The 144179-nt window shown below is 38.6% G+C and overlaps 4 protein-coding genes across 14 annotated transcripts in view; 2 read left to right on the plus strand and 2 right to left on the minus strand.

Moving 5' to 3' along the window:
• Nucleotides 1-9989: 9989 nt before the first annotated feature.
• Nucleotides 9990-28349, plus strand: TECTB (tectorin beta). Of its 8 annotated transcripts, none has more exons than XR_014026536.1 (13): nt 9990-10381; nt 11491-11658; nt 12313-12490; nt 13683-13873; nt 15615-15757; nt 15861-15933; nt 18182-18285; nt 18365-18448; nt 18586-18748; nt 20311-20380; nt 21314-21346; nt 22361-22487; nt 23147-24959. XR_014026536.1 is itself a non-coding variant. In XM_081328451.1 (11 exons), exons 2-11 carry the CDS (start codon nt 12415-12417, stop codon nt 28258-28260), a joined length of 966 nt encoding a protein of 321 aa, XP_081184577.1. In that variant the 5' UTR covers nt 10942-11658; nt 12313-12414; the 3' UTR covers nt 28261-28349. The 8 variants fall into 8 exon arrangements, 3 of the variants coding, with proteins under 3 accessions (XP_081184577.1, XP_081184575.1, XP_081184576.1); XR_014026537.1 differs by having other exon boundaries at nt 11499-11658; XR_014026538.1 differs by lacking the exon at nt 9990-10381 and having other exon boundaries at nt 10942-11658.
• Nucleotides 28350-28468: 119 nt separating this feature from the next.
• LOC308668562 (guanylate cyclase 2G-like) lies at nt 28469-80214 on the minus strand (the record flags this gene model as incomplete). Its single annotated transcript, XM_081328567.1, has 18 exons — nt 28469-28599; nt 30027-30201; nt 30471-30663; nt 32420-32560; nt 33398-33575; nt 35024-35179; nt 35994-36162; nt 36908-36979; nt 50390-50473; nt 65403-65552; nt 66002-66168; nt 66688-66791; nt 69155-69290; nt 69977-70121; nt 70875-71060; nt 73426-73535; nt 76112-76460; nt 80152-80214. 18 exons carry the CDS (start codon nt 80212-80214, stop codon nt 28469-28471), a joined length of 2709 nt encoding a protein of 902 aa, XP_081184693.1.
• A 16712-nt stretch (nt 80215-96926) lies between these two features.
• Nucleotides 96927-135996, plus strand: ACSL5 (acyl-CoA synthetase long chain family member 5). Its single transcript, XM_081329022.1, has 21 exons — nt 96927-96967; nt 105701-105889; nt 106180-106288; nt 107910-107974; nt 108056-108157; nt 109181-109280; nt 111416-111594; nt 112517-112549; nt 112649-112700; nt 114005-114078; nt 114209-114286; nt 114872-115006; nt 118085-118219; nt 118563-118658; nt 119489-119561; nt 119801-119889; nt 119975-120091; nt 129538-129681; nt 129920-130021; nt 133049-133120; nt 135058-135996. Exons 2-21 carry the CDS (start codon nt 105734-105736, stop codon nt 135193-135195), a joined length of 2049 nt encoding a protein of 682 aa, XP_081185148.1. The 5' UTR covers nt 96927-96967; nt 105701-105733; the 3' UTR covers nt 135196-135996.
• A 43-nt stretch (nt 135997-136039) lies between these two features.
• The window catches only part of ZDHHC6 (zDHHC palmitoyltransferase 6), a 19717-nt gene continuing 11577 nt past the window's right edge, over nt 136040-144179 (minus strand). For 2 of the 4 annotated variants that reach the window (XM_081329024.1, XM_081329023.1), the window contains 5 exons: nt 142154-142321; nt 142009-142050; nt 138696-138842; nt 138551-138593; nt 137260-137854 (listed from right to left, as the gene is read on the minus strand). In XM_081329024.1, coding sequence (XP_081185150.1) covers nt 137751-137854; nt 138551-138593; nt 138696-138842; nt 142009-142050; nt 142154-142321 — 504 coding nt within the window. In that variant the 3' untranslated portion in view covers nt 137260-137750. Of the gene's footprint in view, nt 136611-137259; nt 137855-137906; nt 138531-138550; nt 138594-138695; nt 138843-142008; nt 142051-142153; nt 142322-144179 lie in introns of those variants that run through there. The other 2 variants (XM_081329025.1, XM_081329026.1) reach the window with 2 other exon arrangements.

Below are 144179 nucleotides of genomic sequence, written 5' to 3' on the forward strand. Positions count from 1 at the left end.
ACTCACCCTGCTACTTATAAAAAAAGTCACTGTTAACTTGTATTATTTCTCTGATTTGTGTACCAGAGTTGTCTAGGAAAGGACAAAACCTCTATCCTATCATTTGCTTAGGTGGAAGTTTGGTGCTTTTTTGCTCAGAATGCAATAAATGTGAATGTGACTAATTATATTGATTTTCACAAATTGCTTATCAACAATTATAGTTTGATTTCTACATCATGCCAAGCCATAAGCAGACAAACCACATTTCACTTTTCACTTTCCGTTATAAGTTCTATAGAATGACTTTTGCTGCTGGATTCAGAGTACAGTTATATGCACATTCATAATAAGCCGATTATTGTCCAATCAGTTCTGACAGACTAATCACCTCTTCCCACCACACTGGGGGAAGCAATATTGTGTAAAGCACAAAAGGGAGGCAGCAATAGCAAACAAATTAAATAAAGATAAAAGATTTTGTAAGGGATGCAGTGGCTCAGTGGGTTAGGACGCTGAGCTTGTCGATCAGAAGGTCGGCAGTTTGGCGAGTCGAATCCCGAGTGCCGCCTAGCAGAGTGAGCGCCTGTTACTCGTCCCAGCTTCTGCCAACCTAGCAGTTCAAAAGCACGTAAAAATGCAAGTAGAAAAATAGGGACCACTACAGTGGGAAGGTAACAGCGTTCCGTGCGCCTTTGGCGTCTAGTCATGCCGGCCACATGACCACGGAGACGTCCTTGGACAAGCGCTGGCTCTTCGGCTTTGAAACGGAGATGAGCACCGGCTTTCTTTTAAAAAAGAAATGCAGCACCATATACCAACACCATCCACAATTTCTCTCCATAGTTCTCTGTGCTTGTAAATCATCTTTGCTTCTATCAGATCCTTAGAGCCGTTCTTCCATTGTCTTTATTCTCTAAATTTTTTAAGGATCATATCATCTCTTTCTCAGCTTTCCTTTTTCTCAGGAGTATTGTTTTTTTCATAGTGATAGATAACTTACGCTTATTTCCCCAATACAGAAATTTGAATGAACTAATCCTCATGTTAAACCCAGCTCAAAAATCTCATGAATGTGAAACATCCCTGTGAAAATATTTCTTGTTTCAGTGTCTGTACTTAGGTATACAGATACGTTTACATATTTTTATTTTATTTTATTTTATTAAATTTATATACCGCCCTATTCCCAGAGGACTCAGGACGGTGTACAGGGAAGATTAAAACAAACATACAAAAATTAAAATCAGATTAAAACAATTAATTTAAAACTAAAATTTAAAACTAAAGCCTAATAAAAATTTAAACCCCTCAGCCTGGGCCAGACAGCTCAAAGAGCCAAGTTTTCAGGTCCCTGCAGAATGAGCGAAGGTCGGGGGCAGTCCTAAGTTCCATGGGGAGCTGGTTCCATAGGGCTGGTGCGCCCACAGAGAACGCTCTTCCCCTGGGAATAACCCGCCGGCATTCCCTAATTGGCGGTATCCTGAGAAGGCCCTCCCTGTGGGAGCGCACGGGACGAAGGGAGCTTGATGCCGGCAGCAGGTGTTCCCTCAGATAACCCGGACCCAAGCCATTTAGGGCTTTATAGGTCATCACCAGCACCTTGAATCTCACCCAAAGGGCAACTGGAAGCCAATGCAGCTCGCGGAGTAGAGGTGTTACATGGAAGTATCGGGAAGCCCCCATCACAACTCGCGTGGCCGCATTCTGCACCAGTTGAAGCCTCCAAGCAGCCCCATGTAGAGAGCGTTGCAGTAGTCTAAACGGGAGGTCACGAGCGCATGAGTGACTATGCGTAGGGCATCTCAGTCCAGATAGGGTCGCAACTGGCGCACCAGGCAAACCTGGGCAAAAGCCCCCCTGGTCACAGCTCCTATGTGATCTTCAAAATTGAGCCGTGAATCGAGGAGGATGCCCAAGTTGCAAGCCCTATCAACGGGGGGTAACACCTCACCCCCCATCGTTAAAGATGGAATAGTCTGGGTAACCCGAGATGCCGGTATGCACAGCCACTCAGTCTTGGCAGGATTGAGACGAAGCCTGTTTCTCCCCATCCAGACCCGGACCACCTCCAGGCAACGGGACATCACGGCGAGGGCATCACTGGGTTGGTTTGGGGTGGAGAAGAAAAGTTGGGTATCATCAGCATACTGATGATACCCCACCCCGAAACCACGAATGATCTCGCCCAGCGGCTTCATATAGATGTTGAACAGGAGGGGAGAGAGAACCGACCCCTGAGGAACTCCACAAACGAGAGGCCTCGGGGCGGACCTCTGCCCTCCCGTCAACACCGACTGCGAGCGGCCCAGGAGATAGGAGGAGAACCACTGCAAAACAGTGGTTTTGCATCTGATTGGAGGATATCCACAAGGAAAAAGGATTTTCTAGTACCATTTTTCTACCCATCATGCAGAATAAGCATTATTATGCAGAGTGCAGAAAATGATACCACTCAATTTGTTTGTCTTCCACTTAATGTTTAACTATTTGTTGAGCATTCCACTTGTTTTCAGGCATTATTTTCATCAGGGAATTTAGCAACCAGTCTTCAACTCATATTTATACAAAATATAGCATAATTCAGACCTGCTCACTTTATCATGCACTTTCTCTCTGCAAACATACATACAATAAAGTCTCTTTTTCACATTCATACTTTTCCCAGTGACCTGAAAAGCACTAATCTGGTCTGCGAACCTTCTATCTAGCCAAAGCCCAAATGTTGCTCATTCTTATCTCATAATCTTTCATTTGGAAGTCTGCCAGAAACCTCAGACATACTTAACCTAGGGGAGCAATAACAGCACTCTCGGTCATCAGACATATATTAACCATATACTTTAAAACTGCCTTCTGCTCTTTAGGTATGGTAGATGGTACCTTTCTCATATTAACATTTCTGTAATTACTTTTAATGCAGCTTTTTTCATCCACACCTACCTCTCTTTATCAAATATCCCTTTCACATTTTCCAGAAGCATAGCTGTGGCATTTTTCAGCATTATTTTCACTCAGTTCAAAGCAGCTTCCACATTTTCCTTCCAGATCTTGTAAGTTAGAAAGATCACTGATCTGCAAATGGCTGTATGTGAGATCGTATTTCTGAATCTGACTCTAAAAGACAAGTTGGGAATACTGCTACTGTACCATTTCTCCCAAATACATGGCAACATCCTTAAACTATTCATTATTACTGAATGGGCAGTTATAAATTCACCCAAACTGCTAGTCCTGGATTATTTTAACTTGCAAATCAGCATCAAGAATTCATAATCACCATTTCAATTTTTGGTTTCTTTAAGATCACATTGGACTTGGCATGTATGTCAGAGCAGATCATATGCAATCTGATATTAGGGGATATTTCCATGTGTCCTTTGTCATGGACTGTCAGTTCCTTATGGTGATGGGATTGACCATTATCCAGACTTCATAAGAATGATAAGTCCATTCAGAGGTCCACCTTAGGAACCTGGTGTATCATGATATTTCAGGAATTTCCTAAAAAGCCAGAGAGTATTTTTGTTGAAAATCAAATTGGTCTGAAATATAGGCAAGCAAGGCAATACAAATCCCATACCCCCCCCCCCCCCGATCCAAGTTTAAGTGTGGATAATTTTTTTTAAAAAATAGAATTTCATTAATTACACAGTTTACTGTTTCCTCTTGTAATCTCATAAAGCATAAATTTGTCCTCTTTCACTTCAAAGTTCAGTGATTCCTGGTGAGGCTACATAAATAACAAGAAACACAGAAATTTGAGCTCTTCCAAAATTGTTGGCCATTAATAAGAGACAGAATAATGGGCTTTAGAAAAAGATATAGACATATTAGAGTATGATTCAAATTACATATTAGATTGTAATGAATCATTATACAAAAACAAATCAACTTCATTTCCTTGGGCATTGTACTCATCAGTACTAGGAATCAAAAAGGTTCCCACAAATATTATTTTCTTAAAGGCAGCTCCTTAGAGACTGCCATACTTCCTGCTGCACCTGATTTTAAGTTCATAGTTTAAATTCATATTATTTTTGATTATAAAAAAATAATATTCTGCTAATTTGAGCACCCTAAATGATTGCTTTCTTTATGTTCTCCAGGACAGTGGTTTTGTTGTGTTGTATTCCTTTTTGGTACCGTAATTAAAATCTTGGGAGAATGTATTTACTTTGAAGTAGTTTGCTAGAAATGCTGTATTTCAAAAACAAATGAAATCAACTAAAGCATTGGACAAGCGATTCCTTATTGTATATACAAAGCTCTCAATTTTGTATTCTAAGATTGTTTCTTGTGTGTGATGTTGCTATGGTATCAAACAAATGAGAACGGTTTTAGAGTTTTCCTAAAAGTATGTCTGCTTCAACTGTGTAATTTCTTTTTTAAGAAATTCAGCTGCATTGTTGTTTGATGCTATTTAGCAAAAGCTACAATTTGTTTAAGTTGGAAATAATAGCAAGGTTTCCACTGCTACTTGCACAGTAAGCAATAGAAGCAATTCTAATATATATAAATGCAACATGCATGAATATATGGGCCATAAAACAATATAAAGATTATTTTTGTAGCATCTTTTCAGTGAAGATTTTTACTCATACCTTTCCTGTCTCTCTGTTAAAACATTCTCTCCACCAAATTAGCAATTTGTGTTTGGAATTGCTACAGAACAGTTTCTACTTGGGAAAAAAGTATGGATTTATAGAACTATGACATATAACAGAAATTCAAAAAAACCAAAACTATACAGTGAGGGAAAATGAAGAAGGCTGAACTAATTAACAAAGGCATTTTTGTTCTCATTGGTCACATTTATCCTTGCCAGAGTACAAACTGTACCGTATATGCAACTAAAAGTTCCAACATTAACATTGTGATAGTTGTTTGTAGACCTTTGTGGACTGGCAGTAGTTATGTTATTGCTTGATAAGGCTGTTCAGTAGTTCTTTGATTATAGATACGTGTTATAACAGTTCAATTATTTCATTATCCTTGCTGTAACTGCAAAACAAAATGAAACAGAGAAGATCACTTCTATTAAGTGATGATTTCACTTATTAATGATTTGCCACAGAGCCAGAAGCTTCTGTTAACAGATAGTAATACTAGATTGCACTATAAAATTGTCATTCACTTACTTAACTACAGCAACTTTATGTTTATTTATTTAGCCATACTGTATTATTTGTGAATTTAGTACTTTAAAGTTTTGTATTCTAATCTTCATCATAATTTATATTGAATAAAAAGCTTTGCTTTTATAAACATAAATAGGAGTGGACAGCGTAACAGTGATATAAATTTTAACTTTCGTTAACCATACTTCAATTATGGTAAATATCCCTATTATTTCATAGTCTAATCTTTTAGATTGAATAGCATTGGACTGAGGATAGATGCCAGTGCAGAAACATTTACAAACACTTATAGTAGGTACATTTATATATGTCTAGAAGTTAAACACTATTATTGCAAAAAAACAAAACAAAAATGCCGTAATGAATTCATCTACACATACAAACAAAATTTTTACATAAAATCAAATCAACTTCATTCTTTGGCATTGAGCTCATCTGAATTAGGAGTCAAGAAAATACCCACAAAGCTCACTCTCTTAAAAGGCAACAGCTTGGGGGCTGCCAAACTTCCTGCTACACTTGATTTTAACATTTGTTTGGATTTTTTTTCTTTTTAAATCGTGAATCCATGGCCAATTCCCAAAACTAATTTTAAAAAGAAAAAAACAGAACTTCTTCCTGACTTAAACTCCCAGAGCTTCTCATGCTGTCCAAGGAATTCTGGGAGTTTGAGTCCATATATCTTAAAAGTATCCAAATTTGAAAAACACTGTTCTACAGTCTTTGATCTATCCTTTGTCTAACCCACATTTCCGTAGCCATAGTTAACCATTATGTGATTCTTTTTCCCCCATTTTCCTTCCTAAAGCTGTCCAACAAAGTACCTGCTGAATTAGCCTGATTCATGATGATTAGAGATCAGTCAGAGTCATCAGGAACCATACATTCATAAGAGATTGTTTAAATTCTCAAGCTAATTGTGACTGCTAAACTAGGCTTGTTTGGTTCTTCCAAGTCATGACTTGGTTTCTATTTAATATTTATTTTAATATTTTTTTTATATTTAATATTAATATTTTGTTTAATATTTCCATCATTGTAGAAGTTATGAGTTCTAGCCTCATAATTGAACCTGGCTTTAAAAACTGAGAATGAACAAGGATAGACAATTATTGCAGAGTTGAAGGCCAAATACCAAAAATAGATGGAGAAGGGAAAACATTACTGTAGTCACCAAACAAATTTGTAATTTTGAATAAGAAGCTCTAAAAATAATTCAGCACACTATAACACTATATTGTGAGATGAAATAAGAAGCTTACTAATTATGAATTATTTCAATCCTATTGAGGGAGAGCCAATGTAGAGTCAAAGATACACAAAACCTTTACACATAAGTGCTTTTGCAACAATTAAAAATTATTTTAATCTTAATATGTCTTAGATTCAACATTCCTTTTTAACCCTTTTTTAAATGAAAAAGCTACTTTGTATGAATTTTCATTCTCTATTCAGCACTTTCACGTTTAATGAATCTAATACCACATGGCCTGATACAGATAAAATAAATGATCTTCATTAACTTTTCAGTGTTATTGTTACTATTAGCGCTTTTACTTTTTATATAACAATCATGTCTCTCTGGGATCAGGATCAAAGGCACTCAGCCTTTCCCCAAACCATGATTGTTCTGTTATTAGAAGCTTTCATTTTCTTCAAAGGAGAAATTTGCTGTTGAGAATTCTTTCTCTCCTATATCAGTTCTCATAACTTCCAGGATGCTATGGAACATAAGAAAATAAGATTTAGGGGAAACGCTCTTATTTTTAATGTTTTTCCCACAGAATAAATCCAAAAGACAAATAAATGACAAGTATTTTTTCTAATCTGAAGTAAAAAAAAATCAAAGCTTTTTTTTCTGACTGCAGAATGAAAAAGATTTCTTTAGATAATGGAGAATTTTAATATAATTTAAATGATGAATTTAGGTTGTATATAGTATATTTATGTGTCATTTTCCAATCATCCAGAGCAGAGCAGAACAAAAGCCAGGATGTTTTCTTCCCACTGTTGAATAAATCTATTTTCCTCTTTCACATTTCAATTTGTATGTCTACCTGCCTGTGGTATGATTAACTATTTTGGGATGGCTGAAGTGTCAGAAGATGTGTACTTCTGTGTATGGTAGTTAGAATGCTTCAGGCTCCGGTTTCAGGGAGTTAAAGTAATTGCTGTATGTTTCTTGAAATTCCATTAAAGGAAACAATCGAAATTATTACTCCTCTTAATCTTGTCAGACTACTAGATTCCAGGGTAGTAAAACAAGAAAAATTATGGATACTTGTTTGAAGCTCAATAAGACAAGCAAGTAAAATGCACCCTGTGGTTTGAATCTTATTAAAAGACTAAACATAGAACATCTAGTATGGAAGGTATCTACGTATTCTATATCTCAAGAGTCCCAATAAGGACAAAACCAGTAATATAGAGTGCAACTCACTTAGAACTGTTTTACTCATCCTAAAGCTAGGAAGAGATCATGATGGGGGATCCAGCTACATAAAATGATCAAGCACTGTGGAGCATGAAAATCCAGAATACTGAGTTTTTAAAAAGTATGGATAAGTTAACCATTAATAAACAATTCATGTGAACATAGCTTGAAAAAAAGAAAGAATGGTGATTCATTTCCCACATTATGATTGAAGAAAAGAAGGATGCTACCTGCATTTTAGCTGTTGTTCTTTCTTCAAGTGTTATTTTTGTTAATACTGTGGCTTTTGCCTTCCACTTTCCATGGCATAGGAACCTTATAGATCTGCTGGCCAGATTTCCTGACTCAGGACTACAATAACTCTCCTGGAATGTTCACCTGCTTTAACCTGTGTTTCCAGAAAAAGCTTGGGTGCAATTTGAGTATATTCTGCAATTTTATGGCCAGCATTTTTATTACAAGTGAGTTTTGATACATCCTTACTAAAGCTATTGAGTAGAAATAAATAAATTGGAAGATGCCATTTTAGTAGTAGCATTATCTACTCGGATTTCCTAGTAAGGAATGATAAACTGTTTTGAAATAGACCTTCAACATTTAGGTTGCAAAGATCGGCATCTGGTTGTCATTTGGTGTTTTGCAGGCCAGATATGGTAAATTTTCCTAAGTGTTCAACCATCCAAAGTAAATCTTATCAAATTCAGTAAAAATTGCAATCTATTCTGTCAACTGACGTTTATGTTTAATGCAGAACTAAAACTTCAAATCTCCTAGTTTCTAGCCCGGTACCTAAACTTTTCCAACCCAGCCTATTATATCAACTGGGAAAAGGGCATTGTAGAGATTATTTTTTACCCATACCTGCCAGACAAAAAGAAGCCCATGTCCTACTGTGTTGCCAGGAACCTGAAGAAAAAAATATGTAATAATAAAATCTGCACTGGATATAATTAACAATGAATAAGTCACCAATTAACTTGGCTCTCAAAGAACATATCTTATTCTCCCTTTCACCTCTATTCTCTTCATTTCATATGTTGTGTCTTTTTAGATTGCAAAGCAGAGGACAGAATCTCCCCAAACTGCTTTGAGAGATTGTAATTATTTGAAAAGTCAGGATTAAATAGCAAGTAAATAAATAAAAACAAATAACTTTAAAAATACTTCTGAATTGTTCTAACCTAATAAAATATAAAATGTTTAATGTGTTTTGTGTATCACTCCAAACCAGGGGTTCCCAACCCCTGGTTCGTGGACGAATACCGGTCTGTGTCATGCCACAAATGTGCAAATAAGCGAAGCCCCATCTGCGGGGTGCAGGCAGCACACGAAACCACAGCCCTTCCAATCAGCAGAAAAACCTCTCTCCATGGAACTGGTCCCTGGTGCCCAAAAGGTTGGGGGCCTCTGCTCCAAACTATTCAGAAAAAGAAAACTTTAAATCATGGTGAGTAATCAAATTAACAGTAAGTAATTGATTGACATTTTATCATGGCCTCACTCATGTCTTCGTCTTGCCTTCATCTACTTTTTATTGATTTTAATGCATTGCCTTTTCTTGTAAGCCACTGAGAACCGGTCTCAAATGGAACAGCATAAATCCAAATAAATCCAAAATTATTTTAAGTAATGAAAATAACAAGGATGGTATGAAAATGAATATATTTTGGAAGAAATGTGTATAAGGAAGTACCTCTGCAGTTCATGTGGTAATATCAGACATATGATACATATTGCTGTAGCATGAGATATTCATTCATGCTAGTCAAGTAAGAAATATTTGATAAGTATCCCAAGCATTTGCAAAATCTAGCTCTTTTATAATCTATATCGTTCTTGCTACCTCTGAAGTGCCGATTTTCAGTTAAAAGGAATTTTTAGTGGATAAAAGAAGGAAAAATGGACCCTTTGTGCTATTCATTCATTTGACAGATTTTCTCAGACTGGCAGCCAGCCCTCGCATTAAAGCTCTTGTTGAATGTCTTTGCTGGACAGGCTTCCTGTAGGACTGGAAAGCTGCCATAGATACGGAGTTAGCAAGCAGCAGCAGTTTCATAACAGCTTATCTTTACAGTATTTTGATATACTGGCGGGGTCTTTCTCTGCTGGTAATTGCTTCTGAATAAATTATCCTTACTCAGTGGCTTTCAGGTAAATAAGTGGTTTATTTCTGTTATTTGGAAAGAAGAATAGGCAGTCTGATAACTACATAATGATTAAAGTAGTGAATGTATATTGAACAAAACTGGAGAAACAAGAAAGTGTAATAATGCGTCATCAACTGTCTTTTACCCCAAATACCAGTGAACAAATGTTGTTAAATAAATGGCTTTATAATGTTGTCCCCAACATATACTAGCAGTCTCTTCATACAGATATTCAAGCAAGTAGTTTATAGTTATATTGTAACTAACAGTCTGTGTAACATTCATGAATTAAACATATGCATGGAGAGTTTTCTTCAGGAAATTGGTGTCCGCCAGTCTGGTGCCTTCCAGTATTATTTATTTCCCATTATATTTATTAGATAATTTAAAACATCCGAAAGTCCTACTGCAGTCCCCCCAATGCAGACATCTCTTACAGGGATCCTGTTAGATAAAAAATAAATGCATAGCCTGAAGAAATAATGTGAAAATATTAGAGATATTTTATTTCCCGTATTATGAATGTGAAATCCTAAGAACTATGTTTTGTGCAATTTGCAAGAATATTTTATACCATATTTACAGGAAAGAGTAATCAACTGTCTTTCAAATGGGAGAATTGTTGATGAGAACATGGGAATAGAAGAGAACAGATAATATTCTGGGAGGGTTTTTTGCAGGTATGCAGAACAATGTCTAAAATTCACGATGGCTTTCTTTATGAAAAATTAATGACTTGCTGTAGAATTTTATCCTGCGAAAACGTTACAACATAATTTATCTTTTCCCAGCACAAACTGCCAACTTGTAACACATGAACACAAACACTGTAATAACACAATGTTTTTGATAATAGTAGACAGAACAAGGAGAAACTGAGGAGTTATTTCTCAAAAAAGCTTTTGAGGCTGGGATGACAAGAAGCCATTGATTCACAGTACAGACAGTCCCATCATTAAGGTTGTGCGATCTACTTAATCAAAAAAGGAGCTCTTAGGAAGTGCAATTAGCATTTGAAGTATAATTTGCTATTTAATGAATACTCTTTTTCATCTGCAATTACTCAGAGCAATACAAGACTCCCTTGAGCCCTCACCTTTTATCACTACAGAGATCAAATACTGTTCACCCAACTTTATTTTGTGGAGGCCTTTTTCTTATGCAAATATATACATCATCAGATAGCTAGGCACTGTAGCACAAACTGTATTCTGGATTACTCTGCTGACGGCCTAAAATGAGGATATTTGTGTCTAAAAGTTGTTTACATAGTATAAAAGTTTGTCATATTTCTTTTCCTCACTAGTTGTACTAGAGTAGTACCTTAAACTGGATGACAATCATCTCAAGGAAATACTATAGAATTTGGTACTTTGAAATTAGGAATAGATAGGAATTCATTATGGAAACAACCAATCATTCAAAACATTGATGATTAGGCTACTAGGTTTTTTTGTTTGTTTTTTAAAGTAATGGTTCTACTTTGAGTTATGTGGTAGAGATAAGTGTTCCATACTCCTTAACATTTTCTTGAGAAGCTGGAGAAAGAGGAATTCCGCCAGTATCAAAACTCACAACATGATGTGGAAAATGATACATGATTAGTAAAACTGCCTCTGGTACAATCGTTAGAATTTTTCTTAAACGTATGAAAAATGATGCTTTCTTTTTAAAAGAACATTAGGAAAGAGAAGTTAAATTCATGAATTGAAAATTGAAATTAATTTCTTGTAACGTAAAATAAATGATTTAACCTTTTATCTATCTAATCTACTTTTTCCACGTGGAGCAATAAAGACTGAAAAGCAGAGGCTCCATTTACAAGATGGCATATAAAGCAAAGTTAAGGCCAGACAGTGTTATTTGAAAAAGAAATTGGTGGAAAACAGACTTACACTTATCTTTGTGAACAAGAACAACTAACTAATATCCTGATCTGCAAGCTGTTTCTTATGCGGTATGTATGCTTATTTTAAAAAGATCTTTTGGAATATTACATAGATTTAAGCAGAAATATATGACTAAGGAAAATATTATAAATTATTTTAGAATATGTGCTATAGATTGATGACAGAATGCTGAAGTGACTCTCATCAATTAGACCAATGCTGAATTTATATAACAACTGTAATTAACATCTGATATGAAACGATAGCTGTGTGAGTAATATAAATTCATTTACATAATCTGCAGCAAATAACAATGATTTTTGTACAAAAGTGCTGGAGCTGATTTTTTTTAATGAGAATTATATTTGTCACTAGAATAAAATTAATATTCATAGCAGAACAAAATATTCATGGAGACAAAAAGAAATCATAGCATACCTCAGTTGTCAGTGATATAAGTTTGATAAAGTTAAGCATGCAGTGAATAAGGAAATTAGTTTCAGAAATTGCAATTGAACTTTGAATGCATGAGATATTTTTTAAAGCTTGACCATTTACTCCATCTCTTCTTCCATGGCTAGAATATTGCATCTATTCTAAAAGGAAAAGTTTAATTTTTAAAAAAGTTTAAACGTGCACATTACATTTTTTGCTTTTTATTAGGAACCAAAATTCAGAGTGGAAGATTTCATTTTTTATATATTGTGCTGGGTTACTTACAGGCACTTACAGGCACTTGATACTTACGCAAAAGTGAATTCCTGAGATCTTCAGCATTATAGAAAAGCAAATTCTTTTACTAGTATTTACATATCTTTGGGAGAATGATGATGCTGGTTTTTCTACTGTGGGTCATTTTGGCTCAAGGCTTTGCAGTTCCTTGCAGTCCAAATAAAGCAGGTAAATAATTGTGTGTTTTTTTTAAAGAATCTAGCTATATCTTCAACATGCCTGTTCATATTTGATGGTTAACAGAAACATATACCATATCTTATTATTTGGAATTATTCATATAGAACGTATAATGATAATGATATATGGAATTTAATAGCACTTTATAAAGGATACAAACCAGCCCAAATTTAAGTTTAGTTAATTTTATGGTTTAAATGTCCCGCTGAAGGCAATGGGATCTTACACAAAGGACCTAACATTGAATAGAAGCCATTGTAACTGCAATTTGCCACTAGGTATTTTATTGCTATTATTCAGTACTTGATATGTTAAACAGGACATTGTGCATAAAGGAATGATTAGTTTTTCCTTTTCAAGTACATGTGAAAACAAATCCTATACATTACAAAAAAGCCAAGAATAATTTCCAGAGCATTGAATGGGGTGATTTTTGCGGCACCTAAACATTTATTGTGTTGTGAGTCTGTACATCATGTAATGGACAGAACACAATTGATCTTGACCCAAATGTGCCATGTTTTGAGCCCATATGGCTGTAAGGCTAAAGTAGAATTGAACAGTAACCAGGCTACAGTTCTACTGATTTTTTTACACTTGTAGTAACTTGTCGCCCTTACCATTAGGATTCTCACAGAAGGAATAGCAACCTGGTAGTCCCCTAAATGAGGCGAAGACATATTAAGGATGATACATTCATTCTGTTCTTTTACCGTTTATGGAAATTACTTGTGTATTGCTTTTGCATGGTATGCTGTACAGTTCAGACATATATTCATGCTGGTAAAATTAAGATAACCATAAGATAAGACACGATTAATAATCTGCCATAAAAAGAAGTCATAAATTGTAGGTATTACTAATCTTATTTACATGTTTATGTATTTTATAATTTCTAACCATCAGAAAAGACTAGTTAAGATGTGCAGACTACCTTTACTGTTACTACCTTTATCTCCCATATTTGCAATAATGTTGTCTTATTCAATACATTAGAGGCATTAGAATGCCGTTTGAATTGTTTATTGGGGTATTAATTGTGGAAGCTAATAATAGAAGATACTGAAAGCTTCATTTGAATCAAAGCTCAAGCTTGTAATCATGGAAAGAACATTACCTCCCTTGAAGTAGGTAGAACTTTACTGCATAAATGTATTTATTTTTTGTTTGTTTGTTTTAGATGTAATTTTGGTGTATTGTTATCCTAAAACAATTATTACAAAAATCCCAGAATGTCCATATGGATGGGAAGTTAATCAACTGGCACTTGGAGGGATTTGTTATAATGGGATTCACGATGCAGGATACTATCAATTTATCATCCCAGATTTGTCACCCCAAAACAAATCATACTGTGGAACACAATCAGATGTAAGTAGCTAATGTGTTAACATTCCATTTTCTATACATGATTATAATTGTGCGTAGTACATGGGATATATTTCATAAGATTTTATCAAAGCACTATGTTATACATTTGAAAAAGAATTGATACAAATTTTCCAGCATTTTTATATTTCCAGTATTGTTAAAGATAACTAATTCATTTGCATTTATATTAAACTCAGAGTCACTTCTTGTCACTCCTGGCTCTGACATACTTAGGATTTGACTATCCAGTGCCTAGTAAAAGAAGAAAAGGGACCAAACATATGTTGTAGAGGTGAACATTTTTTTTTATCTGACCAGTACTAAAAAATTATATCAATTTGACAACTACTTATTTCATTGCTGTTAGGAGTACCCTTCTTACAGCAGTGTTATTTAATACCACTAATGAACATGTTTGATGCAAATTCTATTTTTCCTATTGTGCATATATTAATGCACTATTTTATTTTATTTCCAATGAACAGTTAAGATGTCAGAGGCATGGTGCTTACATATGTGTAATGTACACACATATACCAGAATAAGGCTAGAATATACCGTTTCCATATCATCTAGCAACAATCAAGAGCCAAGGAAAAGTGTAGGATATCCCATTCTATGTTATGCTATTTTATGTAATTCAAAATGGATGTTTAAGGTTACAATATCTGAACTGGAAATATAACTTACAGTGTTGGATTCACAATAAATGTTTATACTTTATTGACCTAATGGAAAGATAGAAAGAAATACCATTCCTTGTGGTCAAGGTTTATCGCTATCCTTACAAATATTTGTTTTTGCCTTTTTTTAAGTTCACATTTTTTCAGTGTTTTTGTTTAATTTTGTTTTGTCTCTTTAATTATTTTTTCTATTGGATTTTGGTTTTTAATCTATTGAATAATATAAAATTGTTAAAAAAACAAATTTAGATTTTTTCCATGGGTTTGATAAAAAATTTTCTACTTTTCTTTATTGTTGTTCTTTGCATGTGGACTCTGTTTTTCATTAAAGTGAAGAAATACATATTAAACAAAATAAAACATACATAAGTCCAGACAACCGATTTAGGCAGCAAAGTATTAGTTTTCTGTGTCCGTTTGGTGCCATCTAGCAGTCACCGGGCACTTATGATAACTATATAAGGTGGCCCTCTCACTCACCATTCCTGGGCAGCTTACAAAACAAATAAAACATCATTAAAACAGAAAGTGCAATAATAAATATGATTGGAACAATAAATTTTTAGAAGACCTGGCTGAATAAGTTCTTCTTGCCTTGTCTTCTTTATTTTCTCATCTTTTTGTCTCACCCTGAGCTGTGGTGTTGACTGAGCCTAAGAGACAGAGGATGCTTTTACTTTTACTTTTACTGTTACTGTTTTATTGTTTATTTTATTTTCATATTTTATAGAAAGCTTCAGTGTCTAATTTTTGTTAGTTGTGTTTGTTCCAGTTTTATTATCAAACTGCTCCGAGATTTTTAATGGAATTGAATGTATAAATGTTTTCAAATAAATGCATTTATTTAAAATAAATTTTAAACTTTAAAATACATTTTAAAGAAGTGGATTTATGCGGCATGTTCTTTAGAAGGCAAACTTGTGCTTATTTCTTTTATCTTTGTGTCGTTGTGAAATGGCTTGTTTCTGTTTGGTTGGAAACTCAACAGATTTAGAACTGAATTAATGACGGAACCATTTAAACTAAAATTGCATTTGCATCTTTTTCTTCACATGCAGTTTAAAAACCCTGTCTATCATTTCTACAACTCTGTCACTTCCAATGATAGCACTGTCATTGTGAAAAGCCAGCCTGTCAACTATTCTTTTACCTGCACCTATCAGGCAAACTATCTGGTGAACCATGCTGCCTTTGACCAAAGGTAACACTGCCCCAATTCACTGGAATTCCGTCCTCTAGCAAATGTTTCACTCTATTTTATATAGCATAGGAATCAGTTCTGTGTCATTTTCTGCCTTTTTTAGAGTGGCAACTGTTCATGTGAAGAATGGCAGTGCCGGTTCCTTTGAAAGCCAGTTGTCTCTAAACTTCTATTCTGTAAGTACAGTGTATGTGCTGATTGCTCAGTAAATTTCTCAGTAGTATAGTGAATAAGGCAAGATGTTGTAGCATCTTTAAAAAGCTAAGTTTCTTGGGTAGTTGTTCCAATTCATTGAATATTTATAAAGTATTACTAGCTTTATTGCCAAATTATAACTAAAACTGATTTATTTCTATTGACAGTTCTATGAGACTATTGGTTCACAGGTTTTGGTTGCACCTTGTAAACTTCTACGACCTCAAATCTCCTGATATTTTGGGATCATATGCAATTGGTAGGCTATCGTGGAAGATTATTTTGCAAGAACATTTGGGAAACATTTTTCCTCCTTACTTTCATTTATGAAAATCAGATTCATTTACATAAGTCATCATTGATACTCTAGACATTGTGTGATAATAAAATATATTTATGATATATCTATGCTTATATTTATTAATTTTATATCTTTCTTCAAAGAAGATGTTTATGGTTATTTTCATTAATACTATGCAATGGAAGTCAGATCTTTAATTCAAGCCAAGATTTGAGCTATAGAGAGTTACACGTAGCCTGACAACATATTGCTTATTTAAACATATGGTGGTTGAAATGATGTGATGTAGTGTGGTTACACTACCACTTCTATAGAATATTGTAGTTCATTTACCATGGTGCATTTGGGTGAACATGCACATGTGACTAGAAGTAAACAAATTCGTACCAACTCAAGGGAGATGGTTCAGGTCAACAAAACAAAACAAAGAGAACAAGTTCAGTTTATTAAGGAAGAAATGTGCTTCTATAGAAATATTCTGTGGAAATTAGCAGTCGTCGAGGTCACAGTTGTCCCAGAGGTGCTTTTTCGAAAGGCAACTGGACTTTGTTTTTCCTTGAAGATGTTTCACTTCTCATCCAAAAAGCTTCTTCAGTTCAATAGAAATCCTAAATATATGAGTTTTCTATTTTCATGGTAGAGAAGAAAGTACTCTGTTTTTCTTGTATGATGCAGGCTGAGGGAAGAAACAAGTCGTGTCAGTATTCAAACAAGAAATGCAAAATATAAAAAAGATGCTCGAAGAGGCAATCTCTTGAATAGTATTGCTGTTTCTAATTACTCCTTAGTTGACCCCAAGATTAAACAGTGCAAAGCGTTCAAGCTTATGAACTCCAGTCTCTGCCAAATTCACTATTTGAGGAAAATGAAAATGAATCCCACACATTTGGTATCTTGTCAATGTGATACCAAATTCATTCTTCTTCTCTGTAGCAATCTTTGTGGTTTATACAAAACATCACTGTATATTAATAGTATGCTATGCAGTGTGCATCATAGTTTGTATATTTGCATTTCCAAACTACAGAGGCACTGTTCTTCAATTTAATGTTCCCTACTAGTGGTGCAAAAAGCCATTAAAAAAGGAGTAACCAAGTTAGAGACGTTGGACTGAATGTCTTTTTCCATTTATATGAACGTTATTTATCCTCAGAATTTGGTATTATCAGCGCATGTTACTTAAATGTTCTCACGTCCCCATATATCATCTCTGACAGAGAATGACCTAGATTTTGTTCTGAATTATTTAAGAAGCTAGATATAATTATATTGCGGAGGTAAACAGGTGAGATAACTGATATTTTCTTGTGTACTCCAGGGTAATATCTCAGTAATGTTGAAATTATGATTTCTAACACATCTAAAATAAAAGCTTATTAAATTATTATGTAAGTATCTGTGCGTCTTAAGGTCTGCAGGAGTCTGGGTTGATCGTTGATGACCAGGACCATCCATTAAGCAGAGTGAACTGACAAAGGAACACAAAAAAAAAACTTAAAGGAATTCAAAAGGGCAGCAAATGTTTAATTTAATTTATTAATTTAGTTTAATTTATTTTGTATAACAACAGCATTCTACTTCAAGGGGAAAGTCATTTTCTATCTCAGGTATAAAAATAATTTGCTCATTATGATGCAATGTGTTCTAATAAGTGGGGATTACATCTGTTTTTTTCAGTTCAAGCAGCAAGGAAGATCTCATCATTTGGCTGTGTACTGTAGAAAGCAGTACTATCATTAGAATTTCAGATGTCGCAAAAGGGTAGCAGATCGTTAATTGTTAATTATTATGAAACTTCAGCTGCCGAAATAATTTGGCTGGCCTCAGACACTCTGAGAAAGTATGATTTTCATTTGCTGCTCCTACATATTTCCTGCAGCAATAAAATAAAATAAAATAAATCACCTGACCCTGTTTTTTTATCTCAGAATGCCAAGTTTTCAAACAAGAAGGAAGCCCCTTTCATTGTTGATACATCAGAAATTGGCTCTGATGTATTCGCTGGAGTGGAAGCCAAGGGCTTAAGTCATAGGTAAGATTTTTTTATATCGGTGGCTCCCAACACAATGTTGATGTTCTGTCAGTGCTCAAGTCTCTTTCTCCTTTTGCAGATTTAAAGTAGTGTTGAGCAGTTGCTGGGCAACCCCTTCCTCAGAATATTTCTACCAAATCCAGTGGCCTCTGATAACTAAGGGGTAAGTAATTCATTCTCTCTCCACCAGTGGTACTCCACTGGTTAAATATATCTTACTATTTATTTATTTATTTATTAGATTTATATCTCATCTGTTTCTTCCTCATTTTAATAATGTCTGTTATTTGTTTGGCATAGGTGTGCAACAGATGACTCCATTTTAGTACATGAAAATGGCAAAAACAGTCGAGCCACTTTCCAGTTTAATGCATTTCGGTTCCAGAATATTCCCAAACTTTCCAAAGTATGGCTACATTGTGAAACATATGTGTGTGATAGTGAAAAGTTCTTCTGCCCTGTGGTACGTTCATTAGATAATAGTTAACAATTAAATCTAGATTCCCAAAAGAGGATACATGAACCTGAAAAGACAATCCAGTGTACATATGGATTTTTGGTCCAACATTTCAATACAGTATTCAATCAGTTTTAAAGCAATTTATCTTTTTGTTATGACTTACATTAAAAAGCTAAGCCTTTATGCTTTGTGGTTCCAGATACGTTATATTTCAAGTTCTACACTCCATCTAGCATTTTTGCTAGGGGATTACGGACTTGATATTCAATATACCAAAATGACATTGGTCAGTGGATCTGAGGATTTGCTTTAATGCTTCTACAGACAATAAAACTTGGATTTGGGTGTAGAAGTATCACGGTAACATTCCTTTGCTAAGTTTTATGGCTGCTTGAATAAAAGCTATATCTCAGACTAACATACTTTAAATGTTATTGTAAAACAATGTGAACTTCATCTATATAAATGTAAGTTTCATATGAGTAAGAATGGAAAGGAATAACTTGTGATATTCACTAGGGGGTGCTAATGCATTGTTTGTGATAGTGTTGCCCTATACTGTTTAGAAAGCTATCTGGGTATGATAAGTGTTCTGTGTCTCATCAAGAATTACCATTTATTTGGAAACCAATAAAAGAGTTGTATAATTTACTGTAAGTAACCACTGTAAGTAAATTTATTGTTTGTGACAGTTCTACATCTATAGCCTTACCTATAATTTCTGAAGTATTGGTTTGAGATTCCCTTTATAAAAATCTTATGCAGGAGGCATTGTTTTCATTGACTTACATGTCAATGCATGTGACTGAATGTGGGGCATTCAGATACAGTTATATATATCTAACCAGTCAAATTTTAGAGACACCCATGTCTTCTTGATAACAATGGAGAAATGGTTTGGCATTGCCTTCTCCTAGGTAGGCTGACTTCCTTCATCCCTGCTTCATTTCAGTTACTCTTATTATGGATTGTTTGTAGCTTCACCTCATCCTTCTTCACCTTATCAGGAATTTCAATCCATGATAATGTTGCTCTCTGGGTTGCTGAATCCTTCCAATATCTCAGATAATTCTCAGGGAAGGATTGTGGTACTTTTTTTTTTTTTTGCTTCTGTTCACTTGTGTCTGATTCTTGAACTTTGCCTCCTAGACTACTCCCTGCAGTTACCTTGGCAATGTTTTTCAGAAGCTTCCTTTCTAGGGCTGAGAGAACGTGATTGTCTCAATATCACCTAGCTGGCTTTGTGCCTAATATGGGATTAGAACTCGCAGACTCTCCGTTTCTAGCCTGATGCTTTAGCCACTACATCATATTGGCTCTTTAATGGTACTTAATTCTTACCAGATATACCAAGGATGAGGTTATTCCATGATACTGTTGCTAAAGATCTGCAAGAACGCTCTCAAAATGTTTAAAAGAAGGGAATCTGTATTTTTTTTGGTTGGTTAAACGAAATAATTTGTCTTTTTGTTGTTATTCTCTCTGAGTTCTATAGCTACTTATGATGCATACTTTTTATAAACTAGGATTAACTGTTTTAATCAATTTTTTTTGCTCTTTTTAAGGCATGTGCAAAGCGAAGAGAACATATGGAGCAAACAGGCGGTGTTTTAATTGCAGAATTCATTGTGAGAAGTAGGTTCTAATGTTTCTAATGAAAGTGGGAATGGTTTAGCAGAAGAGACTTGTTTCTTCACATGAAAAGAATTGCCACAGTCATTCACTTTCATATTCAAGTTACACATTGTTTATCCGTATAAACATATCATTCAAACACACCCACACAGAGACATCTTGCTTCAGACTTCATACCCCACCCTTCTTCTGTAATCCACATTTACTATGTCCTCCCTCCCACCATCATATGCATCAGTAATGAAGTCAGTTTCATTTTTCCTTTCCTGAGTGGAATATTTCATAGCAAAGAGGGTTTACTTTGCTCCACAGAGGTCTGGAAAGAGCAAATGCAAACTCACATTTCACTTGGAAGACTGCTGAATTTTTCTGAGAAGGAGAAAAAAAAATATAAGACATAAACTATAAATATCAGCAGTGGGTGCATGCTAGCCTTAGTCTGACTTTTGGCTACCTCTCAACTGATTCCCTGATTAAGGCAGAAACAGAGAACATTTAAACTGAACGTGGACTATTTATGATCCACTTTCAGAGAGTCTTGGATTCAGATGCATTCCAAGATATTGAGGAATCTTGCAAGGTGAAATTAAGATGGCCTTGTGGCCTAAAAAAAATGGGCAGTGGATTAATGCAGTTGATCAAGTCAAATTAGATAAGGAAAAGTCATTTTATAATGACTCTAGTCAGACTAAAGTATTTTTTTTTAATTTGGAAAGTTGTTTGTAGGGGATAGCTGGGATGAGCTGTTTGAGATATTTTGTTTACTCTTTAGAAAGTGTAATGATCAGCTACTCTGAGCACTATTTAAAATGAAATTGCAAATTCAGCTATTCAGTTTTCTGAAGTGGCCATTATTTTTAGAATTGATGTACCTTGTATTGAAAATATCACATACTTTGTTAATCTAAAAGAGTTTTTTCTTGTTTCACACAGGCAAAGGGTTATCCAGGCATTACACATTATCAGGTAAAATTTAGAAATATTATAATTAAAAGATTAATTGCAATCCAGACAATAGGAAAGTGTAATGCTTCAGTATGAAACTGAAAAGTTGCTTCAGCATATGTGGGAACCTATAGGCATCACCTGCCAACTTCTTGGGTTATATACCTGTTTCACTGAATCACTGACATGTTGACAGCTCTTGGGAAAAGGTGCTGCTCTTTCAATCAGCTGGTGGGTTCACGTTCCTGCATATTGTAAAAAACAAATTGAGCAGCCCTAATAGGTAACAAATGAAGACTATTGTTTTAAATCAGGGGTGTCAAACTGCCGACCCATGGGCTGGATGCGTCATGCCGAAACTGCGCCCACCCATTGCCGGCAATGGGAAAAAAGTCGCAATACATCACGACGCGTCACGTGACATTGTGAGTTTGACACCCCTGTTTTAAATTAAGAGCACAAGGGCGTTTTGTTGTATATGCTTTCTGTGTTACATAATATTTTTCACAGCTGGACAAATTTTCAGGCAAAACTCATTAAAGTTACAAAAGATTTTACATGATACTACCCTGTTAACATCACAATCTTGATAGGGAGATGTCTGCACAACATGACATGTCATGAAACATAATTTAAAATTCCTGATCAAATTCTAATATTTTTTTCTCATTGGAAGAGTTCCTGACAGCAAAAGTAGGCAGCCATTATCCATAACCGTAGGAGTTGTGGTGGCACAGTGGTTAGAATGCAATATTTCAGGCTTACTCTACCCACAGAATAGAGTAAGAGTTCAATCCTGATGATCTTGAGATTGACTCAGCCTTCCATTCTTCCGAGGTCAGTAAAATGAGGACCCAGTTTGTTTGGGGCAATACACTGATATTATAAAAGTACATTAATAAAGCACTATAGAGCGGTATATAAGTTCTTAAATTGCTATATGCCACTCAGAGATTGCATCACAAAATGTGCAGATAAAATGTGCAATGTTTAGCTGGACAATGTTCTGTTTGCTGGTTGTTTCAAAATTTGCAGGTGGAATGGCAATAGGTATCTACTGGCTGGCAAATGACTTCAGTTCCTACCTGTAGCCTCCCAACTAGACATTTTGAAAAATTGGCTGAAATTGCACTATCAAGAAACATCCATTCCAGTGCTGAAAGTTAGTATTGTAATGGAATCAGAGTAATCTTTTCATGTCATTTAAAAATGGCCTTCCGCAGAGCTTCAGAGTGAGCAAGCAGCAGCCCCCAACCTTCAGATATTGTTTAGAGTACCGGCTTACTACATTTCCCATAGTCTTCTTCCATATAGAACCTAGATATATCACTGTATGTATATGTGTGTGTGTGTGTGTGTGTGTGTATATATATATATATATATATATATATATATATATATATATATATATATATATATATATATATATATTTTCAAATAAATACTCAATAATAAATAATTAGTACCTTCACTATGAAAACCAGTTTGGAGTAGTGGTTAAGGCACTGAGTTGGATTTCCACTTTAGATACAAAACCAGCTGAGAGACTTTGGGTCGCTCACTCTGTCTCAACCCTAGAAAGGAGGAAACCAAAGAGGAATTGGCAAACCACTTCCAAAAATCTTGCCCCAAAAGCTGTAGGGAGCAGACCAGACAGTATCTTGGACTCTATATTAGTTTGAAGATACAAAAACAGAAACAAATGAAATGTACATCTTTACAATACTTTTGAAAGTACAAGAATGTAAGCAGATGTGACAGAAACTGTGCGGTGACAGTTGTTAATGACTTATATTCTTTCTATTTGTCTTTCTTTTGCAGTTATTTCCCATTTATTCCTGCTACTTGGAATTTGTGTAGTTTTAATATAATATCTGATCCAACTTTAACTGTTAATTATTATACTGTGGTTGTCTGTTGCCCACTTCAAAATTTTGCATAAAAATAATTCTGTGTGATCTAATAATAGTGATTTGTGTTCACTTATAATATAATATAAATTTCTTGTTTTCTGAGCAAGAGAATAAAGATATTTAGTATCATTTGCAACTGTTTTTCCCAAATGTTAGCCCAAACAAAAGGCAGCCTTTTATTTAATTTTGACTTTGTGAACCAAGCATCTATCTCTTGAATATTGTGACTAGCAAGGAAACCACATTGCAGAAATAAGCTAGTTATTTTAGTACAGTTTCTTAAAGAATGTAGTAGAGAATAATTGGGTTAGCAGACTAATGCCTAGATTAATATAGCTGTTCTTACCTCAAAGTACCTTGTAATTTTCAAGATAAATCAATGTACACCAGTTTTGTTCTATAATTAGATCTTATCTAATTAGATCTTATGTTAGAGAAGTCTTGTGTACAACCAAGACCACAGCCCATTACTGAGTAAAGTATATTTGTATTAAGGACTGGATTCATATATCTTATTAAGCCATAAACCATGGTTTCTGGACCATAATTACTAGTTTCATGCAACAAATGACAACAAAATGTAAAGACACCGTTCCTATCTACATTCAGATTAATGAAGCCATGATGTCCATAGAAGCTTCATAGGAAATACATAATGTTTGTACTACAGTCTTCCTGATGGTACCAGTAATATAATTTGAACAGTATATAACATTTAGTGAATAAGTAGGTTTTCTGTTCCAAGCTGCATTTCATTTTAGGGCCACCATTATCAGCTTTTAGAAATTATCACCTAAGTAAATCATTAAAGTTTAATATTTAAAGTTGAATAAAAGCTTGCAATGCCTAGAATATTCCTTAACCTTTCTACTCAGTGAGGACTTTATTGGGCTGTAACTAATGGGTTGAATGTTATACAGTAAATCTATTTATTAAAACTTGACAGTATTAGTTAAGAGAATATATATATTTGAGAACATAAAAAGGAAATAATTAAACAGCCCATTATAAACTTATTATTTTCAATATGATTTTTATGAACTAATATACAAACTACAATATAAACTTTTTTTAACATGGACAAATGAAAATAAAAATAATAAAAACCATCATTTTCATTCATGTGCTTTATCCACATTTAATTGTATTAGACAAATGAATATGTCATTTTAAAATCAATCATAGATTACAAAATGAACTGGCAGATATAGTTTGTTAAAATACTAGAGCCACAGCACCTGAAACAATGTATATTCTTATGGCAATATAACATGAAGAATGAAATTTGAATAAGGGCAGGAGGAACAATATAAATTTCATTTAATCAAATGGGTCTTCAACATTACTGTATGTTAATATAGTGAAATCACCATGCTTTTCTTTAAACAAAACTTCAATGAGATATTTTTAAAAGAATTAAGGAAGACTATTTAGATTTCATATTTTTTAAAAAATAATAAAGATAATTAGCTTTATGTCTATGGAGATTCTCAATTATCCTGGTCATGATTGTCTATAAGGTGTCCTAAAGAAGTGAAATGTTTTCAAGCAAAAAACCAAAAAAGTCTACTTGCATTTTGGAGAAAGCACTTTTGTGAGATAACTACCTTTAGATTTTTCTACTTCATCTTACATTGCTTTGTTTCTAATTCAAATTTTATTCAGAACTGATACCTGTACTATACAATAAAATACATATTTCAATAAATTTATTTCTAAGACATTGTTGACCCTCAAGGAGTGTTTGCTTATGTTCCAATAAGTCACATTGTGTCTGATAAGATTCACTAGACTATTTCCTTAGTTGTACATTTTGATAGTCATTTAAAAAAAATTACAAAAAAATCTTTGCAGACAATATGCAGGACATTTCTTATACTAGTGTAAAGAGCGAGCTTTACTATCTAATACTATGATATTACGCATTGAAATTACATCAAATATACTTCCATAAGGCAAAACACACACAAGAATATGTTGTGCAGATACACATACTATTCAATAAGTAATAGGGGGCTTTGTGAGAGTTTCATTGTGATGCACTTACACAGAAATGGTAACAGTTGATGAATTTAAGGTAAGAAAAAAATATCCTACTGATTGCCCATGGGTATTTCTCTTTATTTAAATTTGGTTTAGGATCTATTCTTTCATAATGTTAAATTTAGGTTTGGAACAAATGTGAATTCTAGAAGGTAGTAAGCTTACAAATGCCTAAAACAGCTCTAGCCCTATTGAAGGAGCTTTATACTTGGTTTGACTTGAAGAATCAATTAGTAGGATATTACTATTTAGAAGGATTGTGCTCTGTTTCCCCAAAGATACTTCAAAGTTTGGAGCAAATGCAGGTCATAAAGACTACAAGTGTTTAAATCAGCCATGGTTTTTTAACAAGAATGTACAACAACTGCAGACGGTATCCACGTGAACACAGAAAAAGACAGCTGCTTTACAGAGCTTCAGATAGCTATTATGCTTATGGTTCCATCTACATCAAAGCACCTTCTTGGAATGAAATCTATTAGATATATTTGTCTCCTTTCTACCAGTTTGACAATTAAGATAGTTTACAACAATATAAGTGTACAAACTGTGGGCTAAACAGCAATGCAATTAAAATACAGATAAATGTGAAATATTAAAATTAAATTAACAGTTAACATGGTGAAAGAAAAGTGTTTTTACTAAATTTTAAAAACTAGGGTAGGGATCTTCAATCTTGGCCCTTTTATGACTTGTGGACTTCAACTCCCAGATTCCTCAGCCAGCATGCTTGGCTGAGGAATTCTGGGAGTTGAAGTCGACAAGTCATAAAAGGGCCAGGTTTGAAGACCACTGTAGTAGGAGATCACATTCAGTTAATACATTTAGGTCAAGTAAAGTCCTTAGCTACAGATTCTGCCTCCTCATTTCCCTTCAGCTGTGGTTGAAACCTGCTGTTGAAATCTGGTAGTGGCATGTCAAATCCAGCTTTTCCTTTCAGCCAAAAAGTCCTTTGCTGTCCTTTACCCTAGCAAACAACAAAAATAAAGCTCTTTTACATAAGATCAAAAGCAAAGTTATTCATATGTTGTTGGTGTCAACATATGAATATGTTGATAATTGCAGAATGCTGGAAAAGATTGCCTAGGACAGTGGTCTCCAACCTTTATGGCTTGGCAGAGAGGGGAACTGGGCCACATGAGTAGCTGACTGGTGTGCACAATTCGGCCAGCCACTCGGCCCAATTCCAGATAGGCCATGGCCTTGTAGTGGGGTGCAGCCTGGGTGTTGGGGACCCCTGGCTTAGAAGATTGGCAGCTTTTTAGAAGGGATTATCATTTAGCATGATTAAAAGGGTTCCTTCAAGGAAAGCATAATGAAGAAAAAATGGAAAAAAATGGAATACTGGGTCTGCCACTTTTAAGTATCCCAATCTTTCTTCATAATAAGACTGCTTTTGAAAAGCCATTTAATATTCATGGTTTACAATCCTTTCCCTAACATTTATTTTAGATCCTCATTGTTTAAATGGCCCAACAAAGTGTCAACATCCGGTGATCTTTGATTTCACAAAAATGCTAAGGTGGGTCAAACCTAGTTAGTAGTTGAGTGAGACCCAGGTTTCTAGGCTACGTTAAAGAACCAAGCCAAAGTTAACAAAAACTTTACTATCTCTCAAGTAAGGCTGATCTTGAATGCATGCATATTTTTGTACTGAAAAAGCTAACAGTGATGTAGTGGATGCTCAAAGTATTGACCAGTCTGTGAATGGTTGTAATGTCAAAGCCCTGAGATAGGGATGGGCAATAAGACATATTTTCTTGTTTCTTCAGTTCTCATTGTCTTTCAGTTTTAGCAATGCTGACTAGCTCTGATGAGAGTTGGAGTTTAATTGTGTCCCAAAATTTACACACTATCAAAAGCTTTCCACACAACATTTAACTATAGGGAGGATTAGTCAAAATATATTGTATTCTGGTTTGCTAAATCTTCTTTTAATAATTTATTCTTCTAACCCATGGGTATCAAACTTGATCATGTTATGTGACATATCGTGACGTATCATGACTTTTTTGCCTTTGACACCTCCAGCCCACGGGCCGCCAGTTTGACACTCTTGTTCTAACCCATTCCCCTCTTTTCAGCTAGAGTATTCTTTGATTCTATGGAAGGCATACCTTTATTCTTATAGTTCCTCTTTCTTGCAAATTATAACCACCAATTCTTTGAAGAGCATTTGCTGTGGTATTAGAAACATGGATTTGCAGAGCTAAGAAATGCAGAGAGAGACAGCTATTATGTATTTTTACATAAAGTTTATAAAGACACAAAAAAAGAAAAAAGTACATTAAAAAGAAAAAAATAATAATAAAAAACATATATAAAGAAATTATTCCCTCTGACCTCAAGACAAATACAAATTGCAGTAATTTATCCCCATCTTCAGTCTGCCATAGCTTCCCTGGAAATGCAGTAATGAAAAGTTTTTGAAAGTATTCTGCTTTAAACGGTTTAGTCTAACAACATTTTCCCCTGTCTATTATATAAACACTTAATTACAAATTAGGGTCCATCTGTCAAGCTGATTGCAATTCAGGTGGTTGTCATATTTAAGAATTAATTTGAAGTCCTTTTTTTCTAATAATGAGCAACCAGATGTTTTCTCTACCTGTCATAGCTGTCTTTCTATTGCATTGCATATTTTGCTAGTTTGACATCAGCAACAGCAGGAGATGGAGAGATTGGAATGGGAGTGGTTGGAGGGGTTGGGTTTGAAGCAGAGCCAGCCCTGATTGTGAGGAGCACCAATCAAGCACAAGGTCAGCAAAAGGAATTTGGAGATGGGAAAGGTGTGAACGCAGGATCCCTTTCCAAGCAACCTGAGAACTTGTAGTTGGACATTGACTGATGACAGGGTCATGGCCAGGGGAAAAGGGGAAGTTAGTTGCATTGTTTTCATGCCAAGCGAACAGATTTTGCCTGCTCTAATCTGTAACTGCTTTGTTTTCAGCAAAGTATACTCTTGGATCAAAAAAATGAACCAGGAATCTTTCTATGCTAATTAAACAACTGGGATGGATAACACTACCTGAGCCTAAAGATAATATTATTTCTCTGCAACTTCTCAGCAATATACTTATGATTTCCTATTACTGCCATCCATTTATATCTTGTAGACTACTGTGCACTGATTTCTGAAAACAGGATGCACTAATAAAATGGTATATATATGGTTTACATCAACCTTTTATTTTGTCTCTATAAGAAATGATAACATACGTAAGCTGGTACTTTCCATCCGTGAAGCTGTGTTCACAGTGTCTCCAAAAAGACAATACCGTGGTCTTGTGATGCCTACTACACCTGCAACAACAGGGCCTAGGATGACAAATATTAAGAATTATTTCAGCCACATATAAAAGGTGTACAAGATTCTGTCATGCTTTATTTCTTACTGAAATATAGAAATAAAATTTGGATTTTAGGGCACCTCATCTGGATATTGGAATAAGTAGATTTTACATATATACAACTATAGTGACTTTTGAATGCTCTTATTTCTAAAGCACAGTATTTATTGAAGAAATAATTTTCTTAGCTATAAGAGCCAAAGTTGTATAAGACTATGCTTAAGAAAATGGATCAGCTTAACCATCTTTCCACTATAGTCAACTACTGCCTAGCTACTGTGAGGATTAAAATATGAGTCAATTGAAATCCAATTAAAAATCCATTTAATCTAATACCTTGTTTTTCCAGCAGAAGATAATTTTTATTTTGTTCAGAAATTAACTCTTTTCTGAAAAAAAATTTGAATGGTTCAGGCAAGTATAATGCAAAGAATGTCCTGATGCATTCCTTATATAATACTAGTAAAGTTGTTTTGGTAATATGGCACATGGATGAAATGCTGCATATAAATAATTATATCCTTAATACTACAGCATCAGATACACATAATCACAACATTCTGGTTATGTATCATGGAGATTATTCCTATGAGATTTGTGTACAGATTTGAACATGTAGTGCTCCTTTTTTCCTCTGAATATATAGAGAATACCAGCAGACATCTGGAAGTAGGATGGCAAGAAGAATACAGTCTCATTACCATCCCCCAATCAGTGAGTAGCTGATACATCATACAAAGACATATTATGGCTTGTTTGATTTTTGTCTTGGCTTGTTATATAAATACAACCATTGCACTTAATAAAGCATAGATTATAACCAACTTCAGTTCATTATAAATTAGTTAAAGTAGTTAAACCATTACTTCATATGTTATACATGATTTCCATACTAGAATAGAGTGGAGTAGAATAGAGCAGAACAGAACAACAGAACAGAATAGAATCAGAAATAACAAGTGACAAGATTAATTCTCAAGCATCAAATGTAATGTTCTAATTTATTTTATATTGTGACCATCTGAAATACAGGCACATATTTCAGGATGGGTTCTAGGATTGACTTAAAAGCTGTAATGTCTCTCTAAAACAGACAGGAAAAATAAAGGCAATGAATTTTTACACTACCAATAAAAGAAGCAATTTTTCTTAGTTCATCAAAGAGCCCTATCTTAAAGGAAGTTTTGCAATGGGGGGGGGCGGGATATAAGAGTGTAGGCTTAAGTCTAAAGGACACTTCCAACTCAGTCTATCTGACATAAATCAGAAAGAATAATAAATTGCAAGTGTTTGCTGATTCTGTGCCAATAAGCAGTATGTGATATGATAAATTCATTTCCACAAAAGGTCAATTCAGTTAAGATCTGAAAGTCCAAAGAGATTTATGCTATTTACCTGTATGAATTCCAATTCGCACCCTCAATTTCTCATTAGGTAAGTGCCTGATTTTGAATGATATAATTGCACTGAGAAAGTGCAAAGACATTGTGGCAATTTCTTCAACATGTTTTGCCCCATTGGGAATGGGGAGGCCACTAGCCACCATGTAGGCATCTCCAATAGTTTCAACCTAGAAACGAAAAAAGCCATCATTTGTACTTGTATATAGATGGAACTCAGTTCCTAAAAGGGTGAAAGTAAGACATAGTTTTGGAAGGTTCAAGTCTTCATAAGTCAACAGACACAAAACTTGTTAAGTGAAAGGAATCTCATGTCCCTTGTGTCTTAATTATCTCCACAACTGTTTACAGACAAAGATATATGGCAAATTATGGATTTTTTTCATGCCTACTGACAGGAATGATGCAAATATTCTTTCTTGGGTAAATTTTTCCCTACCTTGTAGACATCATATATTTCAATGATGTTATCAAATAGACTATACAGGTCATTAAGGAGAGTGACAACTTGCAGGGGAGAGCTGAAGGAGCATAACTTAGTGAAGCCGACGATATCTGAGAAGAAAATGGAGACCGATTCAAAGCTTTCAGGTTCCACTGATCTTCCAGCAACAAGTTGTTCTCCTATAAAACTGGAACATAAATGGATGAAAGATAAATTCTGCATATATTCAAGACTCTTAAAATCATAAAAGTGTACAAGTTATATACAATTTATCATCCTTAAAACAAGATAATTCTTGATTCTTCAAATGAAAGATTGGAGTTATTTACCACAGTATGCAGTTGAGACATAGCTTTACAACACAGCAATAATGTTATTTGTTTCAAAAATATGTGTACTGCAAAAGTCAGGATTTCCACCAGCAAATCTGATAAATTAACCTAAATGAGGTTTATCGGAAAGAAACGGTCAGGTTCCAGCACAGGACTACTATCTACCAATTGATTTTCAAAGGAAGTCTCTTTGTATGCTCTATTGTGATGGCAATTTTTTTTTATCATTCTAGTGCTTTTATAATACAACCAGCTTAAGAGGATGGAGGAGGTTGGTGGAGGTTGGTACATTACTGTAGCAGGATCACAGTATATCTGGTCTTAGTTTGCTTAACTGCCAATTCTGTTCCCAGGAGCCATATGCCAAAAGTAGGGAAAAGGGAATTAGTCACTGTTAGACAAAACTGAACAAATAGTTGGATGAAGCCAAACTAAATGTTGATGGGTATATCCCCTTGCTCTTTGTGCATTTCTTTTCTTTTTCTTCCTTTTCTTTTTTGTCATTCAATAGATTTTTGAGAGCATCATATCAAAATAACTATAGGAGGCATTGAAATTAGACCAAGGATTACATGAAAGTAAATTGTGTGCTTTGAGTTGCTCATTGTTTTCTAGAAAAAAAGCACTTGTCACAATTCACTGGAGATCTCGGCTGAAAGTTTATTACTAAGATTTTAAGTAATCTGGTGTTTACAGCAGATCAAACTGCTAAACAGCAATGTGGTTCAGATTCAGATTTAATGACATTAATTTTGAACCATGAATATCTAAATCCTTTATAAAAAGGATTAAGTATTAGAATTACCATTTCCCTTTTGTAAGTAAGTTGCCATTATCATTGCCTTATTCCAAGACATTTTTGACCCTTCATTCTAGGGGCATTTATTCTTAATAATTAAAACTATGTCAACTCCATTCTAACATAATGCCAAATCAATAAACGAAAACAACCTATGCATTGAAAGAAAATGAAAAGATAATCTGAGCTCGCATATTTCTGTTTCTTTTTGTATCAGAGCTGTTTCTCCATTGCCAGCAATGGGGTGGGTGTGGTTTCCTGGTGATGCATCCAGCCCATAGGCCAGCAGTTTGACACCCCTGGTTTAAATGAAAAAACCAAATAAAAGTTTATAGTAGTGGCTCCCAACCTTTTGGACACCAGGGATCAGTTCTGTGGAAAGAGGCTTTTCCACGGACCAGAGGGGTGGAGTTTCATGTGCAGCTTACATGCCACGAATGAGGCTTCGCTTGTTTGCATGCCCGATTTCTGGCATGCTACAGCCTGGTGCCGGTCCATGGACCGGGGGTTGGGGACTCCTGGTTTATAGCAAATGAATGTAGTAAAAATAGGATTCTTTAGGATAAAGATGGTGTCTACCAATGTATTTGTACTTTCATCCCATCCTCATGCCCCTCAGACCTCTGGGTAAAGATTGTTCTGTGATGTATACTTTTTCATTATTAAAGAAAAAAGAACTGGAATTGTAACAAAAAACACTCTACAATACATTGAGAGTCAATTTAGCTTGGGGCTAGACCTATTGTGCAAGATGAAAACAGGTAGACAATCTACTCAGAAATAAAGGAGAAAAAATTAAAGATTTCCCTTACCTAGGTAGCATGGTTGATAAAAGCGTTTCGGTTTTCTTTTTTTCTGCCAATAATAGGGTCGTTCTTGCTTCAACTACTTCTTCCAGATGATTTGCATATGTTTCCAGTTTATTAACCATGTTGTCTAAGATACTGAAGTGGCTTTTAGAAGTGTTCAAAAAGCAAATATTGAATGAAACTTACTTTACCATACTATAAAAGTGTCATGTAGGAGAATGTGTATTGCTTCTGTTGTATACATTAAAAATCTCTTTATTCTGTATTATTCTTAAAGAATTGAATGTGCCCTGATAGCCACAACAATAATTACTTAAAACTACTGAAAAAAAATAGAAATACATTTAGTTAAAACTATGAGATTTTCAGTAGTTTCAACTAAATGTATTGATGATACTGGTTTTTTTTAATAGCTTACTAACCTAAAGATCATAAAATAGTTTATAAAATTGTCCAGATTAATATTTATTGTATACACCTTCTGACATAGGAGGTTCATCTTCCAGCGTCATAATGTTTAGCCTTTTGGTAGTGTCCTTTGGATTTTCTTGGCAAAGATACTGGAATAGGTTGCCATTATTGAAAGAGTGTGTCCAAAGATGGCTAAATAGCCATGATTAAATATCCATTATTATTTATTATTAAGTACTGATTAATAATTATTATTAATGGATACTTACATATATTGCTATATTTTGACAGACTTTCAATATTAGAACACTACTGGTAACAAAACCTCTGAATAATCATTTTAATAAAACAAAAATAACAACCTCTTGTATTCTTCTTTATAAATAACTCCATTTCTTGATTTGGGAGAGGCAAGCATGTGAGAATGCTGAGCTCTATATCTTTCTTTTATTATGTATTTGGTATCTTCATTAAGAAACCATCACCTTAAGATTAGAAATATCTTCCTTGTCAGTATCAAATAAAGAATAACGGTGAACAGAGGTACTTTCGCTTCAGGAGAAAATTTACCCATCAGGGCTGGCATCTCTTAATGCTGTCTTTATCTCCAAGAACATTGGCCGCTTTTCTGGATTTTCATCCCAACATGCCTTCAAAAGTTCAGTTATCTTGTAATTGCATTTGTCTACTGAAAGAGAGGGTCGCAGTGGAACAGAAGACTTAGAATCCTTGATTGTTTTTATTATTTCTGGAATTAATGAACACAACAAGATTTCAAAATATTACACATTTTGCTTTTCATCTAATATCGATATCAAACCATAAATTGTTGTAATTGCCTGGAGGTATTTGTTGTGAGATGCGTGGCCATATAAATGTGACAAATAAATGAATAACACATTGCATTAAGTCAAAACCAAGCAAATTGCATTTACAGCTTAGCACAGGTTTAGGAAGTGACAAATATGAGATCTGGTATCCAAAACCTCAGATCTGACAGTTTCTAAACCCATGCTAAGCCATAATACTATTTGGTTGGCTTTGGCTTACTATAATTTCTGGATCCAGTTTTGTAGACCAGATAAAGCCACAGATATGCATCCATTCACTGGAAAGATATAGATTCAAAAAACAAAGCAACTAATTTTCTTTAATGCAATTTGAGTTTTTCTCTTTCAAAAAATAAGCATGAAGTGGGACTGGAATGCTTAGGTAGGATTTGTAAACAAAACAGAAAGAAACCAGGCCTAAATGTCCTATAATAATATGTACATCTCATTTTAAATGTTTTTTATTATTTAAAACAATCAAATTCCCTTTAACATAGCTCCAAATTTTTTTAGTACCACAATGGCCATATTTGAGCAAACACATTTTCAGACTGTTTATGAAGGGGTGGAAGGGAGATTGCCTTTTAAAAACAATCCCCTCTTTACATACAGAAATGGAAAAATATATACCAGCACTGAACTGAATGATGTCATAGCATCCCTGGGAAAAGCATTGTATATGTTGTATTTGTGATCAACACTTCCCAGAGCTTAGAAAACAGATGCATAGAGATAAGAACCATATCAATGTGGGAGAGAGTTGTTTAATTATATAATGGATGTTTAATTGCATGCACAGCAGGCAAAAATTTATTGACAAGATATTGAAGAGATTCAGATTATTCTAAATAAAGAATTGATAAGCAATAACTTGTTAAACAAATTCTAAAACATAATCTAATATGTAGAGGAGAAAAAGGATTGGTACAGGGCAATAATTTATCAGAAGAAATATATGTAGGGAAAGAGATAAAAGAAACAAACCCAATTGAGATACTTTGTGTATATGAATTCTTGGCTTTGAAATATGATTGTCCTTATGGAAAAACAGAATTATGTCTGAACTGACTGGTCATGTAGAATTACGTATCTCAAAATCTGATACAATCTTTAGTATGGGGATGCATACCATTCCTTTAAAAATGTTAAACATATTGTGTATATTAGTTAGCAGACATATCAGTAATACTTCCCAAGAACTTTTGGATGACATGTTCTGCAAATTGTCCTCCTCCTCCTCCAATGCATACATACATATAAACAGATAGTAAATGTTTGTGTGTGTATGTGTCTAAACAAATTTTTCTACCTATCAATGTTGCAGAACAAATTGCACAATTTCTCACAATAAGGGGAAAAAAAGAACCTTCTGCACTCCTATTTTGATCTTGAAATGGACCATCTTCATGATTATATATCAATTCTCTCAAAATAATAGCAAAACTGTAAACATCACCCTTCTGGGTGCCATGAAATGGATACTCTCCCATTCTAAGCAATTCAGGAGCTGTCCAGTATAAATCTGCAAACAAACAAAAAAGGACAGATTAATATGATGTAGATATTTAGAGCTCTTGTTTCAAATACTAATTATATCTAAAGCAGTCTTTTTAATGTTCTATGTTTTACCCCAAGTCTGAAAAAAATGTGGGATAGTTTGGTGACCGTTAGGAGTAACTCTTTATGATTATTGCTTACTTCTGCAATTATATATAATTTAATTATATAGCAATTGTAAGATTATTGAGCACTGTTTTGCAGTGTTTTGTAAAGTAAAAATCTATGGGTACATAAGCTGTACTTTAGTCCAAAGAATGGATTGGGAATTTCACACTGGAATTTCTCAGGCACTCAGTTTATCTTTTGGAGTTTTTACATGCCTGTACGAAAGAGCATTGGGTTGTGTCATCCACAGCAAGCAGTGTCTGCTTTCATTACATTTTATAGTCTGAATGATAAGGGTAATGTCTAATTTACCCCCCATAGAAACCTGGGAGGGTATAAGTAATGCATCATATTCTATACCATAGAACAAAGGTCCCCAAGTAAAGCCCCATCCATGAGATGCAGGCAGCACAAGAAACCACACCCCCTCCAGTCCACAGAAAAACCTTTCTTCACGGAACCAGTCCCTAGTGCCCAAAAGGTTGGGGGGGAGGAGTCGCTGCCATTGAGAACAAATTATGCAATACAGTGATCAAACTAGGGACATATCTGCTTACTGCACACGATAACCTCAATATGTTTTTTTCAAAATATTTAAATACTGAGATGTTACAGACTAAGTGCTTAGATGGTTGATGCTCTTTAGACTCCTAATTAAATAGGGCTCTTACCAGCATAGTTTGTCTCCTCCTCTGATATTATTTTAGAGTTTCTTCTGTATTTAAGTTCCCATAAGCCAAAGTCACACAGCTTAATTTGCATGCGACTATCTACCAGGCAGTTTGTAGGCTTTAGGTTTCCATGAGATTTCAGAGGGCTGTTGTGAATGAAGAACATACCCTGAAAATAAACATACAGAGTGTATGTTTATGTGAGAGAGAAGGAATACAGAAATACAAAGATATTAGTATGATAGGGAAAATAATCTACTAATAATTGTATGATACTACAATAATCAGTAGATTACACTAAACAAAGGAAGTTAGCAATATATAATATTCACCACGAACAGCAACAGCAAGATTTCAGTTTTTGATTGTCCTTAAACATAATATAGTCTATTATAGCTTTGGTTCTAGAGCATTGTTTTTCCTGTATTGCTAGCCTAATCTGTTTCTGAGGTCAACATTAGAAATAAATATATAGATAATTGTCTAGAAATATGGACTTTGTTTTTATAACCCTTTTCGCAGATCCCAGGTTTAGATATATAAAAATTTTAAATATCCAAATTGAGACCAAGAATAAAAATTTCATTTATTAAAAATATAACTCAACCCAATAATGGTTAGCCCAAGGGAAATAACCGTTTTCCTTTATTTTCTTTGTTCTTAGAATTAGGATCTGAAGTAAGTATAGAATTAAGACCCACAGCCATTCTTTCCCATTTCTACATCTACACCTGTGCGCCTGTGCACACGCACACACACACAAACACACACAAAGAAAGAGTAATACTGTTGTGGCTGTCACATAACAGAGATAATGTGGTCTCTGGTTTTATTTCGTATTCATTATACTTTACTAATCAGCAGTTTTCAAATTGTCCTTGTAATACAAAATGATTCTTCTACCCCATACTTACGTTGACTATGTCATAGGCAAAAGAGATTTTGAAAATCCAATCCAGTTCAATAGCAGAATGTAACAAAACATCCTAGAAAGAGAATCAGCACAAGAATCTTATGGGTTGGATTTGTTAATGCAGTTTATCCTTAAGCTATTCCATGTGTCTTTCTATATAAGCTCTCAATGTTTTTAAGCATGGTCTGCATGATTTATTTATATCAGTTCATCATAATGTAGTTTAGTGACCAGAATTTCAAAATGTTTACATTTAAAACTAAGAGCACAGTCTAAGTTATAACTTTATGCTTGCATGCAACACTTTGCTGTTGCTCAGCTTAGGGCATTTCAATCAATTTGTGCTATCATGATGGCAACAGAAAATAAATCTTATAATCTTCTTTAAGGCCTCAGAACACTGAACTGAGAACAAAAGAAAAAATATGATCCTACTCCATTTCACCTAGTTATCTATACAGGAAATGAATTATTTATTTATTTATTTATTTATTTATTTTATTATATTTATTTACCACCCTTTCCCGAAGGACGCAGGCCGGTTTACAGGGTGATTAAAATGAAAAATACAAATGTTAAAAACAATTAAAAATTATATCAATTCCTGAACAAATAAAAACCCCAGTTAAAATTAAAATTAGAATTCTCAGCCTGGGCCAGAGAGCTCGAAGAGCCAGGTCTTCAGGTCCCGGCGGAATGAACGGAGGTCAGGGGCAGTCCTAAGCTCCACTGGCAGCTGGTTCCAAAGGGCAGGCGCACCCACTGAGAAGGCCCTCCCCCTGGGTGTTATCCGCCAGCAATCTTTTACCGGTGGCACCCTGAGAAGACCCACACTGTGGGAGCACACTGGACGAAGGGAGTGTGCAGGTGTTCCCTCAGATATCCCGGACCCTCGCCATTTAGGGCTTTATAGGTCATCACCAGCACCTTGAATCTCACCCGGAGGGCAACCGGGAGCCAATGCAGCTCACGGAGTAGAGGTGTTACATGGGAGTATCGGGAAACCCCCATCACAACTCGCGCGGCCGCATTCTGCACCAGCTGAAGCCTCCGAGTGGTCCTCAAGGGCAGCCCCATGTAGAGAGCGTTGCAGTAGTCTAAACGGGAGGTCACGAGCGCATGAGTGACTGTGTGTAGGGCATCTCGGTCCAGATAGGGTCGCAACTGGCGCACCAGGCGAACCTGGGCAAAAGCCCCCCTGGTCATGGCTCCTATATGATCTTCAAAGTTGAGCCGGGAGTCAAGGAGGACGCCCAAGCTGCGAGCCATATCAGCGGGGGGTAACACCTCACCCCCCATCGTTAAAGGTGGAATGGTCTGGTTAACCCGAGATGCCGATATGCACAGCCACTCAGTCTTGGCAGGATTTAGATGAAGCCTGTTTCTCCCCATCCAGACCTGGACCGCCTCCAGGCAATGGGACATCACGGCGAGGGCATCGCTGGGTTGGTTCGGGGTGGAAAGAAAAAGTTGGGTATCATCAGCGTACTGATGATACCCCACCCCGAAACTACGAATGATCTCACCCAGCGGCTTCATATAGATGTTGAACAGGAGGGGCGAGAGAACCGACCCCTGAGGAACTCCACAAACAAGAGGCCTCGGGGTAGGTCTCTGCCCTCCCATCAACACCGACTGTGAGCGGCCCAGGAGATAGGAGGAGAACCACTGTAAAACGGTGCCTCCCACTCCCAACCCCCTGAGACGCCGCAGTAGGATACCATGGTCGATGGTATCAAAAGCCGCTGAGAGATCTAATAGGACCAGGACAGAGGAACAACCCCTGTCCCGAGCCCGCCAGAGATTATTCACCAGTGCGACCAATGCCGTCTCCGTGCTGTATCCGGGACTGAAACCCGATTGGTACGGGTCAAGATAATCAGTTTCCTCCAGGAACAGAGGAAGCTGATGCGCCACCACACTCTCAACAACCTTCGCCAAAAAGCGAAGGTTGGAGACTGGACGATAGTTATTTAAAACAGCCGGGTCCAGGACAGGCTTTTTGAGGAGGGGTCTCAACACCGCCTCCTTCAAGGCGGCAGGGAAAACACCCTCCTTCAAAGAAGCAGTTATTACTGCCTGGAACCAGCCTCGTGTCTCCTCCCGGGCCGCATAAACCAGCCAGGAGGGGCACAGATCCAACAAACAAGTGGTGGTGCTCAGCCTCCCCATGATCCTGTCCACATCATCAGGGGAAACAGGATCGAACTCAGTCCAGATAACATGCTCAAGACCGTCCGATTCCTCCACGTCAGACTCTGCCCAGTCAAAGTCCAGACCGGCCCGGATCTGAGTGATTTTGTCCGCCAGATGATGACTAAACTCCTCGGCTCGTCCCTGTAAGGGATCCTCCCTCACCTCCTGGTTAAGAAGGGAGCGAGTCACCCTAAACAGGGCGGCCGGGCGATTATCTGCGGAACCGATGAGGGCAGCGAAGTAATTAGACTTCACCGTCCTCATCAACGCAAGATAAGACCTTATAAAGGTTCTTAGCTGCAATCGGTCAGATTCGGATCGGCTGGACCTCCAACAGCTCTCTAGACCCCGTCTCTGACGCTTCATCTCCCGGAGCTCCGCAGAGAACCATGGAGCCCAACGGGATCTGTGCCGGGTCAGAGGTCGCAAGGGTACAACACAGTCAAGTGCCCTGGCAGCCGCCCTTTCCCAGGCATCCACCAAGGCATTGACTGGGCTGTGGGTATAGACCCAAGCGCCATCTGGAACCGTTCCGGGTCCATTAGGCGCCTGGGGCGGAACCACCTGGTCAGTTCCGCAGCCCAGCGGTGGGGGGTGGCATAATGGAAGACCAGCCGCAGGAGATGGTGATCTGACCATGACAGGGGAACAATGGTTGGTGAACCCCCTCCCAGATCATCCAACCACTGTCCAGACAGGAACACCAGGTCGAGAGTGTGATCCCCCACATGAGTTGGGCCCTGAATCACTTGGATCAGGCCCATGGCCGTCATGGAAGCCATGAACTCCTGAGCTAACTCAGACGACCCTCCCAGTGAAGGCAAGTTGAAGTCCCCCAGAACTATAAGCCTGGGGAACTCCACCACCAACCCTGAGAGGGTGTCGAGCAGCTCGGGCAGGGCTGTTGCCACACAGCTGGGTGCCAGGTATGTGAGCAACAAGCCCAACTGAGCCCGAGGGCCACATCTCAGGAGGAGGGACTCACTCCCAGCCATCTGGACAATGGTGGTCTCCCTCAGGCATAAAGTCTCCCGGACAACCACCGCCACCCCACCACCCCTACCCTGAGCCCATGGCTGGTGTAGCACACGGAAACCTGGAGGGCATAACTCGGTCAGAGGAACCCCTCCCTCCGAGCCCAACCAAGTCTCCGTGATGCACGCCAGATCCGCACATTCTTCCTCGATCAAGTCCTGAATGAGGGAAGCCTTGTTAACGACGGATCTGGCATTAAAATAAGCCAGACTAAGCTTAGGGGCCTGATCACCCTCATCCCCGGGCAAAAGGGTGCTAACCGGAGGGTCGGAATGCGCCACCGCAAGCAGACAGCGGGGCCGCAATCCCAGATGTTGATGTGGCCCTCCATGCAACCACCTGCTGCCATTCCCTATCATCGTGGGGATTTGAAGCCCCACCCCAACATTCACAGAACCAGCAACCACCTCCCCCAACCCCATCTCGTCGGGACCCCTAACAGGCCCAGACTGAGCGCCGGTTAATAATTCCCTCCCCACCCTACTATCCCTCCCCCTCTCTAACCTTTTAAAATAACCGGCTAAAAAATGTATCAGGGGCCTCTTAATGTGTCTCAACACAAGGCCCCTGTTCTGAACCAGCCTGCTACTGGCCTTGCAATAAGGCAAACCCCTGTTCAAACAGTAGAGACTGGAGAGCGTCTAAGGCTGAAAAGCGTCTGCCAAGATTTATTACTCAAACAACAGAACAAGAAACAAAAACACTGGAACTTGAATCCTCAAACGGAAGGGTTGCTTTCAGCAACCAGCCCCTCCCCAAACACTCCTTTTATTTAGAGTTCAGGGCGTGGCCTCCCTGTGCCTCCTTCCGAGGAGTCCCACAGCCTTTCTCTGTTTGGTCCTGCTCGACTGCCTCCTGCGTCGGGCGTCCTTGAACAGGGCCAGCTGTGGGTCATCATCCTCCGCACTATCGGGCTCATGCAGCTGAGAAGAGGGCCCCGGCTGGGGGCTCTGCGAAGCCTCCAAACCGTCATCAGCCAGTTCGTCTTCCACACCCTCCTCCTCCCCCTCATCTGAGTCATCTGAGACATCTGAGCCGGCTGCCGGACCCACAGGCTGGCCCTGAGTCACAACACTATCCCGCACCGCAGGGCCCTTCCCCCGGGGCTGCCGATCCGGATGCGGTCGGGATGGGAATTGTTCGTGAAAAGCAGTCACCAACGCAGGGGCATGAACGGCGGTCGCGTCTTCCCATGTGAAGTCCTCCGGCCCGTACCCTTTCCACTCGATCAGGTACTGGAAGCGACCTTTCAACCAACGGGAATCCCTGATGCTGGCGACCTCGTACTCGGGGGTGCTGCCTCCATCACGAGGTCCTGATGGGGGAGGTTCCGCTTGGCGAAGTGGACAAGCCGGTTGTTCGGGGACCAACAAGGACTGATGGAAGACGGGATGCACGCGCAGGGAACGTGGCAGAGTTAAACGATAGGCGACCGGATTGATGACAGCCTCGACTGGGAACGGTCCAAGGTAACGGTGGTCCAGCTTCCTCGCCGGCCGTGTGGATGGTAGGTTCCTGGTGGACAGCCAGACCCGATCCCCCACCGATAGTGGAGGCGTATCCCTTCTCGACCGATCGGCGAACCTCTTGTAGTCGGCCTTGGCCTTCTCCAGCTGCCGTCGCACCAACCGATGGATCGCCTGTAACTCCGCCATGAAGTCGTTCGCTGCCGGCTCCGGTGAGTCCACGGGAGAAAGGGGGAAAAACCGGGGGTGATAACCCACATTGGCCAAGAACAGTGTCATCTGCGTGGAGGTGTGCTGCGAGTTGTTAAAGGCAAACTCGGCTATGGCCAAATAGTCCACCCAATTGTCCTGCTGCAGGTTGACGTAGCAGCGCAGATACTGCTCTAGGATACCGATGACCTTCTCGGTACCCCCGTCAGTTTGAGGATGATGCGCGGACGAGAGGCAAACCTTAATGTCCAACGCACGCATCAACTCCTGCCAGAAGCGGGCTGTAAACTGGGAAGGCCGTGCAGCCGAAACACCTGTTGGATGAACATGCGACTAGTGGCGCGAGCTGACGGTAAGCCGCGACAGGGGATGAAGTGCGCCATCTTGGTCAGCATGTCCACCACCACAAACACTGTCGTGAAGCCGGAGGATGGGGGTAGATCCGTCAGAAAGTCCATGGACACAGCCCCCCAGGGTCTCTTGGGTGTTGGCAAAGGCTGCAGTAAACCAGGCGGGGCCCCTGTCGCTGACTTGGCCTGCCTGCATGGGATGCAGGAGGTGACATAAGACTGGACGTCGTGTCGGACTCGGGGCCACCAGAAGGTACGGGAGACCAGATTCAGAGTCTTGAACAGGCCAAAATGCCCCGCAGCCGGGTTATCATGACACTGGCTGAGGACGAGTCCCCTGAGTGGCCCTCCCGGAACATAGAGCCGGTCACGATAATACAAAAGTCCATCCGTGACCGACCAAGGCGAATCTGGCCCCACCTCTTCCTTCCGCTGAGCCACCCACGCCTCCTGCTGCTGCGCCTCCCGGATCCGAGCCCGTAAATCAACCGGCTCCCGCACCGCAGCAAAAGACTCGACAGGGATCACTGTCCTGGGCGGAAGCTTGTCTTCCACTCGGGTGTATTCGGGCTTCCTGGACAGAGCATCCGCTCTCTGATTGTGCCCGCTTGGTATGTACCGCACCCGGAAGTCAAACCTCGCAAAGAAAAGGGACCACCGGATCTGGCGTTGGTTCAAATTCCGAGCGGTCTGCAGGCTTTCCAGATTCTTGTGGTCCGTCCGGACCTCGATTTGATGCCGCGCCCCCTCCAGATGATGCCTCCAAGCCTTGAACGCCGCCTTGATGGCCAGCAGCTCCTTCTCCCAGATGGTATAGTTGCGCTCCGAGGGGTTCAATTTCCGAGAGTGATACGCGCAAGGGAAAAGGGTACCGCTGGGCGTCGTTGCCTGGAGTAACACGGCCCCAATGGCAATGTCGGAGGCGTCCGCCTCCACGACAAACGGCCGTTGCGGGTCAGGATGCTTCAAGATGGGCTCCTTCATGAAGGCGTCCTTCAAAGCCTGGAACGCCTGTTGTTCGGGTGCGTTCCACTGGAACCGAGTCTTCTTCTGCAGGAGCCGGGTGAGGGGGGCTGTCAAGGCAGCAAAGCCAGGGATGAATGTTCGATAGTAGTTGGCAAATCCAAGAAGTCGCTGAACATCCTTCACGCAACGCGGGGGTTGCCAACTCTGCAACGACTCAACTTTACTCGGCTCCATGGCGATGCCCTCAGGAGAAATGCGGTGACCCAGGAAATCGATGGTCACCTGGTAGAACTGGCACTTCTCCAACTTGGCAAACAGCCGATGTTCCCGGAGGCGCTGCAGGACCTGACGGAGATGCTGATGATGCACTTCACGCGACGGGGAGTAAATCAGGATGTCGTCCAGATAGATCACGACAAACTGGTCCAACAGATCCCGAAAGATGTCGTTCATAAAATGCTGAAACACAGCGGGGGCGTTGGTCAGGCCAAACGGCATCACCGTGTACTCGAAATGTCCATAGCGAGTACCAAACGCCGTCTTCCACTCATCACCCGGCCGAACCCTGACGAGGTTGTAAGCTCCACGCAGGTCCAGTTTCGTGAAGATCTTAGCCTCCCGGAGTCGGTCCAAGAGCTCGGGGATGAGGGGCAGCGGGTAACGGTTACGCACCGTGATGGCGTTGAGTTTCCGGTAGTCACAGCAAAGCCGTAACTCGCCCGACTTCTTTTTGACGAAGAGCACGGGCGCAGACACTGGCGAGGACGAGGGCCGGATGAAACCGCGAGCCAAATTCTTTGTCAGAAAGTCCCGCAATGCAGCCAACTCGGGCTCCGACATGGAGTACAAACGCCCCACTGGGAGAGGCGCATCAGGGACTAGATCAATGGAGCAGTCATAGGGCCTGTGCGGGGGTAATTGATCCGCCTCTGACTCGCTGAACACATCAGCAAAGTCGGACAGTTCAGGAGGCAAGGAAACCCCTGGGGAACCCTCCACCTGGCCGGCACAGATATGGCGGGTGTGGTCCACGCACTGCAAACTTGGGAAGGTGACCAAGTTCTGAGACCAATAGATCTGTGGATCATGCGCCCGGAGCCACGCCAGTCCCAAGACCACGGGGAAGTGCAGATCCGAAGTGATGTAGAACTGGATGGCCTCCACATGGGAACTGATGGCCATACACACTGGTTGCGTGGCGGCCGTAATAGGCCCGGACAGGAGCACTCGACCATCTATAGTCTCCACTAGCATGGGCGGATCCACCGGACACTGGGGAACAGCCCATTTGGCCACGAAGGCCGAGTCCATAAAGTTTGTGGTAGCCCCAGAGTCAATTAAGGCATGGACCGGAATCCCCTCTGGCTTGCCAGGAAGGATCAGACGTGCCTCCAAAATCAAATGCCGTGGAGGTTCACAGGCACCGTCGGAACGGCGTCGCTCGGTGTGGTCGTTGTGGGTCGCCCGATCTATCACACCGTCTAGATCGGGCTCGGGCCGTTTCCCGACAGCAAAGTAGGGGACTTTCTCGGGGCAGGCTTGGTCACTGATGCCCGCTGACGCTTCTTTGGGCAAGAAGCAGCCAAATGTCCAGGGTCCCCACAGTAAAAACACAACCCCCCGATCGTCATCTGTCCATTTCCGTCACCGATAGACGGGACCTGGCGGCACCCAGCTCCATTGGCTCCTCCCTCTGGACTGGGGGCTCACGCTCAACAGGGGCGGCAGGGGTCTGTGGGGTGGCACGGCGACTCTTTCGCTGCTGCAGCCGGGCATCGATCCGCAGACAAAGATGGATCAGCCCATTCAGGTCTGAGGGAATGTCCACACGGGCCAGCTCATCCAACATCTCCTCCGACAATCCATCCTGGAAGGCATCCACGAGCGCAGCCTCATTCCAGGCGGAATCCTGGCTAAGCAGACGAAAATCGCTGATATAGGCCTGTAGGGGGCGCTGACCCTGCCTCAGAGCTTTCAGGCGTCGGGTGGCAGTCTGCGCCTTAATTGGGTCCTCGTACATTAGGCGCATATGGTCACAAAACCCCCCAAAGTTATCCAACAAAGGGCTAGGTTGTGCCAGCAGAGGCGTGCCCCAACGAGCTGCATCCCCCGACAGAAGGCTTAACACGAATCCCACCTTATCCCGGTCAGTGGGGAAATCAGCTGCTCTCACGCTGATAAAAAGCTGGCATTGTCCCAAGAAGGCAGGAAACAGTTCTGGATTGCCAGCAAATTTATCCGGCATTGCTATCTGACATTTCCTCCTGGGTGGGGGTGCAGCATGTACCTGAGCTTGCAGTTGAGCCACCTGAGCTGCCAGCAAAGTGAGTTGCTGGGTGAGCTGAGCATTCTCGGCACGTAGCTGCTCCATCGTAGTAGTAAGGGGTGGGAGGCTGAAAGCAAACTGTTCTGAACCAGCCTGCTACCGGCCTTGCAATAAGGCAAACCCCTGTTCAAACAGTAGAGACTGGAGAGCGTCTAAGGCTGAAAAGCGTCTGCCAAGATTTATTACTCAAACAACAGAACAAGAAACAAAAACACTGGAACTTGAATCCTCAAACGGAAGGGTTGCTTTCAGCAACCAGCCCCTCCCCAAACACTCCTTTTATTTAGAGTTCAGGGCGTGGCCTCCCTGTGCCTCCTTCCGAGGAGTCCCACAGCCTTTCTCTGTTTGGTCCTGCTCGACTGCCTCCTGCGTCGGGCGTCCTTGAACAGGGCCAGCTGTGGGTCATCATCCTCCGCACTATCGGGCTCACGCAGCTGAGAAGAGGGCCCCAGCTGGGGGCTCTGCGAAGCCTCCAAACCGTCATCAGCCAGTTCGTCTTCCACACCCTCCTCCTCCCCCTCATCTGAGTCATCCGAGACATCTGAGCCGGCTGCCGGACCCACAGGCTGGCCCTGAGTCACAACAGCCCCTGTCTAAGCCCAGCCACCTCTCGGAGTCCCAACAATTGGGCTCATCATTAAGGGGAGTGTGGAAACAGGCGGCTGGTCATGCCCAAGAGGGAGGAACCCCCCTGAGGGCATACAGATCAGCTCCAGAGTAACGGTAACAAACCATGCAACAAAAAAATGTCCACATAGGGCAAAGATTACAAATATTTACAATGGGTGGTTCAATGGAATGATGGTATTCAGATGGAATAATATTGAGTCCGGTGGGTATGTCTCTCAATCCACTAGTCCAGCTCAGCTCTCACCTGAGATGGCGGTCAGGAAGGAAGCCCCAGCCGTCCTCTCACTCCGGCTGAGGAGTCCAACCTGGGGTGGAGAGAGCAAAGAGTCCCAGGCCAAGCCTACCCCAACTGGTCTCTCACACCAGTGGGGCAGTCGATAACCAATTAAAAGATTAGTGCAAAGATTGGAGTACAACGTTTAGCCATACATTATATATGTTAATGTCTCAGTTTGTTCTACTCAGCAATGACAGTTTTATTCTGATTGAGCTCATTATCATAATTTCCTTGCAGGAATACCAAGCATAAGACACTCTAGTACAGGGATGTAAAACTGCCGGCCCACGGGCTGGATGCGTCATGGCAAAATCACGCCTACCCCATTGCCGGCAATGGGGAAAAAGTCGTGATATGTTGCGACACATCACATGACGTTGTGAGTTTGACACCCTACTCTAGCAGGCCACAGAGAAAGCTCGCTGATGTGATACCTTGCAGGAGTCAAGAATTTTTTGTTTATCCCTAATATACAGAGTCTAGGGCTTTAGTTTTTGATTTCTGCTCTTGTCTATCAAATGCCAGTATGGTAAAATGTCGCTTGAAAACTGGTTGAGACACAATTATTATAGCCTGGAAAATCAATGCTAGTAAAAGACACAGTTTAAATCAGAAGTTGATTCTACATATCCAGATTTGTGCCTCCACAACATCTCTGTTTCCAAAGACAGACTTACATCCCAACATCTAGATATTTTATTTATTATATGTTGTTGTTATTAGTTGCGAAGTCATGTCCAACCCATCGTGACCCCATGGACAACATTCCTCCAGGCCTTCTTGTCCTCTACCATCTTCTGGAGTCCATTTAAACTCATGCCCACTGCTTCAGTGACTCCATCCAGCCAACTCATTCTCTGTCGTCCCCTTCTTCTCTTGCCCTCAATCTTTCCCAGCATTAGGCTCTTCTCCAGTGTGTCCTTCCTTCTCATTAGGTGGCCAAAGTATTTGAATTTCAACTTCAGGATCTGGCCTTCTAAAGAGCAGTCAGGGTTGATCTCCTCTAGGACTGACTGATTTGATCACCTTGCAGTCCAAGGGACTCACAGATGTCTTCTCCAGCACCATAGTTCAAAGGCCTCAATTCTTTGGTGCTCAGCCTTTCTTATGGTCCAACTTTCACAGCCATACATTGCAACTGGGAAGACCATAGCCTTGACTATATGCACTTTTGTTGACAGGGTGATGTCTCTGCTTTTTAGTGTGCTGTCTAGATTTGCCATGGCTTTCCTCCCCAGGAGCAAGCGTCTTTTAATTTCTTGGCTGCAGCCCCCATCTGATTTATTATATAGAATTATATATCTATGCATCAATTTATATTCTGTATTTTCATCACTACAAATACCTGCAATTGCTTTGTTACATCTCTGATTACATTTGATTACATTGCATTGCATTTCTTTATTTCTGTTGATTAAATTACATCATATTTATTTGTTTTTAATTTCATTTCTGACTTATCATTTCATTTGTTGTTGTTCTAAACCAGATCCAAATGGACAGACCAATGGTAAGACTTTTGGATTGCTTTTTTGAAAGAATTAGAACTGTGTGGTGATATTTCTCCAATAACAGAACACAAGTACTATTAGTGTTTCCAATTCTTGGTAGTCTCCAGATCTACCATGAAAGAAAGGTAAAGAATCAGTCCAATGCATTTGGAACTGTTGTAAGTCTGCCAATTAGGTTGAGGCTCAATTCCTTCTTCCAAAACAGGAATTCATGCCTGAGCAGGATTTATGTGGCTGCAGAATCAGCTTTATTGCACAAATATGGTCAGTGTGTAACCATGTCAGTCCTGGATGAGTTATTAAGAGTGCATGCTTTACATGTATATTATTGTTATCTAAGCATTAGTTGAGAAAGAAGATTAAGCAAGATTCAAATTCTTATTCTATAATACTGTGTCCTAATTAGATAATAATAATATACATTAATAGTTCATTCCGGAGTGACATGGTTACACGCTGACCATGTTTGTGCAATAAAGCTGAATATGTATCAATAGCTTCTCCAGGAAAAAGTATGATTATCAGCTAGTAGGTAGGGTATGACTGCCATTGCCCAAAGGAAAAGTGACCATTTCAGTGTCCTTCCAATCACTTTAGACCACTACAGAAAGCATGAGTAACTGGATTTCCTACATCATTCCCTTATTATATAGCCAAGGGATAAGCCAGAAGTAAAACTGGGAAAGAGGCTGAATGTTTAAAGACTGAATATTTAGGGCAATCTCTTTTTCAGAATGGCATATGATTTTCTCCTTATTCTGGCAGCCAGACAATTTTCTTTAATCTTGTTTCTGTTCATATGACAGAGCTAACATATATTCTCATCACTTTGACCCAATTAGATATGTCATACAAAAATTCCACAGTGTTATATGTGGAAAAGAGTTATAGCACGGGTGTCAAACTCGTGTCACATGACATATCGCGACGTATCACAACTTTTTTTGCATTGCCAGAGCTGAGGTGGGTGTAGCCTCCATATGATGCAGCTGGTCCATGGGCCGCAGTTTGACACCCCTAGTTATAGACTTGATATTAGCCAAAAGGTAAGTATTTCATAATATGAAATATATAAAATGGACCTTTTAAAAAAAATACTGTATAATTAATCTTTAGCCATTTTTGTGGCATAATGCTTACTTTTAGGCTTCCTTTCTTGCAATAATGCATTACAATGCAGATATTTGGAACTTCTGGACATATCCCATAGAAGACCACCAGATTTTCATGTCTCAATTCTCTCATCTGTAGTAAATAATGACTGATTAGTGGTTATCTATTCTTAATTTCTTCTGCACAGACCCCAGCCTATATCTACATCTACTTCTACAGGAAGTCAATCAATCTTGATAGACATATGACTCTGGTTCTGAATGGGATTGTGTTTCTTGAAGTTTTTAAGATGATTGTGTTTCTTGAAGTTTTTAAGAAGAGACTGGACAGCCATTTGTCTGAAAAGGTATAGAGTTTCCTGCCTGGGCAGGAGGTTGGACTAGATCACCTCCAAGGTCCCTTCCAACTTTATTATTATTGTTATTGTTATTTTCACAGCATTTTTTTATCAAGAACACTTGGTTATCAAGAACACTTACCAAATAAGATTTCAATATACCAGCTTATCAAACTTATCAATGTTTTACCAGAATTGTCACTTACATTGTCAAATAAATTTTATCCATTGTAATGGAAAAAATCTGTATTTTAATTCTTTTTTCCATTAGAGAAGAAGATAATTTGGACATGATGATTTTAAAGTTAAAGAAATCATTGTAACTGAGGATAATTAAGCTGAGCAACAGTAGAAGTTACTAGAGGAAATCTTGCTAGCAGAATGCTCCCTTGCTAAGATGATGCTCAACTGCCGGTTGAGCTCCGGATGGCATCGGACCTCCGATCCTTCCGTCGCGGGTTGAAGACCCACTTGTTTGAATTAGCTGGTCTGGCCTGATGGGGAATATGGGTTTTTTAAATTGGTTTTTATTATTCTATCATTGTTGTATTTTAATTGGGCATGGTTTAATTCTCTTTTAATTTTTGTATAGCTATTTATATATGCCCTGTGAACCGCCCTGAGTCCCTAGGGAGAAGGGCGGTATAGAAATCAAATAAATGAAATGAAATGAAATGCTGAGCTGAAGGAGATGACAATTGGTCATTTGAGTAAAAGGAGAAGATAGTAATGTAGACAAGCTACTATGAACTCCTGTAATGTTGCTGTTCTTTCTTTCAAATAATCTTCTATCACAAAAGTGCCTAGCACCTCTAATAAATCAAGGTGCAGTATTTAATTTTGTATGACTTCATTAAAACCATTGAGGTTTTAGGAGTAAATTTCAAAATTAAATCATAGAGCAGTGACCTAGGTAGTAATACTTAATTGTAGTAGGAAGTCAGATATTACTAGCCCAGTTTATTACCCTGGGTTCAAGTTTGAAATTCATCTGTAGAATCTGAAGATTTAAAGAAGACACAGATTTTCAACAGAGGATTTTAAAAGAATTAATGAATAGACATACCATTTGAATCTCTTGAAGAACTGATGATGTCCAAACCAAGGCATCTGCTTGGTCATCAATGAATTTGACAGCGACAAGAAAACCCTGAAACAAAAGCAAAAATGGGCAAACAAAAGGTTAAAAAATGAAACAGTTTTTTTTGCTTTAACATAGAAACCATTTTGGAATAGCAGCACTGTCTTGGTTCCTGAAAGGTCAGTTCCAGAAGGTGCTGATGGGAAAATAGAAGTTCCATTATGGAGTGCATAATGGATATATCGTCTAACAGCTTCTTATCATCATCTATATGAAACTACTAGGGGAGTCCTATGTTGGCACAAATAATATGCTGATGGTGCTCTGTTAGACATCCACTCCCAGGCTGAGCAGGTGATGTTGTGTAAGTGCTCACCCAATGCTTGAAGGCCTTCATGATCTGGATGGGAAAGAATAGGTTAACTTAATCCCTACAAGACAAACTGATTTGGGAGTTGAAGATCCAACAATTTTAGGGACTTTATATTTTTAACTATGAAAGGGGTTTTATTTGACAGCTTTTGCACAATTACATCTAGATTTCTGGCTATATCAAGCTTTCCTGGGCTACAGGTCCTGCTCATTCTCATGCCTTAGTCACTTCTTAGTTGGATTTACTGCAATGCTCTCTATGTGAGTCTGTGCATGAAGAACATCCAGAAATAAGAGTTAGTGCAGAGTGCAGAATTGGTTATCTTGATATGCTTAGGTCACCCTGCAACATCAGGAGCTGCAAATGTTGTCAATTTCCTTCTGGATGTGATTTAAAGTGTTGGTGATTACCCTGAAGGTCCTACATAATTTCAGACCTGCTGAGGGGGCCACCTTTTCCTATATTTTGTTGCCCATCTAGCTAGATAAAATAGGACCATTGCCTGTAGAGGAATTCACCACATAACCTACTACTTGACAAGATAGAAAAATGGGGTTAGACAGTATCACCACCAAATGAATTCATAACTGACTGACCAACTGCACTCAATGTGTAGGCCTCAATGGAATTGCATTTACATGGAGGGCAATATGCAGAAGGGTATCTCAAGGCTCTGTCTTAGCCCACTACTCTTCAACATCTTCATCGATGATTTAGATGAGAGGATAGATGGGGAATTCATCAAATTTGCAGATGACACCAAGCTGGCAGGAATAGCCAACACTCCAGAAGATAGGCTTAAGCTACAGGAGGATCTTGTCAGACTTGAACATTGGGCACTATCTAACAAAATGAAATTTAATAGTGAAAAAAGTAAAATCCTACATTTAGGCAAGAAAAACCAAATGTACAGGTATAGTATAGGTGGTAGCTGGCTCAATGACAGTAATTGTGAGAGGGATCTTGGAGTCCTAGTGGACTATCACTTAAATATGAGTCAGAAGTTTGCTGCAGCTGCCACAAAAGCCAATTTAGTCCTAGCAGTGGACTAGTGGTGACATGATAGCAGTATTCCAATATCTAAGGAGTTGTCACGAAGAAGATTAAGTCAACCTAAGGGATAGAATCAAAATCATGTGAAGTGTTAATACCACTTTATAATGCCTTGGTAAGACCACAGTTGGAATATTGCATCCAGATTTGGTTGCCACAATGTAAAAAAGATGTTGAGACTCTAGAAAGAATGCAGAGAACAGCAACAAAGATGAGTAGGAACTGGAGGCTAAAACACATAAAGAATTGGATATGTTTAATGAAGAGAAGGGCTAGGAGTAACATGATAGCAGTGCCACAAAGAAGAGGAAGTCAAGCTATTCTCCAAAGCACCTGAGGGCAGGACAAGAAGCAATGGATGGAAACTAATCAAGGAGAGAAGCAACCTAGAACTAATTTCTTGACAGTTAGAACAATTTATCAGTGGAACAACTTGCTTCCAAAAGTTGTGAATGCTCCAACATTGGAAATTTTTAAGAAGAAAATGGACAACCATTTGTCTGAAATGGTATAAGGCTTCCTGCCCGAGCAGGGGGTTGGACTAGAAGAGGTCCCTTCCAACTCTGTTATTCTGTAATTCTGTTAATTCAGAGTTGATGTTGATAAAGTATGCAGGACGAATTATGGAAAATAAACAACTCTCTCCTGGAAAAGGAGAAAAAAAATTAAGATATACATGCTTTGATTCTTTCTGGTATAAAAGGTGACAGAGGGAAACTGTAATAGGCTACTATGATTCCATTATTTTACCCTACAACAATAAATCCGCATAAATCAGCAGACATGTAATCCTGTCCTGGTCTACTTCAAAAGTCTGACAATTCTGTCTAAGGTCCTATCTGTCCAAGATATCACATAATGGATCCTTAGAGGTAGGCATTGTTGGTGGCTACACCCAGTAGAAATTTAATCCATTTCATCCCTCCTATGCATCAGGATAATCTTGAATAATTGTTTGTTTCATCTTGCACTGGAGGAATGTCTTCTCTGATTAGAAAATTGAGGCCATGTATTTGTATTCCTTGGTAGGTTTTAATTACCTTTTTGTATTTATGGGGATTGGCAAATTATTTTATCTGTTTATATCATTAACTGCCTAGAATCTATGGGAATGGGCACAATAATAAATAAATAAAGCTCCCCCCCCATCCAGGAAAAAAACCTCTTGCCTAGACATTTAGTTTAGAAATGCATTCTGGTTACTTATTGGACATATTTTTAGTTTGAAATTGCTCTCATTCAAATTGATTTAAAATGAAAATTATTGCTATATAGAAAATTCTCAAGGTACAACAGGCCATTTAATGAACATTTAAAATTATGATCAAACATCCCCCCAAAAAACTACTTAGGACTCCATTTCAAAATTATGACGGCAGCAGCAGGCATTTGTCCTTACAATCCCTCAGAGAATTATTGCCCTTCCTCCTTTCTCCTCCTCTCCCATCCCACCAGAAGCCTGCAGTACTTGAGTCTCCTCCCCACACAACCATCATGGCCCATGCTTATTTTCTGAAGCTCTCAGGACCTCATTTTATGGAAGGAGGGCAGGTCATGTGTCCCCAGGTCATGCTGCGGGGATCCAAATGCAGTTGCCATTTTGCCTCCTCCCACAAATGGCTGGGGACAACATGGCGGCCACCAGACAAACTGCTTCATTTTGCTGCCTTATAGAAAGGTTTCAACAGTGCTTGTAAAAGCTTCTGCAGCACTATGCAGAACTTATTAAGCAGCAAAAAAAAGCAGTTTATCTCCAGGCCATACAGCAACTACCCAAATGCAGTCACCATTTTACTGGCAAGACAAAAAGGCTTTCAGAAGTATGCCATTCAGCCACACAAAGAAGGAAGTCATCCCAGTGCTCTGGAAGGCCATGGAGCTTCGAGAGATAAGGATAAGTGGCGAGATAAGGGCATTTTGCCAGGTGGTGTGGGAATCAGGCCTAAGGCCTCGGAGGACCCAATGGGAGTGGGAAAGGGCCTGTTTGGACCTAAGGCATGGCAAGTAGCTCATAGGGAGTCTTGGGGGTGAGGAGAAAATTATGCCTTAATATCCCAAAACCACTGGATCATGAGTTTCTCAAGTGCCATCTCAATGCAATAAAGACGTTTACTTTTGTAAGTGTTTATTTGCTGTTGTTTCAAATGTTACTGTGCAATAACTTGGAATTGGACTGTATTTTACAGAATGAGTCCAGGTTTAATAAAAATCTGTTCCGTAGAAGAATGACATCTCCAATAACGTCAGAAAACTGTATTTATAAAAGTTACTATATTTTCTCCAAATATAAAATTTGTAATCGGAAGTGAGCAGAAAATGCAATATTTTTATATAAAAGCATAGCAGAAATGAGTAGCAAAATTATTGCTTAGTAATTATTGTAAGTATGATCATCTTCTCAAGAGAAATTCAAATTTATGAGAATTAAAGAGAAGCTAAATATACCTAAAGAATTAATAGAAATAACTGGTTAAATTGAAGACAACATTAATTACAGGTAATACTTGCTTAATGACTGGCTGTTTAACAACTGTTCAAAGTTATGATAGCCTTGGAAACGATGCCTATCAAGTACTTCTTACTACAGTATCATAAAACATTTTGCTGCCCCCTGCCCATGGTCACGTCACCACATTTCAAGAACTCAACAATTTGTTTCATTTAGGACCAACTGCAGCAACCCACAGTCACGTGACCATAAATTTTTTTCTTTCTTTTTTTTAACTATTCTTTAGCTGAAAACACCCATTGGATTTACTGGATGCATTTAACAACCAATTTCTTATAACAACTCTGGTGGCTCACTTTAAGATTGTGGTAAAAATGGTTGTAAAATTGACTTAGGTCACATAGTGACTGGCTTAATTATCATCCTGGCTTATGACCAAAATCCTGTATCGAATTGTTGTAAATTGAGGACCACCTATATAGGGATACTTGGAAATTTCAGGAGAACCCTAAAAAAATATTAAAATGCCAGGATGGAACAAAACAAATTTTAACTTTTCTAAAGTTCTTAAATTCTTAAATTTTCAAAAATCTATTTTACAGGTCTATTAGATGTAAAATGGTTCATGGAATAAAATGTGTCCTGGAAAGAATCAACAGGGCTTGAATAACCATTTAGAAAAGATAGTTCTTGACTTGCAACTATAATTGGGACCAGAACTGTTGCTAAGTGATCTACTTATTAAGTGAGTCATGCCCAACTTTACAAGGTTTTTTTTTTGGCTATAGTTAAACAAACCATACACTTGTTAATCAAATCTGCCTTTGTCTATTGATTTTGCTTGCCAGAAACTTCCTGGGAAAGTCCCAGATAGTGATCATGTGACCCTGGGATGATGCAACCACATAAATATATGCTGGTTGCCAAGTATTCAAATTCTGATCATTTCACCCCAGAGACACTGCATCAGTTGTAAGTGCGAAGACTAGTCTTAAGTCAGCTTTTTCAATGTTATCATAACTTTGTATGACCATTAAACAAATGATTATAAATCAAGGACTGTACAACCCTGTACAATTATACAAATGAAGAAAGTTTCTTCCATTCATCTTTTCTTAGGCTTATACAAATGTTTTGAAAGAAATCCCAGGTCATTTCCCTTCACTATGTTTCATAAACTGCCCAGAGAGCTTTAGGTGAGATACAAAGTAGAAATACAATAAAAGTATAAATAATCTGTCTATGCACAGTCACTAAAATATTTTGCAGAAACATATCATCCAATAATTTGGATTTAGATGGTATACAGTTCTACACTGCATTTACAATAGTCTAAGAACTTCATTTAATTCCAATTTCTACAAGGCTAATCAAAGATGCCCCTTCATGGATTACTGCTTTGTCGTGGCGAAGGGGCTTGCATAATTCAATGAAGCTATGAGCTATGCCGTGCAGGGCCACCCAAGACGGAAAGGTCATAGCAGAGAGTTCTGACAAAAAGTGATCCACTGGAGAAGGAAATGGCAAACCACTCCAGTATCTTTGCCATGAAAACCCTATGGACAGTACCAAAAGGCAAAAAGATATGACGCTGGAAGATGAGCCCCTCAGGTCGGAAGGCGTCCAATATGCTATTGGGGAAGAGCAGAGGGCTAGTACTAGTAGCTCCAGAAAGAATGAAGCGACTGGGCCAAAGCCGAAAGGATGCTCAGCTGTGGATATGTCTGGTGGTGAAAGGAAAGTCCGATGCTGTAAAGATTTTTTCTCCATAGGAACCTGGAATGTAAGATCCATGAATCAAGGCAAGCTGGACGTGGTCAAACAAGAGATGACAAGACTAAACATCGATATCTTAGGTATCAGCGAACTAAAATGGACAGGAATGGGTGAATTTAATTCAGATGACCATCAGGTATACTACTGTGGGCAAGAATCCCTCAGAAGAAATGGAGTAGCCTTCATAGTCAATAAAAGAGTAGGAAAAGCAATACTGGGATACAATCCTCAAAATGACAGAATGATCTCAGTTCGAATCCAAGGCAAACCATTCAATATCACAGTAGTCCAAGTCTATGCCCCTGTGAGGTGGACTCACAATGAATCGTTAAAGGAGCTTCCAAGCAAAGGCATCACGCAGAGATGCAATCATATTTAGCTTTATTCATGATAGATCAAAGAGAAAGAAGTACTTGGCATGAAAGCATTCATGCCTGCATGTGAGAGAGAAATAAAATAAAACAAAACAAGCTAGGATTACATGACTAAAATAGAGGTTAGGAGTAGAGATAGAACTGGAGACTGGAAAAAGGAGAACAAAGAGCAGCCCCTCGTGCAGAGGTATTTATGGGGGGTCTTGGCCCCTCCTTGACCATAAAACTCTCTCGCCAATGGGGCTGTGGGTCTGGGACCCTTGGCTCATCAGTGGAAGCAAAGAAACCTCTTTGCCTCCATCTGATGACCCTTTTGGGGAACTGCCAATGGCTGGCACTAATCACCTAACAATTCCCCTTCTTGCCAGCCAATGACAGGGACCAGTGAATGTATGTAAGGGGCGAGCAGGTGTCATAGACATGTATGAAAACATTCAGAAGGCCAAACACAAACGCTTACACAGAAGGTTGTGCCGGTCAACGGGAACAGGCTTGGTAAACAGATCAGCTATCTGGTCAGCTGTATTACAGTGCTCAACATGTATAAAACCCTCTTTCGCAAGGTGCCTGACATTTTTATAGCGTATGTCTATATGGCGAGATCTGGAGCCTACTGCATAAGCCTCCGAGATTGCAATTGCGGCAGTGTTGTCCTCTAGAATTTGGATGGGCAGAGGGGGAGATGCCCAGATGTTTGTTATCAGCTCATTGAACCAAGTCAAATCATTGGCCGTGTCTGACAGACTAGCAAATTCAGCCTCGGCCGTGGAGCAAGAAATAAATTTTTGCTGCCTAACATGCCAATGTATTGGGCAGCCATTTAGCAATATGAGGAAACCAGAAGTGCTCCGTCTACTTTTGGAGTCGCCAGCCCAGTCTGCGTCTGAGTAAGCGGAGAGCTGGGCCGTCTTCCCCTTCTCTGGTTCTAGCATGAGAAGAGCATCAGCTGTGCCCTTTAGGTATCTGAGCACCCTTTTGACAGCAGTCCAGTGGAATTCCTTTGGGTGTTCCACGTGCCTGGACAATAGATTCACAGCTAAAGCTATGTCAGGTCTGCTCCAATTGCTGATGTATAGCAAGGAGCCAATCACAGATCTGTAGAGCGTGTTATCTGTGAACTCAGGACCGTCCTTATGGGTGTGGTTGTAAAAGTCGCTTTGCATTGGGCTATGCGTAGGATTGGATTCTGTCATTTTGCATTTGGCCAGTAATTCCTCTATCTTTTCTTTTTGTGATAGAGCGAACCCCCCTTTAGTGGCCAAAATATGCACACCCAAGTACTTGTCAACCCGCCCCAAAGACTTCAGAGTAAACTTTTCTTCCAGGGCCTTGGCAAATTCATCACACCTTTCCTTGTTAGGCCCTACATATAATAGGTCGTCCACATAAACTAACACCCGTTCTGTGGTTCCCTTGGAATTGCGTGTGAAAACACATTGATCTGCATGAGATTCTGAGAAACCAACTCGTTCTAAACTCTTTCTAAGACAGTCATACCATAATTTCCCTGACTGCTTAAGACCATATAACCCTTTGTGAAGCAACCATGTATTTCCCCCTTCTTGCTGGTAGCCAGGAGGAGCCTTCACGTAGATCTGCCGGTCCAAGTTGGCGTGGAGGTAAGCCGTCTGGATGTCAAATTGGAAGACTTCTTCTCCCAGAGCGGCTGCAGTCACGAGGGCGGCCTTGACGCTCTCTGCCCGGACGGTTGGAGAGTAAGTCTCCGAGTAGTCCTCCATATAACGTTGAGCGAAGCCCTGGGCTACCAAACGGGCCTTGTATAGGTAGAGGCCATTGGCAAGTGGTTTGGCCTTGTAAACCCACCTTGTGCCAATGACTTTCCTCTCCTTTGGGGGTTGCTGGGGGGTGAAGACCTTGAGTTGTTTTAAGCTCTGCATTTCCTTCTCCATCGCGAGCTGCCATCTCTCCTGCTCCTCGATGGGCAGCTCCTGGATGTCAGAGAAGGATTTTGGGGTGACCACAACGCTGTTGACAGACGCGATGTGGCCAATGTCAATTCTCTTTGGCGGGACCCCCTTGTTGGACCGCTTTGACCTCCTTACCTTCTGCCACTCACCGCTCTTTTCTTCCGCGGGTCTCTGAGGTGTCGCTGGGGGTGGAGACGGTGTGTCTTCCTCCATGGGACTGGACGCATCTTCGTCTTGTTCCTCACTTTCGTCGGTGGCAGGGTACGAGGTCGCCTCTGGTGATGTCGCGGTCGGGGTGTCCTTGCTGGGTCGGTTGGCATATGGGCTCAGATCATTTGAGTGGATCTGAGTCCAATTGGAGTCCTCTTCGAAAGAGGCAGATTGGGAAGTTACAGGCCTGCCCCCTTCTCCCAGGAAACGATAGGCCTTGGAGCCAGGAGCATAGCCCAAGAACCTTAGTCTCTGGGAAACAGATCTCCCCTTCTTCCGCAGCTGCTTGGGGATGTGTACCCATGCATAGGAGCCAAACACACGCAAATGTGCCAGATTTGGTTTCCTACCGTGAACCAGGAAATATGGGGTCTGGTTCACGACACTGCTCCAGGTGCGGTTTAAAGTGTAATTGGCATAATGAATTGCCTCCCCCCAGTATGATTCTGCGACATTAGCGTCTGCAATCAGACTACGCATCATGGTTTGCAGGATTCCATTCCTTTTCTCAGCTACACCATTTTGCGACGGGGTGAACGGTGCAGTTAGAAAATGGCGGATGCCCTTACGCCTTACCCAGTCCTGGAACTTCTGAGACATGAACTCAGCCCCGCGATCGCTCTGCAACTGTGCGATCTTGGTCTTGTACTGAGTCTCTACGAAGTTGTACAGCGACTTTATGGCGTCAAAGGCTTCAGATTTCTCTGTGAGAGTATACACGTGACCGTAACGTGAAAAATCATCAACGGCAGTGAGAAAATACCTTTTCTTTCCTAGGGATGGTGTAAAAGGCCCAACCAAATCAACATGTACTAGTTGGTAAGGGTGTTGAGTCTTACGGGATGACACCTTTGATATAGGAGCAGCCTTTCTCTTTGTTTTCTTGCAAATGGCACAGTCCAGAAACACGTCACAGTCCTTGAGCTGGACTCCCTCAGCAAATTCTCCCATCTTTTTAACTACAGGGAAGCTTGCATGACCCAGCCTTCTGTGCAATAAGTGGGCGCACTTATCGTGAATTGGCTTCCCTATTGACACTCTCTTGGCTCTGGTTGCTTTGAGTGGTGCTGCAGGTGCCTGCTGAGATTCAGGCTTCTTGCCCACACTGCCCTTGGAAAGCCTTGGGGCAGGCTGTGGTGGCTTGGGAGAAAAATATGGCAAGCCATTTATTATTGTAATATTTCCAATGACCTTCTGGTCCCGGGTGACATGACCTCCCCCCTTGCGAAATAGGACTTCCACTTTGTCATCGTCACACAATTTGGTGATGCTCAAAAGGTTTTTGGCTATAGAAGGGGCGTGCAAGACACCCTCAACTTTGCCAAGTCCAGGTAGAGAAACAAAACCCTCCCCAACAATTGGAGCAGTGTCACCGTTTGCAACCTTGACAGATGAGTTAATTTTCTTTAACCTTTTAAAACCTTGACTCATATTAGTAATGTGAGAAGAAGCTCCAGAGTCCAGTAACCATAAGTCAGTGGAGCTATCAGCCCTTGTTGTGGGGGTGAGGGAACAAGTATGCAGTGAATTTCCTTTGCCCCTGCCACGCCCCTTTCCTCCCCCTTTGCTTCTTACTTGATTGGGACCACGTTTAGGGGCTTGATGTTGATGGGGGCAGTCTTTCTTGAGGTGCTCCTCAGAGCCACAGATGAAACATTTAAGCAGAGCATTAATTTGCTCTGAGTTGTGGCGCCCCCTTCTGGCTTGCTGAGTGGTGACTCTAGCGTATTCTCCAGCATTTCTCCTTCTCCGATCTTCTTCGATCAGTCTCCCTGTGAGGTAGGACAGATTTATGTCTTCCCTCTTGACCGCTTCGAGTGAAACAATGAAATTGCTCCAACTCCTGTCTAGAGAAGTAAAAATTATGGAGAGCATGCTCACATCAGACACAGGAAAATCTCTGGAAATCAATTCTGCCCTGAGTGCCTTTAATTTTGCAAGATGTTCAGGCATGCTGGCACCAAACTTCAGTTTGGTTGTATAAAGCTCAGTTGTATATCTGGTGATGGAACCAATGGTATTGCTGTTGAATAAATTGTATAACAGTTTCCAGACCTCAGCAGCTCTGAGACCAGCTGGAATGCTTGGGAACAAGTTATTGTCCAGAGAACTGAGTAGAGCAGAATAAGCCTGCAAGTGTCGCAGCTCTTCTTGACGTCCCCATGGGGGAGGGGGGGGGTTCCGAACCATTTGTAGAATCCCATTCTTTAAGAGATGTAGCTGTATATCTTTACTCCAACTGCTATAATTCTCCCCATCCAGCTGTAGTTTTTTAAAATCATTTGGCAAATTTGTTACAGGAATAGAGTCCTTATCAGACCCACTTTCAAAATTTTTTGATATGTCCATTGATGTAAAAGGAAGCGGAAAAATGCTTAAGTCTGAAGTGAGTCCTTCAGTGAAAGGGTTCCCTCTAGTGGTCGAGGAGGGAATCCTTTCTTGAGTACTTATTGACTCCAGGTGGGCGTGCCCGGGAACCATGTGACCCGGGGGAGGGCGTTGTTCAGGGTTTCTCCCTTCTTCCCATGAGGCATTGGGGGGGCGGAGCCCAGATTTGCCGGCCGGCATCCCTTTCTTGTTGCTGCAAGCACATGGATTTTCATCATTGTCTGTTTTTCTTTGCCCTCGCTGGTCATGAAGACCTGAAGAGAAGGTGGGAGGCCTCGGGGGTTGATTGTTGGGAGGCTGCAGGCTGGATTCCCCCCGGCAGTTGGGCCCTGGGGAGAGGATGGGAGGCCTTGGAGGGGGGGTGGGCACCCCCGACGTCTGCTTGGCCGCTGTCTTGCTAGCCTCTAAGGCAGTGGCCAGAGCTTGCATTGCTGTCTGGAGAGCCGTTGTAACAGTTTTGGCTGGGCAGATCTCATTGCTATCATAGCATTTTAGGCTTTGTGGGGGGGAGAAATCATTAATATACATGCTGTCTTGGCTGGAAGCCAGGGATTGCATGTCATTTCTGCTGTACGCCAGGGACTGCAGGCTATTTTGGTTGGAAGCCAGGGATTGCTGGCTTTCCAGACTTAAAGAAATCAAGTCTTTGTTAGACCGTGTGGGCTTATAGGGGGCTGCCATCTTGTTTCCTGTTCCAGACCACGTGGGCGGAGCCATCTTGTTTCCGCTTGCCCCAGGGAGCTGTAGCTCACAGCTGGGGGGGCGGGTTCGCGCCAAAAGCCTTGGGGTCCCAGGGTCACTAAGGGAGGCGGGCGCCATATTTGGGGGCCTCGTGGTCTCTAGGGAGGGGCTCACCAGGGGTTCTGAGGCTTTCTGAGCTGTTCCCTGGGCTGCCCCTCCCTCCTCCTGCATTGCAAGGATCTCTTTAAGCAGCTCTTCACGTTCCTGTGCAGTCAGTTTACTCACGCGGCGTTTGGTCTCAGCCAGGTCCGTCTCTGCAGCATCTGAGCAGCCTTGGACAGTCTGTAATCCTTCTATGCTCTCCTCTGTGGCGTTCAGTTGTAGAGAGGCAAGTGAAGGGGTCCTAGACGCTCTGCTGGATCCTCTGACGGGATGAAGGCCATTTGTGCTTTCATCTGCAGCTGAGGTTGCATCAGGGACTGAAGTCTTGGATGTAGGCAGGGAGGCTGTCTTCGATCGATGACTCCTGGTCACGATAGTAGAAGTCCTGCCATCTGTTATAAATGGATTGGAGCCGGGTCCTCCAGACATCTTATTGGTTAGTTCCTGGCTGGCTTGGAAGCTTTCCTTTAAACCATCCTCTGACTACCAACTTGTGAGGTGGACTCACAATGAATCGTTAAAGGAGCTTCCAAGCAAAGGCATCACGCAGAGATGCAATCATATTTAGCTTTATTCATGATAGATCAAAGAGAAAGAAGTACTTGGCATGAAAGCATTCATGCCTGCATGTGAGAGAGAAATAAAATAAAACAAAACAAGCTAGGATTACATGACTAAAATAGAGGTTAGGAGTAGAGATAGAACTGGAGACTGGAAAAAGGAGAACAAAGAGCAGCCCCTCGTGCAGAGGTATTTATGGGGGGTCTTGGCCCCTCCTTGACCATAAAACTCTCTCGCCAATGGGGCTGTGGGTCTGGGACCCTTGGCTCATCAGTGGAAGCAAAGAAACCTCTTTGCCTCCATCTGATGACCCTTTTGGGGAACTGCCAATGGCTGGCACTAATCACCTAACAGCCCCAACCACCGGTGCTGAAGAGGATGAAATTAACCGGTTCTATGAAGCCCTACAGCACCTTATAGAACTAACACCCAAAAATGATGTCCTTATCATGATGGGGGATTGGAATGCTAAAGTAGGAAGCCAACAGATAACTGGAATAACAGGCAAGTTTGGCCTTGGAGTACAAAATGAAGCAGGGCACAGGCTGATAGAATTTTGTCAAGAGAATACGATGGTCATAGCAAACACTCTTTTCCAACAACCCAAGAGACGGCTTTACACATGGACATCACCAGACGGTCAACACAGAAATCAGATTGACTATATGCTCTGCAGCCAAAGATGGAGAAGCTCTATACAGTCAGTAAAAACAAGACCAGGAACTGACTGTGGCTCAGACCATGAGCTTCTTGTTGCAAAGTTTAGGCTTAAATTAAAGAAAGTAGGGAAAAGCACTAGGCCAGTCAGGTATGAATTAAATCATATCCCTGTTCAATATACAGTAGAGGTGACAAATAGATTTAAGGAATTAGATCTGATAGACAGAGTGCCTGAAGAACTATGGACAGAGGTTCGCAACATTGTACAAGAGGTAGCAACTAAAACCATCCCAAAGAAAAAGAAATGCAAGAAAGCAAAATGGCTGTCTGAGGAAGCTTTGCAAATAGCTGAGAAAAGGAGGGAAGCGAAAGGCAAGAGAGAAAAAGAAAGATATGCCCAATTGAATGCAGAATTCCAGAGAATAGCTAGAAGAGATAAGAATGCCTTCTTAAATGAACAGTGCAAAGAAATAGAAGAAAACAATAGAATAGGGAGGACCAGAGATCTTTTCAAGAAAATTGGAGAGATCAAAGGAACGTTTCATGCAAAAATGGGCATGATAAAGGACCAAAATGGCAGGGACCTAACCGAGGCAGAAGAGATTAAGAAGAGGTGGCAAAATTACACAGAAGAACTATACAAGAATGAGCTTAACGTCCCTGATAATCACAATGAGGTGGTCACTGACCTCGAGCCAGACATCCTAGAATGTGAAGTGAAGTGGGCCTGAGAAAAGCTGAGCAACAACAAAGCTAGTGGAGGTGACAGTATTCCAGCTGAGCTATTCAAAAGACGATGCAGTAAAAGTGCTACACTCAATTTGCCAGCAAATTTGGAAAACTCAACAGTGGCCACAGGATTGGAAAAGATCAGTTTACATTCCAATTCCAAAGAAAGGCAGTGCCAAAGAATGTTCAAACTATCGCACCATTGCACTCATTTCTCATGCTAGTAAAGTTATGCTTAAAATTCTACAAGCTAGACTCCAGCAGTATGTGGATCGAGAACTACCAGAAGTACAGGCAGGATTTCGAAGAGACAGAGGAACTAGAGATCAAATTGCCAACATACGCTGGATCATGGAGAAAGCTAGAGAGTTCCAGAAAAACATCTACTTCTGCTTCATTGACTATGCTAAAGCCTTTGATTGTGTGGATCATAACAAACTGTGGCAAGTCCTTAAAGAGATGGGCATACCAGACCATCTTATTTGTCTCTTGAGAAACCTATATGTGGGCCAAGAAGCAACAGTGAGAACTGGACACGGAACCACTAATTGGTTCAAAATTGGGAAAGGAGTCCGGCAAGGCTGTATACTGTCGCCTTGCCTATTTAACTTATATGCAGAGCACATCATGAGAAAGGCTAGATGAATCAAAAGTTGGAATTAAGATTGCCGGAAGAAACATCAACAACCTAAGATATGCAGATGATACCACTCTAATGGCAGAAAGTGAAGAGGAACTAAAGGGCCTCTTGTTGCGGGTGAAGAAGGAGAGTACAAAACTTGGGTTGAAACTAAACATTAAGAAAACCAAGATCATGGCATCTGGCCCTCTCAATTCCTGGCAAATAGATGGGGAAGAAATGGAGGTAGTGACAGATTTTATTTTCCTGGGCTCCAAGATCACTGCAGATGGGGACTGTAGCCAAGAAATTAAAAGATGCTTGCTCCTTGGGAGGAAAGCCATGGCAAATCTAGACAGCACACTAAAAAGCAGAGACATCACCCTGTCAACAAAAGTGCGTATAGTCAAGGCTATGGTCTTCCCAGTTGCAATGTATGGCAGTGAAAGCTGGACCATAAGAAAGGCTGAGTGCCAAAGAATTGAAGCCTTTGAACTATGGTGCTGGAGAAGACTCCTGCGAGTTTCTTGGACTGCAAGGCGATCAAACCGGTCAGTCCTAGAGGAGATCAACCCTGACTGCTCTTTAGAAGGCCAGATCCTGAAGCTAAAACTCAAATACTTTGGCCACCTAATGAGAAGGAAGGACTCACTGGAGAAGAGCCTAATGCTGGGAAAGATTGAGGGCAAGAGAAGAAGGGGAAGACAGAGAATGAGGTGGCTGGATGGAGTCACTGAAGCAGTAGGCGTGAGCTTAAATGGACTCCAGAAGATTGTAGAGGACAGGAAGGCCTGGAGGAACATTGTCCATAGGGTCGCGATGGGTCGGACACGACTTCGCAACTAACAACAACAAAAATCAAAGATGTCACCTTCCCAATCCTATCTAGTATCCCATGAATTATTCTGTATTTTATATTGCTGGGCAGCTTGTGCCCTGTAAATAATGGAAATACTATTAAATGCAACAGAAATTAAAGAGATGTACTCTTATTTCCTAATGCATGTACTATAGTTGGGATATCTATATACATACCTGATACATTCCTACTGTAGTGAAAAAATCTTCCTTTCCTTGCTTGTCTTTCAGTGAAGAATAATTACTGCTGGAGATAAACAAATGTGCCCCAACATTTTCTGTTTCTTCAGGTTCTGATGTGCTTGGTTGAGGCAGATCACATTTTTCCTTTCAAAGTGAATATAAAATGTTATATTAGAGATTCTGATGTCAAAACAAATCTCCGATTAGCATCAAAAAAGTTACTCTTCTAGACAATGCCAAGGGCTTTGTGATCACAGGAGAAAATCTAATCCATCCTGTTAAGATAAAAAGTCTTGATTTTGGAAAACCCAAAACAATGTTATTGAGTCTTCCATCCCATGATATTAGAAACTTTTGGGGTTTTGCCATATCTTTGAACTAGAAAAAAGAAATAAGACTACCACTGATTTCTCTAAATACATTTCATTCCAATTTATTGAATGGATGGCATCATTAAGAATAATTAGAATGGACCTCATATTTCTGTTTCAGTTTCAGTTTAATATGTGCTATTTTTCCCCTCACTTTGTGTCCAATAGTTGTGTTGGACAATGGTTTCCCACCATTCATCATCACAGCATGTAACAGTTTACCTTATTATCATTAAGAAGAATGATATCCTCATAGTTAATTCTCCATCCAATATCACTGATTTGCTTCTGAAGGTTGCCTTTATAAATCTTCATAAATATTGTCACACCTATGGTCCCCAATATGGTTGTTATCAGGAGAATGATCATAACAATCAGAGCTGTACCTTCTAATGACAAAAAATAGTACAAGTCATTATGGAATAGGAAGAATGAGCTCAGGATTGATGAAGCATGCCATCTGATACAAAAATTGTGAATTATGTTTTAGGACAGCAAATCTATCAAATAATTGCAAAAAGTGGTTTGACCTTGTTATAAACATAGAATTTAGAATTAATCAAGGCAATGAGAATTATGGATGAAGCTTTTCTACATTGGCTAGGAATAGCTTACAGAACTTTTGAAGAACGAAAGTGATTTGCAGCAATGGTTTTAGTTAACATTCTGTCGGTCAACATTTTCCAGTTGTTACTGAATTCCGGTTCCTACCAGCTTCAATTAGTACAGCCAATTGCCATAATTCAACATTATTCAATGCTATCCCAATCAGATGCAATTTAATTTTTAATATTAGCCATCTTTCTTTTTTAAAAAGATAGAAATTTAATTCAATGGTCTGATCTACAATAAAATCTAGAACAGGATTCAGATACATAGTATAAGGTGCAAGTAAACATCACACTCACTGGTGGCTTGAATTTTACAGTACTCATTGTGAAATCCACAAACTGGCTTGTCTTCAGGTATTTCTCCATTTGACCAATTAATATAATTAATTTCTGCAGTGGGACTGAAGATAATAAGAGGTGATAAAGGTTAACAATAAAGGTCAGTAATATTTTTACAGAAATATCTTATTTTTATTTGTTTTTGTTAGCTGCGAAGTCGTGTCCGACCCATCGCGACCCTATGGACAATGTTCCTCCAGGCCTTCCTGTCCTCTACCATCTTCTGGAGTCCATTTAAGCTCACGCCTACTGCTTCAGTGACTCCATCCAGACACCTCATTCTCTGTCGTCCCCTTCTTCTATTGCCCTCAATCTTTCGCAGCATTAGGCTCTTCTCCAGTGAGTCCTTCCTTCTCATTAGGTGGCCAAAGTATTTGAGTTTTAGCTTCAGGATCTGGCCTTCTAAAGAGCAGTCAGGGTTGATCTCCTCTAAGACTGACTGGTTTGATCGCCTTGCAGTCCAAGGGACTTGCAGGAGTCTTCTCCAGCACCATAGCTCAAAGGCCTCAATTCTTTGGTGCTCGGCCTTTCTTATGGTCCAACTTTCACTGCCATACATTGCAACTGGGAAGACCATAGCCTTGACTATACGTACTTTTGTTGACAGGGTGATGTCTCTGCTTTTTAGTGTGCTGTCTAGATTTGTCATGGCTTTCCTCCTGAGGAGCAAGCGTCTTTTAATTTCTTGGCTACAGTCTCCATCTGCAGTGATCTTGGAGCCCAGGAAAATAAAATCTGTCACTACCTCCATTTCTTCCCCATCTATTTGCCAGGAATTGAGAGGGCCAGATGCCATGATCTTCGTTTTCTTAATGTTTAGTTTCAACCTAAGTTTTGCACTCTCCTTCTTCACTCGCAACAAGAGGCTCTTTAGTTCTTCTTCACTTTCTGCCATTAGAGTGGTATCATCTGCATATCTTAGGTTGTTGATATTTCTTCCGGAAATCTTAATTTCAATTTTTGATTCATCTAGCCCTGCCTTTCTCATGATGTGCTCTGCATATAAGTTAAATAGGCAGGGCGACAGTATACAGCCTTGCCAGACTCCTTTCCAATTTTGAACCAATCAGTGGTTCCGTGTCCAGTTCTCACTGTTGCTTCTTTGCCCACATATAGGTTTCTCAAGAGACAAATAAGATGGTCTGGTACGCCCATCTCTTTAAGAACTTGCCACAGTTTGTTATGATCCACACAATCAAAGGCTTTAGCATAGTCAATGAAGCAGAAGTAGATGTTTTTCTGGAACTCTCTAGCTTTCTCCATGATCCAGCGTATGTTGGCAATTTGATCTCTGGTTCCTCTGTCTCTTCGAAATCCTGCCTGTACTTCTGGTAGTTCTCGATCCACATACTGCTGGAGTCTAGCTTGTAGGATTTTAAGCATAACTTTACTAGCATGAGAAATGAGTGCAATGGTGTGATAGTTTGAACATTCTTTGGCACTTCCTTTCTTTCTTTTTATTATTTAAATCTAAATAAACTAAACTTGTTGTAAATCAACCCATACTTTAAAAAGTAACTTATTTTTATATTATTTTTTCTGTAACAACATTTTTTTTCTTTTTTATATTGTTTAATAAAAATGTATGTATCATAATTCAAATAGAATGGGATTCATCAGCATACTGGTGACATTACATTTCAGCAAATGCTCCAGTAAATACTAAACATATAGAAGGCAGGATAAAGAGAGGGAGAAGGAGTCATAGAGGGAGGGAGAAGGAGAGGGAGAGGAAGGGAGGGAGGGAGGGAGGGAGGGAGGGAGAGAGAGAGAGAGAGAGAGAGAGAGAGAGAGAGAGAGAGAGAGAGAGAGAGAGATCAAGTGGTTAAGGCAGGAGGCTAGAAAGTGGGAGACTGTTCCAGCTTAGCCATGAAAGTCAACTGGGTGAATTTGGGCCAGTCACTGTCTCTCAATACAACTTACCATCCAACCAATTTGGGTGAGAGCCATTTAATGCTTGGAGAACACCAGAAAATGATAGGGTGCAAATAGGACTGGATAGTTGAGAAAATATCTCAGAAACCAATGTCAAGCAACTTTCTTGTTATTACCAAAAAAACCTATATGAACATGTTCATGAGGTCACCTAGGTTATTGCTCCTGCCTATATGGACATGTTCATGAGCTCAGTTTCAAAGAGACATGAACAGATACTGTACACATGAACTCATGGAAAAAGTAACCCGTGAAAAGCAGGGGTCAGATTGTTCTAACTGTAAAAAGAATTATGCTTCTGATTGAAGTTGGCCTAAATTCATTCTCCATAAAACAAAGACAATAAGCTACTCATTCAATAGATAAATAAAGAAACTATATATTGTACTTGACAGACTAAACCTTTATATATTTATATCTATATATATTTTCATGCTATATGAAAGATTAAATTACAGAGTATTTATGAAATATATATAGGCAGAAATACCTTAATGTCCTTCTGTAATTATCAAAATTAAGAACAGGTATGAAGAGAGTAGAATTTCCAGATTCCTGAAGATCATACACAGAATAATCCATTTTTCTCTCACCCAGTTCATCAATGTGCACAGGACCAGTGATGCCTAAATAACAAAAACATGCAAGATACAGATGCTTAAACATTTCTTATATACCCTATTTTTCCTGGGACAATTCTGAATTTTCAAAATCCCAGAATAGTATTAATCAATAAAGCGATCATAAAAATGAATTATTTTATTACTTCTGAATTTAGAAACAGTCTGATTACAAACAGCATGTGAATAGTGAGAAAAGATCTCTTGCCAGATCAGATCTTTCCCATTTTGCCTTTGGCTCTGCTCACGTTTGATATTCAATACCTCAATTGGGCAATATGGCTATAAAAATATTCCCATTCTTGTTTATATGGAGATGCATTCAAAATTATTTTACTTTCAGATATGATCTTCACATGACAATTACCCATGATATACTTACATCCAGTTTACTCAGCCTACCTTCTGGGTTTGCATGAGATACTATAAACTAACCACCTAGACCAGTCATGTCAAACTGCCGGCCCGCAGGCTGGATCATAGCATAACCGCATCCACATCATTGCCAGCAATGGCAAAAAAAGTCGTGATACGTTGCGACACATCACGTAATGTTGCGAGTTTGACACCCCTGACATAGACCATCCCAGATTCTTTGTATTTTTGTATGTTGAGTAACCACAGCCAACGTTTTTGCTGTATTATTGGCCCTGCCAACTTAAAATGACTGTAGTCTTAACTCACAAGCTTACCATACAGAGGGGTTTTATTGTAGCCTTTTAAAGTGTTGATAAATGCCCTTCCATCAAGGAAATCCTTTTTCTCTTCTGACATTTCTTTTACAGTTGATGCATAAAGCAAAACAGCATCATGAAGGTATGCAGCATAAGAATTTAACTGAAAAAGGATACCATATATGAAAGAGTTTGAACTTCTGGGGAAAAATAAGGAGGCATATCCCCCTTAAAATTGTCTGCTTGCAAATTAGACTGGAGACCAGGGTTTCTGCTTCTTTAAGATGATAGAAGATGGAGTGTCAACAGTAACCTTGCCCTAACGTGCAGAAACCACACTATTACAATTTTAGCAGTTTATTACAAATTCTTTCCCCAGCTTTAGATACATATCCCAATTTACAATTCCCAAAATGGCATATATTTGGGCTTCAGTTGACCCAATGAAATAGTTTGGCTAAAGAAATAGTGCAAGTGGGTAAGATGGTGGCATATGTTAGTTAACTGACATTTCTTAGCATGTCATTCACTGCTCTTATTTTAAAACTGGTGAAGATTAAAGAACAATAGCTACCGTGTTGTTACTTGCAAAGAATATTGAATTTGTATCGTTTCTTTACTCTGATTATTTCACCACGGCATGATTTTTAATTTCACAAAATCCTTAGCTCAGTCTCTTCCAACTTGGTGCCCACTATTTAGGGACAATTCAAGCTCACATTCCTACAAGAGAAAGTTAAGTGCAAACAACTAAAAACCATCAGATTGGAGATGAATTAGATAATTGGATAGTTAGATATTGGATATGTAATAAATTTGGCAACATTGGCACCAAATCAAGTCATGGGAGTAACAAAAAATTCCTTTAAAGTTTATTCCTAATAAGGACATTTTCAATTAGTACAGTAAATATAACCTCTTCTTGTAAAGAAAATAAATTGTAAGAAGGCTGCTTTTCCTTGAGGGTATCATGGAGCTCCTTCATGAAATCAGAGTAGTTCTTATATTCTCTGTAAGATCTAAGAGCTATTATAAAAACAGACTGATAAGCATCTGAGACACTGATGTTTTTATGATTCCAAGTCTCTTCCAAAAAGTAGGCCTGGAAGAGAAGAGAGAGAAATAGTAAGTTCTAGTAAAATACGCACAATTCAGTTGGTGTGTCTCACTGTGTGAATGTGAAGGCCAGTAAAATATACCTCACAAGTAAGTTATTGGTATTTGAAAGTTTATGGAATGGTAGGAGGGAAGAAGTCTGCTGACGCTTTAGAAGGCAGAATGTTCCATAGTGCAGGGGCTAGTATGGAAAAGGCATGCCTCCTGGCAATATTTAGGGAAAGGGACTAGGAGTGTGCCCCCTTTATTTGACCTGGTAGGATGGGTATATGTCTTAGGGAAGGATAGTCCTGCAGATAAAATGGCCCTGTGCCATTTAGAGCTTTAAAGGTGATGACCAGCATCTTGAATTACATCCAGAAAGACACTAAACATCATTGCATCTCATGCACAAATGAGCTGGGGAAACATAGAGATTGCCATTACTGTGCATGCTGCTGCATTCTGGACCAATTGAAGTTTCTGGGTAGTCTTCAAGGGGAGCTCCATATGGAATACATTGCTGTGATCCAAATGGGAGATGACCAAAACATGAGTGTTCTTGAGCAAGGTCTCTCCATTGCAGGAATGGTCCAATTGGCTCACTAGACAAACCTGTGCAAAGGCACTCCTAGCCACTGCTGCCACCTTCTTGAGCAGGAACCATCAGTCCAGCAGCTTTGTTCATGGTGATAAAGTCCTATGGTGGGTCTTGATAACTATTCTTGGTAGCTGATAGATAATGTTTATTGGGTTTATGCTACATTGAACTTCAGCTATGTAAGTCCTGGTTTTGCATGTTATCTGGAAGAAGTGAGACCTGTTAGTCTTTAATGATTGGGTCCTGGGGATGTGAGTATGTCATCTTCTGTTTTAAATCCATACCCTTTCTGGCTAGCCAAGGCCTCCACAGAGGAAGCATAGGGAAGATCCATGCAGTAATAAATGCATTCTTCAGAGAAAGGGTGGTTGCTCCTCCTTAAGAAGCTATCTCTGGATCTAACAGAACTGCATGATTTTCTCCTGTCTCCAAAGGTTGCAGTTCCAAAGAATCTGGAGAATTATCTCAACCCCTTTCCAGTCTGGATACAGCAGGGCTAGCTAGCACTGCTGCAGTATTGGTGATGTGTGTCAGTGACTTTTGAAATGGGATAGTGCATCCATCCTGCCCACTCTGGGTCTGAGTGGCTGAGTAGCTGTCCTGACACTGTTCTGAATGGTCTTTCTTCCTTTGGGGAAATTCCAGTTAGTGTTGATTGGGTGAGAGCATTTTTGTTTAACATTTACAGTGAGTTGCTGGGGACGTTACACTTCAGCTTGGTGTGCAATGTGATCAATATGCTGATATTGATTTGGTTTACCTCAGCTCCCTGGACAATCAAGCATTGCTCAAGTGTCTGGATGGGGAAGAATAGTTTTTGTCTCAACTCTAGTAAGACAAATTGGTTGTGGATTTTGATCCTGTGACTTGAGATTTTCCTTCTTTGGTTTAGAATAAGAGGGAGTTTATGGCAGCATCTGGCACTGAGTTATAGGGAGGAGGAATAAAGTGACAAATCAGCACTGAGTCATTGACATGCAGGAAGAGATCAAGAAATGATCTTCCTAATTCTTCACAGGATTTATCTGATAATTATGTAGAATGTGTTTTAGTTTGGCAAGATTCCTATAAGTGAGTAGCAATAAAGAAGCTACTTTGTAATATTCATCTTGTTCTTGGTTTCTCCACACCTGACAGAGATTGCACAGTTTGGGAGTTCTCATGGACCATATCACTCCTCATCAAATAGAGCTGGTATAGATAGGTCACCCTTTGGACATATTCATCTTGAATGCTTATTGCACACAATAAGCACATAATATTACTGCATTATGAAGTCCTGCTTTCTGTCTAATAATTAATCTGGACTCTGTTCTAGTAACTTGTCTGGACTACTATAATGTGTTCTACATGGGGATTACCCTTGAACACTATCAAAAATTGGTTCAGAATGCAAGGACAGAAAAGGAATTATTTTAATTGTGACTTAACCATTTAAGTTAATCATCTCCATGTGTCAAGTTTACACCACCTATAGGTCTATCCTTTTCCAAAATATCACTTACATAAAAGTAATTTGAACCTGGAATGCTTTTGGTTAGGAAACCTAGGAGATTTTTTATTTTAAACAGTTATTTAACATATTATTGAAATCCTCACATGATGAATTGGGTTGTTGCATTTCCCTTATTGATAATATATTCTAATTTAGGTATTTCATTTCTGTGTTATGAGCTAAAGTAAGCATTAGAACTATAGTTGCTCTTGCCCAATTATGGAATCTAAAAATGTTTTAAACATGATAATAAAATACCCATTGTTACTTACTAACCTCAAACTGTTGCAGAACAAAGAACACATATGGTCCGTTTGTCATACCTAATTCTTTGGCCTGTAACAAAATGGATCTTGCATCCAAAGGATTGCAGATTAAAACAATAACTGCAAAGAAATTGAAACAATTAGTTGTCTCTTATCTATAGTTAATAAACAACAACAACTTTATTGATTAGCCCTTGGGCCATATCAAAGTACAAAGTTCCAGCAACAAACCGTCACCAAAACTAGATAAAAGCAATCCGAAATGGAATTTGATAAAATACAATTTAAAATGGAATTAAAATACAATTTAAGTTAAAATAGTAATAAAATGCAAATTTAAGATATAGATAAAATATGGAAACATTATATTTCGGAGTCGCCCTTACAATCTACCCCAATCAGTCCCACATATGCAGATCTTAACTGGATCATTTTGTTCAAATACTGTGCTACGTTGGATGTTATTTTCAAGTTCTGGCCGGACATAAGGTAAGTTATTTTGATATGGGGATCCCAATGGGTCATTCGTTTGGTATATAGACCAAGATACCTGTCTCTCACCCTCTTATACAAACAACAGTCAAATAGGATGTGAGCCAGGTCCTCTACCTCTGCCGCTCCGCAAATGCAGAGACGCTCATTGTACGGTATAGCATGAAATCTCCCATATCTGACCATTGTATCAAGCTGTTCGAATCTCGCTCTCGTAAATATCTCCCTAAGATGTTTTGGGAGTTGTAACTTCAAATAACTGTCCACTTGAAAAGTACATTTGTATTTACTCAGCCATTTCAAGTTACCCACCTTACTAAGGATAGCTATATCAGTTTGTGCTTCTATATCCTTAATTCTTTGGGCAACTCTTTTTTTAGATTGTTCTCCTGTTACGCAAGAAACAGGAAGGCCACAGCTTCTTACAAAATTTGTTAGTTTGGTGATCCAGGAGATTTGTGGTTGCAGTTTTATTTGCTCTAGTAGGCATAATTTGGGGAGTCTATCAGTCTCCATTTCATTAACTTTGCACCAGTAGTTATAAGCTCTAATTTTAGATAATGCCTGAATTGTATGAATTCCCAATTCAGCTCTAACTGCTGCAGCAGATGTTCTTGGATCTACACCCAAAATACATCTCAGATGCTGGGACTATGTTCGTTCTAAAGCTGTGGTTGAATAAAGACCCCAAATTTCTGCTCCATACAAGAGCATTGTCGTAACCTTAGCCTTAAAAACTTTGAGTAGTGGAGCTAGGGACCCGCCTCCCCCTTATCTATAGTTAATACAGAAGAGTATGGAAGTTCGAAGCAACCAGATATCAACTTACAAAGATCTTTGCAATATTAAGTATAAAAGTGTTTTAAATATGTTTTATGAAGCAGTTTGGAAGAGAAAGATGCAGGGATAAAGAGTCTGTGGTCAGCACAAAAATGGCAGAGAAAATAGACAGCAATGAGACTGGCTTTTGGCAGAGGTGGGACTGAGATGGCAGGAATGAAACTGCTACTGAATGAAAACTATCAGTGTAGGGATTATAGATAAGAGATTTCTCTTTTTTTTCTTTTATGGGTACTTAAAAAGTCTCAAAAGTTGAATGAATCTGTATTATGTATATCTATATCATCTATATCTATCTATATATCATTTATATTTTATTCATTTATTTATTTATTAAACTTATATACCGCCCTTCTCCCGTAGGACCCAGGGCGGTTCACAAGGCAATTAAAACACCGCCCTGAGTCCTTCGGGAGAAGGGCGGTATAAAATTATAATAAATAAATAATAAATAAATAAAATAAACATTACAATACAAAAATTAATAACAATTAAAATAGATTAAATTTTCCTTAATTAAAATCTAAAACCCCTATAACTCTGATTAAAAACCCAATTACAATAAGTTAAAAAATAAAAAAATCCTCAGTCCTGGCCGGAAAGCTCAAAGAGCCAGGTCTTCAGGTCCCGGTGGAACTAACGAAAATCAGGGGCAGTCCTAAGCTCTACGGGTAACTGGTTCCAGAGGGCAGGCGTGCCCACAGAGAAGGCCCTCCCCCTGGGTGTAGCCCGCCGGCATTCCTTTGCCGCCGGCACCCTGAGAAGGCCCTCCCTGTTTATATATATAAACAGTATCTATATCTATCTATATCCATATTATATCTGTGTATGTCTATGCTTTTCAAAGTCCTGAATTTGTATTCTAATGCATTTCCAGGGATGCAGATATATAAAATGGTACTTTTATGTACCAAGTAGCTAGCTCCATTGAAATCAATGTAATTGCTCATCTCAAGAATTAAACTTTAAATGAATAATATGATTCATTGCAATTATGGGGTTTATTTCTTATACCCCAGAGGCAAACAGTGATACTTCAGGTCTTCAAACATTTCTAAATGAATTTGAGAAACATTATCTACCATTCGTGACCTTTAGTTAGTAGGAGTAATATTAAGAGCCAAATATGTAAATATTGCTATTCTATGATATGATCCAAAGACATTTTGAAATTCTGCTTCCCAATGTTATGCATTATATTAATAATTCTGATTACAAATGGAAAGACTTAATCATGTCACTCCCTCCAACTCTTTAAAAAATGATAATCAGGAAGATTAAGTATTTTATCTTATTTTATTCCAAAGAGCTCGGGTATTTTTGTAATTTATACTAATTAAATTTTATTTTCTTCTGAAACTTACTTCTGGAAAGAGATGATATATAATTCAGTTTCTCCTTATGGAGGCTTTGATTGTTTGTGTTGTATCTTATGTTCGCTGTGATGGTTATATTGAATTTGAGTTGGTTTTCTATACTTGTCCATAATTCCTCTGTTTCACCCCATGTAAATGTATCATATGAACTTCCAAACAGACCAACATATTTCCACCCAAAATACTGAAGTGTTTTATGCAGTACTTCTCCTATCAGGTGCACTGGTGAAACAAGGTTGATGTAAGTGTCATAAAATAATGAGTTCCTCAGCTTTGTTGTTTGGCCAACAAACCCAAACATAGGAATATTCCATTGAGAAGCAAGCAATCCTGTAACCTAGGTAAGAAAAAATAGTAATAATTGCATTAGTTAATAACACTTAATAACTATAGATAACTTTATTTACTCTGAATTACTATCTATATGAAGGCATAAGAAACATCAACCTGATCACATTTGGATTTTGCAAAGAAATTAAGCTATGTTATTGAGGCTCCAGGAAGATCCAAAGAGTTCTCTGAAAGTTAAAAATTATCAAGGGGTTTTGGAAATATAAGAAAATCAACCTTGGACTGTCATTTTGTTATTTTATGTTTTGTTTGAAATCAATATATATTGTGTTACAGCCAGTAAAATCAACTTAGTTTTTTTTAATTCACTATTAATGCTTCTCTCTCTTGCGTGCTCTCTCAGTCTATATAAATAATTAATCCTCTGTTCAGGTTCAATATTTGATGAAATACTAAGACTAGCATGCCAAGTGGCAATAGCTTGGAAGGATTCCCTCACTGTAGTTTCTGCTTGGCTGCTACAAATATCTTCAAATAAACAGTGCCATTTGTGAGGATTCTGAAAGCATGCCTTTTCTGTGACCCCAGAGAACCAAGTGGCTTTATGGAATTTATGGAATTCTGAAAAGCCTTAAAAATCTGTTTTCTACTATTTGGACTAGGGTGGGTGGAGCCCCATGTTGTATTTTTGTATACATTGTTCTATGTTGTCTGGCTTGTTTCCATATCTCATTAATCATCTACCTTTAATTTATTTTGTTTATCATGTCTTACTCCTTTCCTAAATTTTATATAATGTTGCTTATCCCTAAAAAGAGTTATATGATGGAAACATATGCATATATGAAAAGAAGAAATATACTAATGAAAGTTGCTTCACAATTCTTAAATGAGTCAAGAACATTTATCAGTAATGTTCTCATATGGTATGCAGAAGAAGAACAAAAATCTACAAGATGTACTAGAAAAACAAGTCCTAGAGTTAAGAAAATCCGATTAAGGAACCACCAAAGTGATTGCAAGATTAATGTACATAAGATAATTAAGCAAAACAAATACAGTATTTGGAGGTAAATGGGGTAGAAAAATTGGTTTCTATAGAATGGAATATTGCCTTTTGAATGCCTCACATGAAGTTGCTGAGGATGGTGGATTATTTTTTTTTACTTAAATAGGTTTTTTAATACATCCTAATACTGTGTTTGTGGTGATTATAGATACAAAATAAATGTTGCACTAGCCCAATTAGAGATGAAACTATTATAAATGGAACAAAGCCCTTCCCCCTCAATATTATCTCTATCCCCCTTTCATCATAACAGAACAGGTAAATAAATCAGTAACTATTTTTGTAAAACGAAGAAAAGTCTAATCTTCATGAATGAATAAATGAGCAACTGAGGAGAAGTGGCTATTCAGTTCTGGAAAAGTGGAAAGGATGATAAAGAAGCTAAAAATAACTCTGCCTTGATAAAGTTCAATGTAAAATAGGCCAGACAGAAACTCTATTCATGGATCTTGCCTGTTTCTTGAATTTACTTAACCCCAAAGGTTGGCAATGCTTAGATAAAGACTGAACCATATTTTCTCCAAAGTTGTAGTTTCATGGGAGACAGAGACACTATATTTAAATGACTTGGTTGGCATCTCATGCAAAATGTAATGTAACTGACATATAATTTTCTGGACAGTGGTATTTCTAGATAATAAAGGCCATTCATTTCTTAGAATATCAGTAATTTCTTTTTGTACTCATATTTCCTGTTAGCTTTTACTGTATAAATTGGAACATCACCTGAGAGTTATAAAAGAGTGAAAATTCTCTGCAATATCTTAGATGTATCATGGGAAAGCTATGTTTTAAGATAGCTGTCTATTTGTTGACAGCTATCAATGCATGTAGGAGGATCAGATAAAAGAAAAACAAGTCACTTTTTTTAACTTGAGAACACTTCTTATTACAATTGTAACCTCAGCATTGCCAGGAGAAGGTGATGTGAACTGTCTTCTCAGCAGAAAGAAGGCTTTTTACCAGAAACTGGTGAGTGACTGAATGGACAAAATATATGAGGCTCTTTATGAGAGAGTGTGATTTCTTTCTTTGGTGGAAATCCATGTTACCGAGACAAAAATTGCTAAAGAAAAGGAAACACACTAGGTGAATGTGTGTGCATATTAAAACTATAACAATACGGTGTGGTGAAAACTTCAGAGCTTATTTTAGAGCAAAATGTCAGACCTGCATAGGAGTACATTTCAAACAACTGTGATAAATATCTGTATCTGTATCTGTATCTATCTATATATCTATCCATCATCTATCTATCTTGCTTAGACTATGTAATTTTTGACGTGAAATAATCTGAGAACTGGATGTTAATAACAGGGATCCACTTTCTTTTCCATGTTGGATTATGGAAAGTTCTAATATCCATGCTTGTTTTCATTTGTTAACAACCTTCTATTATTTCAGTGTCTAATGATGTTGTATGTTAGAGCTTGCTACTCTGAGTTTTGTAATTTATGTTTGTGTTATCAGTGACACCTGATATAGACCTGAATATAATTGTTATTATTGCTATCCTTCCTGTTCACCTATTCACATTCTTCAAAATATTTTCAATTTTTCATATGTACTTGTAAAGATTTTGATTACAATACTGCAAGCAAATACAAACTAAACTCAGTCAGAAGAAGAAATAGAAATAATAAAAAGGGCAGAGTAAGAAAAAGAAATGTGTGTGTGTGTGTGTGTGTGTGTGTGTGACTGACTTCTGATCTTCATCACAAGTATAAATGAACTGAATAGCTCTTCATCCTCTGTAATATCTCTTCTTCCCATAGCCCATCCCTTCTCTATAGGCAAATCCGTATATCATCAGCTTTTCACTCCTGGTGTCAGCAAAATGTCTGTAAAGAGTTAGCAGAAGTTTATACAAACATGTCTTATTTTTAACCTTGGTCAAATAAACCAACTTTATATTTCTTTTATTCTAACATTCTTTTTAATTCGTTTAAGATGTTAGTGCAGGATTTGGTCTCTCCTCAAATTTTATTTTCCTCATCCCAAAGGCTTCCTTGAGGCTTTAGCAAACCTCTTTGACTTTTCAAAGCTTTAACCAACATCTGTAGTATATCCAATAGAAATCTTCCTTACACTGGTCATTTTTTTGCTTGTCATTTCTGCTTTCACTATAGACACCCTCTTTTATAATTCATACTTTTACCCCGAATATGGAATACAAAGTTATAAAAAGTGAAGTTTTTTATTTCTGGTCCTAATATTTCTGCATCAAGCAAAATTTGTTTCATGTCTATCATTCCTTCAATAACATCTTTTGGACAAAATCAATCCATAGAAGCAGATGTCACTGCTAACATTCTAATTACTCCTCCTTCGAAAAGCTCCTGTAGTATTTTAAACATTATAATGTTTTTTATTAAGACTCTGTATTAACCAAAAACCAAAGGCAAATGTACACTTTTTCCCTCTTATTTCCAAAATTGTATTGTAAAAATTTCAATATTCCCAATTTGTCTGGACCTTTGTTTATAATTTTCTTAGATCAAAATGTAATTTAGTGTCAGGCACAAAAGAGCAGCTCCACACATGAAAATTCAATTGAACTGATTAATTGCTAAAAGCCTATGAACAGAATCATCTCAGCTAGTAGTTGGCAGCTACCTAGAGTTAGATAAGGGTCAACAATACTCAGGAGGGGATTGGACTTGGTTACCTTGTGGCTATTTAGGGATTCTAGGATGATCTCCCTTTTCACTTCATCCCCAGATTCTACCATCCCTTCTCTTACATTTAGCTTTTTGCCATTTATTTCCAGTTCTTTAACTTCTTACATTTATGGTAAATATTCTTTTGTACAAAGATGAAAGTAAGCTCAACATGTGACTTTTCAAACATGCTCCATAGATTTCTAATATCCTTAAGATAGTTAAATAAAAATGATTAGAAAATGAGGTTAGAGAACTCAGTATTCTTTAAAATGCTCTGATAAAATTGTGATCATAATGGCTGATTCCCTCATTTTCCAGCACTCAAACCCAGAGGGAGCCAATATTCTGAGGTCTCATTGTGAGGAGTAATGGTCTGGAGCACATGTGGGCAATTGCATGTGTGTAATTCCCTGTCCTTATCTGTAGAGGTTTTGAACAACTGATCATTGGTTCTTCAGAATTTGCCACAGTTCTTGTCTCTCTTCTTTTTTGGAGACATCATTCAAAAATATTTTTACAACCCAATCTAGAAAACGTTTTTCCTGTCCTGTTGTGGCTCATTAACAAATGTGGAATATATATTATACTGATGAGATATACCCATCCAGCCACTGGGTGATAGGTGAACCCACCATATTTATCAACCATGTGAACCCCACAAAAATATAATTCATTCAATCAAACATGGTGAAATAAATTAGATAGGCAAATCATTGTTTTGTATTTAAAGTGATTTTAAAATTATTTTCTTTAAAAACAAGCTGCAAAATGTTGCAATATTAGCAGATAAACAAGGAACAAGTTCTACTCAGAGGTGGCTGTGAGAACATAATGGCTCATGCAACATATGCATCAGCTATAATTGCTTAACTGTGATATATTAAATAAATAAGAATTAGCTTGCCTAACCAAGTACACAACAAAAAAACAAAGCACATTATATCTTATTGCCATATCTAAAGCAACATAATGTCTTAGCATTACTGCAGCCTGTAATTCATTATTATTCTAAACCGGCTTTCTACAATCATAAATATGAGATAAAAATAAAAGTTGGAGGAGGGAAGAAATACATTGGTGTATATTTTTTTTTAATTTTTAATTTTAACTGGGTTTTTATTTTTTCTCAGGGTTTCATTTAATCTTTTTTAATTTGTTTTAACTTTTGTATTGATTTTCTTTTAAATATCCTGTAAACCGCCCTGAGTCCTTCGGGAAAGGGCAGTATATAAATCTAAATAAATAAATAAATAAATAAATAAATAAATAAATAAATAAATAAATAAATAAATAAATAAAATATATGTGTGTAAATTTTTTTGGCTTGCCAACAAAGAATAAAGGGAGACAGATATGATCATTTCAAACTCATTTGTTCTCATCAGTCAGCCACACCCTTCTGAGATTAAAACCTGGGCCGACTGCATCTTAAGCAGCCATTTTAACCCCTAGGCCACAGGCTCTCTCTCTCTCTTTGTTAGCTGAGAAGCAAGGGAGATATGTGTTAAATGCTTGTTAAGTATTTAGAATGCACTTGCTTAAGTCCCAAAAAAATTTACACAAATATGAGCTGCCACCGCTGTGGCTACTGCCTGTAGATGGCCTTGGGTTAGGCTGAAACAGGAAATAAGATTTGTCCCGTGTTTGGGACTTAAGCAAGTGCATTCTAAATACTTAACGAGCATTTAACATATACAGTATATATATATATATACATATATATATATATATATATATATATATATATATATATATATGTGTGTGTGTGTGTGTGTGTGTGTGTGTGTGTGTGTGTGTGTGTGTGTAGGTCTTGGCGGATTCAGGTCTTTTCCTGTGTAGGATTTTTCCTACATGAGAAAAGACCCGAATACGCCAAGACCTACATACATATACCTGTGAAAATCTATGAAAACATATATATATACACATACATACATACACACACACACACACAGTTTGGTTCTATGAGTCATTACATTGTGTGTCTGTGTGTGGTCTTATTATTGCTGTAGTTGTTGCTATTATTAACACTGCCAAGACCAAGAATAAAAAACAACTATGAATAGTTTTAAAAATTAAAATTAGGAAAACAACATAATATAAAAAAACACAATCTCTCCAAGGAAACAATGAGAGAGAAAACATCCCTTGTATAATATATATTAATTTAGAGGGAGCCTTTGAATACCCTAACCCAAGGTCTGAAGAAAAAAACACATTTTTCACCATGCTTGAAGATAATAATAATCATAATCATAATCATAATCATAATCATAATCATAATCATAATCATAATCATAATTTAATTTCTATACCGCCCTTCTCCCGAAGGACTCATAAGCAGATCAGCAGATTTCTGAGGAAGCTGTCCAGAGTGTATGTACTATACAGAAGGGGCCTGCTTCTTAGGCCTAGATAACATTGCATGTTCAGTGGGACTCAGAACAAACCAACTCTGTCTGATCTAAGAAAATGGGCAGATGTTATAGTGGCAGAAGCATGGCTATTGATATTCTTTTAATTTTGTGTGTTTATTTTTGCTTAAAATATCTATTTTTCTACTGAATTCAATTACACAGTCTAAATGTAAATGGACTCAAAATGCTTGCCACTCCATCTTAAAACATGTGAAGCACATGGCAAAAGCACCGAGCATCCTGCAACACCTAATTTAGCTATATAATGGTTCTGCATTTGATCTTGATCTAGGCTTGTGGGGAAGGGAAGAATCTGAAACTATAATTACAATCATGTATAAAATATGAATTTGATATGATTGTCATTTAAGTATTCAGGCAAAGGGCTGTACCCATAATTAATTAGCTTCCGATGCAGATTAAAACTCTATGATTTTTAAAAAACTTTGAGGGGATTTTTTTGACAGTATATATAAATAAGACGTCAGAAATGCTTAAGTAATGTCTTAAGGGAGAAAATTAACTACTTCTTTTAAGGGTTGCTGAAAATGAACATATAAATTGCTCACAAAGAATCTGACTTTGCTTTTTTTCTGTCTTAACCCATCATAGTTAATCTAGAAAGCTAAGCAGGATTAGCTTTAGTTAACATTTTAAAGAAGGATTCTCCAGAGCAGGGGTGTTCAACCTTCACAACTTTAAGACTTATGGACTTCATCTCCCAGAATCACCGAACCAGCATGGTCTAGAAAATTTATGGCTAAAGAATAGTCTAGCAAGACAGTAGAAAAACAAAGACAATGGCAAACAACTTTTATAACAGTTGTGTCCATGTAATTTACTAAGAGATGAGGTTGTTTAAAAGATAACTTTAATTTTATTCTAAACTTTGTTGTTGTTGTTGTTAGTTGCGAGGTTGTGTTTGACCCATCGTGACCCCATGGACAAACTTTAGATGCACAGAATGTGGTCATTCTGAATTTCAACTCTAGTAGCCTAAGCCAGAATGGCCAGGACTGAGGGATGCTGGGAGATGTAGTGCTACAAACTGCATAATTTATACACCAATATATTGAACCTTAAGCTAGATCTTAACCAAACATTGACCATGCCATGTTATTACAATCCAACATAAATTAGGAAGGAGACATCATTTCTCAATCAATATTATAAATATACAGTATACAAGATTTAAATGGTGTAAACAGTGGAAGCAGAATATCAAACAAAATATGAAATCCAGCCTTGCAGTGTTGCAAAAACCTCTGGACACTGTTCAGTTTAGGGCTTGCTGCTGCTTTGTTTTGCCTTCTTGTTTTTGAAACATGGCTGTTTATTGTACCTTTGTCTTTGGCCACACTATAGTAGCAGTGAGATAGCATATCTCAGTTCATTTTGCATACTAAATAAGAGGCATTCTATTTGTAGTCTAAATGATAGGTGGGATGGTAATAGAACAGCAATCTTTGAAACACTGAATATTCATTTAAATATAACAATATATATCTCATCTTGTACAGGTTACAGCTATTTCATGTTTCAGTGAAATTCTAGCCCCAGTAAATTTGGCCTTAAATTAAGACAATAATATAATTTAAAAGATAAAAGGTATAGGGTAGTAAAACTTGTATATACTGTGCCAGAAGAAGAGACAGCTTTATTTAAAATAATTGGGAAGATTAAAAAATCCATTCACCTGAAACATTATTGTTTATGAAAGCAAACAAACAGACCAAAAGAATGATAACAATTTAAATATATATATACCAGATTAAGATTGCCGGAAGAAACATCAACAACCCAAGATATGCAGATGACACCACTCTAATGGCAGAAAGTGAAGAAGAACTAAAGAGCCTCTTGTTGCGGGTGAAGAAGGAGAGTGCAAAACTTGGGTTGAAACTAAACATTAAGAAAACCAAGATCATGGCATCTGGCCCTCTCAATTCCTGGCAAATAGATGGGGAAGAAATGGAGGTAGTGACAGATTTTATTTTCCTGGGCTCCAAGATCACTGCAGATGGGGACTGTAGCCAAGAAATTAAAAGACGCTTGCTCCTGGGGAGGAAAGCCATGACAAATCTAGACAGCACACTAAAAAGCAGAGACATCACCCTGTCAACAAAAGTGTGTATAGTCAAGGCTATGGTCTTCCCAGTTGCAATGTAAGACAGTGAAAGCTGGACCATAAGAAAGGCTGAGCGCCAAAGAATTGAAGCCTTTGAACTATGGTGCTGGAGAAGACTCCTGCGAGTTCCTTGGACTGCAAGACGATCAAACCGGTCAGTCCTAGAGGAGATCAACCCTGACTGCTCTTTAGAAGGCCAGATCCTGAAGCTAAAACTCAAATACTTTGGCCACCTAATGAGAAGGAAGGACTCACTGGAGAAGAGCCTAATGCTGGGAAAGATTGAGGGCACTAGAAGAAGGGGACGACAGAGAATGAGGTGGCTGGATGGAGTCATTGAAGCAGTAGGAGTGAGCTTAGATGGACTCCAGAAGATGGTGGAGGACAGGAAGGCCTGGAGGAACATTGTCCATAGGGTCGCGATGGGTCGGACACGACTTCGCAACTAACAACAACAACATACCAGCATGCCATAACAAAGAAATTTATTTTACCAAATGGTGAATCTGATTTTCACTGTACTGCTGGAAAAAATCATTGGCATCTTGGAGGCACAACTAAACCTCTTGACCTTCTAGAGGGCAAGTAGTAACTTGAATTTTTTAGTCCTTTTTGCTTTTCATGAGGGTTAGAAAAGGAACAATACCGACAGATGATTCTGCTGCTAATTTGTTTTCACCATGAACTTTCTGCATGAGCAGAAAATGGGTTGCTAGGGTTCATCTTTAGTCCAAGTTGCCTATGTAGCATATATAGAACTTTACTATAGTGAGCCAATATTTTGCTTAGGTATATATAAAACTTTGTAGATCTGATCATCATAGCTAAATTTAGGCCCGTAGGTACAGTTTGAGCCTTCACAAACTGAAAGAGGCTGTCAAAATATGCTTTGTTTCTTTGTGTATTCACACTTTCTTTGCAAAGAAGGACTTTCTCTGCCCCACCATGCATTTATTATCCATCTTGATAGCATTCTATTACTGTAGAATAGAACCAAATGGAACCCCCAAAGCTTAGAGCCCTACTATGTCTACATTCAATTGTTGAGGTAGTCTGGGGGTGTGGGTGTTCTGGAAATTAATTCTTCAAATGACTAATCATGTTCCAGACAAAACAAGAGTATTCTGTAGTTATAGCTGTAGTGATGGGATCCAGCCAGTTTGCAGAACTGGTACGTAGGTTTTTGTTGCCCAGGCCCAAAATGGACTTCAGGAAGCAGCATCCACACAGAGAACTGTTGTTCACATATTTGAATCCTACCACTGTGTAGCTGGCAACACTATGAACTATTTTTTTGTAGAAAAGAATTCACTTTCAGAAAATCTTTGGACACAGGTGTTCAAATCCAAGAAAGGAACACAATTACAGTATTTCTATTTCATAGACATTATGTTATATCATGATATTTACAAGTTTTAAAAATCTCCATAATGTATGTTTGATTAGGTGGTAGCCTTCAATGGCCTGTGATTTCCAAGAAAAACTAGTGTGGCATATACAAGTGGTATTTGCACATGGAGAAATATCTTAAATCTGTCTTCCCCAAACAGTATCTTCCAAATGTGTTGGATTTTAATTCCCAGAATCTCCGCCCAGTAAACCATTAGTTGATATTAGTTGAAATCAGGCTAATGCATGGGAAGTTGGGGGGAAAAACCAGCACGTTTATAAATAATGATCCTTGCTTGTGAATGTTCTTTTTCAAGAGCAGGGCTCTTGAAAAATATAGTGCTTGAAAATATAGTGTTTCCAAACACAATGCATGATAGGAATCGTCCTCTTACAGAAATCCATGATTGCATACCTTTGTGTTTGCACAATAATAGAAAAAGGAGCTCATTAAACTTACAGGTTTATGTTGCACTTAATTCCCTCTGAAATCAATTAGGAATTAAGACATGCCACATTTGCTTTATTATCTCAAAGCAACCTAAGCCTTACTAACATAACCTACACTTTGCCTGAAATAAGATTTTTCCACTCTTGAATTAACTGAAGTAAAACTTAGGGAGGTTGGCTCTATTTTAAGAGGGAGTGAGACATTTTAAAATATATTTCAAAATGTCTCCATTTTTGTTTCCCTTTTATCTTTTTTTATCTGTTATGATAGGTATTGTATAACATGGGTTCTTATATTCTGTTTAGGAAAGCCTTATCCCAGAAGCATACCCATAGATTTCCAAATAAAGTACGTCTTACATCAGACTGTTACCAAATGGCTGTGCTAACAAATCGGCACATTGATGGTGATAGTTACAATGCATGCTGTTTCATTTGATCCTTAAATTCAACTGCCAGTGATGAAGCTAAGCAATAAGTTTCCAGGTATATGAAATACAAAGACTGTAGACTAGACTGGGAATTTGAAAAGGCATTCTGGGAAAAGTGACAAACTTATGTCAACGGTGTAGTCAAAATAACCACATGGATATGTGCACAGTCATTAGGAATCAAGCTTAATTTAAAGGTGATTTCACTTTTAAGCAATGGATATCTAATGCAAGGTTTACAGTGAATTTTTATTTCAGTATAGATTTCTTATGGTGAGCCTGAGATTAGAGACAAATAAGTCCAATTACTTGTCAAATATATATTTCTTAACATTTACAGTTGTTCTGCAAGCCATGGCTTTGCAATTGTGGATACCAACTCAAAATATATGGTCAATGGCAAAGGATGATAGGAACTGTCTAATAACATACAGAGATCCATTGGTTTCCTGACCTGAATTTAAAGTTTCACATTTGTATGCATGGAAAATTTGAATGCTTGATTAGTGCACTTCTATAACTATTTTTTAAAACATCAAAGTGATAATATAATTGTCATTTATAATACTAAGAGTCAAGTGTTTTAAAGGTTCTTATTGTTTTGACATAGTTTTGACATGCCCCTTCAATGTTCATAGACTAGTCAATGATATATAGTGATTTAGTGCATGGATAGTTCTGAAATATAATGTGTTTAGAATACAAGATGGGAAGGGGGAGACAGATATACTAAAAACATTTTTTTAGAAAATCAGCACTTTCTTCAATATGGGCAATTTGCTGCTGCAAATTTGGAAATCAATAGTATTATAGAACTTTATATTTAATGTTTTGAACTGCTTGTTAAAAATAACTGGTAACTAAAGTAAACTTAATTTTCAACAGACCGACTAGACTAATGAACCAAGGGTTGTTTTTTTTTACTAGAAAGTTCCAGGGAGAAGTGTTTATCAAATTTCACCAATCCATAGTACAATTTGGTTTTTCTTCAGACTAAATCTATGCCTCTAGGAGAAATAACAAGTCACCTATACAGAACTTGGTACTTTTGTAATTAATTTCAAAGCATTTGAAAACCTACCCAGGTTATATTTGTTCATTAATAAATATGACCGACAGAGGGAATGGAGAGAGAAAGGGAGTCAAGCAAATAGCAAATCTAGCTTCTAGGAGAAGGAAATGTTCATTAATCATTATGATTGGGATAAATCTTTTATCAAAAATAAAAGAGGAGTTTTTAAAGAGGAGGACATTGTTTTGCATTTGGGAAAGATCTGTAGTATTTTCAGTATTCAACAAACAATAAAAAGATAAACAATATTTTCAAACTCCCACATCTGTAAAGATTGCCCATATATAAAACACTTCAAACAAATGTGCATATTTATTGGCACTGTCTCACATTTGGAAGAAGGCAAACTCTAAGCAGCAGACATCTTAACAAATATCCAGTTCTGACCAAAAGGTAACATTAAAACAGTCCAAAATATTCCTTATTTCTCAACTGAAATTGAAAGCCACAAAAAGTCCACAATATCTGAAAATGCCAACCCATGCTGATCATTATATAAATAAAATGACAGATCTATACATAATGGTATACAATTAAAGGTTTTAAAAAAATTCTAAAAGATGGATGAGACCATAGAAAATTTAAATGTAGTAGAATGGAATGCAATATACCAAAATGCGCATATTAGAAATATGAACACGAAGTCCCGTAACATTTTGGTTACAACATAGATTTCTAGAAATATTAAAATGAAGCCTAGGATAAAAGCCAGCATAATCAATGAATAGGATGATCACATACTATACCTCGGCAGCCTCTGAGCAAACTGGCCCAAACAAGGCAGAAACATTTTCTTTTTGAACTTGATTGATGAAAGTTTGGAGGGACTTCTTAGCATCACAACTGCAGTCACCATATACATACTCCAGTTTGTAGTAGTATAGATAAGATGGATCTGTATTGACTTTATTGATAGCAATCTCAAAAGCTGAGATTAACCTTTGAGCACTCAAAGGATGGGAGATATTGCATGGAGCCTGAAAAGCTACTATGAGTTTGGACCTTTCGGTAGCAAGGATTCTATTACAGGTACTCAAATATATAGTTAAAGGAACAAAAATGATTGAACTATAGTAAAGGGAAATTGAATACCATGAATATTTGCTAAAGTACTGCAGCATCATGGCAAGAAATATTAAGATACCCTTGCAGACCTTTCATTGTTCTTTCTTATATGTTGTTTATATTTGTGCTTTAAATTATGATATCAACACCTGTGTCATGCATCAAATGGTGCTAATTAACTGAATCCTTGATCACCATGGTAGCTAGTTTCCTTGCAATAGCACCCTTGTGTTTGGAGGAATAATTTACTGCAAAGCCCTGAATTTGTTTAATTCTGACTTAGTATGATGCAAGAAACAAATCATTTTAAGTGATTGATGTACAAAATCATTTAACTTTTGTGTATGGTTGTTATTTCATAAATATGAGAAAAACATGTTTTTGAAATCTTGGATGTAACATGAACAAAAGATTTTCACATACATGAATGATCCTCATACTGTCCCTAATCAATTCTGATAGTAATACTCCAATCAGCTATCTGCCTTGAAAACAAATTTAAATCAAATTTGGTTTTTGTGTGTGTGTGTGTGTGTGTGTGTGTGTGTGTGTGTGTGTGTGTGTGAGAGAGAGAGAGAGAGAGAGAGAGAGAGAGAGAGAGAGAGAGAGAGAGAGAGAGAGAGAGAGAGAGAGAGAGAGAATGAAGTCTTAGAAAAGGTTTGTCTTTTTTCTAAACGAATTCTAACTACAAATTTAATTTATGATCAATGTTACTGCTTACAATATCTTGTCTTTTGATCTTTGACCTTTCCTGGGTATTTTTCATTTTAAACTAACTGAAAGAATTGGAAGTATAATATGACTATAGTTAGTTAGCAAATAAAAATTGTTTGCTTCCCTTGATCATGTACAATTCCTTAGATGTGACAGTTTATTTACAGCAGGAATAGGCAAACATTTTAGACTGATCTGAAAATTTGAAATTTTAGATAGCATGTTATGTATATTCGAAGAAAATGGTTCCCACAGGATAGAATTTCTTATTAAAATATTAAAATAACACCACCTGATGGAAAGACACAACTAAATTTAACAAAAGATAAACTGGTAAGGTGGCTAGATGCAAATTCTCTCTACCCTGCCCAGGTTTCTCTACCCCAGGCATATTCCCAAACAAAATACTGGGTTGAAGCCCTGAAATGTTTTTATTTTCTAAGAAGGGTCCAATGACATTTTTGGAAATAAAGATGATCCTTGACTTTGACAAATTGCTTTCTTCAAGATCCCAGCTTTCTATTTGTTATTAAATTCAAGAACCTTTCAAAACAAATGAAGCGGGGAAGAAGACTGGTAACCATCAAGGAATATTGATTCCTACTGGCACCATACTGTATCTCAGGATAAGAGGAGTCCCATATGAATAGAATCGGGACTGAGGATGAAGATTACAAGTCCTTGCTTAATGATCAGTCACTTAGTGGCCATTCAAAGTTATGAAGGACCTACCCAGAGCTACTTACGACCCAGTTCCAGAGCTTTGACAACCACACACATCCTGCAGTCATATCCTGTTTGGAGCCTTTGGCAATCAGTTCACATTTACAGCTGTTTGTAGCTTCCCACAGTCAACAGGCTGTGATTTTGATAGTTTTTACTGGTTTCCAGCATTTACTTCTGGTTTCTGGCAAAAAAATGCCCTTTGGGAAAACAGATTCTGTTAATGACTGTGGCATTCATAAAATTGAGCATGGTCACATGGTGACCTATTTAATGACTGCCACAACTTACAACCATAATTCTAGACTCCATTATGGTCAAACGTTGAGGACTACCTGTATATGCTATCAAGTTGTTGTTGACACTTATCGACCAAATAGATAGACTTTTTCATGATGCTCAGTCCCTACCCTGGTTGTTCGGCTCTTCCAATGGTGCATTCATCAGTGCTGTAACTGAGCATCCTGGTCATTCTCTTCTTCTTTCTTTCTCCTTTCCCAGCATTACAGACTTTTCCAGGGAACTAGGTCTTCACATAATGCATCCAAAGCCTGGTTCTTTGTGCTTTTAGTGAGAACTTTGGGTTGTTATGTTTGATGATCCATTTGTTTGTTTACCTGGCTGTCTGTGGTATTCCCAGGAGTTTTTTCCAACACCAAAATTCAAAAGCAACAATACTCCTTCTATTTTGCTTCTCCAAAGTCCAACTTTCACTTCCAATCAGACGGAATACCACCTGGTATAGTAGGCAAATCTGAATATATGTGGTGGAATGTAGTTTTGGATTGCAGGAGGGAGAGGCCCTTTCCCAGACACCAAAGAGACAGTGAACCTTGGAATCTTGGGTGTACAGGAACAGGGGGAAGGTAGACTCTCCCTAGCAAATCATAGAATATATCTTATGGTTATGCAGATTGTTCTATTATTCTGGCAAGATTTCTGTCAAAAGGTGAATGTATTAACAAAAACTACTCAGAAGTAGCTCCATTGTTCTTGGTTCCTTGAGTCTAACAATATATCTAAGATTGAATTTAAGAACCGAGTCAGGTTTATAAACAACAAAGAAGAAGAAAAAAGCTAAATGGCCAGGTGCTAAAAGCTAGGAAGACCTCACTTCGAAGAGATTTTACATTTATATTATTTGTTTGTTTGCTTGCTTATTTATTTATTTAATTTGTATAGCCATCCATCTCACAGAAAGAAATATACAGGATAAATATTCTAAAAACCAAATATACAAACCTAGACAAAGAGAGAAAATCCAACCTCAGCAACGTTTCCGATACCCTGGGAACCGCAGGCCTGCCAATATAACAAGATATTGAGAGTCTTCCAGAATGTCAACAGGAGTGGAACTAATTTAATTTGGGGGGAAGAATGTTCTAAAAGGTAGGTGCTCTGGCAGAGAAAACCTGTAGCCTGAGACCCACTAAACATATGTCCTTGGCTGAAGTGCCTATTCTCCTTTGCCAGATCTAATGGGGCAGGCTGATGTAACTGGGGAGAGGTAATCCTCAGTTAACCTGATCTCATGCTTTGAAGGGCTTTAGAGATTAAAATCAGCACTTGATTTCAATATGATAATGCAGATCATGAATCACACATAATTGCCCAGTGCTTATGGATATTCCTCAAGGGCAGTCCCATATAAAGCATATCACAGTAGTCCAATTCTGGAGGTAACTAAGGCATGAGTGACTGTGAGCAAAGCCTGCTAATGCAGCAACAGATACAACTGAAGACAAAGCTGTGCAAAAGCTTCATGGCCACAACTGCTATCTGTTCATCTCCTCAGACTGCAGATTGCAATGCAACTCCATCCAGCACTAAGGTTGGCATAGTGCTAGAATCTGCCCCCCCCCAAACCCAGAGCCAGGCACTCTTGCCAGGGTTCAACTGAAGCATTGTTCACCGTCAAGACCTTCACAGCTTCCAGGCACAGGTATAAGATAGACAGTTAATTTGATGATGATGATGATGATGATGATGATGATGATGATGATGATAATAATAATAATAATAATAATAATAATAATAATAATAATAATAATAATAATAATAATAATAATAATAATAATAATAAAGTTGGAAGGGACCTTGGAGGTCATCTAGTCCAATCCCCTGCTCAGGCAGGAAACCTTATACCATTTCAGGCAAATGGCTGTCCAGTCTCTTCTTAAAAACCTCCAGTGTTGGAGCATTCACCACCTCTGGAGGCAGGTTGTTCCACTGGTTAATTGTTCTAACTGTCAGGAAGTTTCTCCTTAGTTCTAGGTTGCTTCTCTCCTTGACTACTTTCCATTCATTGCTTCTTGTCCTGCCTTCAGGTGCTTTGGAGAATAGCTTGACTCCCTCTTCTTTGTGGCAGCCCCTGAGATATTGGAACACTGCTATCATGTCACCCCTTGCCCTTCTCTTCATTAAACTACACATACCCAATTCCAGCAACCGTTCCTTATATGTTTTAGCCTCCAGTCCCATCCTTTTTTACATCGTGGTGACCAAAACTGGATGCAGTATTCCAAGTGTGGCCTTACCAAGGCATTGTAAAGTGGTATTAATACTTCATGTGATCTTGATTCTATCCCTCTGTTAATGCACCCTAGCACTGTGATGGCTTTTTTTGGCAACTGCAGCACACTGCTGGCTCATATTTAAGTGATTGTCCACTAGGACTCCAAGATCCCTCTCACAGTCACTACTATTGAGCAAGGTACCACCTATACTATACCTGTGCATTTGGTTTTTCTTGCCTAAATGTAGAACCTTACTTTTTCACCATTGAATTTCATTTTATTAGATAGTGCCCAGTGTTCAAGTCTGTCCAGATCTTCCTGTATCTTAAGCCTGTCTTCTGGAGTGTTGGCTATTCCTGCCAGCTTGGTGTCGTCTGCAAATTTGACGAGTTCCCCATCTATCCCCTCGTCCAAATCATTGATGAAGATGTTGAAGAGCACTAGGCCCAGAACAGACCCCTGGGACACCCCACTACACACTTCCTTCCATGTAGATGCAGTTCCATTGAGGACCACACACTGAATACGGCATATACCATTATATTTCCCTGAAATTTTTAGATTTTGTACATATCACAGGAAGAGATACTAAGTTGCTCTATGTCTTGCAGCTACCCTCCTTGCATCTCTGACCCCAATTTCTAATGAAAAATATACAAAATTTGCCCAGAAAAATGTGTATAATTTCTGTTATTTTGTGGGTGAATTGCTGAATAAAAGGGAAAAAACCTTTCAAGTCAAATAAAAAAGTGAATTAGAATACCACCTGTGCTGTATTTTCAAAGCCTTTATTGGTTTCGCAACTATGCATTTTAAGGATTTAGCAAGTGTTCGCATAAACTTTATTTGCCAACTGACACTTCATAGCAACTCATATTTCTCTCACTGTGTAATAGGCTATGTCCTACCTTTGAACTTAACATGCTGCTTCAAAACAGCTATCATTTGCATTAAAGCAGATGGAACAATGATAACTAAGAGAGATCAGATTTAAGAATCATTTATGAAATTAGTAGACTTTAAACTTTGGTGCTGTGCTAGATAGCACAAACTCTTATTTCCTCTTCAGTTTTTGCAACTGCAAAAGAGGTAAGTCAAGCAATTAAGTTTCTTCTGTTTATTAAAAGTATTAAATTATTGAAATAGTTATTTTTATTTATATATCATACTGTATATATGTGTGTATACTATACTATACTATACTATACTATACTATACTATACTATACTATACTGTACTGTACTGTACTGTACTGTACTGTACTGTACTGTACTGTACTGTACCGTACCGTACCGCACCGCACCGCACCACAACACAACACAACACACCACACCATCATAGTACATTATAGTATATTATCATATTGTATTGTATATTTTTTTTAAAAAAGTATAAGATATAGTTTTTGTTTTGTTTTGTTTTGTGCCTTTGAGTGACTACCTGGAATAATCTCTGCAGTTTTCTTTGCAAGTTTTTTTCAGAATAGTTTCCCTTGTGCATAGTTTATTACTAGTCTCAATTTAAATTTATTTTTGTTTATAAGTTTAAAAATAATTCAAGGGAGTCTTTGATGAACAAATTTGTTTATACATACCACAGTTGTAAATAGCTGTAGATAACACTGAAAGAAACAATGTATTCAAACGATTTGCATATATACAAGTCCAAGATGAATCTTAAAATATCCTAATTCTACAGAGGATTTTAACATGAGCACTACAGCCACAGCTCTGCAAACTTATTGCTCATCAGATGTGTAAATAAGTATGTATGTATCTATGTATGATCCCATGTAGTAGGTATATAAAGCTTGTGGTATTCTGGCTGTAGGCAAAATAGATCTCTTAGCATCTCTTGCCATTGGTCTCACCATTGACAGGGCTGCTAGAATAGCAATAGCACTTAGAATTATATAGTGCTTTACATCCCTCTCTAAGCAGTTTATGGAGTCAGCATATTGCCCCCAACATTCTGGGTCTTCATTTTACTGATCTCAGAAGGATGGAAAGCTGAATTAATCTTGAGCTGGTGAGAATCAAACTGCTGGCAGTTGGTAGAATTAGCCTACAATCCTGAATTCTAACCACTGTGGCACCACCAGTCTAGAAAACGTAGTTTAGCAGTTACAATTTGAAAGATCAAGCCTTATGAATGTTAAGACTAATTTATCAGAGTCGCATAGGTCCATATGATTAATAGATGACAACAAATAGAGTTTTCTGTAGCATGATACCACACAGCAGTCATCTGGATTTTATTACCCAGCTATGGTAATTCTGATCCTAACCATGATAAATGCTGATTCATTTACATGGGTGCATGAGTGGGCAAAAAATAGCTAGAGATGAGAATAGTCAGAAAAGAGTAATTCCCTAGCAATTGACATAGTTTTTTGTTTGATCAATCCTAATAGAAGATAGACAAGAAAGCCATATAAGAACAGACTTTAAGCAAATGGCAATGCAAATAATTAATCTTATAGCTGAAGGTAATTATTATCATCATTTCCTTTTTCCCCTTTTCAGGTTACTGTTAAGTAAATGATCGTGCACCTTTGCAGAATCTATTTTAGGCCTTATATCTACAGTGGTCAAAGCTAATTCAATTTTATAGTACAGTTTAAATGGCATAAATTAGATCACTGCTTTCAGCAACTGAGATCTTGACAGAAGGGGGAAAAAGGTAACTTCTTAATAGAAAAATAACCCTCGTAGGCTCCAAAGTAGTTTTTCTGGGTTGTGAATTGTTGTTTTATTCCATTGTTGGTATTAGTGTGCTCCTGTCAAAAGTACAGTAATGCATTATGACCATAATTAGGATTCCCAATCCTTGTAGAAAAAAAGATTTTTTGCTTCCAACCAAAGTGTAAAAAATCTGAACATGCATATATTCTTCTAAACTCATTTCCATGATGCCATAATTTGCCCTTTTAAAATATAACTAGGCATCTAATTAAGCAACTATCAATTTCTACTTTTTGATTTTGCACATCAAGTTTTGTGTATTTTGGATTTGCCAGCACTGATTATCCTTTTTCCTAATAGCTTGGTAGGGAAATGTTGACTGGATTTGTACTTCACTCTGTGCTAAAATGTAATTTAATTTTGATTTTCCATAATGTATGAATGTATTGTTGTGATTTATAACACTAATGCATGATTTAGTTAGATGTGCTGATCATATTGGTTAAGCCAAAAGGCCATGGTGAACAAATAATAGCTTAGCTTGAAGCCAGGTTTTAGGAGATAATGACAGGATAAATTTTATTTTCAATATGTTCATATGTTCCTATCTCAAATACAAGAGCAGAGTCATTGGAACATGAGATCAGGTGAAGATCTTATGTTCACCTTAATTCAACATAGCTTTAATTAAATACTTATTAAACATAAACTGATATAAATTATGTTATGTAAAAATAAAACTATGACAACTCACTGTTAAACACAACATGATTAACCTCTGAGTAAATACTAATAAAGTAGGGTGTTCCACAGCTAAAATAAAATTTTAGGATTTTAAGTACCCAATTCAGAACAGTTCACATTCAGCATTGTTTTCCTTATGAAGACTGAATTTTTTAATGAAAAAAGTGGGGATAAAAGTTTAAATTTATAGAGCAACTGATTTCATTTTCTGACACTTTTTACCTAAATATGGGTATTAGAATTCTTCACTTTCTAGTACATTACAGAGAACAGAAGACAGTTTAATATTACATATTTGCAGAAATCAGCCCTACAAAAGTATTGCTCATCAGATGTGTAAATACTGTAACCTTAAGAACTGCTGGTCACTTCCTCATCCAGAGGTCTGCCTTTTATTGCAGCTGTTTTCAGCACCTCCTTAATGTAACTATTATTTAAGGATACGAGATCCAGTCTGCAGTCAGCTTATAGAGAATAGTGTCAGTTTGGTAAGTGAAGTTTAATTTGATATTTGTGAATGTTTTTATAGGCAGACTATTTTTTTCTCAAACATGTACACATGAAGTGACATTTCTGGAAGATTATGTAGTGTCAGAAGTAGCTAGTTTCTAATTGTATATATCTAGTAACTTTGGTGAGAATGTAATTTAAAACTCTTGCTTTTATTTTTATCACAGCTTTCTTTAATTTGGGCTATATGTAAATATTAAGCAAGGTTTGTTTTAACCTTAAGCGATTATTATTTGGTTTATATACAAAGCTAAATCATACAATACAGTTAATTGGACTGGATGATTAACTCATCATACTAACTCCACCCCAAACTTTGTGAAAACTTAACATGATTTGTTAACTCAATATAGTGTCTGGTTGGATTAGTTGCCAAATTCTCACTTCATGCTAAGCAATAATTTTGTTTGGTTTTGACTTTAATTTAGTTCTTCAAGGTGTAACTATATGAGGTCTTGACTGGGAAGAAACATCCTACAAACTACAAAAGAAGTGGGGGTTCATTTATATGAAATCTACACTTTTCCACCTTTTCCCTGTTGGGTGTTTGTCTAGTCTCCGAGAGAGAACAACAGATTAAAGTTTTTGTTGCTTTTAATGACTATTGCTCAATGGCATAGTGAAGCTTTAATGCTTCTTTAGTTCCAGCTGGGAAGGAAGGTAATATAAACAAAATAGAGAGTAGCACAAGTTCATGTAAGTACTATATCTGGTTTAGTATGAATGATCTTTCATTTTGGAGGCTATCTGGGATTCATTGCTTTTAGTAAATTAAGTTTCCTATCCTTTGTTTGCATATTGTGCTGAAGCCATTGTTGTGTAGTGAGTTCTTTGCTGGCAATAAGCGAGACAAGAGGTTGCAAAAGGAACATTGCTTTATTGAGGCAAACATCAACATTGCTTTATTGAGGCAAACAGAAACAGAACTGAAACAGAGGCTTCTGTGCAGCTACTTATACAGTTGGCCACTAGGTGGTGGCCAATAGGTTTAAAGGAATTCATTCCCACCCCAAATCATCCAATGATCTTCTTGGAGACAGCCAGTCTGGCTATTCAGTGACCGTTACACAGACACACCAATTGAGCAACCTTAAGCAGCATTCAAACAGACACGTGAAACAGTTCAAATAAAATCCCAATACATTACAGCCATGATGAAATTGACTTAGTTTGGGCTTAAAACATATTTGAATCCAATAACTCTGCCTTCAATAACCCATCATTAAAACAAATCATGATTTAGCACTCTGTAATTCAAAGTGATGATGGATGATTCTCAGGATTGAGAAGTGCTTGCCTTTGTAGTTCCTAATGAAATAGCATTCCACCTAAAATATCATATGTGTAGTTACAGGTACTTTAAAATTCATTCTTCTCAAAAGTGGCTTGTTTGGCTTTAGTAACATGATAGTTTTCCTATTAAGAAACCCTTTTGTACAAATCAATTTGTACTAATCTATGCCCTAATGTTAATTAGAAACTCCTAATTTTTCCACAGGACTCTTTTGTAAGTAAAATCTGCTAAATTACTTTGAGCAGCAATAGTTAGCTTCCTATCATTTTATTGCTTCCAGACAGGTCTTAAGACACTCTTAAAATATTGGTAGACATTGTTCCCATATTTCATCTTCCCATCATTGAGATTATTTTCAAATCCAATAGAACTATTAGTTCATTTGCCAACAAATTGTTTTAATAATTGTTTTTCTTAAAAGAAGAAAAATTCTTTGAATGAGTCTTAGTTAATAATAAATAATCTGTGCTTTAAGACCTAAATGATAAGAGTAGTTGTAATTCACAACACCATGAACTTTGGAATTCCTCTTGCAATAATCGCCTTTCTGTTTACTGATAAATGGATCAGAAGGGCTTGTGTACTAATGAGGTGTGAGCACTTTTCAAAATGTTAATAAATTAGTAATGTATACACTAAAGGGCAAAAGTCACAGTTTACAGAATCTTATGCAATCCTTATCACTTGAAACTGTTTAAACGTAGGACATTCCTTGGCTTGAAAGTAGTCCCCAGATGCAGAACTTTAGTTTTCTTTCACTTAATTCTATCTTATTAATTTTAGCTATTAATTTTGGCTAATTTTAGCTACAGACTATTCAAGCCTGTCTGGATCTTTTCAATCTAAATTATCAACCCCATCCTTACTTTTCTGTCATTTGCAAACTTTAACCTCTATTTCTTCATACAAGTCACTGATAAAAATAGTGAATAGGTTCAGACTCACTCAAGTGTTTTCTTCCACATGGATGTGGAAACCTTAATCAATTTTCTTTGGATGTAGTAATTTTGTTCAAACTATTAGTAATCTCCTATAGCCTGTAACTTTTTATTTCATAAATGAGAATATTATGAGCACTCTTTTAGAGATTCTGCTGAGGCCTATCACCCTATGATAGTTTCAAGATCATCCATCACTTGTATGGCAAGGAATGTCCCAAGTTTAAACAGTTTCAAGTGATAAAGAAGAAGTTTAGTCATTACAAAAGATTCTGTAAACTGGATAATGAAACGTCTGTAAGAAAACAACCAAGCGCAGAGAGTACCAAAGACCCTTTATTTCAACCCTGAGCTACAAATATTCTCCTTTATTGGATTTTTTCCCCTATTTTATTTTTAAATTGAAGGTGGTGGGGTTTGAATTAGGCATACTAAACATTCCATTGAAGAACATGTGAACTTTTATAGTTCTTTGATGAATAGCTACTAAATATTTCTCACATATATCTTACATCTTATACATGAAGAATGGACTGTATTCCACAATATTAATTGTAATCCTGAAGGTTATTTGTGTGTATGCCCATGATAGGGATGTAATTACTGGGATCAAAGGAAACTGGAGTGCAAAAATTATCTTTGGTGATAACTTATTGATATGCTTTATCAAATTAGTCAGGTTAGAAATTGTTAGGGTTTTTTTCTGAATGTGACTGGGATTTATTTTATTTTTTTGAATGGGGGAAAGAGATCAAAACCCTTTTTGTATTGCTTCCACCATTAGGGTTTTTTGTCATTTAGATTTCCACTATTATTATTGCGAGTTGTGTCATACTATTAAATTGAAAGCTAGTTTGTCTAGACCACGGTTGTCAAACTCGCCACGTCACATGACATGTCGTGACGTATTGCAACTCTTTTTGCATTGCTAGCAATGGGATGCGCGCTGCAGGCCGGCAGTTTGACACCCCTGGTCTAGACCAGTAGAGGAAGCTAATTATCATTCCATCTACCTCAAGAGGGAAATCTTCTTGTATAATTAATTTTAACAAGCTTTACTGCTAGGATGTGATCTAACACTTGTTGTTCTCCTGGAAAATATTTGATTCTTTTTTTTTCTTTCATTCAATCTGATTGTTGACACTGCATGGAAAAAAAATCCCTGCAGTTTTCTTGGCAAGGTTTTTCAAGACACGGTTTGCCATTGCCTCCTTCTAATGACAGAGCGAAAGTGACTGGTCCAAAATCACCCAATTGGCTTTGTGCCTAAAGTGGCACTAGATCTCCCAGTTTCTAGCTCGATGCCTTGAAAAGAACCAGTTATTTCTATTTTCATTGAGTTTTCAGTTTTGGTAATGCCAGTTCCGTACATTTATTGCCAGTTATTTCCAAGGATTGAGCTATGTTGATATGCTAGTTATTTGGCTGTCAAGTTCATTGTTCATATTTATTCATAATAAAATTGTTTCACTTTAGAAATTGGAAGGGGGATTTTATCCATGAAAAACTTTTATCCCCAATTTTGCATTGTGAATTACCCACTTTTACTAATAAAGCAAAATTGTTCTGAATCAGAATTCTAAAAACTTAAGGGCATTGCAATTCTGAGCATAGGTCTGTATTTGCATACAGTCATCTACTTAAGGATAAAGCAGAATGTAGGTCAGGGGAAAATGAAACACAGAAATGACACATTTGAGTATGAAATAGCTGAGTTACAATCCATCAAGCAATTTGGCACCATTTCCTGTGTCATGAACTACTAGAACAAAGGACTTTTTTATTGCTAAATGTCATAATCAGGATGTAAGGATGTTTGGGTAATCCCAAACTAATTTTTGAACAACCATTGTTAAAGCCGATTTTCACTATAATATCTATATTTATTTCTTTTGACTTCTTTGACTTCACTATTCATGATTTCACACACACACATGTACAGTAGGTACTGCAGGTTCTAAGCCTGCAAACAAATGAATCTGAAAAAAATCCTGACTGAACTTTGGCCAATACAGTTGAGGTAGTAACAAGACTACTAAAATTTAATTTCTGTAAGTCTTAATAAAAGTACCTGTACCATCTCTCTACACTTTCGGAATTAAAACACATGAAGTACTGTAAAACCCAGCCAATGAAAATTCCTCAGTTAAATGGATAAGTGGACTTAGTCCTAAAATTCTTAGTGGAATGTTAGCTTAAAATGAGCTAGTTTGAAAAAATGCCTGAAATATGTTTACTCCACATGTAAACAGGCCTCCAAATCGGTACTAAGTATATTCTGAGGCATAACTAAAAACAGCTGCCTGCAAGAAACGGAAAATCGGCTGCCTGCAAGAATGAAAGCCAGTTTCTAGCTTACAACATGTATTTTAGTTGTTTTAAAGTAAGCAATGATGAAGTATGAACACCTTTATTTTTAACATCTCACACTTGTTCTAGAATACATGTCATAAGTCAATACATAAGTCAGGCACATATTATCACGTTTGGTGGACATTTGATAAAGTAAAGAATTATTGGAAAAAGATACATACTTGGCTAGAAAAGATGTTGGGAGAATATGTAGATTTTAGAATATGTAGATTTTAAACCTGAACTTTTTCTACTAGGTATAATGCCAGAAGAGACTAACAAAGTCTATCTGGATCCATACCAATCGGGTTTCAGGCCCGAGTACAGCACGGAGATGGCATTGGTCACGCTGGTGGATGATCTCTGGCGGGCTCAGGATAGGGGTTATTCCTCTGTCCTGGTCCTATTGGACCTCTCAGCGGCTTTTGATACCATCGACCATGGTATCTTGCTGCGACGTCTTCGGGGGTTGGGAGTGGGAGGCACTGTTTTACAGTCGTTCTCCTTCTACCTCTCGGGCCGTTCGGTGTTGACAGGAGGACAGAGGTCAACCCCAAAGCCCCTTGATTGTGGGGTGCCTCAGGGGTCGGTCCTCTCTCCCCTCCTGTTCAACATCTATATGAAGCCACTGGGTGAGATCATACGCGGTTTTGGAGTGAGGTATCAAATATGCTTTTCATCTCCACTCCAAACCAACCCAGTGATGCCCTCGACGTGATGTCCCATTGCCTGGAAGCAGTACAAATCTGGATGGGGATGAACAGGCTCCAGCTCAACCCAGCCAAGACCGAGTGGCTCTACGTGTTGGCATCTCGTGTTGTCCAAGATTTACCATCTTTGGTTATGGGGGGAGAGGTGTTGCCTCCCGTTGATAGGGCACGCAACTTAGGCGTCCTCCTGGATGCACGACTCGACTTAGATCATCATTTAGGAGCCGTGGCCAGGGGGGCATTTGCCCAGGTTTGCCTGGTGCACCAGTTGCGCCCCTATCTGGACCGAGATGCCTTACGCACAGTCACTCATGCACTCGTTACCTCCTGTATAGATTACTGTAATGCTCTCTACATGGGGCTGCCCTTGAAGACCACCAGGAGGCTTCAGCTGGTGCAGAATGCGGCCGCGTGGGTTGTGATGGGAGCATCCTGATACTTCCATATTACACCACTCCTGCGTGAGCTGCATTGGTTGCCGGTTGTCCTCTGGGTGAGGTTCAAGGTGCTGGTTCTTACCTAGAAAGCCCTACATGGCTTAGGTCTGGGATACTTACAGGACCGTCTGCTGCCAGGAACGACTTCCCTCCGCCCTGTGTGCTCACACAGAGAGGGTCTCTTCAGGCTAGACAGTGTCTGCTGGCGACCCCCAGGGGGAGGGCCTTCTCTGTTGGGGCACCTGCCCTTTGGAATCAGCTCCGCCAAGAACTTCAGGTGGCCCCAGATCTCTGGTCCTTTTGTCGTGACCTAAAGACGTATCTTTTCCAACTGGCTGACCTGGACTGAGGATGGGTTTTTTTAATATTGTTTTAATTTTATTGGTTTTAGTAATTAATTATGGGGCTTTGTAATTTAATTCTTTTTTAATATTTGCATTACTGTTTTTTATAGCTGTTTTCTTGTTGTGAGCCGCCCTGAGTCCTTCGGGAGATAGGGCGGCATATAAGTCCCATAAATCAGACATGTCAAACACAAGGCCCGGGGGCCGGATCCGGCCCATGAAGTGGTTTCATGTGGCCCGCGAAGCCATCCTAGAAACAGTGAGGGAACGGCCCCCACTGCCTTGGCCCTGCCCCAGAGACCCTCCTTCTGCCAGAGACCCTCAGATCTGTCCCACTCCTGCCCACCCAGTAGGCCATATGCACTTTAGCCACGCCCACCCAGTAGGCCACGCCCACCCAGGCCACACCCACCCGGCCCCCTGAGGGCAACTGCAAAGCTGAGGCGGCCCTCAATGAAATTGAGTTTGACACCCCTGCCATAAATAAATAAATAAATAAATAAATAAATAAATAAATTTGATTTTGCATGTCACAACAGCGGCAAGTATTTTATTTGCGCAATATTGGAAAAATGAAGGAATATCATCAGATGAAGAAATAATCAAAAAAATACTAGAATGTGCAGAGATGGACAGATTGACTATGAGACTGAAAAAAAAAGAAGAAACAGAATATTACCAAACTTGGGACTTACTTTATCAATGGCTAGAGGAAAGAATAAAGGATTAGGAATTAAATATGTATTAGTGAATGTAAACTCAGGCAGCACGTTGGTTGAAAAACTATTATTGTATGTATGGAAAAAAAATTAGTAAAAACTTTTTTTAAAAAAAATACATTTTTCATGTAGAAGTTAAAAGGCAAGTATTTGCAATGTATTTATTTCTGAAATGTCTTTTGCATCCCTGTAATTTTTTTTTTGCAAATTACGGTATTTTGTGTTTGAGCAGTAAAAATGGAAGATTTGGAATCACAAATATAAATGCTATTCATTTCTTTTGAGACATTAATTTTTGAAATTCTCCCTGAAAAGCTTTTGTGGACTTTAAAAATGAATCTTTTGAAATCCATAACATACAAATTTACTTTGCTTGGCATGACTGAAAATGTGAGAATGGAAACTGGATAACTTTTTGAAGGGATGTCTTGCAGAAGAAACTATATGGAAAGTTTTAAGCACTAGCTCAATTTATTATCTTTCATATTGGGTATGTCTAGTTGAATTGGGTATGTCTAGATTAATGAAGAGAAGGACTAGGGGTGACATGATAGCAGTGCTAAAATATCTCAGGTTGCCACAAAGAAGTCAAGCTATTCTCAAAAACACAGGCAGGACAAGAAGCAATGGATGGAAACTAATCAAGGATAGAAGCAGCCTAGAACTAAGGAGAAATTTCCTGAAGTTAGAACAATTAATGAGTGGAACAACCTGCCTCCACAAGTTGTGAAAGCTCCAACACTGGAAGTTTTTAAGAAGAGACTGGATAACCATTTGTTTGAAATGGTATAAGGGAGACATGTCAAACTCGTGACATCACGTGATGTGCAACGTATCAGGACAGTTTTGCCATTGTTGGCAATGGGGTGGGTGCGGCTTCCAGATGACACATCCGGCCCACGGGCCAGCAGTTTGACACCCCTGGTATAGGGTTTCCTGCCTGACCAGGAGGTTGGACCTCCAGAAGACCTCCAAGGTCATTCCAACTATCGCACAGTCACCCAGATGTTCAGACTGGATTTGGCATTTTTGTCTATCGAGTCTTTATGAAGGACCTGGGATAGGCAGATGTGGATTAATCATATTACAGATATTGTCGCAAGATTGAAACTGTTCCTAGTAAGGCTGCCTTTTGCAATTGACTGATGGTGAATTGGTCAATGCCAATGGTGTCCAAGTGGTGCTCCAGTTGTTTTGGAATTGCACCCAAGACACCTATTACTATTAGTACTACCCTTGTTTGCCTTTGCCACAGTTGTTCTATTTCAATTTGTAGTTCTTTATATTTTGTTTTCTTCTCCAGTTCTTTCTCTTCTATTCTGCTGTCTCCAGGCACTGCCACATCCACTATCCAGACTTTTTCTTTCTTTCTTTCTTCTCCTCTTCCTCCTCTTCCTCCTCCTCCTCCTCATTATTATTATTATTATTATTATTATTGTTGTTGTTGTTGTTGTTGTTGTTGTTGTTGTTGTAAATAGCTATATTTTCTTATTCACTTTAATTTAGCTTAGCAAATAGTTATATGTGTATTTGTGAAATAGAATCAAGAGCTTACAGTAAGTATCAGGTCCTGAAGAACCATAGTTTCATGTTTGACCTGCCTTAACAGTACAGTCTGATTCTTAATTATTCTCTTAAATGTTTATTTTATTTTAATGGGATATAGGTAGGCAAAAGTAGGTAAAAATAACATCTACCAATCAGCTACATAATAGCTTTAGGCATGTTAACAAATAGTTAATTGAAAATGCACAGGGATCAATTTAAATGATTATCTATTACCTCCATTTTGGTCTCAGTAGCATGATGCATATTGAATATTTTCTGTGATCCTGATATGTTGATGTTGATGATGTACTAGTTATTTTTGTTTAGGTTCAAACTCAGAAATAAGGCATATATTTTCTGATGTTGTAGGATTCAGCAGTCTGGCAGAAATAATTCATCAGAATGATTTGGCTACTTCAGCTGTTGTTTTCGCCGCTCCCAACTCCTGCTTTGATTGGTCTTATTACTTTTGGAACAACAATTTTTCTATGGTTGATAACAAAGCCCAAACCAATTTCAATACCTGTTGACCTCAGCAAACAATCTATCGGCACTGAGGTAAAAGAAATGCTGACTCTTTTTATAAGTGATTTTTTTTTCTTCCTCCCCAGCCCAAATATGGTCTTTCCATTAAAACCCTTAGGCTTTTTCCAAGGAGGTAATCACAGCAGGGATTTAGTCTGGCACTGGCTATATTTTTACAAATTGGAATAGCTTATATTATCATAACATTTGGTAAGAGAAAATTGTCAACTAAGTCAGAAAAACATGGACTCAGATTGGTTATGGGGTTGTGAAATGCATTCTCTATGGAGCTACACATTAACAGTAATGATTCCTTGATGTAGGGAGGAGGTAGAAGAAGTGCACTTGTTCCTGAAGGACAGCTTGTGTCTTATTACTTTGAGGATGCAAAGACCTTATATGAAGGATTCAGAAGAGGACGCGCTGCATCAGGTGAGTGGGGAATTAGTCCAGAGAACATTAGTACATTCAAATCAAGTGATCATTGTTGTTTAGATGCTTTCTATCCTGATATTACAGGGATGCGGTGGCTCAGTGGGTTAGGACACTGAGGTTGTCGATCAGAAGGTCGGCAGTTTGGCGGGTCGAATCCCAAGTACCGCGTAACAGAGTGAGCGCCTGTTACTCGTCCCAGCTTCTGCCTACCTAGCAGTTTGAAAGCACGTAAAAATGCAAGTAGAAAAATAGGGACCACTATGATGGGAAGGTAACAGCGTTCCGTGCGCCTTTGGCATCTAGTCATGCCGGCCACATGACCACAGAGACATCCTCGGACAAGCGCTGGCTCTTTGGCTTTGAAACGGAGATGAGCACCGGCCCCTAGAGTTGGAAATGACTAGCACGCATGTGCGGGGGAACCTTTACCTTTTTCTTTATCCTGATATTAATTTGAATGGTTGGCCTTGCATCCTACCACAGTTGAAATAAGTGCTATAGCACTTCTTCATTTTGTGGCATTTAGCCCTAAATAGTAAAATGAAATGCTTCCTTACTATTTCATTACTTAGACAAATCAAATTATATAGCAAGTCCATGATTAATCCTGCTAAAAGACATTATGAATCCCATTGTAGGAGAAATACCCCAACTAGGATTGTGAAATACTTTGAATTCAGAGGCAAAAAAGGAGAGAGAATGGCTTTCAAGTGTGTGGACTGATATATAATATAATGCCCCATTTGCAACTTCCTAGATCAAATGCATATTATCCCAGAGAAAGATGCAACACATCTAAGAAGTTGCAGATGAGTACTATATGAGTATAGTATGCTCTCCATACTCCAAAGCATCTTTTTTTTGCCTTTGAATCTGAAACACAACACAGATCTGAAGGAGGATTAATTAATTAAATATTTCCCTGATTTTAACTGTCCATGCACATAGCTCAAGATGCTTTTTTGACTTATGGTAGGTAATGAGCAGAACAAACATATGTAGCATCTTTCCTGTTCCATGTCTCCTTTATTTATTCCACTTTTATTATTTTTACAAATAATTCAAGGTAACAAACATCCAGCACATCTTACTCATCAAGTTTTCCCCACAACAACCCTGTGAGGTGAGATGGGCTGAGAATCAGTGATTGGCCCAAAGTCACCCAAATGGCTTAAGCCATGAAAGTCTAATGAGAATAGCTCATCACAGTTAATTTATTTCCTTGGCATCATTTCACTGGCCAATGAATACTCAGTGTTGCACTTCTGTACTTAAATAAATCAAAATACAAAGCTTCAGTTACTTCCATACTGTTTATTCTCTCTCAATTAACTGTGACACTGAACAATACTACAGAAAAGCTATTGAAATATTTCTATAAGTAATGGTTCTTGAAATGTCTTTATATTTTTTTAAAAAGTGTCTAATCAACATTCAAACAGGGTAAAATAGAATTCCTTGAATGGAAATACATTCCTGTACATTTAAAACTTGCACTTTAAAACCATTGTTTAGCAGCTACTATGTATGAAATTTTATTGAAAATTCCATTAAATTAAGCACACTGACATTCAATAATTTTCAGAATTCCCCTAAGCACACATTTTTCTTTTTGCAGAAAATGGTCCTTGTTTAGGATATCGAAAACCAAAGCAACCGTACCAGTGGATTTCTTATCAACAGGTTGGTTCTAGGGAAATGTGCATGAAGAATCCAAACATTTTGCAAATATGAAGAACAATAAATTTTCACTTCTGTCTATAGGTCCTGGATAGAGCTGAATATTTGGGATCAGGCCTTTTGTACAAAGGATGCAAACCTTCATCGAATCAATTCATTGGCATCTTTGCTCAGAATAGGCCAGAGGTACCTTATTGAACTATAATAAACAGTTATCTAAACTGATTAATTTAATTACAGGTAGTCCTCAATTTAATAGCTACAATTGGGACTGAAATTTCAGTTGGTAAGTGATGTGGTCATTTAGCAGAAAAAAGCGCTACAAAATTATTTAACAGCATGACTGGGTCCAATTTTACGACCATTTTACCATGGTCATTAAGTGGATCATGCAGTCAGTAAGTGAATGTGGCTTCCTTAATTTACTTTGCTTATTGGAAGACATCTAGGAAGGTCACAAATTACAATCATATGACTGCACAATACTGTAACCATCATAAATGTTAGCCAATTGCCAAGCACTCACAATGGGTAGCACAATAGTTGTAATATTGAGGATAGGTGATAAATTACTTTTTCTCAGGTTGTCATAACTTTGAACTGTTGCTAAACAAATGTTTGTAAGTTGAGGACTACCTGTACAATATACAGAGGGGGGGGGCTAAGTAAACTGGATAGAAAACACAACTAGATGTACTAATTCTACTATATTGTAAGGCTACATTAAGAGAATATTGGCAAGACAAAAAGTACAGTCTTCCTGCTATCAATTTTAACTGCTTGATCCATTATTGCAGGTCCTTCTTAAGTTTCTTTCTCTAATCATTAAGCCACTGGTGACTCCTGCCACTGTTATTTTCTAGGCAGCAGCATGTCTTTCCCTCACTCCCCTGGGTCAACCACACATTAAATGATAACTAATATATAGGATTTTCTTTCCCTACTATGTTTGAATTGCTATTTTTTAGTGTTGGATAAAATAAGCCAAGTGGCATTGGAATTCTGGGCTACTTAATTTAATAGAATTAATATGTGTTGTACACAAGATATATTATGTTCTGATTACAGTGCTGAAGCTATTGGATACTTTAATGATTAGCAGTTAGTTCAAGTATAAAAACCATAATGAAAACGTTACTTAGTACTCTGACAGGAGAATGATCAGCCTGCATGTAGAATGATATGGGTTTTTTCTGTATTCCTACATAGTGGATCATCTCAGAGCTTGCCTGCTACACTTACTCAATGATAGTAGTTCCCCTTTATGATACTTTGGGTTCAGAAGCAATTGCGTACATTGTCAATAAAGGTAAGACTTTTCCTCTTTGAATGGGGATTCATTCATTCATGGAGAAAATGGAGAAATGGAAACATTTGATTGCTGATCTTACAATTCATCGAGTTTCTCCAAGTGTTTTTAATTCCAACTATCTATATATTCATTTATTAAATTTATACCAGGCCCCTCTACAAGAGTTTAAAGTTGTGTCTATGTGCTGCCATCTTCCTTTCTTCCCACAACAATACTGTAAGGTATGTAGAGCTGGGAGACACTGATTGGTTTAGAGTCACCTAATGAACTTCCATAGCTGACAATGGATGGCAATCTTGGTTTCCAGGATTCTATGCCTTAACCTAGGGCTTTTCAACCAGTGGTACGGGTACCACCTGTGGTACATTGGCACCTGGCAGGTGGTACGCGACCATCCTAGAAAAGTGGTAGCAGGGGAGGGGAATGAGCTGAACCGGTGGCAGCACCGCACAAGCCTGAGCGAGAGATGGCTGGAGCTGCAGGGTTGTCAGGGCTCAGCGGAAGCGCCAGGATTGGCACTTCTTTGGGGCTGTCAGGCTCAGTGGAAGCACCAGGATCAGCACCAGGCTCCAGCTGGAGCTCAGCACTGATCCTGGCCCTTCTGAACCCAGAAGAAGCGCCGATCAGCTGGAATGTTGCAGCATCTCCAGGGTCTTGTGATTTACATTCAGATGCTTGGCAACTGATTCATATTTATGATGGTAACAGTGTTCCAGGGTCATGTGAAGTGACCAAAACCTGCTGCAACCACCCAGCACAGGGGGTGGAATAAAAACCAAACACCCACCCCACCCCATCCCCGCTGCCAATCCTCAACAGAAATGCTCACAACAATGAAAACCTCGGACAGGAGGAAGAGCGCTGCTGGGCAGGCAGGCAGGTGTCTTGCTCGGCTGTGGCTTGGGGGGCACTTTTTTCAGTGCCATTGTAACTTCGAACAGTCATTAAGTGAACTGTTGTAAGTCGAGGACTACTTGTACTTCATCACCTTTTTCCTTTTTTTTTTTTTGGTCATCAAGTTGACATCTTACTAGGTGACTGGTGGTACTCAGATGTTGCCATATCCTAAAAGTGGTACAATGGGTGAAAAGGTTGAAAAGCCCTGCCTTAACCAGTACTCCCCACAATTTAACTTTTTTGCATAAGTAAATCATGCTCTGGAAAACTACTCCAGATTCATTGGTTTATTTATTACTTGGGCAATGATATCTTTTAATATCAGTCCTGCTCAGCATGTTAGAAATAAGGCTTTTAGTAACCAAATCTGTGGAATAACAGCAAAAATATTAGATTATAGAACTTCATTGAGCTTAGTAAATTCAGCATCACAATAGCAGAAAGTAAAGTAAAACTAATTGGCTCTTTAATTTCAGTAATTAGATGGCCAACAATGCTTGTGAAAAAAGTGGTTGAATCACAACTTAGCAATAAAGCTTGTTATGGTTAATTATAGAGAAAAGGTTCTCTTGGGATAAATATATTGATAATGGGCTTCCTTTGCTAGTCTTGACAAGTGGCCTCTACCTAATTACTTGGTACAAGCTTCAGAACATCACACAATGGTAGCCTGATGGTCCTTTCATAAAGCTATATAGCAGGAATAGTTAATATTTGGAGATAATACTGGATGATCTTTCTCTGTTTCTCTCTCTCCCTCGCTATTTTCCTATATTAGACCAATCTAGGAGGGAATCTTGATAATGGTTTTTTTGAGAAAGATTTGTCACTGCTACTAGCACAGTGCTCTTAAAACAATATTTTGGGGCACTTGAGCGCATGTTTTGTTCTCTATATTTGGGAGGAATGATGGAATGAATATAGATTAGGACTAGTCAAATCCAAAGTTAAGAACTAGGCAAATCAAGTCATGTAGCCTTGAGTGTCCTTTTTGATGTCCCTTTATACTATCCAAAATGGGCTGCCAAATCCTGAGAGCAGAAGCTACAAAACAAAGTCTATCCAAATGAGTTATTGAAACTGTAACAGAGAAAATAGTTATATTACCTAATAAGATACTGTTGACAAAAACATCAAGGGGAAGCATTCTAGTAAGCAAAATCTCTCCTTGTGTAATGTATTTCTTCATCTCCCACCTTCAAATTAAATGTAACATTCTAACTGTATTCTTTCAGCTGACATCTCAACGGTGATTTGTGATAAACCTGAGAAAGCAGAGACAATACTGGAGAATTGCAAGCAAGGAAAAATGCCAGTACTAAAGACAGTTATTCTGATGGATCCTTTTGATGACAGACTAAAAGAAAAAGGAGCTGCATTGGGAATTGAAATACTTTCTTTTCAGGCAGTTGAGGTATTGGAGGACTTTTCTAAGAAACTGTTGCTGAGAATTAACCTTAAGTCTAGAAGAATAAATATGTTCACAGTCCCCCCTTTGTAATTTCACTTTGAGTCTTAGAACAAGTAATACTAAATGTGTTGTATTCAAAAACTACTAATAGATTCTAATGAAGTTGAACTATTTGTGCAAGAGGATATAAAAACATATTACATATATTTTTTCTAGTTTTCTAAAAATCAAAAACATGCTGCATGAATTCTTTTTAGGTTTTTTTAACCAAATAGTGTAGTATTTGGCCCATACAGTTCTGACTTCATTGGACATAATGCTGGACCCTTACCCTAGTCTTATATTCATTTTATAAATATTAATTATCAGGCAGATTGGGGTGATTTTACAATCTTGTCTTTTAATCTAATCATTAATATCATGCAGTCATTCCTCTCTTTTTTGTCTTGCAATATCAAATAAAACAGTACCTTATTTTGTATTGATTCTTAATAGCTATGATTCATTTTTTCACATTTTTTGTCATTATTAAGAAAATCATTGCAGTTGTTAAATGCAGTCATTAAGCGAATCTGGCTTCCCCCATTGACTTTGCTTGTCAAAAGCTTCCTAGGAAGATTGCAAATGATAACCCCAGGAATAATACATTGCCAAGCAGCAAAGTTTGATCGTGTGATTGCAGGGATACCGCAACAGTCACAAGTATGAAAATTGGTCATAAGTTACTTTTTCAGTGCTGTTGTAGCTTTGAACAGTTACTAAATGAATGGTTGTTAAGGCCTATACTTTTATTGGTCCTGAATCTCCCTACGTTTAGATTTAACAAGCTATCCCAAGTTTGGACTTTTATTTACTTAGGAATATATCATTAAAAATATCTTTCTGAAGTTGCTTCAGGTACAATTTTTCCTCCTTCCCCATTCAGGCACTAGGAAGAGGCAATTTTAGCAAACCAGTTGTAAGTACTAGTTTTTCACTTTGCTTATCAAATTTTGCCTATTTATGACCAGGTGTAATATTAAATGCCCCTTTGGATTAAAATATTATCTCATTTCAGCCTCCCAAACCAGATGATATTTGTGTTGTTTGTTTCACAAGTGGCACAACAGGTGGGTAATTTGAGAGAATGTTAGGCCATGTGTCTTATTTATTTAAAGAATGTTTGACCTATACATAATAGCTACTGATTGAACAAAAATGTTTCCAATATAACCTTTATGGCTGTGCTGAGATCAAGATTCAAAGAGCAAAAATGAATTCTGTCTCTGCACATAGCACCAGTCAGATGTCTTAAACCAAGTCTTTCACTATAATTGTATGTTAATTACTGGAATTCAGAAAAGATGCAGCTCTTTTAAAGGTTTCTTAACAGGACTAATGTGTATACCCTTAATCTGTTGTTTTGTCATTTCAGCTTAGATCAACTTAATATCTGATTTATTTAAATAGCTATTTGTCTAGACGTTTTTGTGAAAGGCTATCACATTATATACCTTTGAAAGGTATTATATACTTGCTTGATGGTTTGATTGTTCTTCAGATTTTGATCTTTTGAAGAGCAATTTGTCATAGTCTAAGCTAAAAATTAATCCTTTCAAAAGTATGAAAAAAGAAATTAGAAATCTGAGTAAGATGAATTATCACCTAATAAAGAAGAGCTACTGAATCTTGTGAAAGTTATTGATCAGGAATTTGCTTTAAAATATTGTCATAAATGACTTAAAGGGTACAGTGCTTGTGACAAGAATGAGAGTGAAGTGAATGCATATTTCAGTAAAGAGGAACTTGAAGCTGTTTAGAAGGTGCCAAAATTGAGTTCTGAGTCTCCTATATTATTGTTACTAATAGCAGGAGCTGCTAATAATTTTATTTTTCTAACTATATTTCTATTTTTTACAAAAGGTATTAAATATAGCTTAATGAAAACATGAGAGCTAGCACATTTTGCATTTTTAAAAAGTCATTTTACTGTGACTTTACTATTACAATCATGCAATATATTATATAATTAAAAAGGCCTGATTAATTTAGCTGCAGTCACAATTTTTAAAACTATGTTAAACCTGTTGGACAAAAGACAATATGATCTTGATCCCAAATGTGCTCTAATGCAGATTACAGATATTTAACCTATTTCTCATCAATCTACCCTAGGCAGCTGCTATTCTTTTGTAATACTTTAAAATTTCAAGAAATAGTGGGATAAGGATGATGGGCACCCCACTTATTAATATAATTAATGCTAATAGTAGTTAATCATGGAGAGAAGTATTTCGGCTTAATAGTGGATGCTTCAGAATAAAATTTGGCACTATTTCAGAAAGCACAACTGATATGGTTTTAGTCTAAATTAAATCTGGATTAATCTAGTTTCTGCGAGCCAAGAATATATTTGTCCCAAATATCTTTTTAGGTAACCCTAAAGGAGCTGTGCTAACACATGGAAATATTGTTGCAAATGCTGCTGCCTTTCTGAAGACCCTAGAAGTAAGTTGTAACATGTTTTTAACTGCTGTTAGTTTGCGAATTTCAGGACAATTTTTGTTGTCATTTTAGAACAACTGAAATTGCCAGCATTGTGATCCCAACTATATTGATGCTTCTTTTTCCCCTCCAGAAAACTATTGATTTTGAGACATCAAATATATGCATATCATACCTTCCTCTAGCTCATATGTTTGAGAGAGTAGTGCAGGTAAATGCCTTTCTAAATTACATTTTCTACATTGTGTTTTTTCATGCATCAAATATGTATAAAAGAGGGTGGATGTAACACTGATCAAAGCTGTGCATTTTTTCCCTTCAGTATGTGCATTCTATATCTAGCACACATAAATTACAGAATTTCAATGGCATTGTTATGGCTGTCATATTTACTCCATTGAATTTTTGGACCGTTCCTTGCAGAACCACTGTATATCATGCCTTTTCTTGATTTTCAAAAACTCTTATGAGGGTTAATTTAGGCAATATGTGTCATTTCAATGTATGATTTGCCCTTAATAGCAAACACATGAAGGTCTTAGGTAGATTAGGCCCCTTGGTTACAAGAAGGGCAAAGTTAGTTCTTCCCAAATGTATAGGAATGATTGAATTGTTAGAGTCACAGCTTTAATCTGTGTGATCCGAAAGAGGTTTCCTACTACTACTCTTCATTGTTATTATAATCAGTAGTCTCCTTTTCTCTCTAATCATGATTTCTGGATATCAGCTAACTCTTGCCAAATGGGAATGCACAGATTTGCAGAAGGCTGAACTCAATTATCTCATTGCCTTCTAGACTATAGCATACAGCACTGGAGGAAGAGTGGGATTCTTCCAAGGTGATATTAAACTTCTTGTAGACGACATGAAAGCATTAAAGCCAACAATATTTCCAGTAGTGCCCCGGGTGCTCAATAGGATGTATGACAAGGTAAAACAATGTTCTGTCTTTCCTTAACAAAAATGGTTAGATTTATATGACATGACATTCATGTAGTGACAGAAAATCAGTCACTAGCAAAATGTTTTTTTCTGTTCTTACTTCTATAAATCTGCTCCAGAGAATTAAGGAGTTATAAGAGAATATATGTAGCTCAGGAATGAGCTGTGGAGTCCTTGATACTCTCTAATCTGGGTTGTTTGCTTACAGACAGTTTATTACTGGACTAGATAACATCATCAGTGGTAGTGAGTGTGAGGTTTACATACTTACATACAGGAGCTTGTCCTGCCGATATTGGAGGGGCTGATTTTCTCCTTGCTGGTTCTTTGGTCAGGATATTGCTTTTTGATTGATTGATTGCCTGATGTTAATCCCTGCTTATCTGGGGCTTGGTTGCTGGAAATAATGTGTTCATCAACCTCTGCCTTTGTACCTACAGTACTTTCAGTTTGATGGACAAATACACTAACAAATCAGAGGAATATCCATGGGATCACCAATCTCTGTAATATAGCATCTAGAAACTATAATACTCTTATGCATACATTCAAAAATATTACTCTGATATATAAAAACCATATTCATCATAATAAAAAAACCAATTAGAGAATATCCATGAAACATCAACTAGCAGTCAGAAGACACAATGAAAACTCCTTCATCTCATAATCTATGGACAGACTCAGCCTTAATTTCAATTGGGAATCTGTGAGCATCCTAGACTAAGCTAGACCAGGTATGTCAAACTTATGATGTCATGTGACATCATGTGAACGTATTGTGACTTTTTCCCCATTGACAGCAATGGGGTGGGTGCGGTTTCAGCATGACGCATCTGGCCTGTGGGCCAGCAGTTTGACATGCCTGAGCTAGACTAACTAAATTCAAAAATATTAGGGAATGCATGGAAGTTTGCATTCAGACAAATCATTCAATAGACACATAGTGATAAATCAAACACAGCATTGAAAAGATACAATAAAAAAGCTAAGAAGGAAGCAAAAAAGACAGAACACATCCTCTTCAGCAATCAATACTCAGATAAACAGGGATAAACACCAGACAAACAAACAAGCAGAAAACAATGCCCTAAGCAAGGAACTGTCAATGAGAAAATCACACTTCCACCAACACTGGTTTGCAAGTGACTTTATACAGGGGTAGGCAACCTAAAACACTCAAAAAGCCACTTGGACCCATTTCCCATTGAAAAGAAAACACTGGGAGCTGCAAAACCCTTTTGACATCTAAAATGAAGATAACACTGCATATATTGTTTTTTTTACCTTTATGCTATATATAAAAAAAACTATAGTGTGCTGCATTTATAAAATCAATGAACCGCTAAAAAGAAAACAAATTTTTATTTCTGCATGCAACAAAAGCATTTTGAACTAAAAAAAAAAGATGCTGGGTCGAAGATTACTTCCAAATAAAATCCTCAAATGTCTATTTGAGTCCTCCTTGTATTTATGAAATAAAAAGCTGGTGCAAACTTCCCAAATAAACAGAAAAATAGAAAAGAAAAAAAATGCGGAGGGGAGTGGAGGAAGAAAAGGACAGGAGAAAGAGGGGGGGGGGAAACCTTTCTCCTTTATCCCAACAGGTAAAAACAATTTTAGTAGCTTATCTACCATCTTTAAATACAGAATAATTATCCCCATACCTCACCTCTTAATTAAAAAAAAATCAAAATATTTCATTAAACGTTCTTTACTAAAAGTCCAGTAAGGACAACCACATATATTCATATATATTTTTTCTCTCCCTCCCTCCCTCTCTCTCCCTTTCTCTTTCCCTCCCTCTCCCTCTCTCTCCCTCCCTCCCTTTCTCCCTCCCTCTCTCCCTCCCTCCCTCTCTCTTTCTGCCCTTGGTCTGCCAGTCCTCTTCCCCCACTCAGCGCGTTTGTGTGCTGTGTGAGAGTGAGAGTGAGAGAGTGACAGAAAGAGAGAGAGAGAGAGAGAGAGAGAGGCACTTGCGCTTCCCTTCTCTCTCTCCCTCCCTCTCTTTCTCTTCCTCCCCCTCTCCCCTCCCCCTCTCCCTCTCTCTGATCTTCTGCTCACCTGGCAAGCTGGCTTCACTGTTCTCGGACAAGCTGATAGACATTCTTATTGGGCTGGCTCTCCAGCTGCTTCCTGCTTCCTGCAGAGACACAACAAAGGCAGGAGATCCATCCAATAAGCCTGTCAGCTTCTCAGAGGACAGCATGAGTTACACACACATGCAAACACACATGCAAACACACACACAAACACACACACACACACACAGAAAGAGAGAGAGAGAGAGAGAGAGAGAGAGAGAGAGAGAGAGAGAGAGAGAGAGAGAGAGAGAGAGAGAGAGAGAGAGAGAGAGAGAGAGAGAAGGGAAGCGCAAGTGCCCCTCTCTCTCACTCTCACTCTCTCTCTGCAAACTGGGAGCCGCAGGAGAAGGCTGAAAGAGCCACATGCAGCTCCAGAGCCATAGGTTCCCAACCCGTGCTTTATACAAACAAGGAGCAAAGTCCACACTAGCATTGATGATGTTGCTTAGGAAATGAAACTCCTGCAAGCAAACAACCAAACTCAGACAGCACCAATTAAGGGGTTCTTGGAGAAATGGTGCGGGAAAGGGAGAATGAGAAGATTCTTTGCTTAATTGTGGCTGAGTTCATACTACAAATTAAGCTATATTTTATTTATGATTTGTTAAATAAATCACAACTAGTTTGCCTTAAATAATATATAATATTTATTTGCAAACTATAGTGGTTGGATTTGTAAATACAGTAAACCAAACAAAGCACATTATTCAAATAATACTGGATGTATTATAGTCAGATTCATGTTTTCTCTAACTACTTGATACAGCAAGAAAGTTTTAAATGAATGACAAATTCACATTAAAAATGGCTGAAATCCAATTCTCTGGATTGTGTCAGTCAGATATATCAACATTCCATTCAGATTAGAAAAATAATTGGTTGTTGGGAAGCACTTGTATCAATGCATACCATAAACTAAGAACAAGATTTATTTTTGTGAAAATCAAGTAGGCTTTCTCATTATGTGAACTAATCTTTTACAGATTCAAGCTGGTACTCAAACAAGATTTAAGCGACTATTGCTAAACCTTGCTGTAAACAGAAAACTTGCTGAATTGAAGCAGGGCATTGTTCGAAACAATAGCATATGGGACAAACTAGCATTCGGTAAAGTTCAGGTATATGTTCCTCTTTACCTTTTATTTAATTATTTTTTATTATATGAAGTCCATCTCGGCAGTGACAACTCTAGGCAACTTACAATCATTCAACTAAAATGCAATATAAAACATTAAAGCAATAAATAGGGATATTAAATTTAAAATTTACATTTAAAATTCAGCTAAAATAAAACTGACCAGGATGGAGAAGAAAGAAGCAAAGTGTGCACTGGGAACAGGTGGGGCATTATCTAATCTACTTTTGTCAAGGTTAATAAATACAAGTCAGGCTATATAGAACCTATGCTGTTATTTCTTTTGAAGATGATTAACATCCTTGTTCGTTTTTATTGCTTGACAGCAATTCACAGGTGGAAAGCTGAAACTAATAGTAACTGGTGCTGCTCCTATATCTCCATCTGTTCTAATGTTCTTGAGGGGAGTCTTTGGATGTCATGTAAGTGAAGAATTCTGAAGGGATGTGTTGGCTTTCCAGTTCTCTTAATGCTGATCTCTGGCTACTAGGTGCACAGGGCAGTAAGGCAATGGCTGACCCCAGATGGTGGTGGTGATCAGGACTATTCAAGCTTATATGCTTCTGTTTTAATGGATCTGTCTCAGAACTGACACCATAAAAAATATGTGAATTTGTAACATTGTTGATTGACTTTGAGTTTGGATGAGCAACTGCATCATTAAGTTATCATTTTTTAAACAGGCTTAGCAACCAAATCTCTGGCAACAATGGGATTGTGAATATTGTTTAAAAGCTAATATTGGGGGCAATGAAAGGCTACGGATTCCTTGGCTTTTCTCTTTAAAAATAAGTGGGCAGTAGGCGCAAGCTGATTGGTTCTCCCCTTTCCCATATCCCCAAAATGATATGATATAAGGATTGCAGTTTGTACCTGGTGATGAAAGGTTGTAGTTTGATGAAGATTTACAATTTTTTTTAACACAAAAATTGCTGCTTTTACTGCCATGGAGGTACTGTTATATTTATTTCATTGATTCAATTTGTATGGCCAGCCATCTCAGCAAATGACTCTAGGTAGTGAACAGTCTTAAAATAAATTGAAAGCAAACTCTCATCAGAGACAGAAAAAATAAAATACACAGCAACAGACAAAGATAACACTGGTTAACACAACCAGAAGATGGGGGCCTTTATTTTGACAGTATATGGCTAGATTGTAAATTGATTTCTGCCAGAGATTTAATATTAAAACTATCTTGTCATGACCTATGTTAAAAACACAAAATCAAGCTTTTTTTCCCCCTAATCAGATTGCAGAGGCATATGGTCAAACAGAATGCTCAGCTGGCTGCACAGTCACAATGCCTGGAGATTGGAAAACAGGTAGATTTCTTAAATTTTCATGTGAGGACCGTTTAGAATTGAGGAAATTATTTTGGAAATATATGAGTTATGGTGGTTTTCCAATGGGAGTCAGAAGATAATATTAAAGTATGCTTCTAGTTTAAGTGTGTGTAGGATTTCCCAGCATTTAATTCCTTTAATCCTATTCAAAAAGTTTTATAAATAACAAAACAGTTACATAGATTGTCACACTCTGTGTATTGGGTTGTGTTCTTTAGGTCATGTTGGACCTCCTCTACCCTGCAACATCATAAAACTTGAAGATGTCCCAGAAATGAACTATTTTGCATCAGATAATGAAGGGGAAGTAAGTATATACTTTTCTAATATAACATTATCTGATTTTTTTTAACCGAAAACAAATGAACAGTAACTCTGTATACATTTCATAGGTGTGTATTAAAGGGCCAAATGTATTCAAAGGTTATCTGAAAGACCCTGAGAAAACAGCAGAAGCAATTGATAGTAATGGATGGCTTCATACTGGAGATATTGGAAAATGGATGCCGGTAAGCTGTTAATAATGGCATTTTTTTGGTTTCTACATTGTACCGTTAATAATTGTAGCAAGTATGTTATAAAATATATTTAAAACTCTTTTCAGGTGCTTAAAAGTATTCCTTTGCAAAGAGAATTACTATTATACTTAGAATATTTAAGATAAATGAGATAATACCAAAGGTAGGCTTAGCCTTCATATTTCCTGTGTATACCATAATATGGATGACCTTAAGTAGGAGCAACATTTAATGTAATGAAATATGAAATCTGACTTTTACATTTTGCTATTGATAATGATAGTTCTCTGAAATGCTTCATAAATTCTTCTACTTATAATCTCTGTTTTCCATCTCTTCCATCTTTTCTCCACACCAGTACATACATACATATATATCCCCAACCAGCTAACCAACCAAAGAAAAACTTAGAAAGACATAATATCTGCATAATGCCTCTTGATTAAAAAAAATCCCTAAATATTGTTATTTTTTGTTAAGACTTGAAGTGGTATAAAGGCAGAATATATTTCAAGAATATCTACCCTATTTAGTGCCCAAAGTTCATTAGATTTTTGGTCGGTGTACTTTTTTCTTCGTTTTCTGTCAGTTGAGACAAGGACCTAGTAATCAGTATATCAGTAGGGTTAAAACAAACTCCTTAACACAACCTTATTTATAATGGTTAATTTATTGACTTGCATGGCAACTAAAGATTGATATTTATTTATTTATTTATTTATTTATTTATTTATTTATTTATTTATTTATTTATTTATTTATTTATTTATTTATTTATTTATTTATTTATTTTATATACCGCCCTTCTCCCGGAGGACTCAGGGCGGTGTACAGAGCAATAAAGTAAGAATACAATAAAGCAATAAAGTGAGAAAATTTTAAAACCCAAATCCATCAGGCCAGGCCGGCTTGTTGGAATAGATAAGTTTTTAGATCACACCGGAAGGAGCGAAGGTCGGGGGCCATCCGGATTTCAGCTGGTAAGCGGTTCCAGAGGATTGGCGCACCCACCGAGAATGCTCTCCCCCTGGGGGTCACCAGCTGACATTCTCTGACCAGTGGCACCCTGAGGAGGCCCTCTCTGTGGGAGCGCACAGGACGGAGGGATGTTGACGCTGGCAGTAGGTGCTCCCGTAGGTAGTCCGGACCCATGCCATGTAGGGCTTTGTATGTCATCACTAGCACCTTGAATTTCACCCGGAAGGCAACTGGAAGCCAGTGCAGCTCACGGAGCAGAGGTGTAATATGGGAGTATTGGGAGACCCCCAAAAGCACTCGTGCAGCTGCACTCTGCACCAGCTGAAGCTTCCGAGTGGTTCTCAAGGGCAGCCCCATGTAAAGAGCGTTGCAGTAGTCAAGGCGAGAGGTCACAAGTGCATGGGTGCAAGGCATCCAGGTCCAGATAGGGTCGCAGCTGGCGCACCAGACGAACCTGGGCGAAGGCCCCTCTAGTCACAGCTCCTATATGATCTTCTAAGGAGAGCTGTGAATCTTTTTTTTTTATTGAAAAGTTTTAAAATACAGTTTCCCTTTAAGAATCCCCCCTTCCCCCTCCCTCCTCCCCCCTCCCTACCTCCCCCCCTCCCCCCCTCCCCCCCCCCGACTTCCCAGAGCTAAATACAAGGTATATGTATAAAAAGCAATCATAAACAATCATATACTAACAATTATAAACTCTAAAATCCATCACTCTCTAGCTTATATAGGATAAAACAAATAATAATAATATTAAATATGTATAAAAAGAAACTAAGATAAGAAAAGAAAAAAAAACGAAAGAAGACTTATTCAAATGCTACATAAAACTTCTTAACCCTATACTTGTTCTGGATAAAATCAATCCATTTTCTCCATTCCATAATATAGCGTACTTGCGAATGATCTTTCAAATAGGCCGAAATCTTCGCCATCTCTGCCAGGTCGGAAACCTTTAAAGTCCACTCCTCTATGGTCGGCAATTCCTCTTTCTTCCAATATTGGCCTATCAAAAGTCTTGCCGCCGTAATTAAATTCAACATCAACTTGGTGTCCACAACTGTAGCATCTGTAATTATTCCCAACAAAAAAAATTGCGGACAAAACTTTAACCTCTGTTTAAAAATCTTCTACATGTTCCACCAGACTTTTATCCAAAAAGCCTTAACCTTTTTACAAGTCCACCATATGTGAAAATATGTTGCGTCTTCATCACCGCACCTCCAACATTTAGGCTGATAATTCGGATACATACTTGCAAGCTTTTTAGGATCTAAATGCCATCTATAAAACATTTTGTAAAAATTCTCTCTTAAATTTTGAGCTTGTGTAAATTTTACGTTCCTCACCCAAATCTTTTCCCACGTGTCCATTGTGATGACTTCCTGGATATTTTGGGCCCATTTTATCATACAATCCTTAACAAGCTCTGTTTCTGAGTCAATCTCTATCAATGCAAGATATATCCGTTTGATATGTGCTGGTCCCTGATTCCTAATTTGCTTTATCAAATTTTCATCAGTCATTGTAAATCCATTTTTCTGGTCTTCTTTCCACCTGGCCCGTAACTGAGTATATTGAAACCAATTTTGAACAACCTTCTCTTCTCGCAAGAGGCTATATGATTTCAAACACCAAACGTTTCTTTCCAAACTGAGAATCTCGTTATACGTAGTCAGATCATGTTTGAAGCCAGCATGTATATTTTCTATTGCGTGTTTTGGAATTGCCCACAATGGTATCTTGCAACTTAACTTATGTCTGTACTTCTTCCAAACTCTCAGCAATGCCTGTCTTAAAATATGCACCCTAAACACGTTGTCTACCTTCTTATCATACAACAAATATGCATGCCAGCCAAACAACAAATCGTGGCCCTCTAGATTTAATAACCTCCCTTGCGTCAAATTAATCCAGTCACTTATTCCTACTAATGCAGCAGCTTCATAATATAATTTAAAATTAGGCAATTTAAGGCCACCTCTCTCACGAGTATCCTGCATAATCTTAAGTTTAACTCGTGGTTTTTTCCCTGCCCACACAAATTTATTGATACCTCGCTGCCATTCCTCCAGATTAGAATCTTTCTTAAGAATCGGTATCATTTGAAATAAAAATAAAAATTTAGGCAGGACATTCATTTTTACTGCTGCAATCCGTCCCAACAAAGACAATTGCAATTTTTTCCAACTCTCCAATTCTCTTTGAATTTTCCCCCATAATTTTTCATAATTATTTTTATATAGCTTTGTATTAGAGGGCGACAAAATCACCCCCAAATATTTAACCCTTTTAACAATCTCGAATCCAGTTAATCCTTCTAAAAGGGCCTTTTGCGGTGTTGTCATGTTTTTGGCCAAAATTTTTGTTTTTTGTACATTAACCTTAAATCCAGAAACCTTCCCATATTGTGTTATTATCTCCATCAGGTCCACAACAGAGTTCTCTGGCTGGGTCACTGTAACAACCAGATCGTCTGCGAATGCTCTCAATCTGTAGTCCTGATCTCCAATTTGAATCCCCTTAATTTTTTCCGAATTCCGAATTTTAACCAATAATATCTCTAATGTTAACACAAATAACAAGGGCGATAACAGACACCCTTGCCTTGTGCCCTTCTCAATATTACATACTTCTGTCAAGCTATTATTAACTATAATTCGGGCAGTTTGTTTTTGATATAATGCCCTAATCGGTTGTAAAAAAATTTCCCCAAAATCCATTTTATCTAAAACTTTCAACAAAAATTTCCAATTCAATTGATCAAAAGCTTTTTCAGCATCTAAAAAAATTAGCACCGCAGCAATCTGGTTGTTCCTTTCCAAAAACTCTAACACATCAACTATATGCCTCACATTATTTTTCATTTGCCTACCACTAATAAACCCTGTTTGATCCCCATGAATCACCTGTTGCAGAACCCTCATCAGTCTATTAGCCAAAACCTTAGCAAATATCTTGTAATCTGTGTTTAAAAGCGATATCGGTCTATAATTTTTAACTTGAGTAGCATCTTGGTCTTCCTTCGGAATCAAAGAGATAAAAGCTGTTCTCCAAGACGGTGGCACCTTTCCCCCCCTCTGGATTGTCTGGAACAGTTCCTTTAACGGTTTTATCATTTCTAATTGTAAATTTTTATAATAGGCCGCAGTCAAGCCATCCGTACCTGGTGCTTTATCCACCTTCAATTCCTTAATTGCTGTAAAAATTTCTTCTTCTGTGATCAATTGATTAATCCCTTCTTTTTGTACTTGCGTAAGAACCGGGATGCTAGCATTTTCCAAATATATATCAATGTCTTTTTCATTAATTTTCTCCTTAGCATATAATTTAGAATAAAAATCCACAAAAGCGTCCTTGATAAGGTCCTGTTGAAACACAACCCTTCCTTTATGCTCAATCTTGTCTATATTAGAAGCCCTTTGTTTTTTCCTCAATCTATAAGCTAACCATCTACCTGGTTTGTTAGCGTTACAAAAAGTGTTATGCCTGGCAAACCGCAGATTGGTTGCCACTTGGTCAGCCATTAATTTATCAAATTGTCCTCTTAACAATTTAATAGCCTCCTTAGTCTTCCCATCCTCTGAGTTCAAAATCAAAGCCTTTTCTTTTTCCTTTATTTCATTCTCCAGTTCTTTCCTCCTAGCTTCCACAGCACGTCTATGTTTGTTGTTCATATATATCAACACCCCTCCATCTCTTAATATCAGGGGCGAGTTATTACCCCCCGTAGATAAGGCTCGCAATCTGGGTGTCCTCTTAGAGAGCTGTGAATCTAAGAGGACACCCAGATTGCGAGCCTTATCTACGGGGGGTAATAACTCGCCCCTGATATTAAGAGATGGAATAATCTGAATATCCTGACATGCCGGTATGTACAGCCATTCAGTCTTGTCCGGGTTGAGTTGAAGCCTGTTCCTCCCCATCCATTCCCGGACCGCTTCCAGGCAATGGGACATCACGTCAAGGGCATCACTGATGTGGTTTGGGGTCGAGATGAAAAGCTGGGTGTCATCAGCATACTGATGATAACCCACTCCAAAACCACGGATGATCTCACCTAGCGGCTTCATATAGATGTTAAACAGGAGAGGTGAGAGGACCGACCCCTGAGGAACTCCATAAATGAGAGGCCTCGGGGTCAATCTCTGGTCACCCGCCAACACCCACTGTGAACGTTCCAGAAGGTAGAAGGAGAACCACTGAAGAACAGTGCCTCCCACTCCCAATCTCCTGAGACGCCGCAGTAAGATACCATGGTCGATGGTATCAAAAGCCGCAGAGAGGTCTAATAGGACCAGGACAGAGGAATGACCCCTGTCCCGAGCCCACCAGAGATCATTCATCAGAGCGACCAATACCGTCTCCGTGCTGTGTCCGGGCCTGAAACCCGATTGGTACGGGTCTAGATAATCAGTATCTTCTAGGAACAGAGGAAGCTGATGCGCAACTACGCTCTCAACAACCTTCGCAAGAAAGCGAAGGTTGGAGACCGGGCGAAAGTTGTTTAAAACAGCTGGGTCCAGGGAAGGCTTTTTGAAAAGGGGTCTCACCACCGCTTCTTTCAAGGCTGCGGGGAAACTGCCCTCTTTCAATGAAGCAGTTACCACTGCATGGATCCAGCCTCGTGTCCCATCCCGAGCCGCATAAACCAGCCAGGAGGGGCACGGGTCCAATAAGGATGTAGTGGAGCTTAGCTTCCTCATGATCCTTTCTACCTCGTCCAGAGTCACAGGATCGAACTCTTCCCAGATAACATCAACAAGACTGTCCATGTTCTCATCGTCTGACTCTGCCCAGTTGGAATCCAGACTGGTCCGGATCCGAGCGATTTTGTCCAGCAGATGTTGGCTAAATTCCTCAGCACGACCCTGCAAGGGATCCTCCTTCACCTCTAGATTAAGGAGGGAGCGGGTCACCCTAAACAGGGCGGTCAGGCGATTATCTGCGGACGCGATAAGGGCAGCAAAGTAATTAGACCTTGCCCTCCTTAGCGCCGCGAGATAAGACCTTGTAAAGGACCTTAGTCGTGATCGGTCGGATTCGGATCGGCTGGATCTCCAACAGCTCTCTAGGCCCCGTCTCTGCCGTTTCATCTCCTGGAGCTCCGTAGAAAACCATGGAGCCCACTGGGATCTGCAACGGGTCAGGGGCCGCATGGGTACAACTCAGTCGAGTGCTTCTGTGGCTGCCTTTTCCCAGGCTTCCACCATGGCACTGGCCGAGCTATGAGCAAAGGAGGCAGGTGGGGGGCCAAGCGCTGTTTGGAACCGCCCAGGGTCCATAAGCTGCCTGGGGCGGTACCATTTCGTTGGTTCAGTAACCCCACGACGGGGAGTGGCAAAGCGGAAGGTCAGCCGCAGGAGATGATGATCTGTCCATGACAGGGGCGTAACAATTGGAGAGCCCCCACCCAGATCATCTAACCACTGTCCAGATAGGAAAATCAAATCGAGCATGTGTCCTCCTACATGAGTTGGGCCCTGGATTATCTGTGTCAGGTCCATGGCCGTCATGGAAGCCATGAACTCCCGAGCCAACTCAGATGATCTCCCCAGGGATGGTAAGTTGAAGTCACCCAAGATCATAATTTTGGGGAACTCAACCACCAGTCCCAAGAGGATGACAAGAAGCTCGGGCAGGGCTGCTGCTACGCGACTAGGTGAAAGGTACACTAGCAGCAAGCCCAACTGAGCCTTAGGGCCACATCTAAGGAGGAGAGACTCACACCCGGCTATTTGGACAACAGTGGCCTCTCGCGGATACAGGTTCTCCCTCACCGCTACCGCCACTCCCCCGCCTCTTCCCTGAGCCCGAGGCCTGTGTAGCACCCGGAAACCTGGTGGGCAAAGATCTACCAAAGGGACACCACCCTCAGGTCCTAACCAGGTTTCCGTAATGCAGGCCAGATCCGCATGTTCACTCTCAACCAAATCTCGGATGAGAGGAGCTTTATTGACTATGGATCTGGCATTAAGATATACAAGCCTGAGCTCAGGTGGTTGATTATCTTCGCTCCTGGTACCACGGGCCGAAACCAGAGGGTCGGAGTGCATCACCGCTTGAAGATAGCGGGGACGCACTCCCGGATGTTGATGCGGTCCTCTGTTCGGACACCTACTGCCATTCCCTACCGTCGTTGGAATAGGTAATCCCAAACTCCGCTTCGGGGCCCCGAGGGTAGCTAGTCTAAGCTCCCTCTCAGCGTGATCAATCTCAGGCCTGGCCTGAGTAGCGGTTGGTGGACACCTCCCGGTATCTGACCGAAATTCTAAACCCTCCCCTCTCCCTAACCCCATAAAAAATTTAGCTAGAAAATTAACCAGGGGCCTCTTATTAGGTTCGTAACCGAGGCTCCTATCCCTGCCCAGCCATCTCTCTGGGTCCCAACAATTGGGCCCTTCATCAAGAGGTAGATTGGTAAGTGAGGCGGGTTGCATCCAGGAGGAGGGGGAACCCCTAAGGGCGAATAAGGCAGTGATGGAGTAGTTGAGACGAGTCATTGATTAAAGAGTGACTTCGTAGCTAATAAACATGTCCGTGTAAGCCATTATTTACAAATGGGGAAGATGTTAGTAAGATGTTAAAGTAATAAGGGACTCAATATTAATTAAAATTAGGTATTGATTAGGTAATAGGTATTAGACCCGGTCAATTGCTGCCATTGTTGCCGTTGCTGCCGAGCTCCGGAGGGGGGAGGCAAGGCTACACACCGAAAAACATTGCCAGTCAGTTGTTTTGCCAGTCAGTTGTTTTTGCTCTCCCCCTCTGAGTATGTACGTCGGGTGAAGTTGTTCTAGTCCACATGTAAGGCAGCGGGGATCGATTGAGGCTTGAACGGCGTTTGTTACTTGATTCTGGAGCCAGCTGATCAGCGGTAGACCCGGTCATTCCTGCCGTTGCCGCCGCCGCTCCTCTGCTCCGGAGGGGGGAGGCAAGGCTTCACACCGCAAAACGGTGCTAGCCTGCTGTTTTTGCTCCCCCCCCTCCGAGTATGCACCTCGACTGAAGTTGATCTGGCCCCATGTATAAGGCAGCAGGAGTCGATTGAGGCTGGTAAAGGCGTTTCGTAGTTGGGTCTGCTGATATGAAGAATTCAAATATTAAATCATGACTCAACATAATTGTGCCCACCCTAATATAATGGTAGGTCATCAGGGCCCAATGTTATTACTGACTCTTACAAAAATAAAGGGCATCTTAACTTGGATTTTGGAAGTCTGGCTCAGAAGACTGTATGTGGCAAAGCAGTAACTGCAAGTTGAAATGAAGTTCTCTGTAACTATATATGTTATAAGCACAGATTGATCTTCAACATTACTGCTTCCTTTGCATGTTAAGTGATGCCTTGTATAATCAGGGCTTTTTTTGTCATAGAATGCACAGAACGGCGTTCAGGCACCTTTTTTCAACGGAATTTGTGGAACTAAAAAATGTTCAGTCAGACCTTCCAACTTCTTGTGGGGAAAAAAAAGATATCACAAGGAGTTGGAAGGTCTGATTGAACTTTTTTTAGTCTCACAAACTCCGTGTCCCTGCAGCAGAAGAGAAACATGCCAGAGCTGGAAAGCAGGTTAGCAAAGAAATGCTTTCAGGAAGAGGGAGGAGCTGCACTGGGAGAAGAAGCAGCAGGAAACGGGCCTGCCATTTCCAGAAGGAAGAAGGGAGATGTGGGGCAATGCAGGGCAGCAAGCAAGTGCTGTTCTCTGCTCTGCATCCCTGCGCACAGCCGCTGTGTTCTCCGTTGTCTGTGACTGGCGGAGGGAAACAGCGGGGAAGGCTTGTGCTGCCTGGTCATGGCGCAAGCCTCAGGAGAGTTGGCGGAGGACAAGGAGGCAGGGGCTACGCCCAAGCAGGTGATCTGCAGGGTGAAGTTTAAAGAAAGCCCCTCCATGGTGCACAGCGGCAGTGGAGCCGTTCACCGTCACTCCCCCCTGGCTTCAAAACGGTGGAGGGGGACCGGGCCTACCCCCCTATCCCATCCACCTTAGCATGGCAGTCTGCCTCGAGAGGGGAGTGAAAGGTTTCCGATCAAAGAATGGCCTGGTGGGGGGCGGGGTCTGAGTTCCAGCATCTTTTTTCTTACAAAAATAGCACTGTGCATAACTATTAAGTAGTAACTATTTAGAGGCCAAATTATGCAAAAAAATAGTGCCCAAAACATCAATTTCTGGGGTCCCTTTAGCAAAAGAAACAGCTTAGATCTGACATCAGCTTCCAATATTGTATGGGAATACTTTTGGGAAGCCTTAAAAGCTAGGTAATGAGTGGATAGATATTGTGATTAACTTCTAAATCTTGCATCTTACAAAACCTGAATTTCAGGTGTTAAGCAATCATGCATCATTATTAAAATAAGCTCCTCAAAACTATTAAATGGTACAGTAAGAACATCTGTAACTGATTTCTTTTTTCTGTTGCATGAATTATCAAACTTCCCATTTTATTACATTCTTTTGTAGGATAATGTATTGAAGATAATTGACAGGAAAAAGAATATCTTCAAATTATCCCAAGGAGAATATATTGCACCTGAAAAGATTGAAAACATCTATATCAGAAGTCCTTCTGTAGCACAAGTCTTTGTGCATGGAGATAGCCTTCAGGTAACAACATGTTCCTTTGGGAGTTCTACCTTGCAATGTTTTCTCCATTACAAGATTACTTTTCAGTTTTTAATTATGTACATCAAATAAATGACATGCTCAAACAAATTTTTGCAAAACATGAAATCTCTTCCCAAAAAAGGGAGGGATTTTGTATGTTTCAGAGAATATTTTGGGGAGAAATACTTTGTTTTCTAAGGTGACTAAAATTTGAATATGTTCTTTGTTTCCTAAACAGTCTTACTTGGTGGGTATAGTAGTTCCTGATGAAGAAACACTTCCAGCATTTGCAGAAAACCTGGGAGTGAAAGGTTCATTTGAAGAACTCTGCAAAAATTCAGTAAGTGGACATACATTTTACTTTATAAAGAATTTAAAATTCCTTAATTTGTAAGATAAAAATGTTGGAGCCAAATTTTGTAATTAAATATATATATTTAAGTCAGTCAGTGTTAGTTATTCAGCTTTACATGTCACACTGAGCTAAAATATGGTTTATTTGATTTTTGGATGACCATATTATAAAGACATTCACTGTAGTTTAGAAAATATAGTTCAGTGGTTTCAATAGGAGATTTGTCAAAACCGTCCCCTTGATGAAGCAATCACTCGAAGAAGCGTGGTATGGTCGACAACCAGGATTTCTTTATTCATAAAGTTCCAAGTTCTTACAAAGTCAGCGTTGGGAGCTAACTGCCCCAACGCGCCTTTTATACATACTGTGTTTTCAGCCCCACCCCTTCCCATGCAAACCAGCATCCGGCTGGGTCTGGATAAAGCCCACCCTTTTTCCGTCTCCCTGCGCGGCCCAGCACCTGAGCTCCCATACTGTCTCCTTGCCGAGCATCAGGTAGGTGTGTGCCCCCACCCCTTCTGCCGTGCCCCCCAACCCTCCTGTCGTATTCCCCTCCACCACCCAGTGCATCACTGCCACAGCCCCTCCGGCCCCACCCAGCTCGGTAACTCCCTCCCACAAGCCCCATCGTAGTCCATTGCCCGGTTTCAACCACAGCCCATCTGGCGTGATGCTAATAGTCTGGTGGCTGCCCTTCGGAATGCCTGCGGGGCCTTTCACTGGTCCCATTGGCGCAGGTGCGCCTGAAGGCCCTGGAGCAGCTGCTCATCAGGAGGATGGCTGCAGGCCCTGCGGAGCTGCACGTGGCATCTGGTGCCTGACCGGCTGCTGGGCGTGCCGCTCCCAGGTAAGTCCAGCAACAGGGCTGTGCGGCCGGGCGGGTTGTATGCCCTTCCCTGGACACCCTTCGTGATGTCGGGCCCACGGGGCTTGACAAAACTATCATTGAACTATTCATGGTTTAACATAATCTAATAAATGTGTCAGTATACACAGTGGGACAAAATGCATGTCCTGACATATCATTACTTATCAAATCATCACAGCAAGAACCACTTATGACTTTTGCATTTATTTATGCCATAAAAATTGTCTAGTTGCCAGATTGAATTTAAACAAGGTAACTAGATATGGAAGGAAAATGATTGTCCAATAGAACAGGGATCCTAAACCAAGATTTAGCATTCCAAGCTGGCATTATAGAATGAACTGAGAGTTTATGCACAGTTGATATCACCTTGCATTTTTTAAATATTAACATTTGCACTTTGAGAAGCATTATAATTTTCCATGGTGTTGTTCAGCGCAAAACTGATAGTTTGTTGGGTATTAATCTGAAACTAGGAAAGACCTTGCATTGTATGTAGCTCATAATAGGCCAGATGTAGCTTGTGGAAATTGTAGTTTAGGACTATAATAACCAGTAACCTGAACTAATTATTTAAGTACAGGTAGTCCTTGATTTAAGATTACAATTAGGATTAACATTTCTGTTACTAAACAAGGCACTTGTTAAGCGAATCGTGGTTGATTTTATGACCTTTTTTGCCACAGTTAAGTGAATCATTGCAATTGTTAAGAGAATCATCTGGTTGTTAAGTGAATCTGGCTTCCCTCATTGACTTTGCTTGTTAGAAGCCAGCTGTGAAGGTGGCAATCACGTGGCCCTGAGATGTTGCAACTGTCATAATTACATGCTGATTGCCAAGTGCCCAAAGTATGATCACGATTGTAGGGATACAGCAATGCTTGTAAATGTAATAACTTTTTCAATGCTATTGTCATCTGAATAGTCCTAAACAAATGATTGTTAAATTGAGGATTATCTGTATGTTTTGCATTTTACAAGTTGATAGTTCTTGATAGCTCCGATATGAAGAAATAAAATGATGTCTCTTGAGAAAAGCACATTTCTTTGGTGTAAACTAAATTCATCTTAATGGATTAAGATTTGAAAGAAAAAATTTCCATGAACATGTTGACTAGGAAGAATTAATTTATAGAAGTAATTTTAATGACATTTCTTGGCAATTATCCTACAAACACTTCAAATGGAAAGTTTGAATTGAAAGTTTAAATTCCTTAAACAGAAGATTGATTGATAAAAAAAGATATACCAATATTTATTAGAACAGGATTTATTAGAAGAACAGGTAAAAGAAACAATGTTAACCTGGAGTAAAAATTTTGGTTATATTGACTTAGATAATTGGCAACTACTATGGGATAGAAATAGGAGGTTAACGCTAGCCACATCCTATAAAGAGAATTTGTACAAGATGTTTTATAGATGGCATCTTCCCCCTACAAGGTTAGCAAAAATAGATAAAATATGCATATTTCCAATATGCTGGAAATGCAGAAGGCTTCCAGGGACTTATTATCATATGTGGTGGGAATGTTCAGAAGCGAAAATTTTTTGGCAGTGGATTAAAAATTGGTTGGAAGAAATATTACTACAAAAAATTGATTTAAAACCAGAAATCTTTTTATTAGGATTAACGATAATCTCAGTAAAGCATCTCTCTACTTATTAGTATATATCTTAACCACAGCAAGACTGGCATATGCCCAAAAATGGAAAAGAAAACACCCACTGAAGAAGAAATAATAGATAAAATTTTATCCTGCGCTGAAATGGACAGGTTAACCCTAGAGATCAAAAATAAGAACAAAACGAAGTATTATGAAATTTGGCAAAATTTGGCAACATAAGATAATATTAATAGTAGTGTTATAGCTAGGGAAGTTGAATCATGTCCACTCTTGTTTTTAAATGTATATTTAATGAAATTTTCAATAAAAAAAGAAAGTTTAAATTCCGTAATTGTTACACCATGAAGTAGTAGTAATCAGGTTTACTACTTGGTTTTTTTTTGTTTCAAATGTCATTATTTTCAGTCTACATTTGACTTACACTTCAAAAAGCATTGTTATCTACATTTAGGTTAATATTTTTTATTTTTTTTAAATGACAAACTGTTAACAGTTAAACTCCATTTTTGTTTCAAGGTAGTGAAAAATGCTATATTGATGGACATGAACAAATTGGGGAAAGAAGCTGGGCTTAAGACCTTTGAACAAGTAAGTAATTATCTAGGAAATTGCTGAAGGTAATGGTTTTGTGAGGAATTCAAAGAAGAAAATACTGCTTTCTCTATATTAAATTTCAATCCCCATTATGATGAACACCCAAAAGTTGTGCTCTCCCTAAATGCCTGTTCTACTTTGCCGTCCTGAGATTTGATATGAAAGATGAAGATTTGTATATTCATTTTATCCATGTTGAAAATATGCTTGATTTCATAAACAGAAAAGTGCTATACCTAATTTGGAACAGACTTTAATAATACCAGGGTATGTTTGCTGATCATAACCCTTCACACACATTATGATTCCTAGAATTCTAATGAGCTCCAATTGATCTTATCTTTTACAATGGGTTTCCAAAAGACCTTAGAATTAACAATGGCATATTTCTGACATTCTGAAACACATGGATGGCACACAGTTACCGTATTTTCCGGTGTATAAGACGAGTTTTTAACCCATGAAAATCTTCTCAAAAGTTGGGGGGTCGTCTTATACGCCGGGTCATCTTATACGCCGGAAAAAAACAAATCAGTCAAGCGTCCCCGTTCTTGCAAAGCCGGGCCGCCCCGCGCAACCGAGCTATCTCCGGCGCGGCTCCGGGACACGGCTGGGCAGGAGCGTCAGGCGGCTCTCCCCACGCGAAGGCGGCGCTGCCCGTCGGCTCTTGGCCCGAGGGGAGGGCCTCGCGCCCACCGGACTCACCTGTCACCAGCACCGCTCTCCCCCCCGCGGGGATGTGCTTCCGCTGGGCGGTGCTGGCCGAGATGAGCCAGCAGGCAGCCGCTGTGAGCGCGGCGCTGAGGGGCAGCGGCAGGACAGCCTGGCCCAGCGCCTGCAGGACGGCCAGCAGCCCCACGCGCAGCAGCAGCCGCCGGCTCAGCAACAGGTCCGAGCGCAGGAGCCGCACCGCCAGGCTGCCCAGGAAAAGCAGCCACACCAAGAGGCTGCATGCCCAGTCCAGCTCCATGAGGGGCAGGGCGGGAAGCCGGCCGGGAAGAGGGACCGGGAGCCCGGGCCGAGCACGCCTCGGCCGACAGTGAGAGGGAAGCGGCACATGAGTTCTAAAAAAGAGGCTGCGGGCGGAGCTGCCCCGCCCTGCGCCCAATGGGAGAAGTTCAAGGCCTGGGGGGGAAGCAGGAGGGGCACCGGCCGTGGCGGGGTGGCGGCTGCCCTCCGGCGCTGCCTGCCACCCAGGAAACGCTGCACCTCGGGGCCCGGCAGAAGCACGGGAGCAGCGGGAGGGCCGGCGGGGCCAGTCGGGCCTTCGCCTCCCCTGCGATGGCCAGGGAGGGCAGGGCATGCAAGTATTTTCCGACGTATAAGACGAAAAACCTTGAAAATCTTCTTAAAAGTCGGGGGTCGTCTTATACGCCGGAAAATACGGTAATACAATAACTGTTTTAGAGGATTTAATTACCTATATTATTCCATTTATTATTATTCCTACCATCCGGTAGGAGATATAGGAATATAGCCAGCCGTACCAACAAGCTGAAAAATAGCTTTTATCCGTGGGCTGTTAGGCTTTTAAATGGGACATAATCTTATGCAGAATTGACTTGGGAGGCCGGTGTGTGGTGTAGTTGGTTCACATAGTGTGGTGGGATGGAAGGTTTGTTGTCACTGTGTGTTGGGGGGAGAGAGCACAGGGGGAGGCTCAGCTAATCTCAATGTACACATGTTGTACTTTGACAATAAAGGTTTATTTATTTATTTATTTTTATTTAGAGATAGGCCTTTAACCCCAATTATAAGTATAAATTCAGTGGAAATTAACTATTCCATAAATATGAAAATGAAATAATGATGCTGTGGACTGTCTCTTTATGCTATTCTTTAACATTTGTCAGTAAAATGGTAACCGCCTTCATGGTACCATAGTTATGTGTCAAACATTTTTCATTATGACAAAATATTTTCTCCACCAGGTGAAATACATCTACCTTCATCCAGAACTATTTACAATTGAAAACGGACTCTTAACCCCTACACTGAAGACAAAAAGAGCAGATCTTGTTAAACACTTCAAGAGTCAAATTGATGCTCTTTATGCTTCTGGCATGTAAAGGAATGAAGGCCACCTTGATTGAACATATTGACAGTGGATTATGAAAGTGCCTAACTGGCAAAGGAAACTGCTAAAAGAAACCAATAAACAGGATATATGTGTACGTGGTTAGAGAATCCCATTTAGAGTTACATGCCCAGGAAGAAAAAGCAGACTGCACTGGCTTCAGTTATTTAAAACCACTGGGGAAAGTACATTTTCCTTTATTGTATAACCCTAACTGAAACTGAAAAGTGTTAAATTGTTTAAAAACATATTAAAAAACAGCTTATGGGAAAACATTGCACTCTATCAGACTATTAAGAGAACATAATGACACTGTACTCGTTTGATTGAGTTGTTATGGCAATACACTAGCTATTAACTACATAAGGATAATGTAATATATCATGTTTGGGGGACTCTGTCGTATCTTAAAAACTGTAAAAAATACTTCATGGTATGTATAGGATGTATCACTCATAGATCAGCACTTAAATATATTAGCATCAATTGTATATATATTTTAAATTGGTATATCTAATTCCACTAAAGCACAAAATGACCGCATCTGTTAACTGAAACTTGAATATGAAAAATAAAAACCTAGTAAAAGAACATATCCTAAAAATATTTGTCAATTTATCTATATACAAAGGTATTTGGAATATCCAAAAATGTTGAACTCGTGGTTAATTTTACAGTGGGTTGGCTCTGTAGCCAAACAAACCACATGATATAATGACCTAAAATAGAAATAAAATAATAAGATAACCCCTAAAATAATAACATTTTTTTCTCTGAACACAACTAATAGATTTCATTGGAGCCTAGATAGAATAAGTAACTATATAAGTAACTATAACTAAATAAAGAAACATTTCTTTATTTAAGCTTATTTTAATTTTGACAGGTTCAGAATTAGTTTCAATTTCTGGAATGTCACAATTCTAATTTATAATATAATTAAAAATTAATAACCTTTTGCTTAAATAGAGAATATATTGTACTTCCCACTTGGGATATTACCAAGCATTGCAAAAACAGTCACAACTGGATGATTTGAAATATTTTCTATACTACTACACACCTGAGATTTAATGCATCAGGAATCTTTGCCAATCACAGATGCTAAAATAAGGTTCAGTACAATTTCAGGGACAGTAGTAATGGAAAATATAGGTACTTTTGACTTGTTGTGGCAAAGGGAATTACATTTAACAAGATAACACTCCAATTTTTAGTAGTAAAAAAATTAAACAATCAACAATATGAACAGAATAAAAAGGCCGTTTGATTGTGTCATTATATATCCTGTTGACTTGAAATAGGCCTATAGGGTGGCTTCTTCATACTGATCATCTGCATTCAGGCTAAAACAATATTGTGATCACCTTGAAGCCATAATTTTCTGTACCCTGAAGATCTTATGTTCTGAAATCACAAAAGACAGCAATAGCTTCTACTATTTAGCCATTGGAACTTACATACATATATCTTTTTTTGAACTTTTTAAATTTTTTTCTATACATTTTCCACATAATCTAGTTCTGAAGCAATTCATAAAGTTGTTCCTATATTCTTTCACATTGTTAATTTGATACAGTTCTGTTTAATGTCACTGTTGAAAAGTATTTATTCTTTTCTATTTATCAACTATTACAGCACTTTCTCCCATCTGGTCTTCTCTGAAAGACTAGTACTGAACTTTCATACTTGCATGAAGTTATAATATAGGCTAATAGCTCTTTATAAGTGTAAATTAGATGCAGCTATAGCAGTTTGTGCCACCAAAAGTAAGATCTTGGAAATGTGAGTCAGACAAGTGAAATGCACTAATGTCAAAATCCTTACTGCATTGGAATTTACTTCTCTATGAATTGTCTTCTGCAATATGAATTATGCTTCAACAGTAGCCGGCCAGGCATTTCTGCATATTTTGCTGTATTTTCCCAACTAGGTAACTTTAAGAAGTGTGGACTGTCATGGCTTAACATGTTGTGTGAATTGTTATCTGGTTTTGTTATTTCACTGCAAAAAATCAGCATGTTCATCACTAAAGATGCACTAATGAGTAAATATAAACTTTTCCATTTTTTTATTTTAATAAAAATCACATATTAAAATAAGAAAAAATCCAAAGCATCAGCTAAGTCAACTCAGCTGCATTCATTCATATGGTTCTTTCAACTTTCATGATGGCAATAGAAAAGTAATTTGAGGAATGTACATACCAAGAGAAGATATTTTTAAATGAGCAGTACTTAAATTCTGCTTAAATATCTGAAAAAATGTAGCTCTTACATTTCTTAAGACTATATAATAAAATTAAACAAAAAAGCAAGACAAATGTGCTCTATATTGTGAAAGCTGTAATATGAAAAGGTGTCCATGGAATGGATCCTTCCCTTTTGAAAATGACAAACGATGATTAGATTTATGGCACTGAAGCCCCCATTCTTGCAAACACACAAAATACGATGCTTGTTCCATACATAAGAATATATATATATATATAGAATATTCAAGTAGAAGGACAGTGGTCCAAAGCAAACTTTTCCAGTTATCACAGGGTTATCTTGCTTTCTTTTCTCCATCCAACGGCTGATCTGTTTCAGAATCATACAGGCATTTCTCCACACATTTTCTTGGGAACCAACCTCTGATTCTCTCCCCATCTAACAGTGAGAAAGAACAGCAGAAATCAAAGATCATACCACTTGCATATTTTTCATTCCCGTTCCATAACTATGCATGCTGAGCCCTGTCAAAAACTGTGTAAAATCTGCAAAACTAAATTCTTTTTTTCAGTTTTCACAATTTTTCTTCAAGATGGAGGACATGACTTAGATGTTGCTTACATTAACTACATTGCTGTAGGAGTTTATTTAGGAGCATTACAAACCTGAAAACAAATGAAGTTCCTAATAGCACAAACCTACAGATGTCAACTTGAAGTATATCTCACTGATATAAATTGGGGCTTATCTCCAAGGACATATGTTTAAAACTGCACTCTTAATTATTTAATCTAGCTATTTAAATCAACTCCATATACACTTTTGAAATACTCTAAATTCTAAAATGCTGGAAGATGGTCATATTATATAATTGATATAATGGCATAGTACCTTTCTATCTTTAAGTAGGCAGTTGTACCACAGATTTTCCTAATTACAATTCCTTAATCTCCTGTCCTCTAAACCTGCTGAATTTGTATTACAACTATTTCAGATTGGCTTTTCAATTTTTTCTAACAGTTTTAATGGTTTGGCATTTGGAACCCTCTGATAACGTACTTAAAACATAAAGCGCATATAAACTACATTATGAAATTGAAATAAGATATTCTAACTTTAAAACAAAGTAATTACCATTTGTTGCCAGGTCAGTAATTTTGTCGCCATACATCCAATGCCAAAAAATAAAATAAAAAAGAATAAAGAATTAAACTGACAGCACTTGTTTACCTTTGAAACATTTTTAAAAGTTTGAAGTAATCATATATAGAGATACTAACTTCAGTCCTCGGGTGGCTAAAATATGATCTCTCTTGCGAAGGACAATTCTAGGCTCCTCAGTACATGGAGTTGTGCAGAAAGTCCTTATGCCTTTTGTAACAGGGCAAAAGGCACCATTATAGTCTTCTATTGCTTGGTATCGTACCTAGAAAATTTGAATTAAAAAAAGTTACTTAAGATAATTTTCTGGTTATAAACCATTGATTATAAAATAGTAAGAAGGCTAAGAAATTTTAAAATCAGATATTTTTGTTGGTTTATAAAATTTTGAGAATAGATGTACTATTGAAATCTGAAGCTTTTCTTTTAGGAATGGCAGATATCAGGTGGATAAATAACAGGAGACTTTATTTTTATATATTGAAACATTTTATTTTAAATTATGTATACTGATTCAACGTTTCAAAAATAAAAGATTTGTGCAGCATTATAATCTTATCTATCTGTCCACAACTATTTCCTTAAAGATAAAATATGAATTTCTAGAGAGCCAGTTTGATGTAGCGGTTAGGCTAGAAACTGAGGCCATGTCTTCTGGTCCCACTTTAGTCACAAAACCAGTTGGTCAATCACTCTCAGCCTTTGGAAGAAGGCAATGGCAAACCACTTCTGAATTCTTGCCCGCAATGAGACAATACTGACCCAAAGGCACCCTCCCCACCAAAAAGAATTATTGGGTATATATAGTGGGACAAAAAATATTTAGTCAGCCACCAATTGTGCAAGTTCTCCCACTTAAAAAGATGACAGAGGCCTGTAATTTTCGTCATAGGTATACCTCAACTATGAGAGACAAAATGGGGGGAAAGAATCCAGGAAATCACATTGTAGGATTTCTAACGAATTTATTTGCAAATTATGGTGGAAAATAAATATTTGGTCAATAACAAAAATTCAGCTCAATACTTTGTTATATACCCTTTGTTGGCAATGACAGAGGTCAAACGTTTTCTGTAAGTCTTCACAAGATTTGCACACACTGTTGCTGGTATTTTGGCCTATTCCTCCATACAGATCTCCTCTAGAGCAGTGATGTTTTGGGGCTGTCGCTGGGCAACACGGACTTTCAACTCCCTCCAAAGGTTTTCTATGGGGTTGAGATCTGGAGACTGGCTAGGCCACTCCAGGACCTTGAAATGCTTCTTACGAAGCCACTCCTTCGTTGCCCGGGCGGTGTGTTTGGGATCATTGTCATGCTGAAAGACCCAGCCACGTTTCATCTTCAATGCCCTTGCTGATGGAAGGAGGTTTTCACTCAAAATCTCACAATACACGGCCCCATTCATTCTTTCCTTTACACGGATCAGTCGTCCTGGTCCCTTTGCAGAAAAACAGCCCCAAAACATGATGTTTCCACCCCCATGCTTCACAGTAGGTATGGTATTCTTTGGATGCAACTCAGCATTCTTTCTCCTCCAAACATGAGGAGTTGAGTTTTTACCAAAATGTTCTACTTTGGTTTCATCTGACCATATGACATTCTCCCAATCCTGTTCTGGATCATCCAAATGCTCTCTAGCAAACTTCAGACAGGCCCGAACATGTACTGGCTTAAGCAGGGGGACACGTCTGGCACTGCAGGATTTGAGTCCCTGGCGGCGTAGTGTATTACTGATGGTAGCCTTTGTTACTTTGGTCCCAGCTCTCTGCAGGTTATTCACTAGATCCCCCCATGTGGTTCTGGGATTTTTGCTCACCATTCTTGTGATCATTTTGACCCCACAGGGTGAGATCTTGCGTGGAGCCCCAGAACGAGGGAGATTATCAGTGGTCTTGTATGTCTTCCATTTTCTAATAATTGCTCCCACAGTTGATTTCTTCACACCAAGCTGCTTGCCTATTGCAAATTCAGTCTTCCCAGCATGGCGCAGGTCTACAATTTTGTTTCTGGTGTCCTTCGACAGCTCTTTGGTCTTGGCCATAGTGGAGTTTGGAGTGTGACTGTTTGAGGTTGTGGACTGGTGTCTTTTATACTGATAACAAGTTCAACCAGGTGCCATTCATACAGGTACCGAGTGGAGGACAGAGGAGCCTCTTAAAGAAGTAGTTACAGGTCTGTGAGAGCCAGAAATCTTGCTTGTTTGTAGGTGACCAAATACTTAATTTTACCGAGGAATGTACGAATTAATTCATTAGAAATCCTACAATGTGATTTCCTGGATTCTTTCCCCCCATTTTGTCTTTCATAGTTGAGGTATACCTATGACGAAAATTACAGGCCTCTCTCATCTTTTTAAGTGGGAGAACTTGCACAACTGGTGGCTGACTAAGTACTTTTTTGTCCCACTGTAATAAGGGTGGAAAACTACAAGTATCCAGAATTTATAGAGACATAAAACAACTTCTCCCATCTGCTTGACAGCTCTGACTAACTGGAAAGTCAGGGTTTGTAGTGTAAAAAATAAACTATTGACTCTAATTGTTTGATATAAGTTTAATATAAAAGGTAAAGTTTCCCCCGCATATGTGTGCTAGTCATTTCCAACTCTAGGGGCCGGTGCTCATCTCCGTTTCAAAGCCAAAGAGCCAGCGCTTGTCCGAGGAAGTCTCCATGGTCATGTGGCCGGCATGACTAGATGCCAAAGGCACACGGAACGCTGTTACCTTTCCACCGTAGTGGTCCCTATTTTTCTACTTGCATTTTTACGTGCTTTCGAACTGCTAGGTTGGCAGAAGCTGGGACGAGTAACAGGTGCTCACTCTGTTACGCGGCACTCGGGATTTGACCTACCAAACTGCCGACCATCTGATCGACAAGCTCAGAATCCTAACCCACTGAGCCACCGCGTCCCTTAAGTTTAATATATTAGGTTCAATTCTACAAGAAGCTAGTTTAGTCAAAGGACTAGTATTATCTTTTATATAGAAAAATTATACTTTTTGCCAGGAAATATTACTGGGATTTTAAGACTTCAAGAGACTTGTCTAAGCGAAGTATTTGTTCAGCATTTTCAATGCATTCCATAACTGGTAAGCTAATGACTAAATACAACAGAATCAATTAAAAATGTTTAACATAGAGCAATAGCTCATAAGCTATTTATTTAGAATTTTCTTGATTCCTCTTTCTTGATTTGATTTCTTCCCACTGAGCTAAAGACATTCATAATATAACACACATCTTACAATAAATTACAATGCTTATATAGAAATAACAATACTTTATGCTATAATGACATTATTACAGTATTCTATTTTACCCAACATATTTTAGAGTTCTAAAATATAACATGAAACCATGCAGTTCTTAACTTTCAAAATGATATTACACTAAGATCAGGTAATATAGACGGCAACTGATGATGACTTACACTTCTCACTCTCTTGTCAGCTTTCTGTTTTAACTGCTCAATCTGAAAGATATGAAACAGCATTTCAGTACAGCCAATTTCTCCATGCATTTACTTCACATTTAATTGTAGGCACGTAAAGGAAAAGCAAAGGAAAGTAGCATACTGTTAAACTGTATTGATGGCAGCCTTCTCTTAGAGGCCATTCCAAGCCATCTCCCTCTGGATTTCCAGACCATGTAAAGACTTGCTTGAAGTTATCCCATTTGCTTCCCAGGTCATAAGGAAATATAAAGACTTCATTTGTTTGATAATACTGAATGCGGTCTTTGGCCTGCAAGGAATGTATACAAATACAGTTGACAAGAAGAAAACTGTCAATCGAAATCTATTAGATTTCTAACATGGAGGAATTTTTCTTACCCAACATTCAAACTTGTGATATTTGTAGTGAAAAATTAGAAAGGTTCAACTAGCACAGGTCTGCAACCCGCGGCTCCGGAGCCGCATGCGGCTCTTTCAGCCGTCTCCTGCGGCTCCCAGTCCTCTGCCATGTGCAGTCCAAAAAAAAAAGTGGGACTAAAAAAGTTCAACCAATCAATTCAAATATGCAGGGTAGGTGCATATCTCGCCTTGGCTCCACTCTTCAGTCAAACCCTGTTCTGCGCATGCGCGCATGTATGCGCATGTGCACACATTTTTTGCGGCTCCCAGTTTTTCCTTTTGTGAGGAAACCGGTTCCGAGTGGCTCTTTCACTGTTTCAGGTTGCTGACCCCTGAACTAGGGTAAAAGAAATCTCAGGACCCACAGCCACGTACAAAACAAAGGAAATGGAGAAAAAGGTTTTTTTATCCCCTTACTGCAGATCGCTGCAGTGAGGAAACAACTCCCCTTTTCATCCATTCCCTTTGTATAGATTGCTATACTATATATTGTATAGACTGCTATACTGTTTGATATTTATTTTCTACTGGTAGAGCAGTAGTTGTAAATAGAGACACAGAGAGCAAAACACCTCAGAACCATGATGTTTTGATAAGTGTGATGTGAGATGGCATATTTTTAACTTGTTATTTAAATACAGTGGAAAACTTTTAAAATCATACATTCTTCAGCACTCATTTAGGCCAGAATATTGTTGGTTCAATTTATATTGAGTAATAAAAAGAGACAGTTCTATTTCAGAGGTACTAAATAAAAATAATTGCATTTAAATAGGAAAATACCTTCCTTTACAATAAGTCAAACTATTTTTTGATTTCATAACCTTTCACTCTGTTTCTTAAAAGCACTGTGCTGGTTTGCCTAATTCCTTAAAGTTCTTTACTGTATGCTGACCTCTACTGATGCAATAACATCATATATTAAAAGTGTATTTCTGGAATTATTTCTCACATTATTGTCAGAATGGATGTGCAAGGTGTTCACTCAAGTCAGTGATTGCCATAGTTCTTCCCTAAGGGTACAGGGAGGCAATTCTGTCTCTGACTTTCTATATGTACAATAGAATGGAGAAACCTTACAAGTAAAAGTAACCAGAAACTACTTTTATACAAAACCATAGTTTGTTTAACCATGGCTTACTGAATAAACTAAAATTGGCTACATTTGTAAAATATGCAGAATTATAAATGATGATTATCATATAATAGCTAGGTTACTTCAACACTAAATCAGAATGAAGGAAATTATATAGTGGTTGTTTTAATTATGACCTAGAGGATATGTTCAATGTAGAAAGATATAAATAGAGAAAAACGGACACTCCTATTTTTTTTTCAAACCCCTCTCCCCCCCCTTTTGTGATTTTCACATCTAAATATCAGAAGGGCTGCTCAGTTGGCAAGATTTTCTTCCATCAAGCTTTTCTCTCTTTAGTGAGTAGCTTCTTAAGATATAGAAGCTTAAATGAAGCTGAGCTGCTGCAATTGCCCAACATATAAATATGAATTTAAGAATGACAAAAGGACAGATTTATTATGAACCAAGGGAAGTGAATAATTTAAAGAACTGTTCAAGATGGTTTACAAGTAAACCCAACATTTAAACGGCAATATTGACCACAGATTCTTCTGGTGATGGAAGATCTTAGAAAATGTGTGAAAAGGCCATAGAATATCCTGGCTTAATTAAGTCATACAAACAGGAAAGGGTACAAATACTGTTTATCAACATCTACTGCAGACTTCTA

This window comes from Vipera berus, assembly GCF_964194415.1.
Source record: "Vipera berus genome assembly, chromosome: 5".
NCBI lineage: Eukaryota > Metazoa > Chordata > Lepidosauria > Squamata > Viperidae > Vipera > Vipera berus.

Excerpts from the sequence above, each read along its gene's own strand:
- ACSL5 (XM_081329022.1), top strand. The coding sequence starts at position 105,734 with ATGATTTGGCTACTTCAGCTGTTGTTTTCGCCGCTCCCAACTCCTGCT. Across the intron at positions 107,975-108,055 it reads AGTGGATTTCTTATCAACAG|GTCCTGGATAGAGCTGAATA; the intron begins GTTGGTTCTAGG and ends TTCTGTCTATAG. Across the intron at positions 114,287-114,871 it reads TGTTTGAGAGAGTAGTGCAG|ACTATAGCATACAGCACTGG; the intron begins GTAAATGCCTTT and ends ATTGCCTTCTAG.
- TECTB (XM_081328449.1), top strand. The coding sequence starts at position 12,415 with ATGATGATGCTGGTTTTTCTACTGTGGGTCATTTTGGCTCAAGGCTTT. Across the intron at positions 18,286-18,364 it reads GCCAAGGGCTTAAGTCATAG|ATTTAAAGTAGTGTTGAGCA; the intron begins GTAAGATTTTTT and ends CTCCTTTTGCAG. Across the intron at positions 20,381-21,313 it reads TGCAGAATTCATTGTGAGAA|GCAAAGGGTTATCCAGGCAT; the intron begins GTAGGTTCTAAT and ends TGTTTCACACAG.